The 130,258-nt window shown below is 49.4% G+C and overlaps 4 protein-coding genes across 20 annotated transcripts; 2 read left to right on the top strand and 2 right to left on the bottom strand.

Annotated features, from left to right (window-relative positions):
* Positions 1-4,037: 4,037 nt before the first annotated feature.
* LOC123352615 (zinc finger protein 436-like) lies at positions 4,038-11,060 on the bottom strand. Of its 5 annotated transcripts, none has more exons than XM_044993005.1 (5): positions 11,015-11,060; positions 10,088-10,129; positions 9,337-9,463; positions 6,510-6,623; positions 4,038-5,196 (listed from the first exon to the last, which is right to left on the bottom strand). In XM_044993005.1, exons 2-5 carry the CDS (start codon positions 10,109-10,111, stop codon positions 4,292-4,294), a joined length of 1,170 nt encoding a protein of 389 aa, XP_044848940.1. In that variant the 5' UTR covers positions 10,112-10,129; positions 11,015-11,060; the 3' UTR covers positions 4,038-4,291. The 5 variants fall into 5 exon arrangements, with proteins under 5 accessions (XP_044848940.1, XP_044848938.1, XP_044848939.1 ...); XM_044993003.1 differs by lacking the exon at positions 11,015-11,060 and adding an exon at positions 10,680-10,874; XM_044993004.1 differs by lacking the exon at positions 11,015-11,060 and having other exon boundaries at positions 10,088-10,422.
* A 4,336-nt stretch (positions 11,061-15,396) lies between these two features.
* On the top strand, positions 15,397-20,772 carry LOC123352616 (zinc finger protein 436-like). Of its 6 annotated transcripts, none has more exons than XM_044993014.1 (4): positions 15,397-15,572; positions 15,928-16,023; positions 17,978-18,081; positions 18,448-20,772. In XM_044993014.1, exons 3-4 carry the CDS (start codon positions 18,042-18,044, stop codon positions 19,416-19,418), a joined length of 1,011 nt encoding a protein of 336 aa, XP_044848949.1. In that variant the 5' UTR covers positions 15,397-15,572; positions 15,928-16,023; positions 17,978-18,041; the 3' UTR covers positions 19,419-20,772. The 6 variants fall into 6 exon arrangements, with proteins under 6 accessions (XP_044848949.1, XP_044848946.1, XP_044848945.1 ...); XM_044993011.1 differs by adding an exon at positions 17,118-17,279 and having other exon boundaries at positions 15,397-16,023; positions 18,451-20,772; XM_044993010.1 differs by adding an exon at positions 17,118-17,279 and having other exon boundaries at positions 15,397-16,023.
* Positions 20,773-26,767: 5,995 nt separating this feature from the next.
* On the top strand, positions 26,768-37,469 carry LOC123352725 (ficolin-1-like). The gene is made up of 9 exons (XM_044993230.1): positions 26,768-27,125; positions 28,517-28,630; positions 30,018-30,071; positions 33,083-33,118; positions 34,007-34,137; positions 35,309-35,438; positions 35,622-35,756; positions 36,271-36,578; positions 37,157-37,469. The coding sequence occupies exons 1-8, from the start codon at positions 27,044-27,046 to the stop codon at positions 36,516-36,518; spliced, it is 930 nt and encodes a 309-aa protein (XP_044849165.1). The 5' UTR covers positions 26,768-27,043; the 3' UTR covers positions 36,519-36,578; positions 37,157-37,469.
* Positions 37,470-59,715: 22,246 nt separating this feature from the next.
* On the bottom strand, positions 59,716-130,024 carry LOC123352682 (dual specificity testis-specific protein kinase 1-like). 8 transcript variants are annotated; one of them, XM_044993130.1, is made up of 10 exons: positions 91,536-91,734; positions 90,740-90,851; positions 86,288-86,487; positions 77,200-77,321; positions 76,982-77,030; positions 75,493-75,642; positions 70,723-70,896; positions 69,462-69,545; positions 67,702-67,788; positions 59,716-65,464 (listed from the first exon to the last, which is right to left on the bottom strand). In XM_044993130.1, exons 2-10 carry the CDS (start codon positions 90,789-90,791, stop codon positions 65,363-65,365), a joined length of 1,020 nt encoding a protein of 339 aa, XP_044849065.1. In that variant the 5' UTR covers positions 90,792-90,851; positions 91,536-91,734; the 3' UTR covers positions 59,716-65,362. The 8 variants fall into 8 exon arrangements, with proteins under 8 accessions (XP_044849065.1, XP_044849066.1, XP_044849067.1 ...); XM_044993131.1 differs by having other exon boundaries at positions 86,288-86,484; XM_044993132.1 differs by lacking the exons at positions 90,740-90,851; positions 91,536-91,734 and adding an exon at positions 129,906-130,024.
* Between the last annotated feature and the right edge of the window lie 234 nt (positions 130,025-130,258).

The raw sequence follows: 130,258 nt of genomic DNA, 5'->3' as shown, positions 1-130,258 counted from the left end.
ATGCCTGTCTACAGTACTAAGGGTTCTTCAGGAGCATACACAATCTACCTGAAAGGTCAGGCCTTTGGGGCAATTTGATTTGTAACCATTTGTAGCAAGTCATTAACGTTGTTTTAATCCAGGTGATTCCTTTAGTAACTTAAAGAACACATTGCTTTCAGCCATAGGCCACAACCATGATAAACAGTCATGCAACTGGGTCTATAAGGGAGCCTGGTGGTTCAATTCTTGTCATTTCACCAGCCTGAACAGGAAGTACTGCCTGAAAGCCGATGAGAGCAATGCAGATGCTGGAAGACAGGCAAAGGGTACATATATTCTTACCAGCTGTCAGAGATGAAATGTACGCCTGCTTAAATGAGTAAGATGATGAATGTTCCCTACAGCACAGTCCATCTCCCATCATGCTACTGGGACCAGTTAATCTTTTTTTTTGTGTGAAAAGTGCTAGGGTCTGAGAGTGGCAAGTATCTATATGATAGGGCCACTGCTTGTCCCTGGATATCTTCCTGCCTATCTCACATCCTCTTGATACTAAGTGTGATCACTTGCTGTGCCCACAGCTCAGTGAGCCTTAGCATGTAGAAGAGAGGTGATAGAGTATCACAATACATAGCTTTGATGGCAAGCCAAACTTTGTATTCTACATGCCAAGCAATGAGCCTATGAACAGGGAGTAAGAACAGAGACCTCTTGGCCTGGATCACCAGATGAGAAGGCTCAGCACAAGACACGTTACAGAGACAGACCTAATAGAATCAGTGATTTTTAGAAAATGCCAGATAGGCCCTGATTCAGCAAATCTGGACTGTGTCATTCCTGCCTAGTTTGGTAAAATACTCCTTTGCTACTACTAAGGATTCTCCAACAGCAGCATTTGCTTAGATCTCTCTTTTGACAGGTTGATTGAATCCCACAAGTCAATCACACCCCTCTGACCATAGCAATAGAGGAGGGTCCTTGTCTTCTTGACTTTCCACAATTGTTATTCAGCTTTAAAATCTCTGCCCCTGGTTTGAGGGCCTCACAAACACTCCAGCAAGCAAATATCAAGCCACAGCCCCCTACACAACAATGTAGGAAAATGCCCACAGCCAGTGAAGGGAGGCCAAGTCAGTAAGCCAACCTTGGCTTGGTGGGAGCTGTTTCAGACCATGCTGAATATTCCCAGCTATAACCAGGCCCTTGCTAACCCTTCCAAAAAACCTCAAGATGGTCCTTATCATTCATACACAGCTAATGTGTTTGCAGCAAGGCAGGGCATCTCCCCAGCTTGCTAAGGCCTCCCTGCCACACCCATGGTCTCTTTAAAACAGATCCACAATCTTAAACAAACAAAACACAGGCCTTCAACTGACCCTTTACATTTCAGGCATTCTCACTGCCTTACCTGCCAGGGGACTGTAGCAGCCCTGCCTCCTGCGGTTTCCTGACACACTCTCTCTCAGGCACCTCTCATTCATTTGTGCTCTCTTTGGCCCTTTATAGCCCCAGGTGCAGCCCTTAATTGGGGCAAGTGGGAACACCTGTTTTGGCCCAGGGGCCCTGCACCTACTTCAGTTACAAGGGCCAGCCACCCTGTGGCAGTTCGTTCCCGCAGGAAGGAAGGAAGGAAAATAACTCATTTGGCAGGGTGGGGAAAGCTCTGGAAAGAGGTGTAGACGGTTAAATTTTTCAAAGCAGCTAGGGTATTTTGTCAAATGGCTATTGTGAGGCTAGATTTCCTATGGGCTGATTCAATTCAATAGAGAAGGCTTCTACAGGGGCTGGATCAGGACTCTGCTCTGTTTTGGAAGCCTAAACCAGCAAGGAAGTTAGGGTATGTCTACACTGCAAAAAAAAAAAAAAGCCTTAGAATAGGTTTCCTCTCTATCCTTGAAGGAAGGGGCAGGATTTGCAGAGGCAAAGATGTAGAATATCAGGGTTGGAAGGGACCTTAGGAGGTCATCTAGTCCAACCCAGAGCAGGGCTAATCCCCAGACAGATTTTTGCCCCAGGTCCCTAAATGGCCCCCCTCAAGGATTGAGCTCACAACCCTCAGTTTAGTAGGCCAAGGCTCAAACTACTGATCTATCCAAACACTCAGATCAGAGGAAGATGTTCAAGTAATACTTACCCTTCCTTTAAGAGATACAGGCAACTCTGAACTCAGCAACTGGAATGATAGGTGACAATGTCTGCAAACTCCTTTAATGTCCATTTGTTCCACCTATACTCACACTGAATGAATGTGAGGAGTGACACTACCTGAGGTTAAAAGATTTTTCAGAGATCTTAGGCACCTCAACTTCCCTTGAAGTCAGTGGTGTCCAGAGGTACTTAAAACCTTTGAAAAAATCAGACCCTAGATTCTCTCTTTCTAGCTGGGGAAAGGTGCTTCTACGGCATTTGCTAATGGGCAGGTGAAATTTTAGGGATGGAAATGGGACTGCTAAAGGAATCCGCAGAGTAGCTGAAAGATTGCCCATACTCAGGTGCTCAAATCCATCAGAAAGAAAAACAAAGATTGTGCAAATAGTTTCTGGGACATGCTGACTTTTTCATTTCCACCAGGAAATAATGAACTGCACCTCCATCACAGATATTTGGAAAACAAATACTTTGTCAATTACCAGTCATTCAGATACATGCTGATTCTTTGAGGCTGTCTTAGTGGTGATACAGGGAGGTTCTCATCATATTCTGCCTCTTTCATAAAAAAAGAAAAAAATCCAAAGCAAAGAAACATGTACAACATCCTGTGGCAGAAGCAAAATCTATTTCTCCTCATCGGCAACAACTACATTTAATTTGTTAGGGAAAATGCGCAGTTAAACTGTGAAATCGGTTTGAATTACAACATCTAGAAACTGAGCCCCATACGCTATATTGCAAAATCCCACCTGAACCCCTGAGGGGTTAAATGCTTGTATCTTTTGCTTTGATAGCTTGTCTCCAAATCTCACTGGATTGTTTTCACTAGGGACATTTCAAAAGCATTTTCAGGATTTCTGAACCTAGTCTGAAATTCCACCTGGTTGCTACTAAATGTTTGGGGCCAGATTCTTAGCTGGTGTATATCAACATAGCTCCATTGATCTCCACCAGTTTACTGATGTATTGTTACTTTATGAGCTCTGGAGAAGGTGAGATAGGATACAAAATTAACACCTGCTCTGGGCTAGAACCTCAGGTTCACCCACTATAACAGACATTGTATTGATACAACATAACAATTCTCAGACGCACTGTCCCAGGAAGTGCAGAGTGTCCAAGGCTTAGTCTATTTATTGACATAAAAACATGGGCTAACTGTGTTACCTTGTCTACTGAGGAGTTACACAAGCACAGTTCCCCAGATTGCATCCCACTGGGGTAGACAAGGGTTATTTTCTAGGGCCATTGATTTGTTTTTAGTTTTGGTTTTTAATTGATTTGTTTTGTTTAATTAATTAATAGGAATTCTGTGACTAATCACAATGATCTCCAAATTTACAAGCATAACAACCGGTATCAACAAGTAAGAGGATGTAATTCTTTGTGCAGTGGTTTAAAAATGTAGCTCCGATCCATCTCTCTTCTGTGAAGGAAGCCCAAACCTCGCTTCCACCTTGCGCCGACTAACTACCCTTATTAAGATGTGATTTATGTGCCCGGCTCCCACTGAAATCCAATAACACTTTCTGGTGCTTTTGAAAACCCACCCTGAATGAACAATCCCACTGTCGAACTGACAATCCTGGAATTTAGGGAATTAAACTCTGATTCAGCAAATGTCAACGGGACAGAAGCATTTGAAGTGCTTTGTTGAAAGAAGTTAAATATGATCCGGAGAGGAGAGACGAAAGTTCGAGTTGGTACCAGGGAGCAAGAGTGGATCTGCTGCTGGAAGAGTCTACATTTCTCTGAGTCACCACGTTGGGGTCTCACATACCTGTCTCCTGGACATTCACAGGCACTACTGATAAATGGGCTGCATACCGAAAAGTGGGAATAATTCGATCTGGAGAAATTAGCCTCTGGCACTCTGAGAACTAACAAAATTTCCAAGACCATGGTATCTTAACGCAAACTTTTATTGAGAATTTTTAACATTTCAAACCCAAATTCCAAGGACCCACAGCAACAAATAAAGACTTTACTGAAACTGGAACCAAACTCACTGGAAACCCCTCCTAAACCTGGATTTCCAGAAACAGCACTCAACCCACTCTATAGTAAAAGGAAAAGAAACCTCCCAAACCCTATAATTCCAGGAAAAGTCCCAGCTGGTGATGGGTGAGCAGTGCCCTCTCCTATAAACAAGATCCCATTATTCCCATTTTCCTTTAGGCAGAGGTGGAAGACTCAGCACAGAGAGTTGAAGTGACTTGCTCATAAGAGCAAGTGCATTACGCTGGCTCGTGTCCTGATGCTCCATCAGTGGGGTTTGTGCCGTGTGTGGTTTCTCTGAGGGACGATGAGGGCTGAAGCTTTCCACGCCCTGGCCACACTCATAGGATCTCTGTCCCATGTGCACTCTCTGGTGTTTAATGAGCACTGAGTTCCAGGTGAAGCTTTTAAAGCAGCAAGGGCATTCGTAGGGTCGCTCTCCCGAGTGGGTTCTCTGGTGTTTGATGAGGTCCGAGCTCTGGCTGAAGTTCTTCCCGCACTCGGTGCATTCGTAGGGCCGCTCGCCCGTGTGGACCCTCTGATGCTGGAGGAGGTGGGAGCTCTGGCTGAAGCTCCGGCCACACTCGGCGCAGACGTAGGGCCGCTCCCCCGTGTGGATGCGCTGGTGCTGCACGAGGTGGGAGCTCACACTGAAGTTCTTCCCGCACTCGGCGCAGACGTAGGGCCGCTCCCCCGTGTGGATCCGCTGGTGCCTAGTGAGGGCGGAGCTCACGCTGAAGCTCTTCCCGCACTCGGCGCAGGCGTAGGGTCTCTCGCCCGTGTGAGTTTTCTGGTGCCTAATGAGAGCGGAGCTCACGCTGAAGCTCTTGCCGCAGTTGGGGCATTCAAAGGGTCTCTCCCCCGTGTGGATCTTCCAGTGCTGGAGGAGGTGCGAGCGCTGGCGGAAGCTCTTCCCACAGGCTGCGCATTCGTAAGGTCTCTCCCCCGTGTGGATCCTCTGATGCTGAACGAGGTTTGAGCTCCCTCTGAAGCTCTTCCCGCACTCACTGCATATGGTCGGCTTATCGCCTGCGGGAGTCCTCTGGGCGATGACGTCGTCCCCTGCTGGAATAAGAAGAGAATCCAGACATGAGTCATTTCCTGCATAGGTGCTGACTCTGTGGGTGCTCCAGCCCGGGAGCACCCATGGAAAAAAATTAGTAGGTGCTTAGCACCCACTGGCAGCCAGTTCCCCTTCCCCCAGTGCCTCCCACCCCCCAACAGCCCCATACGCTGAGCGGCTACTCCCCCTCCCTCCCAGTGGCGCCTGCCTGCCGCAATCAGCTGTTTCGCGGCATGCAGGTGGCGCTGGGGGGAGAGGGGAAGGAGTGGGGCGCACTCAGGGGACGGAACCAGGCTGGAAGAGGCAGGGCAGGGGCAGGAAGAGGTGGGGTCGGGGTGCGGCCTTGGGGGAAGGAGTGGGGTGGGGACTGGACCCGGGGCAGAATGGGGGTTGAGCAGCCCTGGGGAAAGGAGGAAACTGGCGCCTGTGATTTCCTGCAAGGGGAGGGCAGGAAGGAATCCTGTGAAAAGGGAATTGGACTTGCAAAAGCCATGTGTCCCTTTTGTTCCTACTGTTGCTACAAGTTACCCCGTCGTCTGACTGTTTCCTTGTGCTGCCCCCATCTGTCTGTATCCATCTGTTGCCTCTTGTCTGTTGTCAGCTCTTTTTGGTGTGTTTGCAGAGCACTCGGGGGTCTCGGCCCATGCCAGGGGCTCTTCAGTGCTATTGCAATCCCAGTTATCAGTCAGAACAAAAAGAGATGAGAAGGGGAGCGTCTGCCATCTCTTTACCAGTAACAGCAGCAGCAGACATGACACCGAACAGGCCGCCAGCAGCAGGCAGGGGTATGCATGGAGAGGAGCGAGGGGGCCTGGGAATCTTTGGTTGTTTTGCTCACAGGCCCATACAAAAACCCTTCAAGATATAACCGGGGAGCAGGAAACCCTATATTCCAATTTTAGGACATACTGCTAGAAGCCTATATCAGAAAACGGGTTGTTGTTGTTTTTAAATTCGTCTATTAAAAAGCAACTCCAACTGGCAATGTCTAGTGACAAGCAGGGTTTGTTCCAATGAGACTGAAAATCAGGAATCGAATCCCCGAACTGTCCCCAGAAGACAGAGGGAAGGAGAACAATTCTGATGCCACACCCCTCCTGACTCCACAGAAAGGATGGGTGAGGGGACAGACCCCTGCCAGATGTGAGTTGCGCTGGGCAGACGGCCCTGACTGACATCAGCCATGTGGGGATCACCCAGAGCAGCTACCACGGTGAAAGAGAGAAGAGGGAGATGAGAGGATATGAAAGTGCTGCTGGATTCCCAGATCTTCGTTCCACTGACAGCTCCTGAGGTGGTTTAGCCTATTCCTCACCTGTTCGGGCGCCTCTCGGGATCTGCCTTCCCTGGGAGCTCTGGAGGTCTGGGACCCACGGCTCTTCCCCTCGTTCCATCTGGGAAATCACGTCAGGTTTGGGAATGGACGATCCTGCTCAGGGAGCAAGGAAATCAGCGTTTGTCAAATATTCCTCGACTGTTTGTTATGAAGAATGGCCCTGATTTAAACCCAGCTCCTCCTTCTGCTGGGAGGAGACGTTTCACCTGAATGGATGGGGGATGTTCCCCGAGGCCCTGGGGAAAGGCAGACAGTTTCTGGGAGATGTGTTGTGCCCCTTACAGCTGAGTCAGGGACCTGCACATAACTTAGGCAAAGAGAAACGAATAAGCCTGGTACTTGCTGCTCTCTCTACTGCCTCTCAGCGCATGGAACCAGCCCCAGGAGGCGAGGGGACACGGTGCGCCTCTGTAGGAGTGCCCACGTACAGGGGAATCGCACAGTTCTCTCCCCACGGAAAGCCCCGGACAGTGTTCTGTCTGTGAACATCCTTCCCTATGGGAGGAGACGGGGAGGTGGCAGACCCTCCCGCAGCTTGGCGTGTTGGCCAAGGTGGCAGCCATCACGTCTGCTGCTGTTCATGCATTCTGCACAGCCACCGGTGCCGTAACGAGGGCGAGGCGAGTGAGGCACTTGCCTCGGGTGCGCAAAGCGGAGGGGCGCCGGGGGAAAAAAAAACGTGATCAGCGGCACTTTGGCAGCAGCTCTACTGCCACTGCTTCTTCGGCAGCTCTTTGGCGGCAGGTCCCTGAGTGCCTCTCAGAGGGAAGGACCTGCCGCCGAATTGCCACCGCCGCTTCATTCGTTCTTCGGCGGCAATTCGGCAGCAGGTCCTTCCCTCCGGGAGGGACTCAGGGACCTGGCGCCAAATTGCCGCCAAAGATCCTGGAGCCAGCCCTTGCCTCAGGCGCAAAAATTCCTTGTTACGGCTCTGCAGCCACCCCTGTCTTCAAGAAGGGACTCTGTGCTGTGCTGTGTACTCAGCTTCTCTGCAGGGCAGGGAGCGTTGTGACCCGGAGCAAACCTGGCGCTGCCTCAAGAGGCTTTTGCAACTGTGTTACCGGGGGTGGGGGGTCTGGTGAAGGTGAGTTGGACAGAGAAGCCAGTGACTGGGGGGCGTCTCTCTCTGACTGTGTGCGACTGGTGCTGTATATGCTTGTCGGGGGACAGGGCGTGACTGTGGCGTGTGGGGTTAGACTGAGGGTGTGTGGCTGTGACTGGAGAGCTGTGATTTCAGAGCCCTGAGGGAGATGCTGGATCGAGGGGAGGCGGAGGGAAGGTGTGGAGATGACTGAAAAGAAGGGATTGTGGGAAGAGGGAGGAGACACAAGGGGAGAACAGAGGAAGAGAAGGCAAAGAGCACCGCAAAGGGCGGGAAAGGGGGATCCAGAGAGAGAAAGAAATAGGGAGACGAGATGTAGTGAAATACAAAGAAGAGCAGAACATAGGAATTGCCAGACTGGATCAGACTCAAGGTCCATGTAGTCCAGTGCCCAGTCACAGTCACCTGAACCGGCTGTTTCCGAGAAAGGAACAAGAAATTTTGCATTAGGCAAATGTGGGATAATCTGCTCCCCATGTTAGGTCTCACCTTCATCTCTAGAGATTAGCATGAGGGTTGCATAAGGCCAGACAAGACCACTGGGATCATCTAATCTGACCTCCTGGATAACACAGGCCATGCAACTTCCTTTATCATAAGGCACGTTTTACAGTCATTTAGTCATTCTCCTGGCTCTTCTCCAATTTATCCACATCCTTCTTGAATTAGGGATGCCACAACTAGACACAGTATTCCAGTAATGATCACACCAGTGCCAAACAGGGAAGTAATATAATCTCCCTGTGTTTACTTGATATTCCCATGTATACACCCTAGAACTGCATTAGGATTGCACCAAGAACTCTCGTTCTGCTGGTTATCCACCATGATCCCCAAGTCTTTCTCAGAGTCTCTCCTACCCAGTACAGAGTCTCCCCATCCTGTAAGTGGGACCTAAATTCCTTGTCCCTAGATGTATAATTTTACATTTGGCCTCATTAAAACAAATATTGTTCGCTTGCACCCAGCTTACCAAGGGATCCAGGTTGCTCTGCATCAATGACCTGCCCTCTTCGTTATTTACAACTTCCCCAATCTTTGTGTCCCCTGAAAATTTTATCAGCAATAGTTTTATGTTTTTATCTTATTATGCATATAAATGTCCCATCCAAAGCGCCTTAATGATTTACCCGCCTGATTGTGCATCATTTTGAATGTCACACCTTTTTCATGTTGTTAATGTCCCCTTGAGAGCAGGCTGGGGAAAGGGAAAGAAGGAAGAAAACCCCAAAGGGGAGAGAGTGGCCCATGTTTTAGACATGTTATGTAACAGAAAGGCCAGTGAGAATGTAACAATTAAATCCATGTGGATAATATTTGCATATAAGAGGGTGGGGAGGAATACCCACAAGGGTTCAATCCCTCCCCACCCCCACAAAGTGCTACTTGAAAGGTATTGTCTGGGGTCTCCCCCTGCCACTCCAGGCCTGGCTGGATCCCCAGACATCTACGGGTACGTCGACCCTGCACACTAATCCCAAGCTCTGACTCAGGGTTCAGCCCAAGCCCCACTTCCATCCACAAACACTGCTCCTTTTAGCCCCACAGGCCTGAGTCAATTGACCCAGGCTCTCAGACTCAGCACGGCAGGTTCTTCTTTGCAGTGTAGACGTGGTCTAAGGGGCCGGAGGCCTGAGCCGAAGCCTCCCCCAGCACTTCAGCGACCACAGAGCTTCAAATAAACGAGAAGAGCTGAATCCTTACGCAGTGAGACCAGAGTCTGGTAATTCTCCTGCATGACGTCCCTGTAGAGGGCCCTCTGCGTTTCGTCCAAAAGGCCCCATTGCTCCCGAGAGAAATACACAGCCACATCCTCAAATGTCACTGGGACCTGAAATCACAAGCGTTGCCCACTCAGCACCTCTGGTTCATCCCACCGCTCAAGCCATGTGCCCCAGTCTCCCGTGGCATGGCAAGGCAATAGCTCACCTAGAGTATGGTTAGACTCACCTGACACCACCTTCTCACGGGACCCCTCAATTCAGGCCTGCTTTCCCCCAGGTGTAAGCCCACCCCGCACTCACATACCCAGCCTCAGACGTCACTGAACTCCCAAATGCCAGCGCTGGGAAGCCCAGAGGCAGAATGTCTTTGTGGCTGTCTCCTGAGCTCCGGGCACTTTTCCATTAATTTGCCCCCATCTTGGTATTTGTGGCGCCACGTCTGGGTCTTGGCAATACTGGGAGATTCAATCAGAAACATCTTAATGATGCTCTATTATTCACCCATCCTCCCAGAAACAATTCCCAGCAGCCCTTGCCCAGCACAGAGAGGAAAGCGCTGGGATTTGATCCATATGCTGCAGCTCAGGAATTTCTCCCTTCCCCTAATCATCTCCTTGATCCGACAAGTCAGCCCCTCCTGGCAGGCTCCACTCTCTCCCCTCCTCCACCTTCCTGTGTATTTACTCCTCTCGCTGCATAACAAGCCCCCCAGCCCCATGAAAATGCCTTACCTGAGCTGGCTCCAGTGCAGCCATTTCTCTTTTCTGTCCCCCCTGAAACGATCAAAAGGTGGGTGTTATTCCTCAGCTTGTCAGGGCACTGAGGGCAAATGGGGAGAGATGAGGCCGGGCTCCCGACCATTTTAAAGCCCAGTCCTCTCTATAGTCTTTGTCTGCATGCAAATTTGCAGGCTGTGTGGTGCTGGTAAAATGCTTGATAGTGCAGATCTGGCGCCTTTCACCCGGGCTAAGAACCCCAAAATATTTTAAACCCTCCCTTTACCAGCCCGGAAAAGGCAGAATAAAAAGAAGCTGGTTTGGTGATGTTCCCCTGCCTGTCCCATCAGCATGTTTACTAGACAGAAGCAGAAAACTGACTTGGAGGAAGCATTTCTCATTTCTCCTCCTCTGTCCACCTCCTGTGGCTGGGAGCCTGGGTTATTGTTCCATTCCTGGCAGCGCTGGTCTCAGCCCTGCACCAGCTCCAGCGCGTGCTAACAGAACTGAGATGCTGTGTGTGTCAGAGCAGGGGCACACAGGGGGCTGAGAGGGGTCCCCTTGCTGCCCATCGCCAGTCAGTGCTTGAGTTCTCTCTCTCAGTTACCTGCAGCGTCCTGTGTCTCCCTAGGCCTGGTTAGAGCCAGAGACAGGCCCCCACCTTGGCTAGGGTCTCTCCCTGGGCTGAGGCAGCAGAGCAGCTCAGGCAGGCCTCTGGGCACAGCAGAGGCTGTTGCAATTGCAAATTACAGGCAGGCAGCAGCAGCCGCTACATCTCAGGAAGCTCAACCCCTGGTATCCAAAGCACAGGAACTAGCAAGAGGAGAGACAGGCCCAGCTTCTCCTGCCACAATAACCATCACCCTCTAGCGGTCATCAGTACAGAAACCTGGACACAGCCTCCCCCACGGAGCAGTCCAGGATCCTTTCCTCGTTGTTTACCTAATAGAAGATCAGAGGGGAAATAACACCATGTGACAGGCATAGCTCTGTCCTCCAGGGCTGGGCAGCCTCACCCGGACCAGGTTCCTATCACCCCAGTGTCCCTTTTAGTTTAGGATCCCCCTGGAAAAGTGCTGGATCTCCAGGCCAAATCCCCTCCTCACTTCGGTCAGAGGCTGCTATGTCTGAGGAGCAGAGAGAGAGAGAGAGAGTGTGTGTGTATAAAACAATCGGTGGGGATTCCTGTCAATATCTCTCCTAGGGTGACCAGATGTCCCGATTTTATAGGGACAGTCCCGATTTTGGGGTCTTTTTCTTATATAGGCTCCTATTACCTCCATCCCCTGTGCCAATTTTTCACATGTGTTGTCTGGTTACCCTAATCTCTCCTGTTGAGCTCTTCCTGGTGGTTCTGAACTGACCCCCTCTCTGTCTCCCACACAGTCTCTGTTCTCTATAACTAGGCTTAGAAGGATTCGATTTTTATCTGTAAATGTCAATAACTGAGAGACACGGGGGGGGGGGGGTGAGGTAAGATCTTTCATTGGACCAACTTCTTTTGGTGAAAGACACCAGCTTTGGAGCGCCACAGTCCTGAAGAAAAGCTTGTCTGGCTCATATCCTGGGGTCAGCACAGCTACAACACCGCAAGCATCAATAAACGTCGATTTCACTGGACACACGCAAACGGACGCGAAAGTATTTCCGTCAATAATCAAAATGTAGAGACAGGCAAATTAAGAAAACTGCTGCTTGGGGACTTATTTGAGTTTGGTTTAAGGATATTGACTTCGTGTATCTTGACACGTGATGTTGACGGTTTGTGTTTCAGTGGTTACAAAGCTTTAACTTTATGAATGTCCATGTCTGCTGTCATTAAACAATTCTTGTCTGGTCCCCGCCATGTCTAATTTCCCTATAACGTCAAAAGTGTAGCTGGATAAAAATCAAAGACGGTGCTTAAAAATAAAAATCAATATTATCCATTAAAATTGTAAAAAAAAAATTGAATTCTGCCAAGCTTCTCTCAGCCTCCCCGATCCCAGGTATATCCCGCAGCAGTTCCCCTCTCTGAATCACTCAGGCCTTCACTCCCATCTCCTGGGGGTCTGTGTAGAATTGTCTATAGCAGGGATCGGCAACCTTTCAGAAGTGCTGTGCCGAGTCTTCATTTATTCACTCTAATTTAAGGTTTTGCGTGCCAGTAATGTTTTTAGAAGGTCTCTTTCTATGTGTCTGTAATATATAACTAAACTATGGTTGTATGTAAAATAAATAAGATTTTTAAAATGTTTAAGAAGCTTCATTTAAAATTCAATTAAAATGCAGAGCTCCCAGGACCGGTGGCCAGGACCCGGGCAGCGTGAGTGCCACTGAAAATCAGCTCACACACTGAAGGCAGCACACGTGCCATAGGTTGCCTACCCCTGGTCTGTAGCCTAGTTTCCAGGACTTTATCTAATTTTACGTAGATTTTCAATGTCCCTAGTGATGGAAGCACTAGTGATGCCCTTTCTCTTGAGGGGGAGACTATTTCACATGGCCAAAGTCTTCTCGTCATTAGGAATTGTTTTCTCGTAGCCTGCCACAAATTTCCACTGGAGAAGCAAATGATTTCTACTGAGTGGGACTGAATAAGGGGCAAATAAGACAATCTCTCTCCTGGAGCTGGAGAAAGGAGGTGGGGGGGAAGGAAACAGGGTAACAAGCTGCATTTAAAAAGGTTTTAATTAGGTTTTTTAAATTTAAAATAAATTTTAAAGTCCCCAAACATCTCCCCATCCCAAATTTCAAGAGCGACAACACCCTGACCCAGCAGCAAGAGGAAGAGTCCCACCTCCCCGGAAGAGAAACAAACAATGGCTAGTGCCTAACAATGGGAACTGAGCCCCATCTTCTAAACTAGGACATGAGAAGCCAAGAGAAAACACTATATAAAAATTAATGAATGTTCTAGAGAAGGTACGCTAGGAGCTTCTATTCATCCTTTCTCATAATACAAGAACATGGAGACATTCAAGGAAATTGACAGGTGGTCAGTTCAAAACTGACAAAAGGCAATACTTGTAGAGAGAATGAACAATTAGCCTGTGGAACTCATTGCCACAACATGTTATAGGAGTTTTTAAAAAAAACAGAGAAGGAAGGCTGGCCAATGGCTAAGGCACTAGCCTAGGACTTGGAAGAGCTGGATTCAATTCCCAGTTCCCTGCTCTGCCACAAACGTCTTGTGTGACCTGGGGAAGGTCATGGTCTCCCTGTGCCTCAGCTCCCCGCGTGTAAAATGGGAACAGTAGCACTTCCCTACCTCAAAGAGTATAAACGCTTTAAAGGTTGTGAGGTGCTCAGATACTGTGTTAGTGGGGGTGTAAAAATAGAAAGCGCCGCAGAATTTAAAGAAGGATTGTTCTGTGTGTAACAAGAATATCTTGTGATGTAATAACAAAATAATCACCCCTAAAACCAGGAGTCTTGGAAATGATACAAACCCTTCAGGGGATAAGAGGTGGCAAAATCTCAGCTCTTTTACAGTTGAAGTGTGGCTACCGGAGTCCTCCACGCCCCTCTCCCCCATTCTCCGCTTACCAGACTGGAGTGGGGAGGGAGCTCAGGGCTTCTCCTTCAACAGGAGCAGGGCAGGAGCCCTGAGACCCCGTGCCCCTCAGGGCAGAAGTCCCTAGCCCCACCACCCTGCAGCAGGGAGAAGCCCTGAGCCCTGGCAGACACACCTGGCTCTCGAATGTCTGAAGATTATCATATGCAGCTCAGAGGGTCAGTAAGTTTGGTCGCCCCTGGCATAAGCTAACCTCTGACTATTGGGAGTTAGGAGGAATTTCCCCTGGATTCTCCGCTCTGCCCTCTGGACAGAGACGCATGTTTCAGTAGCTATGAGCATGGCATATGCTGGGGGAATCAATAGGCAGACCATGGGCCAAATCCGGACTGCCAGTAGGGCTGTCAGGTGTCCAGTTTTCCACCAGAACACTTGGTCAAAAAGGGACCCTGGCAGCTCTGGTCACTCTGCTGACCGGGCTGTTAAAAGTCTGGTTGATGGTGCAGCAGGGCTAAGGCAGGCTTCCTGCCTGCCCTGGCTCCACACGGTTCCTGGAAGCGGCAGCGTGTCCTGTGGCTCCTAGGCGCAGGGGTGACCAGGGCCTCTGCGTGCTGCCCCTGCCCCAAGTGCTGGCTCCGCAGCTCCCATTGGCCAGGAACCACAGCCAATGGGAGCTGCAGGGATGGCACCTGTGGGCACGGGCATCACACAGAGTCCCCTGGCTCCTCTGCCTAGAAGCCACACATGCCGGCCACTTCTGGGAGCCGCACAGAGCCGGAGCAGGCAGGGAGCCTGCCTTAGCCCTCTGTGCTGCCGACTGGGAGCCGCCTGAAGTGAGCATCACCCTCCAAGGAGTCAGACATGCTGCTGCTTCCCGGGAGCTGCCTGAGGTCAGAGCCGCCTAGGAGCCAGCCTGCATCCCGAACCCCCTCCTACACCCCAACCCCCTGCCCCAGTCCTGAGCCCCCTCCTGCCCCCAAACTCCCTCCTGGAGCCCACACCCCCTTCTGCCCCCCAACCCTCTGCCCCAGCTCTGAGACCCCCTCCTGCACCCCAAACCCCTCATCCCTGGCCCCACCCTAGAGCCCATATCCCCAGCCAGAGCCTGCACCCCCTCCTGCAACCCAAACCACTCATCCTCTGCCCCAGCCCTGAGCCACCTCCCGTACCCTAACTCCCTACTGGAGCCTGCACCCACTCCCGCATCCCAATCCCCTGCCCCAGCCCCCTCCCGCACCCCAAACCCCTCACCCAATCCCAGGGCCTGCACCCCCCACCGGAGCTCTCACCCCCCCTCCCGCACCCCAACCTCTGCCCCAGCCCGGTGAAAGTGAGTGAGGGTGGGGAAGAATGAGCAACGAAGGGGGGGGTGAAGTGAGTGGGGGCGGGGCCTTGGAGAAGGGGCGGGGCATGGGGCAGGGTTAGGGTGTTTAGTTCTGTGTGATTACGAAGTTGGTACCCTACCTGCCAGCCGCTTTCGAAATCTTTGTATTTACTTATTATCATTAGCTATTATTGTTGGGTTATTTTCTCTGGAGTCTGGCTCTTGACTATACCTCGACCAAGAAATCTGGACCTTGCCGACAAATAACTGATTACCCCTGGCATACGCGCAGTGTGAGCGGGCTCCGCTGAACTACTCAGAGTCTCCTCGCCACCTGTGAGCCGTGCAAAATTCACACGTGTTCCCCTAGCTGTTGCCACTAGAGGGTGGTGGCTGTTGAGAAAAGACAGGAGGCTGCTTCTCTTTCTGCCTCCGGATTGCCTGTCCTCGGGATTTTAAGGATGAGCTTCCCGGGTGAGAAGGTCCCTACCCAGCTCCCTTCTGTCCAAGAGCCCAGAGCAAGGAGCTGCTAATCTCCCATCTCCAAGGGGCCCTGGCCTGCTGAGAGACATGATTTAAAGTGCCACCGCAAACCCAAAATGGGCCTCGTCCCAGGCTCTAACTGCTGTCTTTGGGAAGCAAACAGATTCTACAGGCACCGTCTGAGCCAGGAGCTGCAGGTAATTGAGAGCGAAGGCAGGAAAGTAGCTGTAAATGCCTTTTCCTTCCCCTTACCCCACTGCTGATCCCTGTGTGCCTGAGCCCCAGATCCGCTCGCTGCACAGACCCACAGCAGCTGTTACTGGCCTAGCCTGGGCAGAGGGATCACACTGGAAAGGTAACAGCGATCAACCTCCCAGCTGGAGGGCGAGTGGCACTGGGAAAGGAGAGAGGAGACTGACAGGGGCAGAAGGAGAAAGAAGGGCTGAGATATGAGCTCCCAGATCTAGCAACTGCATCATCACTGGGCCAGTTTGCTTTCCTTATAACCAGCGGGGAAACAAAAATCAACGCCAGTTCCCTTCCTCTTCATAGCAAACGCGCTTGTGAGGGAATATGCTGCCCCAGGGAACAATGTCACCAGAGGGGCTCGTTTTATTCTGTCGTTGTACGGCGCTTTGGGCATGGAAGGTCAGTGTTTAATATTTCTACAGCCAGGATGAAATCCTGCCCCCGTGACTTCAAAAATTTCCCCCGATTTTTTTTTTCCCTGAAGCATCTGGCTTGGCCACTGTCCGGGAAGGAGGTCTGACCGGCTGCACCTTTGGTCTGACAAGTCCCAATTTTGCGTTCTTTGTGTCTGCCCCTTAGTAAGCTCTTTAGCTTCACCTCTGTGTTTTGCATCAGGCTGAGGACGTTGCCAGAACTTGATCAATAAAATAGGAGGGCAATTTCCCTGTCCTCAGAGCTTTCCGTGGGGACAGGATTGTAGGGTCTGGGCAGTCACTCAGGTGTATAGAATTCCTGTGTCCTCTCCACACCGGGCCTGGCCAAGGTCTCTCTGCAGGTGTGGAGATGAACACAGCTCTCAGCTGGAACAATTTGTCTAGCGGGAGTTCTGAGAGCCATTGTTCCAAACTGTAAATCCTGTGTATGATGGAAACCACTTCAAGCCAGGGGGTGCGGTAGCACCCCCCAGTTCCAGCACCCATGAATAAGCACCAGACTTTGTACTTGATTTTTGCCTAAGTCATCAGGTGCCCTTCAGTGGGAGGTCTCCAAATTCCCTACAAGGGAGCACAGTGCATCTGCCAGCAGAGAGGTGACGTTCCCAAACGGTCCGGTTGCAGAGCATACCGCCTCACTGTGCAGCACTGTAGTCAGCTTGCCTCAGGTGTCCCCCACTTGGTTTGCCAGTAAAGGGAGGTGTAGCCCAGAGTTCTGAAAGAATAGTGCCACTCTTAGGAACTTACAGTTCTTCTGGCCCTTCCAGCCTGGGTGCAGGGTCTCCACAAACCTCCGTCTAGGGGTGTGCTTGAATCCTCAGCCACCCCTTGCCCTGACTGTACCACAGGATCTCCCTAAAAGAGCTGTACCTTGGAATATGGTTGGCTGGCTCTGAGCTCCCACCACCCTCTTACAGGCTATGGCCCACCCACTAAGCACCCAGGCCTACCCAAATCTGAGCAGGGCTGGAGCACTGCTGGAGCATCGCTCCAGTACCTGAACTGCACCCAGGCACCTCTGGCTTGTCATTTTCTGAGCAACCCTATGCTCCTGCCCAGCTCGGCAGGCGAAGCCCCGCATCTGGCAGGACCAGGAGGGGAGCAGGGAGAGCCCCACCTGCACACACACCATGTGATGCTGCAGCTGGCTGCTCCAGATCTGCAAGCAGCAAGAGCCAACAGCCAGACCCAGCCCCATGGGACAGAAGCTGCCTCTGCAGGGTGAGTGCAGGACAGGCTCAATCTCCAACCCTCCTCCCTTGGGGCCTCCCTTCCACACCGGGCTGGGACAGAGACTGGACAGTGACACACACTGGAGAGCCTGACACCCCAATGGGAATGGCTTCCTCCCACCCACCCAAGGGACTTGCCCTACCCATGCCCCTAGAGAACCCTTCCCCTCAGAGCTGGGAGCCTGGTCGCTTCCCCCCCCCCCACACACACACAGATAGAGAGCCGCCCCCCAGGAAGCAGAGCCCTCCCAGCGCTGACTCCTGCTCCCTGTGCAGGTGTCAGGGCAGTTCCTCAGCCTCAAGGGAGACAAGCTGCACCTCAGCCACGTTCCACTCCCGAAGCGGTGCGTGCATCTGGGGTGGACACTTCCTTCAGCCAGTTTGGTTTCTCTTGCTTCTTCCCTAACTCAGCCCCAAGGGGTCGGGAGGGCTTAGACTTGGGCAACTCGCCCATGTCACAACGTCACCTCGAGCTGAGCTAGCGCGAGTCGGTCATTGCCTGCCCGCTCACCTTTCCACTCCTAGCTACGCCGCCGGCCTCCAAGAACGTTTTCCCCTCTGTTGAGATGAGATATACCCGCCGTCGGAAAGGAAGGATCATTTAAAAACCATGCTCCGGTTTTGTAACAAACGCTCTGCAAATGTGTGACAAACCCTGATCTCACCCACTTCCTTTCCCCTGAGCAGGACTGCCTGTTCCGAGACCTGCTGTGATCCCAGACAGAACAAGGAGAAGAGCTGCAGGTCCGATATGCAAGGCCGTGAGGCGATCGTGAGCAGTGCCCACGCAGGTGAGGAGTAAGCAGCTTGCCCAGTGAACGGAGAAGAATTGTGGAATTCCACCTAAGCAGTTGCAAGACCTCACCATTCTGTCATCCCGCCTCCTTCACTGCAGTACCCATATCCTAGACATTCAGGGCTTCCCACCCATCCAAACTGATATGAAACAGGGGTCCTTCCCCTTGCCCATCCTTTATCTGGGGCTCAGGTGGGATTTTGGGGCAGCATAAGTCCCCCTCCTGGCGAAGGGTTTTTGTGGAGTTAAGTTCTGGTGACTTTTAATATTCATGACAAGCCCCACTGCCCTTCCTACTCCTGAGGTTCTCTTCTCCCCAGTGCAGGGAGCAAATCATGGCTGGATTCCCTTTTCATTCCAGCAGGTGATGGGATGCCGAGAAAGAATGAGGAGCAGAAGCCCCTGCATGAAGCCCCTGAGGTGGTGGAGCCTCCCGTGACTTTACCCACGAGATCCCAGAGCCCCGAGTGGGGAGGAGCCCGTGAGACTCGGTGCGGATCAGAAAAGCGGCGGAGGAACCCGCTGGCGCAGAGCCGGGGTAAATCTGCTCAGGTGAGCGATGGCCTCACCCACCAGGAGAGACCGAATACGTGCACGGACTGCGGGAAGAGCTTCAACAAGAGCTCGTCTCTGATTATCCATCAGAGAACCCACACAGGGGAGCGGCCCTATGCCTGCCCCGAGTGCGGGAAACGCTTCACCCAGAGCTCCACCTTCCTGCGGCACCAGCGGATCCACACTGGCGAGCGGCCCTACGACTGTGCCGAGTGCGGAAAGAGCTTCCGGGTGAGCTCCCACCTGGTCCGGCACCAGCGGATCCACACGGGGGAGCGGCCTTACGTGTGCACTGAATGCGGGCGGAGCTTCAGCGTCAGCTCCCACCTGGTGCAGCACCAGCGGACGCACACGGGCGAGCGGCCCTACCGCTGCGCCTGCGGGAAGAGCTTCAGCCTGAGCTCCCACCTCATGCAGCACTGGACCATCCACACGGGCGAGCGGCCCTACCAGTGCGCCCAATGTGGGCGGAGCTTCTCCATGAGCTCCGCCCTCATCAGGCACCAGAGACTCCATGCGGCGGACGCGCCCCGCCAGTGCGCCCAGTGCGGGAAAAGCTTCAGCCGCGGCTCGGAGCTGAGCGACCACCAGAAGATCCACACCGGGGAGCGGCAGCACGAGTGCGCCCAGTGCGGGAGGAGCTTCGGCGCAAGGTCCAATCTCCTCCAGCATCAGCGGACCCACGCGGGCGAGAGGCCCTACACCTGTGCCCACTGTGGGCGGAGCTTCAGCCGGAGCTCAAACCTTATTACACACCAGAGAATCCACACAGGCTGAGAGCCTGGCCCATGTGACAACCATGGGCCGACAGTTACAGGCCACATCCCAACCAAGACACGGTCATCTCCTCCTTTGGGGGCATGTGGAGCTCTTTCCCACTCATGTGCTGCTCTTGGGATGCGGTGGGGTGAGAAGACAATGAGGAGATGTTGTGGGAAGGGATTGTTTGGGATGCAAGGTGATGGGAACCAGGAAAGGAGGCAGAAGTGGGTGTTGTTGGTGAGTCATGATGGGTCACTTGCTGGAGGATTCTCTGCAGCTCGAGGTCTTCAAACCACGATTTGAGGACTTCAGTAACTCAGACATAAGTTAGGGGTTTGTTCCAGGAGTGGGTGGGTGAGATTCTGTGGCCTGCTTTGTGCAGGAGGTCAGACTAGATGATCATAATAGTCCCTTCTGACCTTAAAGTCTATGAGTCTATGAGTTTGAGTTGGGTGAGTGAATGGAGCAGGGTTCCCAGGTAACTCTAGGCCTGTTTGAGTATCAGTGAATTTGCATACTTACATTCTCTTTTTTTCTTTTTTATTAGCTGGCAAATCTTTTTTTCATTTGGGTTGCCTGGGGAATCCTGAGCCGTGCACGTCTTGGCCTTGGGCAGGGAGTGAGCTGGTCAAAGAAGGGTGTTCTGAGATGCCCTCCAATTAAGGAAAGTTTGGAGTGTTAAAAGGAGTGGACAAGTAAACACATCAGAGGCTAAATGCATGTGAAACCGGGTAATCTAAATGGCAGAGCTGGTTAAAAACCAACAAACTGATTTTCCGGGGCGGGGGGAGTCAAATCTAACACCAGGACCGCTGTATTGATGGTGGTGTTCATTTTCATACCAAAATCATTAAAAGCCGCCATTCTTCATTTAAATGAAACTGCCACCAAATGTCTACTCTGCTGCAACAGAGCACTGCAGAATCCAGAGCCTTTGCTGCAAGATTTAGGTTCAGCTGCTGCAGGGACTTGGATAGATGACATATCCATACAGGAGTTTGGCTGTACAGCAATGTCAAATTAAAATGGCCAAATTAAAGAAAAACCCTCCCATTTCTCTCTTGGGGTCACTGCTGCACGCAGTTAATCCCATGCAGACTGCATCCTAACATATACAGTCCCACTGACGTCAGCGTGACTGCAGACACTAGTAGGTACTAGGCTTGATAAGCATCGGCATGACTGGGCCTTTATTTGGTATGTTTCCCTTGTGCTTGTACAGAATGCGTGTTCTCCATCCGGTTTTATGTGACAGTGTTTCCAAAAGTTGTTAATATATTTGACCATCGAAAACTCAACATAAATAAATTGTACTGCATAGTAGTGGTGATACATATCAAAGTGGGCATGAAAGGTTGGGTGCTTCATATCCTGTGATTATAGCTGCTGCTCTGAAAATTGATGAAATTGGGACATTCCCATAAGACAAATAAGGACATCTGTGAATGGTGCACCTTTTACCGAGCAGGAGCTGAACCGACTGTATGCAGCACGCTAAAGAAAAAGAAGCCCACGGCTCTGTGATGCTGCTGGTGTCTGGGCCTTCACTTTGCTCGCTAAAGAAAACAGCACGCTCTCTCCCCCAGGTTCTGCCGCACTCTGCCAAAGGAGTTAGCAGGGGTTTCCTGAGCCTGCTCCAGGGCTGGTATACCAAAGCTGAGTTAATCTCCACCCTGACCCTGTTTGGAACTAATTAGCGAGAAGGTAAAATAAGCAAAGAAACAGAATGGGATGAAAAGACACATTAGAAAGGGGAAGCAGGCTTTAAAATATGTAGATTGTAGGGATCGGGACCCTCTTTTTGGTCTGTGTCTGTCCAGTGCCCAGCACAACGGGCCCTGTCCGTGACTGGAGGTCCTTGGTGCAACTACCATACAAATAATAAAAGCTTGAAAAACACCTAAAGGCCAGATTTGTAAAAATATTTAGGTGCCTGAAGCTGCAGATACTTTTGAAAATTCCCACCAGGTGCCTAGGTGCCTAACCTCATTAGGTTCTTTAGAAAATCCCACTAGATGCCGATCTACATCCTTAGGCACCTGAATACCTTTGAAAATCTGGCCCTAGGTGTGGGGCTTAGGCCATTACCCACAGGTTCCAAACTATGGATAAGCCTGCAGCCTGGATCCGAAATGGCCTGGTGGTATCTGTCATTCTCCAGCACAGCCTGCATACTCAAGATGTCCAGAGAATGGAGACCCCCCCACACCCTATCCCCAGTCCACCCAGAGCCCAAGCAGCAGGCCCAAGAGTGTATTCTCCCCAAAGGCTGGGCAAACGAGGGAATATTTAGCAATTAGTGTCTCATCAGAGTGTGCAGGCACATGCTTTTCTCATGCCAGGCTGCAGCTCTCACTCAAACAGAACCACCCCGTTTCCAGGTCAGTATCCTTTCCTTCGCAGCGTGTCACTAAAACGTTTGCTGATGAGCTAGCGGCAGTTTGAGTTTGGAATGAGATGATCCCGTCTCCTCCTTCTCTTGCCTTTCCAGCTCTATTGTCAGCCAGGGCTGAGGCTTCTGTGTGTTGTCAGACTGTTCATGGATCCATCTAATTCTGATCATTGATGGAGAGGTCAGAAAAAAAAACCACCTTTTCCCCTAATCTAGCCAAGATTTAGGGGGAAATTCATCCTGTGCAGAGAGCCAACACACCCTCCTCCCCACTTGCACCCATACAATGTGCACTGAAGCCCGGTGAGCATGCAAGTAAGCTCTCCAGTTGGAAATAAGACCAAACATTCCCAGCTGTTTTGCAATCAACTAGGTAACAGATGACAAAGCAGGCCCAGGAAACAAACAGCCTCCACCTCGTTAATAAATAAAATGTTTCCACACAATCTTCCAAGGGGAAATGACTGGAAAGTGGGAATTACGGATGATGGGAGTTGAGGGTTCGACGGTGGCAGCTATTCCTATTGCCTATGAAAGGCAAAGTAAGAGAGGGTTGAAATGCTAAAGCAGAGATGGATTGAGTTGACCCTGCGGAGCCCAGCACCAGCCATGGGGAGAGCAGCGGAGCAAAGCCTCATAGCTTTACTCTGCTTGGCAGCAGGGGTCTGTGAGGACACCTGCCCAGGTGAGTGACAGATGAGTCACTTTACCTTTTAACGGTATGGACCTTCTGGCTAGAGCCTACCGAGCAAACACAGAATTGAGAGTTTATCAGGTCAAGACTAGTTGGATGATGAAGAGCCGATGGGGGTGGTTCTTTAAAGTTTGTTTCTGTATTAAACAACAAGAGGTCTCAGATTCTCTTTACAACTGTCTCCTCTTATCTGCTGCTGTTAGCCATACCCAGGGTCCGGACACTATGTGGGACACTGGACCTAAAATGTGCACTCATATGAGTTAGTGATGGAAAAGATGCAGCGAGACCAGGTTTCAAAGGCAAGGATGATTATGCCATTAGCATATACAAATATCTACACACTGCTGTTTGCTATTGACACTAAAGCTGGTGGGAACATGGCGTTTCTTCCAAAGAAAATTTTGAATATTCACAAAAAAAATGCAGAAACTGAAATATTTCTGCCAAAAAAATGATATAGTTCAATTCTGAAATGCCACCGTGGTGCCTCCTGGGAGTAGTGGTTCAGGTGTTTCATACTCCCACTGTCCTCTATTGGCTGGACTCACTGATCAGACTACATTTCTCATGAGGCACCACAATCTCCTGTCTTAGTGAGGGGAGGCAACGCATCATAACAGGGGCACTGCTGGGGATGCTCCATTTTTTTTTTAATGAAAATTCAAGATTTTCCACTGAAAGCAGACACTTCTTTGCAAAAAAAAAATTATTTTGTTGAAAACCCAGTTTTCTTCTGAAAAATGGCTTTGACTGAAAATTCTTAACCGCCTCTAAGTGTTGCCCTTGGGATAATCTCAGCTTTGCACTCGGTTAGTTTAACAAACAATGTCGGCCATACTTACAGGATGGAGGACTCTATCCTGGGAAGCAGTGACTCTGAAAAAGATTTGGGGGTTGTGGTGGATAATCAACCGAACATGAGCTCCCAGTGTGACGATGTGACCAAAAAAGCTAATGCAATCCTGGGATGTCTAAACACAGGAATCTTGAGTGGCAGTAGAGAGGTTATTATACTTCTGTATTTGGCACTGGTGTGACTGCTGCTGGAATCCTGTGTCCAGTTCCGGTGCCCTCAATTCAAGAAGGCCGTTAATAAGTTGGAGAGGGTTCAGAGAAGAGCTACGAGAATGATTAAAGGAGTAGAAAACCTGCCTTATAGTGATAGACTCAAGGAGCTCCATCTATTTAGCTTAAAGAGAAGGTTGTGGACAGTCTAAGTACCTACATGGGGAAAAATATTTAGTAAGGGGCTCTTCAATCTACCAGAGAAAGGTGTAACACGATCCAATGACTGGAGGTTGAATCTGAACAAATTCAGACTGGAAGTTAAGCCTACATGTTTGACAGTGAGTATAATTAACCATGGGGGCAATTTCCCAAGGGTTGTGGTGGATCCTCCATCACTGATCATTTTTAAACCAACACTGGATGTTTTTTCTAAAAGCTCTGCTCTAGGAAATAGTTTGGGGCAGTTCTCCAGCCTGTGTTATACAAGAAGTCAGAACAGACAGTAACAATGGTCCCTTCTGGCCTTGGAATCTATGAAACCTCAACTCTGTGTGTTTGGGGGCTTGTCAGTCTTGGGTTTGGAATACTCACAACATTCTTGTGATTTATTTTTTTTACCCTCATGGCACAGGGTCCCCTCACTGCTCAAGGCACCTCCTGCTGGCTGTTCTCTGTGTATTCGTCACACCAGACCTTGTGCTCCCCCTCCGGTGATGTCTTCTCCCGCGCTGTCTTGCCCTGCGGCCCCTCTCACTCCAGGGACTGCAGTCTCCTCTTCGTGGCTTGGTCCTCCGGCCAGGTCACTAATGTCCTCCCCTTCTGGGGAATTCACCATCTTCCAGACCCACTGGCTGCCTGGCACCTCCAACACCCTGTACCGCTTCCCGGCAGCTGGTAGGGGAACCCAGCCTGCCCTCTACACTGGGTTCCAGCCCAGAGACCCTATAACAAGCAGCCACAGTCCAATACAATCCTACCCCTTGCTGCTGTTTCCCTGGGCTTTTTCCTCCATATCTGGCTTTCCCCCAGGCGGGTTTGCCAGCCTCCCAACTCCCTCCACTCAGGGAGCGACTGCAGCCTTTCCCAGCAACAGCCCTGCATCCATAGCCAGCTACCGGACTTTATACAGGCCCCGCCTGCTCCTGCACAGGTGAGCAGGTTCAGAGCTCTTGCCACTGCATCTCGGCTCAGTAGTTCCCTTTTTCACCAGGAGAAAAAGGTGCTACTGGCCTCCCTGGATGTAAGGGTTAGCGCTTTCGGGGGAGGGTGCACCTGCTTTTCTGATGTTACTCACATTGAGAGAGGCCTTGATTCAGCAAAACAGTTAAGCACCTGCTTAACTTTAAGCGTGTTTATGTTCCACTGACATCAGTAAGCACCTGGTTCAAGCTAAGCACGTTCTCCAGTGCTTTGCTGAGCTGAGGCCAGAGAGACAGGGCGCCTGGCAGCACAGAAGAGGCGTGGAAAGGCAATAATTACAGCGCGGTTGTATTACCTGAAGATTGTTCCCAGAGGACTGGTGCCACAAGGGAGGCACAAGCAGAGCAACAAAGGAGGGACCAGGCAGATCAGCAAGGACTGGAGGAGATGTTCCACTTGCTGGCCCCCACATGCAAATGCACGTCCTAGGAGAAGATGACCTGCCCTCGCCATCTGCTCCAGGCTAGAGGGACAGAGAAGACAAGCGGTCACAAACCCCAAGTCGCATCTGTGAGGCTGAGAATGGCTCATTAGAATTGTCAAAAGATGGCACTGAATGTTCTATTAACTGATACCTCACTTGAAACGTGCAGGAGCCTCTGAACTCAGTGTCATGGATTGGTGGCTGCTTTCCAAATACCTCCATACCCGGCTGCTTGTGCTCTGTCTGTTCCCCTGCAATCTCTTCCTGATGATGATGCAGTGCCGGGGGGAGCCGCTGACAGTTTTGCTCTGTGTCCTGTGTGAGTCATCTGCTCCTTTAGTTATTCCCTATTCCCCATCTCTTCTTATCATCTCATTTGGATCCATCCAATGGGTCACATACCATCCCAGGGCTGTATCCTGGAGCTGGATGGCATAGTCTCAGTTTTGCTGCAATGTACCAAGAGATTCTTCGGAGTTTGGGCTGTAATAATAGTACCTGTCATTTCACATGGTCCGAGGAAGGAACTTCTGAAATCTTGCTTTTCTGACCCATATTTCCAACATGCTGCACATAACAGGCATTTTAATACAGCTCTTGGGTTAAAAGGCAAGATTACCTCACAGCCTGTGCCTCCGAGGCAAATTTGCCACCCTGGAAACATTGCTTATATGTTTTCAATAGAGCAGTGAAAGGGAACATCAGCCATTCATGTGCCCTAGCCTGGGATTAGTACCAATGCTGGGTTGCACACTCAGATCAGGATGCAACATCCAGGTAACACAAGATCTGAAACTTCTTTCTTTAGGAGATAAAGGAAATGCTGGGTCACCAGCAACAACAGGTGAGGATTATTTGAGATTCAGTTCAACTTTGTCCCCCCATACAACAATTAAGAGGACAAAACCTTTTCTGGGGGCAGTCCGAGACTGTGTAAATTCCCCCCACCCCACCTGCAACTAAAAATCATCATGAACATCATCCACCTCCACTCCAAATACAAGGTACATTTCTTCTACTTGCCTGTTCTAATATAAATATATAACATGTACATTAATAAACAACCCACAACACCCCACACACTGCCAAAACACTCCACCGCATACAGATAAGAGAACAAACCACACGTGACAGATGTCAGTCATGTCACATAATGCACTACTGGTATAAGAATAGAAAAGACTTCTGATGTCATGCACTATGTATCATTGATGACTTCATGGAATCAAAACCTCCTCTGTTCTAGAGGCAGCATCATGGAACCATTTAACAACAAACAAGTAGTTAGAACTGAGATCATTCCGAAGAGTACAACAATCTCAAACCTGCAAGTAAAAAGCAGGATATGAACATATGTGTTCAACCCTGTGAAATCCTCTCTCAGGATCTAATGATCTAACAGTGCCACTGTCTTGGAGCAGGTGTAAACCATACTCTCCGAGATTTTGCAATGATTAGAGTGTCAAGAAAAATAATTATATATCCTTCTTGGCCAGATTGATCTTCCATCCTGACATCTGTGTAATGAAGCTCTAGCTGGAAAATAATCTCAACTCTTTGGTATAAAGGAGTTAAATGAAGAATTGCTGACACCAACACTTAAAGGAAAGCCAGTAAAATTAATGGGAAGCAGACCCGCTGGCACCAAAATATTTACTGAGTCACACAGGAGGTACAATGTGACAGGAAACTTTCTTATCACATCCTTGAAGTTGGGAAAGTGTCCGCACAACAAGCCAAAGGGAAGCCATTTTACAGCTGGAACGTGGGAACTGGGGTGTAAGGGAGATTAGAGTTCTGAGGTGGAGTTTATTTCTTGTATTTTCATACGCTATGAAAGGCTCCCAGGGTTCAGAAGCTAACACAGCACGAAGACGAGGAGACGAGTGGAGCTGCCGTTGCAGAGACCAGCCCCAGCCATGGGGAGAGCTGCCCAGCAAACCCTCCTCGCTTTACTCTGTCTAGCAGCTGTGGTTTGTGAGGCTCAGGACACCTGCCCAGGTGAGTCACAGACAAACCTGTTACCTTTTCATAACATGGATCTGACCGGTTCCCACTTTAAGATGCAGAATTTAGACTGCACAGAAGTTTAATATTAGCCCTTCTAATTTTCTTCCTTAATTAAATCGCTTTTAATCAAGAAACAAGACGGCTCACATATGCACTGTATAACTAATGCCTTTCCATTGCTGTTGGGCTGTTCCATGGCATAGTATGAGACGGAGCAAAGGGGCTGTGAAACCCCCAGCTACAAGACTGGAGAAGAATGGCATTCAGGAGATGAGATGCTTTTTATTACATCTGCCCTGATTTTACTCTTTGGCAGGCCTCGAACAGCAACATTGTCCAGTTAAAGAATAATCTGATTAAATGAAAATCTTGCCGTGTTCCATTCTCTACTGATTCTGTCCAGCGAGCTCAGCTACTACGAGATGGAGATGATATAAGGAATAGAATATGATGGACAGAATAGAATAGACCTAATAAAAGGAACAGAATATGTTGCACATGATATAAAGTGAGACTAAAACAGATCTGATGTAAGGAATAGAACAGAATAAGTCTGATATAAGAAGTAAACTAGAATAGAATAGAATAGATACCTCTACCCACAGCTACTTTTGGTTTGCTCCCAGGGAGATATTATTCAGATCTTTGGAATTAATGTGAAAGTCAGAAAGTCTCTAAAGTTTATGGAAATTCACACATGTACAATACTCTGGCATTTCTCAAATGTTCCCTTATTTCATGCTTCTTAAGAGCTGCTCAAAGATACTTTCTTTCCAGCCTCCTGAACCTCCCTTTCTTGCAGCAGTACGTGGTTGTAGGAAAAAGTTCCTGGGATCATATTAATAAGACAAGGTGAAAGCAATGACTGCGGCTTGTGTTTAATGCAGTAGGTGGGGCGGCTTGGTTACAACCTGTGTAGCTTTCTTGATTTCCTCTCCCCAGATGTAGGGGTACCATTCTGTTCCCAAGGAAGTCAATGAGAAAACTCCCACTGACTTCACATTTACAAGCCTTGAATCTACCTTTGTTACTTGCAGTCCCCACTGCTCTCATCTATCCCGGTCACATGGCAGTGTGGTTAGCTTTCACCCAGACTCTCGCTAATCCACCAGTTTCAGTGTCACTTGAAAATCTTTGTTGAGGTTCTCCAGTGTCTGCCGTCCGGCCTCTTCTGGTGGTTAATTTAATACATGCAAATTCATGAACGTTTTAAATAGTCTCTTAATTCCTCAAATTGAGGCTGTGGTTTTTGTATTGAAAGAAAAGAAAAAGAAAAGAAAAGAAAGCTTGTGGAGATTCTCATTTGCAGGATTTATTTCTCTCAGGGAGCTGCAGAATGGTTCAATCCTATGGACCTTCTCACACGTCATTTATTTCTCCAGACGTGAAAATAGTGGGTCTCAGTGGCTCAGAGAAGCTCGCTGTTCTCCAAGGCTGCCCTGGGATTCCTGGCGCCATGGGCCCCAAAGGTGACCCTGGACCTGCAGGAATGAGAGGTATGTGCCCAGGGGCGGAAGGAGACTCTGCTTTGGATGGCAGAAAAATGATCCTTACGAGTCCCCAACATGAGGAAAAGGTGCCTCCAACAGGCTGGTCACTATGCAAGTCTCTAACTCCACACTGAGGGGCCCGAGCTAAGAAGCTGGTTCTGAAACATTGTCAGTTTCCTTTTCCTCTGGCCAGAACCATGGTAGCCTGTGGGCTGCTGTGGAAGGGAAGCCCGGTGTATCTTTGATGGCCACCACCTTGGCCAGCACACCAGGGATCGCCAGAGTTAAGAGTGTGGGCTGATAGCGGCACTTGGCTCCTGCTCTATCTGCGGCTGTAACACACTGACCTCGCTCACCAGATCTATCTGCCAGGACTCACAGATGCCAATAAACTATTTGACCCTATAGAGCAGCGGTTCTCAAACTTTAGCCACCTGAGGACCCCCATTTAGATTTTAAATTTTCACAGCGCCCCAAGCAGGGCCACCCAGAGGATTCAGGGGGCCTGGGGTCTGCCGAATTGCCGCCCAAGACCCAGAGCAGAAGAAGCTCCGGGGGCCCGGGCCCTGCGAGAGTTTTCCAGGGCCCCCAGAGCAAGTGAAGGACCCCGCTCCAGGGGCCCCAAAAAACTCTCGTGGGGGCCCCTGCAGGCCCCGGGGCCTGGGGCAAATTGCCCCACTTGCCCCCCCCCTCTGGGCAGCCCTGGCCCCAAGCCCCCCTGCTCCACCCCTTTCCCCAAGGCCCCACCCCATCTCTTCCTGCCCCTACTCCAGCCCGGCCCCTCCTCTTCCGTGCCGCTTTCTGCCCCCTCCCCCAACATCCCATCCCTGCTCCTCCCCCTCCCTCCCAGTGCCTACTGCACTCCACTGAAGAGCTGTTCCCCGGCATGCAGAAGTAGGGTGACCAGACAGCAAGTGTGAAAAATCAGGACGGGGGGGGGGGGTAATAGGAGCCTATATAAGAAAAAAACCCAAAAATCGGGACTGTCCCTATAAAATCAGGACATCTGGTCACCCTATAGAAGGTGCTGGGAGGGAGGGGGAGGAGTTGATCAGCAGGGCCCACAGACCCCCCCCAGAGTACCCTCACGGACCCCAGTCTGAGAAATGCTGATATGGAGAGATTTGTTAAAACTAAGCTAGCTGCTATCTGAGTTGCACCCATGACGTGGCTTAGTGGAAGCAGCTGTCTGATACGTTCTCTGGGATGGATACCCCAAATGGCCACTGATGGGACATGAAAATCCAACAGAAGGATCCTCTCTCTGGACTCTAAGTTGCAGCCTCATGAGTCAAATCAGAAACGGCAGATGTGGGGATTCAGTTCACATCTAGTTGGTATGTTTGAATTATTCAGGGCTTGTGCTGTCAAATATTTACTCTTGTGTTTGTAGGAGAACGGGGAGCTCCAGGGATCCCTGGAAAGATGGGACCAGCAGGTGAGAAAGGTAAAGAAAGAAAAAGCGAGTCATCACAGTAACAGCTTCTGAACATGCTTATCTTCAGGTTACACCTGTGAAAACTTTTACCCTAGTAGAACCCCCACTGAAATGGTTGCACTTCAGATAAATCTTTCCACTGTTTAACCAAGATCAAAAAAGGTGATGCTTGGCCTCCTTGGACTGAAAGGTGATCGATCATCTCAAATAATTCTTCTCACTGCAAAGCTGTGGCCCTTCTGTACTTTAATGACAAACAGGGGATGGCTACACTGCAGCCGGGGGCGTGATTTGCAGTTCCTGTAGCTGTACCCACATTAGCTTTAATCTAGCTAGCTTGCTAACAACAGAAGTGAACCCAGGGTAGCACGGGCTAAGCTGCAGATGTGAGTATGTAGTGTGATAAAGTTCTGTCCTTGACTCCGTGGGTCCTGTGTTTCCTGGCAGATTTTTGCTAGCCTCAGAGGCTCACTGTGACCCTCCACATAGCCCTTCTCTCTCTAGAGGCAAGGGTCACAGCCTACTGAGCCATTTTCATCATAAGCCAGCAAGGGAGAGGAGGAGAAGCAATCCTCCCTCACACAGTCTCTGTTGTCTCCCAGTCTCAGTGATTAATCAGGGAGGGGAAGGGGGGAACCCAGGCCCACCCTCTACTCCAGGCTCCAGCCCAGAGACCCTAAAATTAGCAGCTATGGTAGCTGACTTTTTGGAAATAGGACATGTACAATTCCCTGGGCCACTTCCCCACAGCAGTCCCCACTCACTATCTCCTTCACCGTTACCTCAGGGCCTCCTTCCTTGCACCTGATATGGATTCATACTGCTTCATTCCTCCAACAGCACAACTCCCTCCTATAGCTCCTGACACCCACACCTCACTGACTAACTGGGAGGCTTTTAACTAGTTCCAGCCAGCCCTTGATTGGCTTCAGGTGTCCCAATCAATCTAGCTGTCTCTACTGCCTTCTAGAAGGATCTTAACTGGCCCCAGGTGTCTTGATTAACCTGGAGCAACTGCCATTTGGTTACCATGGTACCAGGGATTTGTTTAGCCTGGGGCTAACATACCTGTTCCTCAGTACTTTACTGTAGCCAGCTGGCCTTGCCCCATCACAGTAGCCAGAGGGATCAGGCAAACTTGTGCAAGCTATCCTGACTCTTGTGCCACTCCATCCTCACGGCTATTGTCAGTGAGCTAAAATCTAGCACGAGTATGTCTACATGAACTGCAAATCACATCAGTATAGACATACCCACAGTGACAGGCATGTACGGTGCAAATCGTTCTGTAGCGCCCGCTGGCTCACAAAGGCCTGTGTGGACTTACAAATATTTCTTAGCACTTACAGGAATTCATGCTCAGCTAATCCAATCCTGTACACGAGCGGGACTGTGACTGAGGCTTGGTACAAATGCCATTTTACCCTCATCTTTCTGTGCAGCCACCCACTGCTTTGGTTCAGGCAGCTGCCCTTATTCCAGTTTGCATCTAGAATTTGGTCTGGGTTTTGAAGGAACATCAGGCACAATTTTCAAAAGTGCCTAAGGAGTAGAACCGGTTGGAATATTTTCACCAAAATGAAGTTTTCAAAACGGGCCAGGGATCTCTAGAGTGCAAGACTCTCCTAGGCTGATGATCAGCACACTGGCCTGTGATGCGGGACAGAGCTCATAGTCTCATAGATTATTTGAGATGCACCCCCCCCCCATTCACCCTCTCCCAACATGCTATAAAAACTCCAGGGTGGGTGGTTTCAGCTGCTAGGCTGGTGGGGGGCGGGGGGAGCTCAGGGCTTCTACATAAGAATGGCCATACTGGGTCAGACCAAGGGTCCATCTAGCCCAGTATCCTGTCTACTGACAGTGGCCAGTGCCAGGTGCCCCAGAGGGAATGAACAGAACAGGGCATCATCAAGTGATCCATTCCCTGTTGCTCATTTCCAGCTTCTGGCAAACAGAGGCTAGGGACACCATCCCTGCCCCATCCTGGCTAATAACCATTGATGGACCTATCCTCCATGAACTTATCTAGTTCTTTGTTGAACCCTGTTATGGTCTTGTCTTCTGCCCTGAGGGGTGGCAGGGCTCCGGGCTTCAGATGAGATGGGGGGGGGGGTCTCAGGGCTTAGCCCCATAGGGGTGGGGGCACTGGGGCTCGGGGCTTCAGCCCCACAAGGTGCACAGGGGCTCAGAAATATTTACCAGAGCAGAGCTCTGGACAGCTCCAGCTGAACTTAAGCCCTGATGTAGGGGAGTCAGGATCAAGTCTCTCCTCTGGCTGATTAAGAGCAGAGTTTTTCATCCCAGATAATCCTGACTCAAGAAGAAAAGGGACTTGAACTCCCTTCTCCCACATCCCAGTTTCTTAACCACCAGGCTGTAAAGTGTGAGAGAGAATCTCTCTTGTCAGAAGTAACCAGAGAGCCTTGTACCCCAAAACCCTCTCGAATAGAAGAGCTCAGGTTTCAGTCGGAACATGGACATCTCAACACAATTTCATTTTCACAAAAAACCTTCAAAAGGTTTTGTTTTCATGCTAACGTGGAACGAAACTCAAATTCAAAACCTCCAAAGTTGCCGTGAAATGGAATTGTCATGCTCCGGACAGCTCTGCTTTTTAATGGACCTTAGGCTTGTAAGTTACTTGTGTGCTTTTGAAAATGTTACCCATTGCATCCGGCTGCCTGAAGTCTCTGGACAGTCAGCCAGGAGCAATTCTGCACCAAGCTACTTTCATCTTGTTTTCCTCAAATGAATAAGTTTGTACAAATGGAGAATAAACCCCCAAATATTAATTTTTTTTTAATGTCTATGTACTTCACATGCTTCTCAATGTAATGCCCCTCTTCTGCCCTCATATTCTGTATTGTACCATCTATGCCAAATTCATGCAGCTCTGGAGATGTTGGAAGGGCATTCGTGTATTTTCCCGCAACAAGACAGGCTGACACCCCATGAGTTCTGAGGTTAGAGTGTGATCTCCAACTAATGCAAGGGTTTGACCCTGTGTTCCATTTTAGGAGAGAAAGGAGAGCCCGGAGAACCAGAAACAACAGGTAAGAACCTCGGCACTCTCCCATATGGCAAAAGAATGATTTAACTGACAGTAGCAGCTGTGTTAGCCATGGGATAAATTCTGTTATCAGGCACCTCTGAGCTGCAGTCTGTCTCTGATCCATCTCCATCAGGAGGATGGTTAACCTCTCAAATAGCAGCCATTTCAAAACAAAACAAGCTATTACCAAAACATTTCCTTCTCCCTCCTCAGTGTTAGGAACTACAGCTCCCACACCGCCTCCCCTGCCCCCAGTATGACAGGGAGCCAAGGCACAGAATGAGTAATATTCCGCCTTATTTCAGAAAGACCCACTAACTCATAATATTATTTAAGGTGGCCGGAGCAGTCCCTGATGCCCTTGTGAAAGGTGCCTCCTGGACCCTCCTCCAGCCTGTGGGAGTGCCAGCCCGTTCCCACTGATGGGAGGCAGGATAACCCCACTCTTCTCCACGCCCTTTAAGGACACTGTTGGCATTAGCTTTGAGCAGCCCTTTTGCCCTGGGAGCAGGGGGGCAGGGATGGGGATTAGGAGTAGGGCATGACGGTCCAGGTGCCTTCCCCTGCCCTTACTCACCTGCCAGGGCCAGGCACAGCCTCTCCCCAGTGAAAGGAGATGAAATAAAGCAGCTGTCTCAAAAAGCACAAACTCTGCTGAGTTAACCCCCTGGTGAGTGCGTGTCACAGGTCACCCTCTGTGGCCGATCCACGCAGGATGGGACTAGGGGTCTGCTGTCAGGGGCCTCGACCATTTAGCTCAAAGCATAGCAGTGCCTGCTTTTAGCTCTGCAGGCCCCAAGATCACACTGACTCTTCACCCATCCCTTGCACAATCAGATCACGTCCCGCACTTTCGATCAATGCATGTTTAATTTTCCATTTTGTCTAGGCCCCAGAAACTGCAAGGAGCTGTTAGCCAAAGGGAGAACGCTGAGCGGCTGGTACGCCATTTACCCAGGAGTTGCTGGTGATTCCATCCCTGTCTTCTGTGACATGGATACAGATGGCGGAGGCTGGATTGTAAGTGAGAGGGAGTGTGGCGGGGAGGAGGGTGGGATAGAGAACACGTTGGATTTTAATCAGAGGTGCGAGGATTGCCACTTGCTGGCAGCCGTAAATCTGTCCTAAAATTGAGGAAATGTTGAGACACAGCTGAAATAATTCATCCAGTTACGCCCCAAATATGTCATCACAGATTTCATATCCAGGCCAGCCCATCAGTTCAAAGAGGAGAAACTGGGTTTGTGGAAACCTGGAAGTTTCCTTATTTGTTAGGTTTTGGTTTATTCACATTTGCTATTTAGGTCTTGTCTAGCCTGGAAGACTCTACAGGTGACTTTAGGTATAATAACCTGCCGAGTACATGTGACCATGTCTCCCTCTAGTGGCTGGGAGGGCTACACCGGGCTTCCTTTATCTGCTGCCTTGGCTTCCTTAGGAGCTGGTCACTCCTTCCATCAGCCCATGGAGTGTGGGCACTCCCAGGGTATGTCTACCCTGTAGCTGGGAACGAGCCTCCCAGCACACTAAAACGAGCAGCGAGACGTAGCGGCTCAGGTGGCAGCTTGGACCCCCAAGGTCTGAGCTCGGAGGGCTAGCTCAAGTCTTGGCTGGAGCCGTGCAGACATACCCCAGGGGTTAAGCACATTGCCTACACAGCATTCTCAGCACCTGACAGCCTGGCCGAGGCATGACAGACCCTTATGTGATGGCAAAAGACCACAAGGCATAACTCTGTCATATCCCAACTACTGAAGGGTTTTATGTTCTTCAAGCCATGGAGTGAAAGAGAGATGGGGCATGGAGCACAGCAGTTACCAGCTAAGAGGGGGTTTGCAACACTTCCTAGCCTGAAGAGTTAGCTCCATCCATCTAACGTGTAGTTAAAAGAAGTAGATCAAAATGGATTTGCCCAGTTAAATGAGCTGATGGGAGCCAGAGTCACTCTTTAAACTTGGCCAGGTCACATTCCATCTCTGAGCCTCCTCCTCCACAGATGAAGGTAGTGGTACCCATGTTTGTAGAGCGGGACTGATCTATTGCAGGGAGATATATTGGAAAGCATTATGTGAATGCGAAGTGTAGTGGCTGTGTGAGCAGGTATGAAGTAATGCTATGTCAGGCAGCTGCCTTATGATGGATAGAAATCATGGTGCAGTCTTCCACCTCACACCCTCTCATTTCCTTGCAGGTTTTCCAGAGACGCGCAGATGGTTCCGTGGATTTTTTCCGTGACTGGGATTCCTACAAGAAGGGGTTTGGGAACCAGCTGACAGAATTCTGGCTGGGGAATGACAATATCCACCTGTTGACATCCTTTGGTAACAAAATCACTGATGGATTCTTTTCTGGTTTTTGTTCTCTGCCAAACCATCTCCTTGGAGACAGGATACATAAAGTGATTCATCTGCTTGTATTCCTGGGGTTGAACAAACATGTCTCAACCCCTCAGGCAGAACGTTAATGGAAAGTGATTGACATTTTTGTTTCCGTTTTGCCTCTAGAAACTTGTGACCTTCGTGTCGATCTGATTGACGTGGAAAACAAAAAATCCTTTGCCCGCTATGAGACCTTCAGCATTTCAGGACAATCTGACAAATACAGACTGAACCTAGGAAAATTTCTTACAGGCACTGCAGGTAAGTTTGGGGCCCATCCTGCACCTTCTGTACAAGGGAGGTATCAAGAAAGTATGTTTAACCATCAAAAGCTTAGAGACTCTCTGGCAGTTCTACCAACTCAGAGACTACCTGAAAGGGGAGGTGGGAAGAAAGCCAATGTGACATTCTAACGCAGGCCATCGGCATGATGTTCTCACCACACTCGTGCACAGTGGAATCAGACTGTTAACTGGAGTTGAACTCTGAATTCTTGGTCCTCCAGAGCCTAGAAAGAGGATGTTTGACTGGGGGAACTTAATACGGTCTTTTCCCACAGTAGCCTCCTATTTTTAAATATTGTTTGGGAAGGGGGAAGGAGCTATCAGAGGCACATTACGTATTAAACAAAAGGAACCATAGCTGTAGAGCCAAAGTGTGGAATAGAGAATCCCTGCTACTTGGTTAATAGTCACATTCAGGGGAGCAGGACATCTCTCGGACCTGACAGTGCTTTGTACACCCAATCATGTTCTTGCTTCTGGTGTTTTAACAGGTGATTCCTTGTCTGGCCATAGAAATATGACGTTTACAACCAAAGACAACGACAACGATATGCATTCGGGGAACTGTGCTCTGCTGTTCAAGGGAGGCTGGTGGTACAACAAGTGTCACGGTTCCAATCTGAACGGGCTGTACCTGCTGGGGCCCCATGAGAGCTATGCAGATGGTGTCATCTGGGCAACAGGCAAAGGGGCTCACTACTCCTACAAAGTCTCGGAGATGAAGTTCAGGCCGGTTTAGCACAAGGAAAGTGCAGCGGGAGGTCGCTCTCCAGCAACGTATGGGAATGGACCCTCAAAGGTAGTTAGATGCCTACAGCCCATTGATTTCCATGGAAGTTAGGATCTGGGCCTTAGAGCCTGATCTGAAGCCCAGTGAAGTCAATGGGAGTCTTTCCATTGACATCAGATGAGGCCCATAGCTGGAAGCACCCAAGCAAACACACTGACATTTAATACCAACCATTTCCTTTTCCTGGTCACGCTGAGTTGTCAGGAGCTCTCTGTTCAGATGTGAATGCTGGTACCTTACAGCTCAGCCCATTCCATTCTACTTCTGTTAGAACCAAAGCAGAGCCAGCACTGCCGGCACAGAAGAGAGAGATCGTGACCAAGAGGCAGGGCAGCGGCCAAGCTGTGAGCCGCCGTTGATCATGTCACAATTATTGAGCCACAGCCTGACATCCCTTTTTTCATTCCTGCTAAATTAAAGGAAAATCCCTCTGACTTCAGTGGAAGTTTTGCCACAGTAAGAGCTGAGTCAAGGTTTTAAGATTTGGCACATTATTGCATCAGAGGTCATGGCATGATAGTGCATCTGCGGTTAATTGCAGAAGATCAACAAATCTTAACTTTTTTTTTCTTTTCTTTTCTTTTAAGATCATGAGCCTGGAGAAAGCAATATATTTGCACCTTGCTAATTTACACCAAGGATATTTACACCATTTATCATTTACACCAAGGTTATTAAGCTCTCCCCACTTCCCAGCAAAGAGTGAACACCAGGCACCAATGAATTCACTGGAGGTTTTACCATTGATTTCAGTGGAGCCAGGATGGCACCCAGAGCTCTATAGTGAAGTCTTAGATTTCTCTCTGCAGTAGTGCTATGTGATACTATGAAGCATAATCCTCACTGGTTAAAAGAAAACTGCATATGTCACCATAAATTAATAAAGTATGTTTAACCAGCCATGTGAAGTACATTTTGTGTGGCATGATTACATCTTTTGCATTGCACTAGTTTTCTTACTGGCTTTTTCACCACATCCCTCCCAGTCATTTAAGGGAATTTTTATATTAATAATATAAAACAAATGAAAATAAATACTGGGTTCTTTTCATCAGAAGATCTCAAAGGGCTTGACAAAAGCAGGCAAGTATCATTATTCCTGTTTTACAGACAGGGAACTGATATATTGATAGTTTAGATTATTTGTCCAAATTTATACGTATTGAATCAAAAAGAGTCAGGGATAGACGTTGGTTTGTAGCTCTGTGATCCAACCACAACTAGCTGCCTCAGAAAGGTTGCACTCTGTGCTGAAGATCTGGAGAGCGGAAGAAATTCTCGGGAAAGTAGCAGCACTTTATTGACTTTAATATAGGGCTGTTGATCACAGTTGACTCACACAATTAACTCAAAAACATTAATCGTGATTTAAAAAATTAATCACAATTAATCACAGTCTCAATTGCACTGTTAAACAATAGAATACCAATTGAAATGTATTAAATATTTTGGGATTTTTTCTACATTTTTAAATAGATTGATTTCAATTACAACACAGAATACAAAGTGTACAGTGCTCACTTTATATTATCATTTTATTACAAATATTTGCACTGTAAAAAGGATAAACAAGTACTGTTGTGCAATCTCTTTATTGTGAAAGTGCTACTTACAAATGTAGATTTTGTTTGTTACATAACTGCACTCAAAAACAAAACAATGAAAAACTTTAGACCCTACAAGTCCACTCAGTCCTACTTCTTGTTCAGTCAACCGCTAAGACAAACAAGTTTGTTTACATTTACAGGAAATAATGCTGCCCTCTTCTTATTTACAGTGTCACCAGAAACTGAGAACAGGCATTTGCCTGGCACTTTCGTAGCTGGCATTGCAAGGCATTTACATGCCAGATATGCTAAACATTCATATGCCCCTTCATGCTTCGGCCATCATTCCAGAGGACATGTGTCCATGCTGATGACCCTCATTAAAAAAATAATGCTTTAATTAAATTTTGACTGAGCTCCTAGGGGGAAGAATAATATGTCTCCTGCTCTGTTTTACCCGCATTCCGCCATATATTTCATGTTACATCAGTCTTGGCTGATGACCCAGCACATGTTGTTTGTTTTAAGAACATTTTCACTGCAGATTTGACAAAATGCAAAAAAGGTACCAATGTGAGATTTCTAAAGATAGCTGCAACACTCAACCCAAGGTTTAAGAATCTGAAGTGCCTTCCAAAATCTGAGAGGTACGAGGTGTGGAGCATGCTTTCAGAAGTCTTAAAAGAGCAACATTCCGATGCAGAAATTACAGAACTTGAACCATCAAAAAAGGAAAAAAACCTTCTGCTGGTGGCATCTGACTCAGATGATGAAAGTGAACATGTGTCAGTCCGCACTGCTTTAGATCGTTATCAAACAGAACCCCTCATTAGCATGGACATGCATCCGATGAAGTGGATATTCACCCACAAAAGCTTATGCTCCAATAAGTCTGTTAGTCTATAAAGATGCCACAGGACTCATTGTTGCTTCTTACAGATCCAGACTAACATGGCTACCCCTCTGATACATGGATATGCATGTCATCTGGAATGATGCTTGAAGCATGAAGGGACATATGAATCTTTAGCGCATCTGGCATGTAAATATCGTGACGCCGGCTACAACAATGCCATGCAAACGCCTGTTCTTTCTTTCAGGTGACATTGTAAACTAGAAGCGGGCAGCATTATCTCCTCCAAATGTAAACAAACTTGTTTGTCTGAGTGATTGGCTGACCAAGAAGTAGGACTGAGTGGACTTGTAGGCTCTAAAATTTTACATTGCTTTATTTTTGAATGCAGTTATTTTTTGTACATAATTCTACATTTGTAAGTTCAACTTTAATGATTAAGAGATTGCACTACAGTACTTGTATGAGGTGAACTGAAAAATACTACTTTTTTACAGCACAAATATTTGTAAGTGAGCACTGTACGCTTTGTGTTCTGTGTTGTAATTAAAATCAATATATTTGAAAATGTAGAAAACATCCAAAAATATTTAAATAAATGGCATTCTATTATTAACAGTGTGATTATTGCGATTAATTTTTTAATCGCTTAACAGCCCTACTTTAATAAAGGAAAAAAACTACAAATATTATGTTGACAGGCATTGTTTATGGAAGATTATGTAAGGCTGTGAGTAGACGTCAACATACAGGAGGAAGCGATGATATGGAAAAGTAACGGAGAGTGTATCTTTTGTCCACTCTGTATTATGGGCTTTGTTCTTTGTTTTGTTAAACTCTGACACATTTGAGAATCATGGACACATTCCATGCAGTCCCTGGGTAAGCAACGTGAGCTCAGCGCCACCCTCTGTTAAAAAGTGGAAACTCTTCAAAAATAAGAAAATGAGGGGAAAAAATGTTCACAGACATTTATTGCATTTAGAAAGGAATTCATTTCTCTTGCTTTACCTTTCCCTGGATATCATGATGAATTAGTTTACTCTCAGGAACATTCAGAAAGGGATTGTGAGTGAATATTCCTGGAAATCACTTTACAATGTGTACTTATGTAACCTACTGTGAGTGTGTGATACAGGTCCCTCTCCGAGCCCAACCCACAGAGGATAGGAGTCTGTTACAACAGCGGCTGGGGAGCCTTGGCTCATCAGTTCAAGCTATAGCAGCTCGTGCTGTTAGCTCTGGAGATCCCTGTTTCAGTCCCGGGTGTGTTGGCCTGGATTGCAGTGGAAGCCTCATTCTCCAAGTTACGTTCATGAGATATGTATTTCCATTTAGATCACTTCCCACCGCCCACCTCTCTGCACTGATCAGTTACACATCACATCGCTGTGGTTAAAGTTCCTTAACTATCCACCTTTCCAATCCTCCAGCAGCAGAGAATTGTTCTCAGTGTCACTGTGCAGAAGTTCAACAGCCCCCAGATGAGTTCAGTGCAGTAATTTGCTTAGGGACTGGGTGGCAACAATAGAAAAGGGCCAATACAGGGAGCCCCGTTGCTCCTTTGAACATTGCGGCCAGACACAGCCATCCTGGCAGCCCCGCGGGGACAAGATTTTTACTTCCTGCTTGTAGGATAAGCAGGCCAGGGGACAACATTATGAACTCCAACCGTGAGTAACACAAATGGATAATCCGTCCCTCAGTCAGAGTCAACAGCGACCCCTGAGATTCTCAGATTCTAGCCCCTCACAGCCTCAGGCCAGTAAATGAGGAGACAATGATTCAACCAGAAATCCCCTCAGCCTCTTTAAGAGCATCTTCTCTTTGGCCAGCGTGACCTTTGACTGGACTATCCCCATAGTTTAAGCCAGAAGGAGAGCTGTATAAACCTGGAAAAGGGCTCGGTCAAAATCAGGGGAACCACAACTCCAAAAGGATTCTGGGAGGTTTTAAAACTGAATAAAGTCTAATTTTCAACTTTCTTTGCCAAACCTAATTTACACTTTTCACTTTGTCGGTGAGGATGATGCTTCTAGGAAGCTGAGTCAACCTAGGAGCACTGTTAACAAGTCACATCTGAATGAAACCTTAACTCAACAGCATAAGGGAGTTTGGAGCCTCATCCAACTCCCATCAATGTTAAGCGGACTCTTTCCATTTACCTCAGTCAGAGTTTGATCAGGACCTAAATGAAAAGTCCCTGAAGCCAACCCTTAAAGAGAACTCGGGAAGACATGGGCTGCTAATCCATTGACAGTTATGCAAGAATGTTAGAGGTGACACAATCTGATGTTTACACACTTTTAAAGATGGGAAACTTTCCATCCAACAGTGCAAAGGAGAAACAGCTGGGTAGCAGGAGTCAGTGGATGGAGCCTGATGGCAGTCCAGAAGCAAAGTGTATTGTATTTTTGTAATATAGATTGAAAAAAAAACAACCTCGCAGGGCTGAGATGCTAACACAGCAACGAGGAGTGGAAGATGAGCAGAGCTGCCATTGCAGAGACCAGCCCCAGCCCTGGGGAGAGCTGCCCAGAAAACCCTCTGTCTAGCAGCAGCCGTTTGAGAGGCTGAGGACACCTGCCCAGGTGAGCGAGAAACACACTTGCTCGCTTTTAATTGCATGGATTTGACTAATCCCCACGTCGGAAATATCAAATGCACAATTTATGAGATTCTTCGTGTCCAAAAATGAAGTTGAGAGGTTAGTTCCTCATGTTTTAAACACATTTTGCAGCAGGACTCTCAGACCCACTGTGTAACAAACCCTGCTTAGCCCCTAATTCAGCAGAGCACTTAATCAAGTGCTTGTGTTTAAACGTGTGCCTAAGTCCCACTGAAGTCAAGAGGGTCAGGGGCCAGGAGCCACCCATTAGCACAGCCTATGGAATACCATCCTCACTGTTCCAGGCTGGCGGCACTGGCAGACCGGCTCACTGATCTTGGCATGCTGATTTCTCTTAACGAGTGGTGGAGCTACGCCTGCGGCCTGCCCTCCCCAGAGCCATCTATGGTATCTAGAATGACAGGCCTGCCCCAGAGCACACTGAAGTCAATAGCAAGGCTCCCAGTGTCTTCAACAGGCTACGGAGCAGGCTCTGTTCTCCTACCTGCTTTTGAGAATTGTCTCGCTCCTTCAATCTCGTGGCCTCCCTTTCCTCTTTCAAAAGAGACTCGTCACCCTTTTTGGCACAGTTTCCATGTATCTTGGTGCTTTAAAGCTCAGTATTGTCCTGCTGTGAGCATGGATTTCTCTATACATTGGTCTCCTCTCCATTTCTAAAACATAGTTGAACTTGTTAAGTTCTCTCATCCCTGCTGTACTGGGCCCATCTGGTGGCTACAGGGAACATTGACGATCATTTTAAATATCCACCTGATGCTTAAATTGAAGAGAAACATTTAAAATAAGTTCCAAAGAGACAGATGCACAAGTTTACATGTTTCTTGGAAACACTCCAGATCCAAAGCTCTTTACAAAATACTTTCATTATTCATTCCTTCCTCCCGACAGGGGTGAAGACAGTGGGATGTGGATAGAAATCGGTATCTGCTGAACTGCAGGGCTCCCCCAGACAGGAGATGCAGCCACATGGACAGGCTGGGTGTGGTACGGAGGAGCTGGCAGCACAGGGCGCTGACTCCTGGGAGCGGCAGCTCCCCCTTCTGCTCCTTTCACCACTGCGGTTCCCAGGAGAGCCCTGCGGTTCAGCGGATACCGATTTCTATCCACGGATATAAATGTGCATCCGCGCAGGATTCTAGTCATGGAACATTTTTTGCGAGGGGGCGCGGTGGCATGGAGGGTCAGCACCGTACCAGTAAGAGTTGAAATCTACTTGCACCACTGCAAGTGAGGTACATTGGTGGATCCCTCTCAATTTAGACGACCGGGGATTTGTTTTTGTATAAGCGGGGTCGGTATAAACAGGCATCTTAGCTCTCTCTTCTTTCCATTGCCTCCATGGTACTTCTGCACAGCACATACACACAATGTGTAGCTCAGAAGGGCCTCCATTCTCCTAACGAGCCAGCAGGTTACTCCAGTCCAGCTGCACCTTTCCCATTTTCTTTCAATCGGGAAAAAAAGGTGATAATGGGCCCCTGCACCAAAAGGTGAGAGACCTGTGCTAATACTTCTCACTGCAGAATCTGCACCTGCTTTTGTGGTGCCATTCGCTGCAATGGCGAGACAATGAGAGCATTAACAGAGAACAATCATGATACAGCAAGTGCTTTTAAGATTCCCTAACAGCTACAAGAAATTTCTGTAAATTCTGACTTCTTGATGCACATTTCCAATGTACAGAACAGGGATCTTCAGTTATTCTGTAGGTTAGATTGTACAGCTCCTGCATATCTCTATAAGCAATTTGGGGCAGGGATCACCTGTGTTTGTACAGCACCTAGCACATTGAGGTCCTGTCCATGTCTGTCTCCTGGGCACTACTTCGATACACTATTATTATACAAGTCAAAGGGCAAATCCATATTACATACCACAGCTGGTAAAATATTTTAAAAATCCAGATCATCATTCGACTGTTCTACACATTTCATTCATCCAATTAAAGATCAGAAACAATATCATGTGACTTGGCGTGACCAGCTGTCACAGCATAAATAACAAATATTAAAATTGAATGATCAGTCACCTGACAATTGTTTCAAACTACTCACCGAATCCCTTACAAAGAACAAATCCATGTGTAGAAATTAGGATTGCTAGGCAACAGATTTAGACACCAAATAATTTATTAAATCCGTAACAAATACATCAGCCAGATCAATTACATACTCGATCATCTGTGCCAGGTTCATGCTTTGGCGTGACTGACAGTATATTTATAATGGAGTTTTGATGAGGAATTAGAGTATTTTCTTCTAAAGGTGCATAATTAAAACCAATAACCGAACTGGGCAATCTCAGGGTGTGATCATCTGGTGAAACAAGGATACGAACCTGTGCTCTTTCTTTAGGGTATAAAGGAAACATGAGGAACTGAAGCCAAGAACCTATCTACAGCATAGGTCCAGCACAGGCAGCAGCAATGCAAGCTTCCATACATTGCGTAGCCAATATGTCCCAGACCAGTGCTGGAAAGGGCTCTCTGGAGGGATGAGAGGAGTCTGTTACATTTTTCACACATACAAAGAGCAACCATGCACTTTCCATCCAAGTGTTTTTTATTTTAAAGATTATGGGGCAGGGGACAACCAAACAAGAAAGAACAAAAGTTAAGTCTCCCTCAGAGAGCACAGTGTATGCATCTCCTCTGTAACATGCTGCATCACGTCAGGTCCGCCTCACAAAATGGCAGCTGCCCCTGAAGTGCTCAGAATCCAAAGCATCACAGTTACAAAGCTACGTGCATCAGTCCTTTCCCTGGCTGTTAAGATTGGCCTGAAGAGTGCCAGTTATGATGGTTGTTTTGCAATATACTCGTCCACTAGGAACTGCACTGAGACCCAACAGCCCATTTTGCATAAGCTGGAATTTGTTTCCTTTTTGAATCATTACTGCATGGTATACACAATAAACCTGCGCTGACTTTGCTTGCCGGCAATATTGAGCGCTCTATTATTTCTGTAATAATTTCCGTTTTAAGAGACAGAATTAATCTAACTGTGCTGCAAGAATCTGGCTAATGTGCCTGTGTACCTCTGCCCCCTAGAGGCTCAAGGCCTCCAGAAGATAAAAGCTTTCCCACTGCTAATGAGTAAGCCCCTGTTTTCCCTTATCTCAAGCACTTGTGCGGACAGCCATCTTGTATTCTGTGTCTGGTGCCTCCAGCTTGCGCTTCAGCAGATGACTGTGACGTGTACATATGCCACTGTGAATTCAGTCCAGGACTGCTATGGAGTAACAAATGTTGCAACATCTGGAATAACAGCAGACGTAACATTTTGACAACAGACATTTCATTGTTTGGGAATGAATCTGGCCTAACCGTTATAATTAGGGCTGGAACAGGATTAGATTTTTATTAGTAAATGTCAACAAATATCACTTTCACCGTACACACACAAACTGCCCAATATTCCGATCAGTCCTCATCAAAATGTACAGGTGGGCGACGTCTGAAAAGTGCTGCTTGAGAATTTACCAGTTTGCGCTAAGGATATTTACTGTGTATATTTTGACAATTTGTGTTTTGGCCTTTATAAAGCTTTAACCTTTTGAATTTCAACCTCCCTGGTCATTAAATAATTATTGTCTAACCCGCCGCAAAATCTCCCACAACGGACAATTTAAATTGTTTTAAAAAAATGCTTAAAACAAATAAATACATGTCAAACTGATACGAAAATAAAACTTGAATTCTGCCCGGCCTAATTGTAGTGTAAAAAGTAAAGAGAGAACTCTAGTTCTAACCCATTTTAGGTCAATTTAACTCCTCTGCTCCACAGTTCCCATGTGGGGGGTAGGAATCCTAGGGGAAGTTTTTTTCCTGACTTGGTTCTTTTTCTATCTGCAACTGATCTTTAATTGACTCTTTTTTTTTAACATGTTACGGCCGTGCAAGCTGATTTTCAGAGATCCTGAGCGCCTACAACTCCTGCTGCAATGAAAGGGCATCGTGTGCACTGAGCACTTGCAAAATCCTGTCCATTTCTCTTTTGCAGCCCAAATACACTTTAGGGCACCTGGCTTTACACATTCAACTTTTGGGGTAGCCTAAATCTCTCTCTTCTAGCATGTTGTAAAAGGGTATGTGCCAGCCCTGCACACCAGCTCTGCAGGTCAGCCCCACCTTACTTTGCCCCAGTTGGGACATTAAAATATCCCCTGTAAAGGATCTAAGCCAAAACAAACCAATCAGAGTAAGTACGGCTCCTTTAATGAGATTTCAGGGAAGGAGCAATTACTACAAACTGTTCATGAGGATCCTAGTTCAGGTCTCCCAATCAGAGTCTCTGAACCAGGTCAGGTTAGTGTCCCTGACCCAGAAAAAGAGCTCACATCTCTTGTGATACCTTTTCGTCCTCTCTCCTAGGTCTCTCTGGCTTTGCAGGTTCCCCCAGGTCTCCTTGTTACACCTGCTCCTTCTGAGCCCACTAATCCTTAATGACAGCCCAGCTAGATAGGGAGTATCTGCCCCCTCCTCAGCTGCAGCTGGAACGTGCACAGAGCGGATGGGCCCCAGCCCACTGGCAAAGGGCAGTGCCTTGTCTTGTTTAATCTAGTTTCTTTTGTTTGACAAAATGACTTAAGTGGTGTGAATGTATCAAAGAAATGCGAAGTAACAATTCTTCAGGCAAACCCAGCCCAACAGACGTGCCCTTAGAGTTCCTTCAAGACACAAATATAGACCATAGAGCCCCTCGAATTTGTCCAGATTAAATTCACTCCATCACACGCAGTCTCTCCCCGTTGCTCAGGGAAGGTACAGAGACAATCTCCGCTGGCGTTTACACCGGTGTAAAGCTGGAATTACTCTGCAGAAGTCAGTGGAATTAGCCCATGTTTCCAGCAGTGTAACTATGAGCAGCTTTTGATTGTGGTACTGAGTTCTCACACCGCTGGGACTTTTACCGAGACAACAGACGCTACAGAAAATACACCAGTAAATTCTCATTTGGCTTGTGTTCAGTGGGGCAGGAGGGTGGAGTGACTAGTCGAAAAGGGACCCTGGCAGCTCCGGTCAGCCCCAGCCCAGAGCCTGTACCCCTCCTACACCTCAACCCCCTGCCTCAACCCCTCAGCCCCACCTCCCAGTCTGGAGCCCCCTCCTGCACCCCAAACCCCTCATCCCCAGCCCCACCCCAGAGCCCGCAACCCCAGCCGGAGCCCTCACCCCCTCCCGCACCCCAACTCCCTACCCCAGCCCAGAGCCCCCTCCCACACCCTGAACCCCCCCATTTCTGGCCCCACCCTGGAGCCCACACCCCCATTTAGAGCCCTCACCCTCCCCCAAACCCCAGCCCAGTGAAAGTGAGTGAGGGTGGAGGAGAACCAGCCACCAAGGGAGGGGTAATGTAGTGAGTGGGGGGCAGGGCATCAGGGAAGGGGCAGGGGGCAGAGCGAGGCTGTTTGGGTTTGTGCCAATAGAAAGTTGGCAACCCTACAGGAAGGGCCTTCTGGGCCAGGGCTTGGGGTCGCAGGGCTGGTCTGCCCAGTTTAGTAAACACACCCTCACCTCCAGCCCATGGCTCATAGGACTCTTGCCCTTTGCAGCAATAATTTGCATGGGAGCCTTTCCTGGAGCCACAGACTCCAGATCTGGGCCCACATTAATGCTGTTTCTGCTGTCTCGATACGAACCGCGTCAGAGCCAAATGAGCTTCGGGTTTGAATGCTTCCCAGCCAGGCACTGAGATAAAACATTTATAGACAGAACTTCCAGCTCCGGCAAGAAAGTAAAATAGAAGCAACTCCATAGCTTGCAGCTAGTTCTTACGTAGGGTGCGCTCTGAAGAGTGACTCTCACAATCAGCTCTTCTTTTCCAGCACACGGCCTCCCTTTGTGCATTTGCAGTCAGATCTGATGGGTTTATTGAGCAAAATAATCATCATTACCCAGTGCGAGCCCTGTGAGCAGTTCAGAGCCAAGGTGGCTATGGGAGAGGGAAATGCAAACTGCTCTTTTCTCTGCATCATCAGCAAAACTTCTAAGCAAGGTCCAACTTCAGTGCCACATTCTGCCCTCGCCACTCCAAATAGGGTGACCAGACGTCCCGACTTTATCGGGACTGTCCCGACATTTACTTGTTTGTCCTGCGTCCCGACCGAACATCGGTCAGGATGCAAATTGTCCCGATATTTTGCCCTCCAGCGCACACGCAGAGGGGGCTCGCACCCCCGCAACTCCACCCCAGCCCCGCCCCGCCCCGTCACTGCCCTAATGGATCCCTCCCCAAATCCCTGCCCGGGCCCCGCCTCTTCCCCAAGCACGCCACATTCCTCCTCCTCCCCCCTCCCTCCCAGACTTGTGCTAATCAGCTGTATGGTGGCGCAAGCGCTGGAGGGGTGGGAGAAGCAGGACGCGGCAGCCAGCTCAGGGGAGGTGGAGGCACAGCGGAGATGAGCTGGTACGGGCGGGGCGTGGAGCTGCCGGTGGGTGCTCAGCCCCCACCAATTTTTGCTTTTGTTTCTTCCTCCGCCGCCGGCTCTTGGTTCGTTGTTGTTGTTGTTGTTGTTGCTCCGCCGGCAAACCTCCCCCCGCGTCCCGATATTTCACGTCTCTCATCTGGTCACCCTATCTCCAAACGAAGGGAGAATTGAGCCTGCAAAATCTTTATTATTGCTGATGATGGGGGAGCAGCAAAGAACCCCTCACATCCCAGGCTGAGCGTGCTGGGCTGGCAGCTCCTGATTTTACTTGCAGACTGAGCCGGAGCAGAACTGGTTGGGAATTTTTCAACAACCAGGTTTTTGTCAGAAAACGCCAATTTGTCAAAACTGAAAGCGTTTGTGGCTTCAGCTTCATAGAACTGGAGAAGTCATTGAGTCCAGTCTCCTGCCTTCACAGCAGGATCAAGTACTGTCCCTGACAGATTATTTTGCTCCAGATCCCTAAATAGCCCCCTCAAGGATTATTGAACTCACAACCCTGGGTTCAGCAGGCCAATGCTCAAACCACTGAGCTATCCCTCCCCAGCTATTCACATGCAAAAAGCGTTCATGGCTTCAGCTTCATCCTCATGCAAAAAGGGAAAACTATCCAAAACTCTCAAATATTCATGGGCTCAGAAAATCGTTTCCTGCCCCACTGAAATCTGGAATCCCTGAGACAATGGTTGTGGGAACGCCCCAATGCTACTTTTACAGCCAGTTTACAGACAAGACTCTCAGTTTAAATGGAGCTGAGATGGAGTTCACTGCTGCGGATATTATGAATGTGAGTGGGTATCTGTGACATTCAGTATAGACTCAGGGTATCCGGCATTCTGCAGGCCTGCCTGCCTGCCACTAGTGACATGTTGTAGGTTATTTCCCACTCTTGCCTTTCCCAGGAGGTCGAGGCACCGCTGACAGATCTTTCCCTTGCTGGTGGCTCTCCCCCCACCCGCCCCCCGAAAGTGCAGGGATAAAAACCTCAGGGATTTTCTTCTCCCCTCCTCAGAGGTCCCACACTGAAAACTTACCCCGGGAGGAGTACTCAATGCACAAGAACACAACACTCTACTAACAGCACAGCAGGCTGGGAATGTGCTGCTTTGTTCAGCTAAGTAACAAACTCCCACTAACTAAAGGGGCAGGAGTGGAGCATGGCTCCATTCCATAATATTCAGATAACTGCTTTGCTACAAAGCTAAAACAAAAATGTGACCCGTCTCTGCGCTGCAGGTTTCCAATTCCAGAGACAGGCGGATGAGTGGGTGGGTTTTTTGCATGACTGGAATTCCTAGAAAGGTTTTGGCAGCTGGCTCTCTGAGTTCTGGCTACGGAACAACAATATTCATGTGTTAATAGCCAATGGTAAGGAAACCACTGATGCAGTTTTGGTTTCGCAGTCTCCGCAAAGCAGTCTCCCTGCCCTTGGTGACAGATAAATTTGTCTCTCTCCTGGCTCAAATCAAGATGGGTTCAATGTAAATATGGGGTTAACGTGCCTGAAGAGCAAATATCCAACATTTGAATTTCCCCAAAAACCATCCCTGGTATTCCTAAGCTGGGCAATGTCATATCATTCATGGAAATAGCCCCTCCCAAATGCCAATCACTCCCTGAAGTCATTATCCCTCTCCATGGGTTCTAGGTCTGGGAACGACAGAAAAGCTCATCAGACCCTCGCTGGGTAAGAGAGTCAGCTGGCAGCGAAATCCCTAACCCAGCTGTGAGATTTCAAACACATCTGGGCACCCAGCATTACCGGACAGCTCAGCTCTGTCTCTGGTCCATTCCTTTGCCCTGCCCTTCCCTTTGTTCCTGATGGCTCCCTCCTGCCTCCCTTAGACTTCAGATCCAGAACTCCATCCTAATCACTAAAAAGAACAGGAGTACTTATGGCACCTTAGAGACTAACATTTATTTGAGCATAAGCTTTCGTGGGCTAAAATCCACTTCATCAGATGCATGGAGTGGAAAATACAGTAGGAAGATATATATACACAGAGAACATGAAAAATGGGGGGGTGCCATACCAACTCTAATAAGACTAATCAATTAAGGTGGGCTATTATCAGCAGGAGAAAAAAAAATTTGTAGTGATAATCAGGATGACCCATTTCAAACAGTTGACAAGAAGGTGTGAGTAACAGTAGGGGAAAAATTAGCATGGGGAAATAGTTTTTAGTTTGTGTAATGACCCATCCACTCCCATTCTTTATTCAAGCCTAATTTAATGGTGGCCAGTTTGCAAATTAATTCCAGTTCTGCAGTTTCTGGTTGGAGTCTGTTTTTGAAGTTTTTTTGTTGAAGAATTGCAACTTTTGGTCTGTTATTGAGTGACCAGGGAGGGTGAAGTGTTTTCCGACTGGTTTTTGAATGTTATAATTCTTGACCTCTGACTTGCGTCCAGTTATTCTTTTGCGTAGAGACTGTCCGGTTCGGCCAATGTACATGGCAGAGGGGCATTGCTGGCACATGATGGCATATATCACATTGGTAGATGTGCAGGTGAACGAGCCCCTGATGGCATGGCTGATGTGATTAGGTCCTATGATGGTGTCCCTTGAATAGATATGTGGACAGAGTTGGCAACGGGCTTTGTTGCAGGGATAGGTTCCTGGGTTAGTGTTTTTGTTGTGTGGTTGCTGGTGAGTATTTGCTTCAGGTTGTGGGGGCTGTCTGTAAGCGAGGACTGGCCTGTCTCCCAAGATCTGTGAGAGTGAGGGATCATCTTTCAAGATAGGTTGTAGATCTTTGATGATGTGCTGGAGAGGTTTTAGTTGGGGGCTGAAGGTGACGGCTAGTGGCATTTTGTTACTTTCCTTATTGGGCCTGTCCTGTAGTAGGTGACTTCTGGGTACTCTTCTGGTTCTGTCAATCTGTTTCTTCACTTCAGCTGGTGGGTAATGTAGTTTTAAGAATCCTTGATAGAGCTCTTGTAGGTGTTTGTCTCTGTCTGAGGGATTGGAGAAAATGCAGTAGTATCTTAGAGCTTGGCTGTAGACTATGGATCGTGTGATGTGGTCTGGATGGAAGCTGGAGGCATGTAGGTAAGTATAGCGGTCAGTAGGTTTCCGGTATAGGGTGGTGTTTATGTGACCATTGCTTATTAGCACTGTAGTGTCAAGGAAGTGGATCTCTTGTGTGGACTGGTCCAGACAGAGGTTGAGGATGGGATGGAAATTGTTGAAATCCTGGTGGAATTCCTCGAGGGCTTCTTTTCCATGGGTCCAGATGATGAAGATGTCATCAAAGTAGCGCAAGTAGAGCAGGGGCGTTAGAGGACGAGAGCTAAGGAAGTGCTGTTCTAAGTCAGCCATAAAAATGTTGGCATATTGTGGGGCCACGCGGGTCATAGCAGTGCCGCTGACTCGAAGGTATATATTGTCCCCAAATGTGAAATAGTTGTGGGTGAGGACAAAGTTACAAAGTTCAGCCACCAGGTTTGCCGTGACTATCGGGGATACTGTTCCTGATGGCTTGTAGTCCATCTTTGTGTGGAATGTTGGTGTACAGCAGGGGTAGGCAACCTATGGCACGCGTGCCAAAGGCAGCACATGAGCTGATTTTCAGTGGCACTCACACTGCCCGGGTCCTGGCCACCGGTCCGGGGGGCTCTGCATTTTAATTTAATTTTAAATGAAGCTTCTTAAACATTTTAAAAACCTTATTTACTTTATATACAACAATAGTTTAGTTATATATTATAGATTTATAGAAAGAGACCTTCTAAAAATGTTCAAATGTATTACTGGCACGTGAAACCTTAAATCAGAGTGAACATAAGAACGGCCGTACCGGGTCAGACCAAAGGTCCATCTAGCCCAGTATCTGTCTACCGACAGTGGCCAATGCCAGGTGCCCCAGAGGGAGTGAACCTAACAGGCAATGATCAAGTGATCTCTCTCCTGCCATCCATCTCCATCCTCTGACGAACAGAGGCTAGGGACACCATTCTTACCCATCCTGGCTAATAGCCATTTATGGACTTAGCCACCATGAATGTATCCAGTTCCCTTTTAAACATTGTTATAGTCCTAGCCTTCACAACCTCCTCAGGTAAGGAGTTCCACAAGTTGACTGTGCGCTGCGTGAATAAATGAAGACTCGGCACAGCACTTCTGAAAGGTTGCCGACCCCTGGTGTAGAGGGCTTCTACATCCATAGTGGCCAGGATGGTGCTTTCTGGAAGATCACCAATGGATTGTAGTTTCCTCAGGAAGTCAGTGGTGTCTTGAAGATAGCTGGGAGTGCTGGTAGTGTAGGGCCTGAGGAGAGAGTCTACATAGCCAGACAATCCTGCTGTCAGAGTGCCAATGCCTGAGATGATGGGGCATCCAGGATTACCAGGTTTATGGATCTTGGGTAGCAGATAGAATACCCGTGGTTGGGGCTCTAGGGTGTGGCTGTGCAGATTGCTTCCTGTGCTTTTTCAGGGAGTTTCTAATTGATTAGTCTCATTAGAGTTGGTATGGCAACCCCCATTTTTTCCCATGATCTCTGTGTGTGTATATATAGATCTTCCTACTGTATTTTCCACTGCATGCGTCTGATGAAGTGAGCTGTAGCCCACGAAAGCTTATGCCCAAATAAATTTGTTAGTCTCTAAGGTGCCACAAGTACTCCTGTTCTTTTTGCGGATACAGAGTAACACGGCTGCTACTCTGAAACCTAACCACTGTGACAGGAAGTCCCAGGAGAGACTGGCCACGAGCTCCCTTGGCCTCTTGCTGGTTTACCAGAGGGTGGTGCTGGAGGAGGCCAAAGCGGGATGGATGCTACAGATTTGGATCTCTTTAGTGGGGGAACAAAGATTTTTCACTGAAGGGGAATGTGAGATTGGGGGACTGAGAGAGAGAGAGAGAGAGAGTGTAGAGAGCATTGGATCTATTGATGTATTCTGCTATAGAACCTCCAATACCTAGAATCCCTCTGTGCATGTAAAAATAAACACTGGGCCAAATTTTAAAGCCTGTACGTAGCCCCAGTCACCTCCTCCTGTGAGAGGACCCATGGGAGGGGGTAAAGAGGACAAAAACTCCAAAGGGTTTTAATCATGCAGATTTCTCGCCAATCATTGAGCCCCATGGATCCCCTAGGAGCCAGTGGATCCCAGGAGATAAGTGGGAGGTCAGGGCTTCCACACCAGCTCTGTACCCTCGCTGGCAGCTCTTCCACGCTTTCTGGCGGTGCAGCTCATGATTTTGCTGGAAAGCAGCCCTACTGATTTCTTACATGCATAACCTCAGTTTTGCTAATTTTGGGGGCAAAATAGGCATGCAGGGCATTCCCAGCAAGGCAGGACCACCAGGTGCCAAAAGTAAAACACAGACTTGCCAGTTTGGGTTGGTGAATGCCTTAGAATCTTGAGTTCAGAAAGTGTTTGCAACAATCTCCTTCCATGGTCCTTAGGGGGGTTGCTGGGGGTAGAGAGAAGACAGGCCATAATGAATATAAAGGGGATTCTTTATTCCAGCTGCTGGACACACACTGGTTCCAGGATTCTCTCAGTCCATCTAGCTCCCAGACTGATTAATACAGCCTGTGTGGACGCACATGCCTACTGTGTCCACAACCGGCTGGCCACAACAGTGACCTTTCCAGCCTACTGAGCCATGCTGCTGGGCTCCAGTTACAGGTCCATCAAGTCCTCCATGGCCGGAAGGGTGAGGGTTAAACCCAGTGCTTGGGGCGGGGGCAGGGCGCAGAGCCCCACGGGTCCCCCCCGCCTAGGAGCCGGACCTGCTGCTGGCCACTTCTAGGGTGCAGCGCAGTGTCAGAACAGGTAGGGACTAGCCTGCCTTAGCCGGGCAGCACCGCCGATGGGACTTTTTAACTGGGTTAGCACATCTATGCCGCAACACTGTTTCTGATGCAACTGGATTGGTAGGTCCACATTCAACATGAAAGGCATGGTTGCATTCTCAGACTCCTAAACCGGGCCAGCCTGGCCTTTGGGGTGGGCGATCGGGCAGCCACTCTCAGTGCCAACATTCAGAGGTGCCAAATGCCCATTTAGGGGACATGAGGGTTGCTTGCACCTTTTGGCGGTAGTGGTGTCAAATATGTTTTCCACCTTGGGCAACAAAAAGCACCTAGGGCCGTCCCTGCTCCTAAAGCCCCTATCTCGTCACATCCGGCGCTGAGACGAGGGCAGGGTCAGAAGCAGGCTTTCAGATGAGCTAGAAAACTAACTTCTGAAGACTTGAGATTCTGCAGGGCTCCTGGAAATGTGAAACAGTCCCTTGTTGCTGGGATAGAGGAATCTCACACACAAGGTGCTCTCCATTATGAAGTCTCCTAGAAGAACCCTAGTGTTCCAGTTACATGACGCGATGCAGAAATCCCAGCTAAAACACCTTTCGGGAGAGTGGTTTGCAGATTACCATTACTCTGCTTATATTCTTCTCATAGGATGCTATGAACTTCACAAGGACTTTGCCAAGTATGATTCCATCGAAATTTCAAGAGCGTCTGAGAAAACACAAGGTGATTCTGGGAGATTTTCTTCATGGTAATACCAGTGAGCTACCGGATCACAGAGGAGTGTTTACCAAAGAGAATTTCAGAGGTGTTCAGTATTCACATAATCCTCTTTCAGGCGCAAAATGCATTTAAATTCAGGGACCTCCATTAATGCAAAGAGGCAGCAGGAAATGCAAAGATTAAGATGCTTTCGTGTTAATTCGCATGCATGATACGGATTCTGGGCAACATTTTCAAAATTCTTTTATTCTATGTAGATTCTTAAACCGTGCTCACTGTAGTAACCAGCAGATGTGCAGTCAGGTTGCTTAGCACACTGTCATGTGCTGCTTGTTCTTTCAGCCTCTCCCCAGAGGGAGAAACGGGTGTAGTGAAGTGTCTTGTTTTGGGCTGCTCCTGCTGCTTCTCTGCTGGAGGGAGGAGAGACTAGCTGGAAAAGCAGCGACCCAGCCCCAGGACCTCAGGATCCTCTGTTGCTCCCAGTGGCACTGATCTCATGTGCGGCCAGCTGGAGCTCATGAAGTCATTTAGGTGCTGTTGAAAATTGTATCCTGTTCACAGCTGAGGTCCCAAAACTGTGGGGCACACCCCCGTAGGGGGGCACAGAGGAATGTTCGGGGGGCTCGGCAGGCCCAGCCAGTCCCCGGGGGAGGGGGTGCAAAGAGCACCACCCAGCCCCACTCCCGGGGGGGCAGGAAGGGCACGGACAAGGGTAAGGGGAGGCATAACCCTCAAAAGTTTGAGGGCCACTGGTCTACAGCCTGACTAATCATCCAGTATACTAAAGTACCTGGGTCAGGTTTTGCTCTCATTTACCCCTGCAAATCCAGAGTAAAATGCAAAGAGAAAGAACAGTAGCCTGAGAACTGTCACTTTTGCGTTTTCTCCTTTTTTAAATTTTTAATTTGCAACTTTAGTGTGGCAGCCTTGTCGTTTTTGCCGGATCATTTCCATGGTATTTTTAAACCACCGGAATAAAAGTGTTGCTGAGCCGGAGGTGCTGCACAGCGGACTCATTTATTTTGTGCGGCACTTTATGCTGCCGCGTCGTGTTTGATACGCAACCCCCCGCCTTTGGATCAGTGGAGTTACACAATTGTTTTCCCATGACATGGGGTTTAAATTACCCTGCTCCGCTAGCTGCAGGAATAGCTAGTGGTAGCACTCTGGAGTGCTGCAGCAGCAGCTGCGCAGTGCCAAAGAGGCTGCACCCATGTAGTTAAGAGCAAAATTTGGTCCATTACTTACCTTAAAATGTTTCAAGCTTATCAAATAGCTGGTGCTCAGGGAGGACCAGAGGATGTGTCACATAGGAGATGACAAGTTTTAAAGTTGGAGCTTGAGTTCTTTGTGCGTATAAATGTCCTAGTACATTTGGAGCAATGGAGCATCCCCAGGAATTGGGGGTGAAATCTTAGCCCCATTGAAGTCAATGGGAGTTTTGCCATTGCAAAACTTTTCACAAAAGGTCTGTGCAAAATTCTGAAAAGGTAACCGTGCTGGAAAACCCACCTCTGCCCTGAGCTACCCCCCTCCCACTATATGGGACCTCAGAACTGTAATTATCACACTTGGCCATCAGATGTCACTGCGTCTCCTTCAGTGACATTTGGGCTTTCTGCTGTTGGCTTCCAGTCCCAATCTCATTCAATGCATTAGCAAAATTCCCCTTTTCTCCGGCAGGGCAGGATCAGGCCTTGGGGAAATCATACTGAACACAGGGGTGGTGCCTTTCTGAATTCACTGGAAAGTAGCAAAGATATGGGGCCAGATCTGACACTGGTGTAAACTGGGTGACGCTCCATTGACGCTCATATGATTAATATTAGACGTCTCTACTAAGATAACATGACTTGATTCACATACACTGCGACCCTGCAAGGAGAGCAGCGATTTTTCAGGTGTCTGGCTGCTGCTTACTAAGCTAATCATAACTGTCCTATTGCTACCTCGTGCTCACCCACTCTGTCGGCTGCATCCATCTCTTGGCATATACTTTAGATCGCAGGGGCTGCAATGTCATTGTATACGTGTGTAGAACCTACACAATTATTTATTATTATTCCCCAATAAGAATTATGTGGACCAGTTTTGTGGTGTCGGGCTGAGATGGCTGGTCATATCGCTGACCACTGTGGTCTCATTATTTCGTTGTGCTCCCCCTTGTTTGTCTCCACTGATCTCTGGTTTTAAACTCAGATGGTAAATGCTTTAGGGTAGGGACCATCTTTTTGTTCTGTGTTTGTCGTGTCTAGGACTCCTATGCACGACAAGTGATAACCCACCGGTACTTGGGAACCTGATTCTGCCGGGCCTGGGGGCCCCAGGGAAGCCCCCCTGTGCCTTGACCCTTTTCAAGGGCCCACGACCGAGATTAACTACGTCCTTGGGCCCTCTTCAGCCTGAATTCACCAGACCTTTCCCAGAGAGAAGGGAACCTCTCCCCCAGTTCTCCTCTCTATGTAGCCCTCCCTGCCCCTTTCACAGCTGGGGTCACGCATGCTAATTAAGCCACCCAATTAGGATCAGCTGGGGGTTAATTGCTAGGGCACAGGCAAGTCCCCTTCCCGCGTCAGCCTGCCTGCAGCACACCCATAAACACGAAGCAGCGCTTAACCCTGTGGCGTGGAATCCTCCGCTCCAGACAGGGAGCATCGCAACCCAAGGTTGCCCCCGCGGGCTCCTTCACCTGGACCACATCCCCTTTAACAGACGCGTGCCCCATAATTACCCATCAGCTGGTAATTCTAGCTCTCTGGGGACCAGCATGTGGCTTTGTCCCCACCTTGGATCAATTTCACCCCCAAGCATTAAGCAACCATTTCCGTCCTGCCATAGCTCTCCTGGGAAAAGCACAATAAATAAGTAATCCCAGCCATTTCCTCAATTAGCACCACAGGCCCTGCCTCCCGCTCCTCTCCAGCGCCCGCAGTGTGTTGAAACCCCCTCTTCCTTGTTAAGGTGCTGGAGAGAAGCAAAGAGAAAAACCCCTTGAAGCATCTGCAGCCGTGCTCTGAATGCAAATGATGAGCAATTAGGCTGTGGGAGACACCAGGGGGGAAGAACGCCTCTGACGGCTCCCTGAAGCTGGGTCCCAGAGTTGCAGGCTCGCATGGGCATTCCCGCTGTGCTTTGACAATTGCTGCTTCCCCCACCGGGAAGCTGTGAGCTGATCACAATCCTCTCCCGGCCCCCAAAACAGGCCACTGGAAATCGCTGGCTGGTGTGACCCACTGGTAAGTGTGTGTTTGCGTCGCCTCTGTGCCTGGTCAATGAAGGATATGGGTCTGCTACAGCCCTGGTGACAGCGCCTGGCTCTTTAGATCAAGCTGTAGAGACCTATCCCTGTAACTCCAGAGGTCCTTGGTTCTGGCCAAGATAGCAGCCATCACATAAACAGGGGCTGGGCTGGGATTCAGACTCCCATGAGCCTCAGATGCTTGGAATATGCTTCCTACATCCAGAAGTGTGTAGCCCCCTGTTCAGTGTATGTTACATGCCCCACCCACAGAGGGTGAGTCTGTTACAGCTGGATCTAAAGCGACAAGGCTCTCCAGCTGAGGGCTGTCAGACCCACATCCTGGGTGCATCAGGCACGTAGCACACCCAGACCAATGGGTAACATCTCCTCAGCTTTCCAGCTACAGGACGGTGAGTGGGTTACTCTAGTGATGTAGCAAATCCCTGTCCAGTGTTAACTCAAGAGGGTTTCACTCACTCGAACACTGAGCATTCCTGGCCTGCATGACTTCCCACAGCCAGGGCCAGATGCTGGGCCTCTCTGGAAGTCAATGACTTGAACGGGACCAGCATTCAGAGCTAAAGGTTTAGGCCAAGATTTTTACAAAACAAGGGCCTGATGGGAGCTACCAGGTTCTTGGTGGTTTTGAAAAGGGTCACAAAGGGTCCCCACCATCTAGTCTGACCTCCTGTCTATTGCAGGCCACCAACCACACCCAGTACTTGCACATCAAAGCTAACCACTGAAATTAGACCAAAGTATTACGGCCAGGCTGGAGCTGTCTGGAGCAGAGCTCTGGTAAATATTTTCAAACCTGCAGGGCAGAACCAGGGCCTCCCGCGGGGCTGAAGCCCCAGAAATAGTCTATGAGAATTTAAGCCCTGATTACAGCCCACCAGAAATATGACTAGATACGTAGACTAAACAGACCAATACGTGCCACAGGCAGAGATCAGAAAGGGCCAAGATGCACCAACACCCGAGGCCACTGCAATGGCAGGGAAACAATCAAGTGAGATAGACCCAGATGTGTGATCGTCATGTGATCATTTGCATTTAGAAAATGGCTGCAGAAACATCAAAGGGCTTTTCTTCCCTTGGTTCTTGGTTCCTCTTTTCCTGCACTTAGGTGGCTAAATATGGATTTAAGAACCTAATTTTAGGCTTCCACTTTTTAGGGCCTCTCATTTACACTAGGGCTCCTTTACACAGCTCTGGCAGGGTGTAAACTCCTTTCACTACTACTTCACCTTACTCCATGAGTGGTAAATGAGAATCAGGTGCTTTAAAATCGTGGTCTTCTCCACTCAGCACAAATGATAGTTCTCACTGGCGGGGGGAGGGGAAGGGTGGACTGGAGAAGTTGGTCCAGGGGGCTGCTATATTTCCACTCCACTTCAGTTCTGGCTGGAGCCAGAAGCTTGTTAGTCCATAACCTTGTTGCAAAACAAAACACATCCTCCCTCTGCCTTTACAGGGTGTTCTTGTGAGTGGGCTGCATCTGAAAAAGCAATTAATGCTGCTGTTTGCCATGTATGAGTCAGAAAGCATAAAATATAAATGTGATCGGGAAGGAAAATCATTTTACTGTCGCTGGGTCCGTTTGGATCAGCCCGGGTTGCCAGGATGGAAGTGTCGATTTGATTTTCTTGGCATGTCGCATGTGTTGTTTTCTTGATCGTCTGTCTCCTAAACTAAAGCGAAGGGTCTGATTTAGTGCAGATCGGCTGGCCCCATTACAGAAGGATGAACAGCGGAAGATCTGGCCACCTCACAGTTAAAGCTGTTTTGCAAGTGCAATTTAACTACAGATTTATAGCGTCAATTACACAGATAAACAGAGCATGAACCATCTGTTTAGATGCCATAACTGATAGAGTGGAAACACGCAGACTTTCTGTGACACTACTCAATCAACCCAGGAGAACAACACACACACAGGAGCCTTGGATTGTGTGGGAAAGAAGCACTGGACTTTATTCCAAAGTGGCATTTTTTAAAAAGACATCATGTGACAGAAACACACTGTCCTGTTGGATACCGTACATGCATCATGGTCTGTGCCCTCGCCCGCTGCTGTGGAGCGGAGAGTCTGCCAGAGTAGAGAGAAAGGGAGCTGGAGGAGTGGGCTCCTGCTAGGGAATAGATGTGCTGAGCCTGTGACTGGGAGGTGAGTAATGCAACCTGGAGGACAACAGCAGAGCTACCCAGATCCCCCAGCATCGTGACTCCCTGATTTCAGAGGCAGGGCTCCGAGCTGGACGTTCCCAAAGAGCAGGATGGGGCATCAAAGCCAGTTTCCTACAGACAGATCCCAGCAACGCTCTTCACATCTGGGGTGGAAATTCCCCGGGGTGTTCAGACACAGGGGTTTGCTTTGGCTCATCTCTAGCTTTAACTCTTTAAACATCCGGAGAGAAATCCTGGCTCTGTTGAAGGCAATGGCAAAACTCCCACTGACTTCAGTGGAGCCACAATTTCACCCCTGATGTCTAGAAAGGACCTGGTTGGCATCAACTTCTCCCTCATTCGGCTCTCCAGAACTGGCTGAGTGCCATGAACAGCTCCCAGCCAGGGCTAGCCTTGTACTCAGCTACGCCTCCCTCTGGTTAACCCTCCCAATGACGCCTCTGCTTTGTACAGCCTCCGTGTGTACGAAACGTATCCCTTAACTAATGTGCTTCCTTCCCAGGCATCCGTGGAAAGATGCTACTGTTCAGAACAATACAATTAAAAGGAGTCGACAATACTTTATTAGACCTTCAACAAAGTTTCCATTCACTTTGCAATTATGTTCTACTTTGTAACTTTCACTGTGGTCAGGCCTTGTGCTCCTGACTCTGCAGTAACAGATCCGTCCCTTTCACTTCTATTCCCTGCTCTGGTCTTCGCTGCATTGGTGAGGGGTTGCTGGGACGGGTTGGGTTGCAGCGAATAAGTGGAGAGCGAGCTCACCTCCGTTCCAGCCCCCCACCGAGGAGCCAGTCACATGGAAAGTGGGCACTTGGAAGGACTGAAGGAGCAGACCACCTTGGGTGGGACACACCTACTGCTAGAGGATCATTCTTCATGCACCAAGGAGGTTGTTCCGGGAGATGAGGTTACAGGTGTGAGAATCCTGCAGAGACCACTCAGCCCTAGCACTGCCCATGCAGTCAAGCCAAATAATACAAAGCAACCCACATCCCCCTCTGCTCTAGATCTGTCCAATCTATGGAGCAGGCCTCCAAACTCCACCCAGTCCAGAATTTAATGGAACTTGGGCAGCGAATCCCACAAGGGCCTTTGAAAATTGCAACCTGTACCTTCAGAAGCAGGCCTGTGCCCATGCCCTGCAGCACTCCCAATTAGCAGGGACCAACCTCGGTTTAGACCCACATGTGCCTGCCTTCCATGCCAAATTGGATCCCTCTTACTGTTACTGTTGTTCAGTATTTGCAACAGAGCTCGCGCAGCTGGCATTCCAGATGCTGTGGAGAGGAGGCAAAGGGCAAGGTCTCTGCTAATGTTATTAAAGCAATTGAGGGCCTGAACCAAAGCGCACTGAAGCCAATAAATACATGGGGAGGGAAGTGGGGGGAATCCCAGGGAGGGGGAAGAGCTACCGAAGCTCCAGGACAATTTTGGCACAAGAACAAATGGGGGTGAATATCCAGGAGCGTACTTAGGCTGGAGATCAGAAGAAGGCTTCTGCCCATCAGAGGAGCGAGGCGGTGGCGCAGCCTCCCAACAGAAGCAGTGTGGGGCAAACAACTGAACTGGTTTGAGCTGGAGCTGGGTAAGTTCACGAAGGGGATGATACGGTGGGTGTGGCCTGCAAAGCAGGGGACAGGACGCAATGACCCAGGAGGTCCCTTCTAGGCCTATGCTCCATGGGACTCTGATGCAATGACTTCAGTAGACTTTGAATCAGGCCCTACATCATTCAGAGCCCTCTATGTTATGACATACTCTGATGTCCCGCCTACAGGGTCCAGCCCAGCTCCCGCTGAAGCCAATGGGAGTTACACATGGACGTTGGATTGGGCTGTGGGTCTTGCTCCACAATGTCACCATACTTGGCTCTCAAGAGATTAAGAGGCACATCCCCTGCCCCCCAACAGCTGATTGTACAGCCTGGCTGCTTTGAAGAGGGCAGGGGGATTCCTCAGCAGGTCTCCTCCTTTCTCACCATGCATCACCTTTTAATAGTTCAACGCAAACCTAGCGATTTGCCTTCTACTACCCTGCACTTTGCTGTGACGCAGGCGATGCTTGGCTCACACTGAAGATACACAGTGCATATCAATGCTGTTTGTACTGCCAGGCAGTAACACACAAGCTCCTGTAACTTCCACTCAGCTGGTACAGAGACTCCAAATTGGGAAGCGAATCAAAGAGCCACGGTCTCCCTCCCAGGCAGAAGAATTAGGGAATCTCACCCCGCTGCTCCTTAAGACTCTGCTCCTCGGAGCCTGCTGCACAGAAATCCATATTTGCTGAGCATATTGTAACTCTTAAGCAAGAAGTCCCTTGTGTATAAACTCATCAGCAGCGATACAGAGGAAAATAGAGCAACAAATAATCGTCCAGAAACATGTACGAACTAGTAAATCTCTCGCTGTATGGTGCATCTTTGCTGCATTGAGTATATTTCTTGCAGACTTCCAAATCCTTACAGTACTTGCGAGAATGCACAACCATTACAACGCTGCCCCTTGTTCCCGCAGACGTTCACTGGCACAGATGTCAGTGCCCTTTCCCCACACAACTGTTTGTACTTCACAGGACACAGAATCCGCCAGCATTTGAAGTCTCTGCATTCGAGGTGCTGCCTTGTTACAGCCTGCAGGGCACTGCCAGAGCCCAGGAGCAGCTGAAAACACTCATCAGGACATTTACAGTGGGAAACAGACAGTAAGAAACGGCCGGGCGTCAGGTTACAGCGCATCACCGCACTGTGTGAATTTCCCCACTTGTGCTTCTTCATTTGTACGACGGCAGCGCCTGAGGGCTCCATGCGGGGCTGACGCCCCCTTGTGTTCAGCCGTACTGCACAGAAAGGCCCTGCCCCAAAGAGCTCACACTGTAGGGGCAGGCGCTTCGGCCAGAGTAAAGTGGCGTAAAACTCCATGCAATTGGATGGAAGTACACCACTTTACACCCGTGGTGGAGCTGGCCCTGCTGCTGAGAAATCACTGGCATACAAGACCCTCCCATGTGTTAGGAGCAGCCCAGATCCAGTCAGATGCTGGATTTATCACTTGCCTTTTTTTTGTTTGTTTACTCTAGAAAAGGGTTTCTGCTAATTAACCCTTCCCCCTCCTGCCCCTAATTTGGAATCTCTCCCATCTCAGCCCACCCCAACTCCTCCAACTATTTCCCTAACTGCATTTAACCTCCTCCTGCTGGATCCCATCCCAGACGAAAACATAACACTTAGACCTTAGCGTCTGCAAAGCACGTTAGCCCTTTGATTCACGTACACAACACCCTGTGAGGTGGGTCAGTGTCGTCGCACACAAACACCCACACACGAGGAGATGGCTTTGCACAGGGGGTAGATGATTGGCACATTCTTCATTTCTCCTCCTGAGCCCATAAATCAGATGCTCGCGCATCCCCACAATGCCTCAGGACTTGGGCCTGTGCAAATTCCTCCTTTGCTTCGGGTGGGAACAAGCTGTACTGCTGTGGCCCGACTCCTCTGACCAAAGCCTCCCCATCCCCGACTAACAAATCAAGGGGGTCTAACAAAGACGGCTCTTGTCCTGCAGCTCTGCAAAGCCCGCCTCTGTCTCCAGCATCGCGCTGGCACGGCCAGGCCCCCATACAACACATCTGCCTGGCAACGTTAGTTCAGAAACTGCTACGGGAGGATGCTTCGCAGAGGTGAAAGACCCCAAAGGGGTGGGCCTGCATGGACCGGACGACGGGATCTCATTCGCAAGGTTCAGGACACTTGCTTAGGTGCACTGATAAGCTAGGGTTTCCTTTCTGGGAGTGGTTTGTCTTTAATAGGGTAAAGCAGAATCATAAGGTGAGTATTACGGTACCAGGGTCTGAACCTGCCTGTCGGGGAGCGCTGTGTGTCTGCATCTGCCCCCGGAGAGGGCAGCTGGGGATGCAGCAGAAGGGGACCTGAGGCGGATCCCAAATCAGCGAAGGCCAGGGCTGCGAACCCCAATATACCCAGCTGAAACCCTGTCCCGACTGCGTGCATCACGGAGCGCACGCCCCAGTGCCCCGTGTGCGCATCACGACACCATGACAAGGGCATCGAGACGCGAACAGAGCCAGTAACTCACAGGGATCTCCCCTGGGCGGAGGTGGCCGGCATTATCCTGCCTGCTTGCCAATCCGGGGCTGCCACCTGTGACTGGGTCACCTCATGGCCCCCTCACCAGCGACTAGCAGCCCCCCGACAGACCTGCCTCAGAGCTTGCTGGGATGTATTTGTTCAGTGGGCGACCCCGTCACAGGAGTCTTGGGTGTGTGAGAGCCATGGGAATAAACCCTGACAGTCTAGCACCTGCTGTAAGAAAGCTAGGGCACTCCTGTACCAGACAAAGATCCTCTGATGGTACAGACACGCCTGTAACATGGCAAGCCCCCCTGATGGTACGAGCATGTCTGTGACACAGCAAGCCCCTCTGCTGGCACGGACACGCCTGTGACACAGCAAGCCCCTCTGCTGGCACGGACACGCCTGTGACACAGCAAGCCCCTCTGCTGGCACGGACACGCCTGTGACACAGCAAGCCCCTCTGCTGGCACGGACACGCCTGTGACACGGCAAGCATCCCTGATGCAGCTTTCCCAAAGGAATATATTGGTTCATTAGTTTATATTTGTTAAAACAAATACCCCTGTCTCGGTGGAATGTTCCACAAACAGGCAAGTTTAACTTCCTCAGCAGCCAATCGGGATTCCCAAACCATCACCCTCTGTCTACACGAAACCCCCAAATGCTCTGAGCACAACACGGGTGCTTGGACGCGGGTCAGTTTCTAGGAAGGTCACATGACCAGAGACATTACAGAACGCATTCTCCTCCCAAGGCTACTGGAGGACGGTTTTAAGGCTAGGTACTGTAAGGCGACTTTACTGGCTCACAATCTGCCATGTCGCCCCTTCCCCTTTACACAATGCCAAATCCACAGCCTCCAGCGATGGCTCCAATGAAGACTGGAGGGCTGAGACACAGGAAGGACTATGGGGAAGAGGAGGGGGAAAGCCACACTTCTACCCTGGGCTTCAGAGAGCATCCCCAGCTGACAGTCAATTATCCAGCGTCCCCTCCAGAATCTCTCGCCGTCTGTATTTACATCAGAAATTAGTATCTTCCTCTTTTAAAAAAAAAACAAACAAAAAACCAACCAAGCAAAGACTGCTCAGCGTCAGAATTATTTCTGTTAAAAACCTCAGCTAGAAAAAATCCCTTGGAAATTCCCGCTTTGTATTTTTCAAGCCACACTTTCTATGTGAGAATGAGAACACGATTAAATAAATACCAGGGCATTACTTTGCTCTTTCACCCTCGCTCTCTTTCTCCTCTCGCCTTTTCTGATGTACGAGTAATTTACAGTTTGAGGCTGACGCCATCAGGGTTCAGAAGAGCCTGGGCAATCATCCGGACAGCTGATTGTCCTTTAGAGCTTCCAAACTCTCTGCTACGTCTTCCAGTTCATCCAGCAGCTCGGAGAAAGAGGGCCTCTTGAATGCTTCCACCTGAAGGGGGGAGGAGGAACGAGAGGCTGAAGGGAATTTCCTGCTGGGAGGGGACATGGGGAAAATAGGGCTGTGACTCCCCCAAGGGCTGCAAGCTAGGCTAGTGGGACATCAAAGCTGCAGACCTGACTGGGGTCTCGACCCTGCAAGTCCTGCCATGGTGCACGCAGCAGAGCACAGGGGCGCTGTGCTCCAGGGTGAGGGTGTATGGAAGCCACTTGTGGGCACAAGTAAGGATGGGCGCTAGGCCCAGCCCTGGACGCTGAGTGCTGGGAAGTCCCGAGACCCTCTGCTCCCTTATTCGCAAGGCAGCAGGGTCCAAAAGGAGTAAGGTGGGAGGGTGTCTGAGATGTGGACATCACCACAACCCTCCCTCCCAGCTATGCTGTCCCCTCTTTGCCCCTGGTCTAACTTCTTAGCAGCTGTATCACGTTAACACAGGACCAAGCCCACCTGCTCATCCATTTTGCCTTGAATTTGTTTGCACAATGTGTCGCACCTGCTCTATGGAGGATCAAGCCCCTGGTTACAGCTGACCTTGGCACGGCATTTGCACAGGGATCTAACAACGTCAAGGACATTGAGACTTAAGACTCTCCTGGTTCTCCTCTCTCCTGCACCTGGTGTTACTCCAGTGTGAGGGGAGACTGGCTCTCTCAGGGAAACTCAACCCCACACTGCAGCTCTTTGCACCACTAACCCAGTGCACAGGAGCTGCAAAGCTGGCAGAGCCCTGGGACAGGGGATGTTCCCAGCCCGAGGCCAGGAGAGGTCTTACATGCTTGTGACGCTGTGCCCCTGCCATGGCAGCAGAGATGCCAGTGAAGCTGCCCACAGCACTGCGCTCACCAGGGCTGAGTGGCTGAACTGGGGGACATGCAAGCTGCCTCTCCTCTGCACGGAGAAGATTCAGCCCAGGCGTGTATCTAGGACAGAAGCCCAGATCCTCTCAGATATTTAGGCACCTAATTCTCATTGAAATGGATGGGAGTTAGGTGCCTAGTACCTTTGAGGATCAGGATCAGAACCCAGCCCAAAATGTGCCAGGCCAGGGGATTTTAGGGGGAGGTTTTCAAAGCCACAAAGCAGGCAAGCGCCCAGTTTCCACTGCCTTCCAGTGGGAGTCGAGTGTCTAGCCAACCTTTGTGCCTTTGATAAGCTCCCCCTGAATCCCTCCTGCCACATCTTATCCTGAGCAGGCCTGGCCACGGCAGGCATTTTGCATCGTCAAGGACTTTTCCCTTTGAAGCACTGTGCAGCACGAGGCCGGCGGGAAGGTCCTCCCCCTTGTATGACACAGACCAGCTCTCTGCAAGCCGCCTGAATCATCCCCACCATCCACTTCTCCTCGTGTCAGCCTTAGAGACGCAGGAGCTGAAGACACGTGAATTGAAGCCAGCTACCCACCTCTGATTCACCATTTTGATTCTGGAATAAACTAATGACACATCATGAGGATTGTTGCTGCAGCTTCTTTTAATTTGCTGCCTTTGAGTTTCAAAGTAATTAGTTGGAATATAGTCACAGGACCTCTCTGCTGTCTGCCTGGGTGAGAAACTGCCTTTGTTTCTTCCTTTTTGTGAGTAACGTGGTGAGTTTTTGCCTCATTTCCAGCCTGCAGCCAGCATAGTGAGGCATCTTTGCTATTTCTGTGACGTTTTATTTTAAGAAACGGAAGTTAAAGGAAAATGAAAAAGCAAAAGATGCTGTGGTGTGACTGGTGGGTCCCGGAGAACAAACTTTTAAAGGCAGCAACGCAGGCAGAGGGCACGTTCTAGGTCCTGTCTCTCCATCTGCATCCCTGCCATTCGTATACCAGACATCTGCGTACACCAGCGGCCATCTAACCTTTTTTTTGCTGTGGGACTAAGTCACTGCACAGAGAAGGGGAGGGGATTTTTGGAGAGATTCATGGGAAAATCCATGCACTTTCCTCCATTACTGCCAGTGCAACTCCTTGAACCCTTTGTGGTGCAGCGGGTAAGATTGGCAATGACGCCCCGGATACAAAATCGGCCCCTGTGTTGCCAGCTTCCCTCATTACTCTGCCGTTGTCACACACAGGCTCAGTGTCCTGCCCCCGCTACCAGGTCCCTGAGTCACTCAAGGGGCAGAGGGCTGTGAGGAAGGTGTAGGGCTGACCTCACTGGGGTTGAAGTGCAGTTCGAGTTCTCACACACAGCAAGTGAGATGGGAAAAGTGGGAGAGAGAGAAAGGAAACAGAGGGAGAAACCTACCCGACAGCAACTTGCAGCTAGGTCCAAAACCCGCTTGGGACATTCGCTGATCATTCCTTGGAAAGCTGCAACGTCCAGGCCGTAATCCTGGTAGAGAAGACAGACGACGAGATTCTGGGTCAATGGCAGGTGAGGCGGAGGGGATGGTCTGACTGGGTGGGGCGTGGGCTGTGGGAAAGCGCTTTGTGCCGAGGGACGGGATTGTGACACCTCAGAACAATTGCAGGGCTCAGGATATGGCTCTTTCCAGGTGGCTGGCCACGGAGACGGAACCTGACAGATGTTTTACCCTCCCTCTAAAGGCACTTCCCAGTCCCTGAAGCTCGACCCCATCGGTGGACGAGTGGACCTCAGTGAGAAGCAGGAGACATGGTATGGAAGAGTCGGGTTGCAAACCAACCCCTATGCTCTTCCTTCGCACTTCTCATGCGGGGATCTCACAGCACTGATCCATGGATTACAATTCACAACCCCTCGGTCATAGCCATTACACTAACGGTTAAGCACACGGACGTACCAAAGTAACTGGCACTTTAGAAAAACCATCAATCAACTGATAAGCAGCAGAGCCAGGAAAAGACTCAGACTCCCAGTTGCCAGCCATGTGCGCTCCCCCTTAGGCAATGCTGTTCCTCTGGCGTAAATGATTTGAAATGGTTTCAGAACTTACAAGGAAACATGGTCCAGTGGTTAGGACACTAGATGAGAACTCTGGTGACCCAGGTTCAAATCCCTGCTCTGCCCCAAACTTCCTGTATCGCTTGGGCCAGATTTTCACTTCCCTCTCCGGACAGGCTCCTAGTGGGGGTTTTAAATGCTCCTTTAGGTGCCTAATTCCCAAGCAGGCACTTTGAAAATGCCACTAGACGCCTACCTACCTTTAAAAATCTGTCCCTTAAACTCTGGGGGCCTTAGCTCCCTATCCGTAAATGGGGATGACGGCACCGCCCTATGGCACGGGGTGCAGGGGTGAGGACAAATACATTCAGGATTATGCGGTGCAGGTACCATGGTGATGGGGGCCACCGTGTCAGCACCTGAGCTGGAGATGCCTAAGTAGCAGCCAGACAGTGGGCTCCATTCTGGGAGGTGATGAGCATTCGCGGTCAACGTGAGAGCCCAGGCTTTCAGCAGGAGCTCAGCGCTTCGCAGCATCTCAATGTTTCTGTGTCCGTAGCTTCAGCCTTTGAAGCACCACTTTCTGGAGCCTCTGACATAGAATTCCCTTCCTCGTGTGCACACAGATGGAGAGGGCATTTCCACCCCAGGGCAAGTTCCAACATTGCCACGTTGGTTTGGACAAAGCCGTTGAAACAGGAAAGAACTTTGTGGACCGAGTGAGCATTTTTGACTCGGCAACATTGAAACAAACCAACGACGCACCGTTTTTAAATCAAAACAGTATTTCACCCTTTCCACACAAAACGCCACAACGTTCCAGTTCAAAACATCGATATGGAATCGCTATTTGTGCTTTGAATTGACCATTCAACTTAAAAGCTCAAACGTCAATTCAAAACGGAATGTCTGGAAGAGAGGTCTGAGGTGAAAACATGGGGGACCAAAATGGAGCTTCAGAAAAACTGATTACATTAGATCAAAGCTGATGATTTTCCCACCGAAAATGTAGGTGGCAACTAAATAACATGTACAAATAAAAACCACCACAACGTGCGTGCGTGCGTGCATGTGGCACCCAATCCGTTAACTTCAGAGCATGCAGAACCCACCGCTCAGACCTGAGCTGGAGTAATAACTACCTGCGTCCTGGGAAGCACTTCCGGGTCAGCGGGGATTCTGCCCAGTATTTCACACAGGACTATGCCAAATGAGAACACATCCACCTGCAAGAGGGGGCAGAAACACAGAGTGAGGGGGGGCTCTGGTGCGTACAGAAGCAAAGGGTCAGAAAGAGGAGGGCAGACAGAGCGACCCTGCTTTGAGGTCACCCAAAACCGAGGGCGTGTCAGACGTATGGGCAGGGAAACGTGTAACAAGAGAACAATCCCTTGCCTTTCATTCTCTGCCTGCATTCACCAAGCTGCTCTCTTCCTTTCAACATACAGTGCAGGGAACTGCAGGAGGTGCTGTCTTTCAGCTGAGACGTAAAACAGGGGGACTCACTGCAAATGGCCAAATACCCAGTGACCCCTCTTTCATAGAGTCCAAGACCTAAGGGATCCTTGTGATCATCTAGTTTGACATCCTATATAGCCAGGCCATAGAACTGCCCCAAAATAACTCCTAGAGCAGATCTTTAAGAAAAACACCCAAAACACTGCAGAGGGAGGGGTGTTAACGCCAGTGTCCTCAGCTAATTCACATGTGGATAACTGCATATGATATTCTTCTTCCCTTCCTGTCCCTAAAGCTTCGTTCAATGTTGCTGGCACCTTTATAGTGGCTGCCACATTACCCAGAGCTGGCTGCATTTCAATGGAGGGCAGAGTGATCACAATAGTTACATAGACGTGTAGTTACCAAACAACGTGCTCAAGTGTTTTCTTTAACAGAGGCTTCACCATCTCTTTCTCCAAAGCAGGGAGAACACGTCCCGCAAGGAGCCATAACTTGACCGGATCAGTCAAGCTTCAGAACCTCTGGTCTCCAAAGGAACTTTACTGGGCATGTGTGTAGGGCTCCCTAACTCATCGGAGAGTTGAAGAGAGCAGAGTTGGGACGAAAGAAGGGAGAGCAATGCCCATTATGGGAAGTGGGGCTTTCCTTTCCTTTCCCACCTATCCCAGGGAGAAAGATTCTCCAGCACAGCTCTTGTGCCCTCGCGCTGAAGGGTCTGGCCAGGAACCTCATCATGCTGGGTGACACTCAGCCAGGCCTCGGACCCCACTGGGGTGGAGCTGAACCTGCCAGGGACCCGTAAACTCATAACCAAGTCGAGGTCACGGAGCCACCGTCTGGAAGAGACGCTAACACTACTGATCACACGGGAGGCTCTGGAGAGCGAAAGGGGGACCTGACCTGGACCTTGGGGACACACGAGGCAGGGAGGCAGAACTGTACCTTCCTGTCGTACGGCTCCCCCCGCAGCATTTCAGGGGCCATCCAGAAGGCGGAGCCCACCAGGGACAGCTTCCTCTCTGGGTTCTTCACGGGCAGCTCCACCACCTCTCTGGCCAGACCGAAATCCGTCACCAAGGCTTCCCGGCCCCGCTGGGTCACGCGAATGAGGCAGTTCTGAAACGAGTCCCCCCAGGGCTGCTAGTCCGAGATTCCCATGCATAGAGCAGCTGAGCCTTTTTCTCCCCCTCCAGCCGCCCACCCCCACCCACACACCACCCCTCTTGCAACACACCCACCTCACGCACCTGACCAGCTTCCAGCTGAGCTGGGGAGGTACAGAGTGCCTATTCGCATCAACAGGAGCGGAGGGGACAGAATGTTTTCAGGACGCTCATGCGGGATGGAGACTTTCGAATGGCCGGTCCCAGCCACAGCTTGCAGCAGCATGTTCACAGCCCTGGACAGACCTGAAGTGACCCTCACGACCCCCAGGGGGGCAGTGCTCGCCCAATGAAAAACTGCAGCAAGAGCGTTTAAGTGACTTGCCCAAGGCTTCACAGCGAGTCGATGGCAGAGTGAGGAATAGATCGCAGGAGCTCCTGCCTCCCGCTTCCTGTTCAAACCACTAGCCCAGGCTGCCTCTCCTGTCATAATGCTCTTTGTTCAGTGCTTACCCCTCCCAAAGAGGGCTCTGGTCCCTCCCAGCAGGGTATCTTCCTAAAACCAGTTCTGAGTTCCCTCGCAAGGGGTTGCAGAGACAGCAATACCCTGGCCAGTAGGCCAGGCTCAGGTCCCACTCCGCCACCCCTCTTTGCACACGGCTTTCATGTTTCTCTTTAGCTTAACCCGGAAGGAAACGTTTCCTGCTGCAGGAGAACAACACGAGTGGGGGCATGTTCTCAAGGCCCATTTGTCTCACACCCATGAGCCGAGCCCCATCCAGAGATGCTTGGCTGGTCTACTTCAAAGGAGTGTGGGGGTTGGGGGTCGGGGGGAGTGTGTGTGTCAGAGAGAGAGAGACTGACACTGTCTGTCCACCCAGGGGTAAGAGGAAACCGACATGGTTTCCAGAGCTGTAAGAACCTCCCTTGCACTTCCACCCTTCCCCACCTGCCTCACATGGAGCCTTTTCAAAGCACAGAGGATGCTGTGGGATGGAAAAGGCGGGCAGAGGAGGAGGTAGATGAAAGGGGCGGAGGAGAATTTATTCAGTGGGAAGAAGCACTTTCACCAAATCTCTCCTCCCACCCCACCCAGGGAAAGAACCTCCTGCAGGAACCGCCTGTGGAAGCCACAGGACCCTGTCAGCCCATGGGCCATGACCCCAATACTGCAACTGCAAATCCTCCGCAAATGCACAAAACTGCAGTGACATGGGCCACCTTTCCCTGCCCCATCCAGACGCCAGAATCAAGCCCCCTCAGAGGGAAGGCCCCGTTCCTGCTGTGAACTAGGTGCTGATGGCAAAGTCTCTACGCACCATTCTGGCCTCACTGAAGAACCCTCGTGTGCTACTGCTCCCCGTGTGCACCACAGGGACTAGCCAGCACAGGCTCGGTCGGGTTCACTGACGAAGTTCAGTGTGGGTAGCAACGGGCTTCAGACAGACAGGCAGACTGGACAGTGGCGTTTCGAGAGACGCTGGGCAGATACTGCAGTGACAGAGCTGCTAGAGATGGACAGATCCTGTCTGATCCCCCTGCTGATCTCAGCCCTTCAGAATTTTACAAGAACCTTATCTACAATATAAATACAACACTGAACCTGTCTTAAGTGAAAATTGGAGATTGTGCTGTGCAGGGGCAGTGCTGGAAGGCTGGGGTCACCGGGGGGGCTCTGTCCAGCAGGGAGGCCAGAATTCAAGGGGTGCAGCCTTTCGCTCCCCTCTGGGCCCCCACCCTTCAGTGCAGCCTTAGGGCACAGGGGATGTTTCCAAGTTTACAAAACATTCTTTCCTCCATCTGTTTCGGGAGGAGTGGAAAGGGTATTTCCATTTGTCTGTTTCCAACAGGCCAGTGATCGCCTTTATCCCTCTCTAGCGGGTTCTCATGCAATTCCCACAGGCCTTTTCACCTGCCACCTCCCGGATCCCAGCCTCCATGTCCCACCTCTGGTTTTAAAAGAAAATAAACAGAAGGAAACCACCGCGTGAAACTTGGTTCATTTCAGCACTCTTACTTTTCTCCACTTGTTGCCTTTTTTCCTGTCCTCCCATCCCCCCAATGTTAATCCTGATAGTTACCCAGAAAACTTTGAAGTTAATTTTTTCCACCAATATGCCCCCATTTTTTAATGTTTGTAACAAATATTGGCAAATTCCTGGGAAATTTTAAACAAAATAAAACTTGGAAACGAAGGGCCTTAATTACAGCTCACCGGTCCGAGGGGCGCACATCAATCACTCGGGAAACCAGTGCCTAGAATTTGCTGCTTCTACAAGAAGCAGAAGGGCTAATTTTTAGCAGTGACCCGGGAAAGGTGAGAGGTTTGGGCTGAGATTTTCAAGGCCACCTAAGGGAGATGCATGCACAAATCCCTTACATTTTCATGAGAATTAGGCACCGAAAATCGAAGCCTGGTAAATAGAGGGAGATGGTCTAAAATCAGGACAGCTCCCCCCACAACTAACCTTTGTTAGGGGGTTGATATAATAGGACCTGGTTTGGGTTTTTCAGACTGCACAGTGCGCATACACGTACGTACACACACACACACACCTCTCTCGTCTTATGGCAAAGTCCTATAGAATTGGACAGAAAACAAGAACATTTCTATAGGATTTTTGGACCATGCTGCACAATTGAACAGCGAAATAAATCCCTGCTATAGAATGGTTCATGCAACCTCTAAAAAGCAGATCATTTTCTATTAAACCCTATGCCAGTAGGCTTTGGACCGTAATTCCTACAGAATCCTATTCCATTTCTATGGAAACCTATTGGTTTCATCTCTGTCAAATTCCATAGGACTTTGCCCTACGGGTCTGGTCAGAGTAAGGCAGGTTTGGAAAAAAGCAAACAGCTGCTTCAGATGGCTGGATGTCACTAACAAGTGGATTTCATGCCTACCTCCCCTCTCCACCCTCCCATATCTAGGCCATCAGCATTGCAGGGAAACAGAAATTCATATCAGGGCCAAACAACTGCAGAGAGACACAGATGATGTGCAGTGACATTCTGAAATGTGCATTGACTTTCTGAGCAGGACCAGGGTGGCTCTGATTTTGTAGTGAGTTAATGCAACATGCAGATAAATGAATTTTATAGGACATCAGCAAGGAAAGCCACAGGCGGATTGAACCTGTTTGCCACGCTGCTCCCTACTGGAGTTTGTGTTTTGATGGCTGGTGATTAAGCTGGGCAAACAGCTGTGGGGACAATGAAGCCAAGCTAGCATCCTGTATTGATATTCCCCGGGCTTGTAGTGCGTGGCTTTGCTTCATCACAGCCAAACTCCATCAATATTGCAAGGTTCCGCCGAGACGCTCAGGGAACATCAATAGAGGAGTCACGACACAGTAGCAGCAACCAGATCACTACGTGCCTAGCTTCAGTTGCAAAGGATCGTGGGTATTGCTTCAGTAAAAGCTCAGTGGACTCTGGTCAGATCTGGGTTTGAGGTCAGACACTCAGCTGGAGTAAATCTGGGTTGCTCCCTGCTGTAAATCAGAGTAGCTGCGCTGAAGTCAATGGGAGATCTGATCCCGGCCTTGGTGGCACTACTGTGTTTCTATAAAGCTGCCATCCTCCCTCCCCTCCTCTAAGGCGGGGGGTCCTCAACCTTTTTCTTTCTGAGCCCCCGCCACACACACCAGCAGCAAATGCTCCATCTGCTGGAGGAATTAAAAGGCAGGGAATTAGCTCAGTTGGGTGGCAGAGCCAGAGGTGAGGAGACCGGCAGCACACAGCTCCAGCAGAGCAGAGGGAAGCTGATACAGCTGCCTAAAGTGGCCCTCCCAGAGGGAAGGGGGGACCCACCCCAGAGACAACTAGAGAGGGAAATACCCTGTGGGACTTGGACACTGGTAACCCCCTCTTAACCTAGTGCGGTTTGGGTTACCCACCGGGGAAAACCTTGGACTAAGCTAACCCCGGGGGATGTGGGAGGTGGACAGGAGGAAGAGGCCAAGGGAGGACAGCCTTAAGCAGCCCTGGTTGCCAGACGACTGGTAGCCCAAAGGGCCCTGGGTCGGAGTCCGGTGGAGTGGGAGGCACCGGTCTCCCATCCCCACAACCCCCTTAGCAGCCAGGAGTTGCAGCCGTGACCACTAGGCCATGCTCCCCAAGTGGGAACTGTTACAGCTACACATCTAAAGCAGAAAGAGTTCAGGTGGCAGGGCAAAGTAACCTTGTCCCTCCCTGTTATCGATGGCTCGCTGCTCTTCTCCCTTGTGGAGCTCGTGGTTAGAGACAGAACCCTGGGTTTGATTCGCAAGTTGGACAGGGGACATCTCGCAGCCGCGGCGGGAGAAGAAACGTGGAATCCCAGCACGTCCATTTTTACCCGAGTTGCTTTTCTGACCATAACTGTGCTTTGAGGAGACTATTTTTAGCTCTTCCAACATCTCCTACCTTGGTACATAATGACAGGCTACATCAAGGAAGCTTTCACAACTCACCCTTGGTGAAGAGGATCAGCACCTGGCCAAGACACCATATAAGTCTCTGTGGGCTCAAGTGGGACTTATGTGGTGTCTTGGCCGTGTAAGTGGTACACAGGCCAAGCCCTTCACCCGGGGATGGTGAATGTCAACCTCTGAGCACAGCCTACCTTGGAGTTGAGATCTCGGTGGTAGATGTTCTTGGAGTGCAAGTAGATCATTCCCCTTGTGATGTCTGAAGCCAAGTCCACCTTCTCCTTCCAGCTGAGGGTGATCTCCTTGCTGGCCAGGAGCTCTTCCAGGCACCCACCGTTAACGTACTGCAAAAACGAGACAAGATAGGGAGCCAATGGAGGCCACGCTCTGCTGGAAAGGAGATTCTGCAAATACACCTCTGCAAACACTCCAGTTCATCTCTGTTTGGGAATTGCTTGATCTCGTCAGCCCCTCTCTCGCAATAGTGGTGAGTACTGCAGCAGTGCCCAGTGGCCCCAAGCAAGATCACGGCAGCAATGTGCTGGGTGCTGTACAAATACTCCCATTAAAAGAGAATAATTGATTGCGGCAGTATCCGAATTTTCCACCACAAGGACTATTGTAGTTTAAGCAAATCATTACTGTGCAGCAGAAGATTGCAACCGCCCACCGGGAAAGTACTAGCGTGCAGCACCGGATTAACCCCGGGAGCCCCAGCACTCCACCTCCACTCGAGGGCCTGTGCCATGGGGAACAGCAAGGATACACATGAGTGAGTGAATTTCAGCGTGGGGCTCGGCGCTCTGACGAAAGTCAGGCTGGTGCGTGGGCGCGGCTATGCAATACTCCCCCTCCAACCTCTGCTGATGCAGCTGGATCATGAGCTACAGCACCTGTGGGCCTTTGCCAAACAGCCTGTCCACAGTGTCTGAGGTCAGTGCTGTCAAATGCTGCAGTGTTTCTACTGCTTCCAGGTACTTGCTCCACTTGGCCACCTCTCGCTCTTATTCCCCTCCCTGCTCATCGAGCAATGGCCTCCTCTCTGCCCCTCAATATTATCTTGACACGGTTGGTACAAGAGGCTTCTTCTCTGCAGCTCCTCCCTGAATCTCTCTGCTCACTCGCAACCCACTCTTCAGCCCACTCCAAACAGCTCTGGTTTCCCCAGCCTACCCCCTTTCAGCGTCATTTGTGTCAGTCTAGTCTGAGACGCTGTTTTCTCTGGAAGACACTACAGGCCTGCTCCTGCCCTCTTTAGGCGGACAAGTCGTGAATTCTGCCCAAGAACGCCGTGCAGGATTGGGCCCTATAACTGTGTTATGGGAAACGTACTGTCTGCATTTATAGTGCAGTTCCGCTCTGTCTCCTTCCCTGCAGTGAAAGTGCCTTACGCAATCTGTGAGCAACACCACCCACGTGCCAGGGCGGAACCCAGGGTCTCTGGATCCGAAAGCGTGAGTTCCACCTGCCAGAATTAAAGACCAGCTCTATTCGCTCAGTGGCAGCAGGAGACTCGTGAACATCTACATGTGATCCAGCCACTAGGGAGAGGAAGAGCGATAGTGTGGGTTACCTGTGCTTTACACGTCTCCTCTGGAAAGCGAGATTGCAAGAGTTCATCCCCTATGACCCTGACGGCCCTCACAATTTAAAGCAATAAGCGTCACAGCAACAAGCCTTTACCTCCAGAATTGGGTACAGCTTCTCATCCTTCACGCAGATCCCCAGGTACCTACGAGGCAGGACAAAAACTCAGGTTTAGGTTTCTCCCCATAGCACAAAAACTACTGGAAAGATGCATCCAAAGATTCAAACTCTGACTCTTGACTTAAAAAGCCAGGCCTGGCACATCTACCGGCGCCCTCTTCCCTAGCCACTGCCTCTCCTGCGGCGCCACCCACCTGACAATGTTCGGGTGGGAGAGCTTCTGCAGCAAGCTAATCTCGCGCACTATCACCTCCTGGTCCACGTCGTTCTTGTAGATTTTCACCACCATCACTTTGCAGGACGCACTGTGAGTAACCTGGAGCAACGTGAAAAACGACACCGTGAGATGCAGTTTATCCCAGGAACGTACGCCAGCCCCCAACAAGGAAAGGAAATCCTTCCCAAGGTCACACAAGGCCTGGTGCCACGCTGGCCTTACACCTTCTGCAACATGAAGGCTCAAATGCTACCACACAGTTTCATACCCACTTTGCACAGGTGTAAATTACTGCACAAGGCGCAGGGCCATCAGGTATCAGGCCCAAGCTCCAGAGCACCAAGACCCAGCAGACCCAAACGGGACTACTCCTGCCAGGGGCGGCTCTAAGCATTTTGCCGCCCCAAGCACGGCAGGCACGCCTGCGGGAGGTCCACCGAAACCGCGGGACCAGCGGACCCTCCGCAGGCAAGCCGCCGAAGGCAGCCTGCCTGCCGCCCTCACGGTGACCGGCAGAGCGCCCCCGCACGGCTTGCCGCCCCATGCACGCGCTTGGTGTGCTGGGGCCTGGAGCCGCCCCCGACTCCTGCACTTGAAGTTAAGCATGTGCTCACGAGCTCTGCTTGGTCCCAATGCACCACCGAGTCACTGAACGGACCATGGAATCTGGGCTTTCCTCTCCCCGCCACTCTCAGAGATGCATGTCAGCAGGTGGTTCAAGGCAAGGTTACTCCCCCATGTACCTCCTCAGTAAATAGCTAGAGAAATTGGCTTCCCAGGCTTCCCGCCAGCAGCCGTTTCTCAAATTCAGACACAAAAACAGAACATTAACTTCCCCTTAAAAACATAACAGACTAAATAAGGCATTTTTAGCAGGGACCTCTATTGCCCCCGGTGGTAGAAACAGGGCTTGACGGTGATGAACACAGAGTTAACTGAGGCAGCTGGACACTGACAGACTCTGTAGGTCCCAGATTGATAACTGCCTAGTGTCACTACAAGGGGTCTGCCTACATCCTGGGCCGGCCCCACAAGTCATAGAACGAACTGCTGACAAACTGATTAAATGCCGATTTGTCAAAACTGAAACCATTCATTCAACAGGGCCAGATTCTACACATTTCCCAACAGGAAAAAAATTGCAGGAAAAAAGTTTCAAAATCGTCCAAATGTTTTGTTTTGACTTTTTTTTAAAACAAAACACCCTGATTTTCCGGTTCAAAATGACTTTTCATTTCAACATCTAAGCTAATTTTGATTTTTTTTTAAAAGGTTTAAAAAAGAAAAAAAGGTCAAAATTGAAACAAAACATTTCTAAAGTGTTGAAACAAAATGTTTCAGGTGAACCAAAACAAAAAAAACACAAACCAACCAGTGTTTCAGTTTGCAAATACTTTCAAGCTTGGAGCCTTTCATCAGGATTCAAGACAAGAAAAATTTAGAACTCTCAAAAATATTTGCAGGATGAGAAAACTATTTCTTGCCCAACTCCACCTCTGGCCAACTAACGTTTTATTTTTAAACCAAGGTAATTGTTAGGTGGAGGAAATCAGCTGGTACAGCCTTGAGCAGTCTCTTGACATTACTGCTGGGGCTCTCGGTGAACCCAGGCACGCTGTTTAACTTTCTGCCCTTTTTGTCATTTGTTCAAAGGACAAAACCGTTTAAACACATTCAATGCCCCCAAAACGTCATGTGTGATACGGCTACCGGCACGAGCTACCTTACAGATAAGGTTACCACCCCACACAGCAGGTGGACTGAACAAAGAGACTCACGTCAATCCAGTTTGGAAAGAGAGGAATGCTAATTATAATGAGGGCTGCAAGATAAAATAAGCCTTGGGGCAATGTTAACTCAGGTCTGCTCACTTCCAAGAACAATGCAATCAAATTCTCATGACAGGAATAACCCGGCCCCTGTGTTTAAACGGATTGCAAAGACGTTTTGGATCAGGCATTACCCAACCATGGGATTTATTAATCTATAACCAAACTTTACAATGTGCATTATTATGACATGCACCGTCGTTACAGGATATGGATAGAAATGCACTGTAAGAACCTAGGACCATGAGGGTTCTGGGCTGCCAACACTTCCACATCAGCACTGGAAGCTTAGGCTGGTTTCTGCTAGAGGACCCTGTGAAGCTAAGCACTGCAGGAAGTACCGCCCAGCAGGGCCCTCACAGCCCACTGAGTGGCTCATGCTGGTATAGAAACCAGAAGCCATCTTGGGGAGCTGTCTGAGCAATGACGCAGACCATCTGCTTCCTTCCGCTCCTGATCATGCTTTGCCGCAGAGCCTAAACTCTGGCTCCTGACCCCAACTCTGCTACTCGTCTGTAACCTTACCTGGTACCTGACCCTGGCTTCCTGGTATCCTAACCCAGCTCGACCCCGACCCCGCTACTCATCTCCTTACTGCACTTGGTAACTGACCAGTGCACACAGACCGCCCTGAGAGTGAATGACATTTTACTCCATAGGCTGTGGGCTTCCTGAAATCTGTGGCTGCGCAAAAGGCAGAGAGAGCATTTAAGATGTCCACAGCTGCGAGACACCTTCTCGGGGCACCCAGGATTGCGGGTGACCTTATTACGCCCTTGCCACCCGAGTGAGAGAGTCCATCTTGTGGCAGCTGGGCGTCGGCTCCTGGACAACACCCGCCTTTCAGGATTCGAGCCCTCTCCTCAGGACTCTGCCAGCCCTCGTTTGCTTTGCAGGTGCACCCCAGTCACACCCTCCTGCAGTGTCCAGCCCCTGTCACGGGACACCCACAGTAATCACTGGATAAGCTGTCCCCAAAGAGACACTGTACAACAGCAGGAAGGCTGCAAGCCAGGATCAGGTCCTTTACAACAACGCAGGGCAGTGAGGTATTTACCGTGAAAACAAATACAAGTTTATTAACACAGACCAGAGATCCACTGATTCCAGTGAGTGTGGAATAAGAATAACGGGAAAGGCAACGGTTACAAGCAAAACACAAAGCTAACCCGCTTCCCCAAGCCTAGAACGTCACTAGCGAGCTAGTCTTATCTAAAGCCAGTTCTCAACTAAAATCTTTTCTGCAGAACTTGCTGGTTTACAGTCACACCGGGATCTAGATTTTCATGAGTCCCTTACGCCCTTCAAAGTCGGTAAATCGATAACAAAGGGGTTCTTCTTCCTGTCCAGTAAACCTTTGAAATGTATCCTTTGAAGTGTACCCCCAGTACGGTGACCAGACAGCAAATGTAAAAAATCAGGATGGGGGTGGGGGGGTAATAGGAGCCTATATAAGAAAAAGACCCCAAAATCGGGACTGTCCCTATAAAATCAGGACATCTGGTCACCCTACGCCCCAGGCAGGACTCTTCTCTCCGGGTTGCTGGCTCTCTGGTGTGCTGGCACCAGGCTGCCTTCACGTCACCATGTTAGTTTGTTTTTCCTGTTTTGTTTCCAAATGTAACTCCCATTGTATTTGGTTCACAAGGCTTCATTTACATGGAGACGGGCACAGCCGCACAGACATGCTTCTGTCTGGTAGACCTATTTGTCCACTCGGCCTTGTTGACTTAAAAGCATAATATCAGTAGATATCTAACTCCTTATATAGGGTTAACACATGTATTTTATGATGATATTAAGGACCAGGGCGTTACTGGCTTTCACTTGATACCTCACAAGACACTTTCTGGATAAACACTATGAAAGGGGAGTGTTGGGTGTAATTAATTTGTCAGGCCTGACTGGAGTTGCTGACAGCACAGCGAACCCTTTGCCAGCTGTCACTGAGGGGTTCTTAGACTCACAAGCTGCAAGTTCTAAAAAGCTCTAAGAAGAGCTACCATATCGTTCTGGGGAGGTTTATTAGCTCATTAGAGTGCAGAGAAACGGCAGCTGAACAGAAACGTGCGGATCCATTATGCAAATTCCACCCTTATTTTCTGTGCAAAACTGACAACGGTGCCAATTATCTTCCATGCCTGTGCAGCACTTCTGGAGACATGCCACGGGCACCCCTCACCCGGGCTTCTGAGCAGCCCCAGCCTCCTCCTGACCCACCTCTGTCCTAAACAGACGCATTGTGGTGGCCAAGCTGTTGACGTCCCTAGACACACATTACACCACTTCAATCGGATGCAGAATTGCAGAGCAGCCTTTCAAAACTGCAGGCACAGAGTGAGTCACCAGGGATTGGGTTTCTCGCTAACATCCTTTATTATATAGAAAGGTTTTGCTGTCAGGGCTGCAGCGTAGTGCTTAATAAGCTGGTACCATTTCCACTGTCATTCATTTAATTCCTTTCCTCCTCCCCCTCTCTCCTTCTCCCAAGCTGGGTCGGTGCTGGCACCATAACGAAGGTGTGGCCCACCTCACTTCAGTCACAGCTGGCTCTTAACCAGGCTGCTTTATTGCTCAATAACATGACTCCTCTTCTCCTTTCCTTCTGTCTGCTTATCCTGTTACACACGTTATTAGTTTATGCTGAAGGGTAGGAGCTATTGAGGTGGAAATGCAGGAGATAACGACAGGCATGAAACCACCAGACCTGCTTTAGATGGAGACCTAGCCCTGAATTTGAACCCAGATCCCTGAGACTGAGAAGATCGGGACATCAATAATCCTTTGCCTTTCTATGGGCCAGATCCCAAAGGACATGGGGAGTTGCCCTAACCAGCTTCCAGGGATTCCCCTGATATAAGGGGGATGCTCAAGTGGTGTACAGTCAGCATAGGCAGATCTGGGCCATCTGCTCTCCACCACCTGGCGGAGGGGACATTCCTAGGTGGCTTGAGGGTGTGGCTGGAGCACACAGTGCGTCCCAATCCCCTGCCAGCAGAGCAGTCCCTAGCCGCATATCTCAGAGCAGCCCTTTGGCTGTTAATTTATGCTGGGGTCCAGTTCTGCCCTGGGTCAGCCTGAGGATCAGAGGGACAGAAAGGTATCTCCGGGGCTTTCCCACCACTGAACACGAGCTGAAAAGTGATAAAGGGGCTTGTGCTGGGCCTAAATGAGGGGAGAGAGATGAAGTTTAAACTCTGCTCATCAAAAAGGAGGGGCATGACAGGGAGTTGTGAGGCTTGCTTAATTTAAGGTCCGTCAACAAAAGGAGCCGTAGAAGTTCAAAGTCTTATCTCCAATTGTATCTAAAACCTGGACCAGCAAAAATCCATCCATGGCTTTGCCTTTAACTAGCGTCATCATCATGAAATTTTAAAGTACTAGATAACTATTCATGAATCAAGGCTCATGCACACCCTGAGCCTGAATACCATGTCAGAAATGGTGAAACTGAGGCACTCAGAGGGCAAGGGACCTGCTCCAAGGTCACAGAGCGAGTCAAGGGCAGAGCCGGGCACTGAAACCAGATCTCTCGAGTGCTGAAATGCAAATCGAGTCTTCCTCTCTAGCCACCTTGCATGGTAGCCGTGTTAGTCTGTATCAGCAAAAACAACGAGGAGGCCTTGTGGCACCTTAGAGACTAACACATTTATTTGGGCATAAAACGTTCGTGGGCTACAGCCCATTTCATCAGATGCATGGAGTGGGAAAAAAACAGTAGGCAGGTATATATACACAGCATATGAAAAGATGGGAGTTGCCTTACCACGTGGGGGATCAGTTCTAAAGAGACAATTCAATTAAAGTGGAAGTGGGCTATTCTCAACAGTAGGATACCAAGGGAGGAAAAATCACTTTTGTACTGGTAATGAGGCCAATGCAAACCGGGTGGCCCCTTTCAAACAGTTGACAAGAAGGTGTGAGTAACAGTAGGTAGGGGAAAATTAGTTTTTGTAGTGACCCATCCACTCCCAGTCCTTATTCATGTCTAATTTGATGGTGTCCAGTTTGCAAATTAATTCCAGTTCTGTAGTTTCTCATTGGAGTCTGTTTTTCAAGTTATTTTGTTGAAGAACTGCCACTTTTAAGTCTGTTAGTGAGTGTCCAGGGAGATTGAAGTGTTCTCCAACTGGTTTTTTAATGTTATAATTCTTGACCTCTGATTTGTGTCCATTTATTCTTTTGCGTAGAGACTGTCTGGTTTGACCAATGTACATGGCAGACCGGCATTGCTGGCACATGATGGCGTATATCACACTGGTAGATGTGCAGGTGAACGAGCTCCTGATGGTGTGGCTGATGTGGTTAGGTCCTATGATGGTGTCCCCTGAATAGATACGTGGACAGTTGGCAACAGGCTTTGTTGCAGGGATAGGTTCCTGGGTTAGTGTTTGTGTTGTGTGGTGTATAGTTGCTGGTGAGTATTTGCTTCAGGTTGGGGGGCTGTCTGTATGCGAGGACTTACACAGTTACCTGCTTGTGTGAGATGAGAGATAAATGACAGCAGCACAGACACTGCAGGCAACATTTCAGTGCCCAGATCAGAAATGTGGGGGATTTTATGTTGGGAGGTTGCATGAATGAGCGTAAAGCTCTCTGGAGGAGAGCAACTACTGGTAAAGAACTTCAAAGCATCATCTTCAACGGTACAAACATGCCACAGTTACAGGATACAGGGTCCAAAGGAGACCACCAGACCTACAAGGAAGATGGGGAATTGGGAATGCAAATAATCCGCATGCTTAGTAACCGTAACACTCGAGTCTCCAATCAAATGTCAAGTCCCAGTGTAGGACAATAGCCAAGACCCGTCCTTCTCTGCATTCTAAGTCTCTGAACGAAGCATCTCATTCAACCTTTATTTTCTTATATATTTGCTTAACAAAAGTTATTTTATCTTCATTCAAACTGTGTGTCTCCAACCTGCCTACTGCTGGAATCCCATTCAGCAGCGGGACAGACTGGAAATGTCACGCACAATAGAAACAGCAACTGTTACTACGGCAATTTGCTAAAGAAAGGCAGAAGAGAGAGAGAAGAGGCAGTGGAGGTGGGGATAAGTGATTACTCAACCAAGGCTCTTGTGGGAAGTGGGGAGGGGCATTGCACAGGCTTGAAAAGAGCTACTATACCATTCGAGCTGGAGATACCCTTTAAAACAAGCCTCTCTCCTCCCTCCCTCTCTCTCTCAACCAGAAATCCACCAAAACTTTATACAGACACTGGGCCCAGATACCACAGTGATGGATGTAAGATAAGTTAGCACCTTGAAAAGTCAACACACAGTTATACTTCCAATTAACTGCTAAATTTTCTACACTTTGAGGGGCAGATCCCCTGCTGGTGCACACTAGCATGCCACCGTTCACTTCAAAGAAGCAACACGGACGTACACCAGCTGAGGATCTGGCCCAAAGTGTCTGTATAGGTCAACCCACTGATCTGGTGGTAGCATCTTGCGCTTGCATGGAGAAGACCAGAGGTTACTGTCTTGTTCCCAGGGCTAGCCATTCTATAGAGTCCCAAGGAACAGAGTCACACCAAAATGGCTCTGACCAAACTGCTGGACCCATCGGAGATTTGTTTCCATCCAATGTATGTGTCACATCCCCATTAACAAGACTATGGTGAGCTGCAGCATTCTGGAAGGCTACTGTAAAATAAAATAGCAGAGAAGCAAATTTGGCTAGAAGGTGGCACTGCGAAAGAAGCAGAGGAAAGGAAACGGCAGCCACTCCTGGAGTTGAAGATCTGAGCCCCATTCCCCTAAAGAAACTACCCCACCCCCCACCCCATGGGCTGTTCGCACGGGGGCCACAAGGCAGTGGATATGGAGGCCAACTAGGCAATGGGGAGTGGGTCATCCACCCCCAAACTAAGCATTATTTACATATGATCCACTGCCATGTGCATGCCACGCCCCCTGCATGAGACACTCCAAGCACTTTGTCATGGGAGAAGGTGGACAGGTGATATATGGAGAGCAGCACCCAGAGCGGGGTTTCAACAGCCTCCCACTTCAGCTGTGCCTGATGCAGCAAGTGAATCAGAAGCTCCTACATTCAGAACACAGCAGTAACCCGCCGGTATGATGCTACGCGTCATCCGCTGGTACGTTGCTAGGTGTCACCCGCTTGTACCTCACAAGGCATCAAAGACCAGCCTGCAGTGATCTATGGGATTCCTGCCCTGAGGGATTCCCATCCATCCCAATCTGACTGCTCTGCATGACCCACCGGCCCATAACACCACACCAGCTAGCCTAACGCACTGTGACGATGCATCAAGAGACAAGTGCGTGGGCTGGAGCTTCCAGAGGAAGTGGGAGGCTGCTACTTTGGGAAGTGTGTGGGATTTAATTTTAGATTCTTTTTCACTGCACACTTCGGTTTTGTTTTCAACACCAAATCTGTACACAGTGTAAATATCTTCAAGCCTTGTACCGGTCAGGACAGGGTCACAATCCTTATCTCCTCTATGGCTCCCCTTTTATCTGAGGCTCTCAGAGCACCTGGCAACCACTGACAAACTAGGCTCCTCCAAGGGGAGCTTGAGAAAGAGGCAGCAAGTCGCCCATGGTCACTCAGTGACATAGGCGCTGACTCTGTGGGTGCTCTGGAGCTGGAAAAAAAATAGCGGGTCCTCAGCACCCACCAGCCCAGCTATTCAGGCAGCAGCTGCTGCTGATCAGCTGTTTGGACGGCTGGGGGAGGGTGGAGAGCAGCAGGCAGGGCCTCGCGGGAGGGGTTCGAACCGGCTGGGAAGAGGTGGGGCGAAACCTCAGGGAGGGGCAGATTGGGCAGGGCAAGGGAGGGGGCAGAGCACTCCTGGGAAAAAAGAAAACTCAGGGCCTGAGTTGGGGCCAGTTGGAGAGACACAGTCTGTGGCACAGTCAGGCCAGAACTCCTGGCCTCCAGTTCCATGCTTCAAGGACAAGACCGTCTCCCCCCTCATCATAAACCAAAGCGACCCCCTCAGAGCTTCTATGAAGGGGGGAAATGGGGTCAATGTGGGGGGCGGTTCCTCTCCTCCCCAACTTCAAGCAGTCTCACAGGGTGAGGTCGGAGGAAGAAAGTCTGGGGAGTAAGACGGCAGAGCAGCGTCCTGCCAAGAAAGACGTTAGGAGGAGCAGTTCTCTGCATGGACACATTTATCCCACACCCTGCATGCCGAGAGCTGCTCCACGTCCCAGGGCAGCTCCTCTCATGTTACGTCAGGCCACCCCGGTTGCTTTACCTTGTAAACCTTGGAAAAGAAGCCGCTGCCTATCAGCTCAGCATTGAAGTTTTCCCAGAACTCCAGCTTCCTGACGGCCGTCCGGAGTTTCTGCCAGCGGTCAACATGGTAGTAGGTGTCGGAGGACTCTCCGTAGTACTGCATCGGGCTGGAGGGCTCCGGGGAAATCAGTCCCGTCTCGCACATCATGGGGACGGCTGCTAAAACAAATCACATTGCACCATGGAAGTGGGAGCGAGACAAATTCAGACTGCAAATAAAGCGTAAATTTCTAACAGTGAAAGTAACGAACCACCGGAACAATTTACCAAGGGGCCTGGAGGATTCTTTAATCACTGACCATTTTTAAAATCACGATTGGATGATTTTCTAAAAGATCTGCCCTTGGCATGATTTTAGGGATGCTCTGTGCAGGTGGCCAGACTAAGATGGTCACAATGGTCCCTTCTGGCCTTGAGATAGGGGGACAACAGCTGTGGCTAGTACAGGTAAAACAAGAAGCTGCGATGGATTCAAGCATCACATCCTTTTAGGCTCTCTCCTGAAATGGCTTTTCTCCTCTCAAGTCTTTGCACTTGAGGTGGGAGTGGGGGGAGGGGACTTCCTGTTGTTGTTATTAAAGCCTCATCAGTTCCTGGCGCTGGCTTTTCCTGGAGGAAAGCTAATTGCTCCGGCCCGGCTTGGACGGCAGGTGGCAGGAAGATTGCCGCTGGGAGCAGCCTGGGGAGAGCTCAGCAAGTCGGCATCATGCCGACACACAAAGTGCAAAGCCTGAAGTCTCCCCACACTGGGACTCCATTCCCCACCCAGCCTGGGAAATTACAAGGCTCTTCTCTCTCCTGCAAGATACAGATCCAAGCAGCAGGCAGGAGCAGAGCCGGCTCAGGTGAGGGGGAAGGGAGACAGCCTGCCTGATGGAATAGTAACTATCTGCTCTCCTGTAGCATCTTGAAGCTGGGACTCTCCAAGCACTCTCCAAAAGGTGATTAGTGCCTGGGAGCGGGGAGTGCCCTGGACAGAAGGGTCTGTACAACCAAAACCCCCAGGCGATGCAGGAGGGGTAAGCCCAGTGGACTAACTGCCAGTGGATCAGGCTCACGTGTCCTGCCCTGCATGAGCCACACTCTCCAGGCCTGTCCAGCTCTGTGCAAAGCACGTCAGCCTCGTTACTTCCATTATGCACATGGGGAAACAGCCCGGGAGCAATGAACTGACTTACCCAGAATCATACAGTAAGTCAGCGGTAGAGCTGGGTACGTAACCCAGTTCTGACTCCCAAGCTGCTGCTCTAGCCAGCCGGCCACACAAAAATCCTCACACCCAGTGGGCTTTCAATGTCTTCTCGGTGCTACTGTGACCTTTGGGGTCACGTGTTGCTATGCAAGCAATCCAGCAGAGCATTCCCCTTTTCCCCTCCCAGCCTAGTCAGACTTTCTCCTGTTCTTTGGGTGCACCAGGCACAATAGCTTAAGGGACAACTGACCTCCCAGGAGGTGGTTCTTTTACGGGAAAAGGCTTCCCTTTCAGAGCCTCTCCGCTCAGCTTTTTCCCACGTACCATCTCCTCCCGGGCTGACTAAGTTCATCAATCACCTCTTTGTATGCAGGAGGATTCCAGCAGCATCCTCAGGGGGCTGGAAAGGGCCCCTCGCATTATTCTGCAGACTGGGGCCGATTTTTTTCCTTTTTATATAAATGGGGCCGTTTGTCCTCGGATTACTGCCGACATGTAGGGTGGAGGGAAATGGCCTTTTAAAATGCCAAGATTTATTTGAAGGCCTCCTAGGAACCTGGAAGTGCTTGGAGCAGTGTCTGCAGGAAGATCGGGCGATGGAGCAGAGCCCACAGCCGAGGGGGAGAGGGGCAGGGGGAGAACACATCATTGCATCCCGATGAAAGTTTGTAGCATACAAAGTTGTGCTATTGTGTGAGCAGATTAAAGGACTCTGCGCCTTCCACTGTACCCTTGGTGCTCCCAGCACGTACAATTCATTCCATCTGGAATTCATTTCTGTCCCGGGAGCAACAGGGCCAGACACACAATCCGGATTCTCAGTGGGCGTAATTCACCACCATGCATTGAGCTTCAGGGAGCCATGCCGATTTGCACCAGCTGAGGATCTCGCCCCCTTTAGGAACTTAAAATAATTACTTAGAAGACGTCATCATCGTGTCACACTTGCTCCACCAGTTGGGTCCCTTCTGACCTTGACACCATCACTGGCAATTGGAGCTGAGCTGGGCATGACAGAGGCATGAGAAAAAAGGAATGGGACAGACACAGTAGATGGCCACTCCTCTTTACTCGCTCATGCTACAGGAACAAGGTGACATTCAGGGAAACAGAAAGGCAGAGCATTTAAAGCTGATAGAAGGAAATTCTGTTTTTAACACAATGCGTTATTCACACATGGAACTCATTGCCACAAGAGATCACTGGAGCCAAGACCGTAGCAGGATTACAAAATGGATAAGGGACATCCACAGTGACATTAGTTGGGTCACACCATTTGTATTTTTTTTTAAAAAAGGGCTACAAAAACACTCATGCTTCAGGGCATAAAGCAGCCACTAAGTGACAGAGGTTAGGAAGCAACTTCCCCAGGGAAATTCCACCTTTGTCCACCACACTAACCCTTCTCATCAAGGACCATGCCAAGAATTTTTTTAAATGGTGGCACTACCTTGCCATTTGCTGACCCTCACTCTGCTTGTCTGTTCTATCCCTATTCCCTCCCCTTTGCATGACCGGTCTACTGAGATTGTAAACTCTTCGTCTCTCATTATGTGTCAGTGCATCACGCAGCACAATGGGTTCTTGATCATGGCAGGTCTGTAGGCACTACCACAAACAACCATACGTTAGACCAGCAACTGGTATTCAATCTCTTTCTTCCTCATATTCTTTCTGAACATCCCATGACACGGTTAGCCCTCTCTGACATCGTGATGCATTTTCAACCATAATAAGCAGAATGTTCCTAATCCGAGACACTTGACTGAAAGGCTTTTCATGTAACGGGCCAACTTCTGAAACCAGGGCCTGGCACTGCATCTGCTCCTGGGGTGTGGCTGAGATGAACAATATCCTTTGCTCTGAACATTCAACTTCTGTTTTAAAGCAGCAATGCAGGTCATATGTACATGTCTGAGATGCTCAGAGATCACCGCAAATGTCTTCTCAGGAAGTGCCCGGGCCTGTCAGGCACTCAAACTTCCCACAGAAAACCTCTTGCTACCCAAACAGGGGTCACATATATTCCTCTCGCACCCAAATGCAGATGGCACAATAATTCACAGCAATTATCTCAAACATTACAAGTGACTTAACAAAACGAGGCCCACGTTGGCAGAACCCTCCCTGCCAGACAAAGAACAGCAGCCTTGTCTGCAAAGCTGGATATGTTGTATTTGTTACAGCATGTTAAAATATGTTGCCCCCATACATTTCTCAGCAAACCCCCTCACAGCCAAGCACTACCCCCTCCTCCCCCAGACATACCCTAGAATGCAACATTCAGACCCCTTCCTCCTACTTCCAAATTGTTCCGGTTTTCAGTGTTCACTCTCTGTGGGCTTGTCTATGTGGGGAGGCTATTGCAAAACAGGCGAGGGTGTGACTTTAAAGCACAATAACGATTCCACACTAATGCCCCATGTGGATTATTCTGCACTAGAGAGCGTCTTCGGGTGGTTTAGCTTAATCTACTTCCCACAGGAAGGTAGCAATTGAGAGAGCGATTCCTGGCTACTTCCCCCATGTAGACAACCCCCACGAATCTGGAGTTTCTAACAGCTCCCACTACGGGGAGCTTTCCAGAGGAAGTACAAGCTCTGTGGCGGCCCAGCCAAGCGCCAGGCCTGGCCAGCAGCTCCCACACAGTCTTGTGAAAGAAAGTCTCTATCGTGTTTATTAGCAGTTCTGACAGGAAATCTTACCGCCAAAGGTGTCAGTAAAGAAAGGGAAGTAGGGTAGGAAACCAGAGGGAAAAGATCAGCCCAGCACTGACGTCGAGGGAGAGAGACTCCACATGCCTTTCCACACAGCTTCAGCTCTCACAGAAGGCTGAGAGAAGAGTTGCGGAGGCAGTTTCCTGGTCAGAAGAGAGAGACGACAGGAACGGGGAGCTCACCTCTGGGAGTGAGAGCGGAGGCGCTTGGGAAGCCCCTTTGTATAATACAGACCTGGGCAGCCATCTCCCACCCAGCCCCTGAAACAGCCACAATCCAGACTCTCGTCAGCTCTGGGAATCAAAACCAGGCCTGACAAGGCCTTTGACTGTTTCAAAAAACTAGATGGATATGACAAGCCTCATCTTGCTCCCTGCTTTCTCTGCTCTCTCTGTTATTGCCACTTATTCAATTACTTCCGTTTCCCAACAGGCACCAGCTGTGGTTTATTCCCTAAATGTAGTAACCAGGTTTTCACGTCTCCAGAGCAATCACCCCTCACCTGCATCCCTCCATCTCCTCTCCACCGGCTCATCCTGCTCTTCACAGCGCATATGCTCTTGGCCTCAAGGGAGAATCAGGCACCACTGATCTGTGACCCTCCTCGTCTGACACTAGAAGTGAATATCCTTAGCACATTAAAAACTCAAAGCTGTCAAAGCTAACAGCAGAATGGGAATGGGAAAAGCTGCTGCCCACCCCCCATACCACTGCTACCAGGATTTTCACTGCATTAGGACAGGACTTAACTAGTTGTGAGCTTCTTCACAGCCAAGGCTCTTTTGCCACTCATGGGGAGGTGGATTAATATGATATTTGAGTAGTTATGAAAAAGAGGCCATAGGTGGGGGACAATGGATAGCTCAGGGATTTGCTCATGGGCTATCAAGCCTCCAGTTGATGGTTCAAGCCTAGCTCAGGTCAGCAGTGAGCAAAGATCATCACCATCTGAATCCTATTTACAGACAGGAGTTGTTGGTGCCAGGGCATTTCCTAGTGATCGTGTGTCCCCACTACAAAACCCCCCAAGGTGATTAGTACTAGCTGACATGCCGAGGGACCATGGCAGGGCAGCATGTGCTGGTTCTGCAGATAAAGAGAGGACTTCAGGGTGGCACCTTTCCTGCCAGACACAGAACTCTTCCATCACTACTTCTGGGGGCTAAAAGTCATGTTTGTAAACAGGACACTTTCTAGGTCTGTTGTCCTTACACCCCCCTCTTGGGAGATGGACCACATGGTCTTTCCCATCTCTTACTATTTTGATTTAGTTCTGCCCCATCCCTATCATTTCAGACCTGATTCTCCGCTCTCTGACTGCAGGGTTCACCGAGTTCAATGGCACTACTTCTCATTTACATCAGCGCCAGGGAGAGGAGAGACACCGCCCTCAGCCTGTCCTACCCCCCGGCTGGCAGCCCATCTGCTTCTCCCTGTACCACAATCACCACGCCTGTCTGGAGGCAGAGCTTACTGATGACCCGGGCAGCATCTGGGGATCCTAGGAGCAGTGCTCTGGCAGGAGAGAGGAAGGCAAGTACAGTCAGTGCAGCCAAGGGTAGCTGCCTGCTCTCCCCCAGCCAACGCTCCTCCTCATGGCTTCACACAGCCTCCCAGCAGGGGGGGACTCTAGCAGGTCATGCCTCAGCCTAACCCAGTCACCATCTGCATCTCCGGCTTCACTCTGCATCCTCTCTAGGCTTCTCCTAATGAGCCCCAGGAGAGGAAGGTTTTAATTGCATGTGCCAGCCGCTGGTGTAAACACTTCCTTCTCCTCACCTAGCCACCCTCCTAGATGGCTGGAGCGCGGGATTCCACCTTTCACACAGTGCCCCATCTGCAGGGAACAGATTCCATCAGCCCCGGCCCTATTTAATTAAACCCAGCCCAGCTGCGTGGCCACAGCTCTTAGCACATGTGGTTGCTTTCGTAACCCATAATCAGCCGCCCAACCCTGGCAATGGAAGCAGAAATCCGAGGCGAGGCTAGAAGCCACAGACCCATTAGCCTTTGGAAACCAATTGTGTGTTTCTAGGCATTTCGCATTTGCAACAGTGCCAAGTTAAAGCAGTATATTGCAGCAAGGAAAACAAGGGAGTATTCATGTATGAGCAGGGTTTGATCGATGGATTCGCTCCGATATTCATCTGATCTCCATTCCTCATCTCTCCTGCCTCTTCTTTTTCCTCCTCTCATAGAGTCACAGATTTTAAAGCGTAAAGAGACCACTATGATCATCTAGTCCAGGGGTGCTCAACCTTTCTCTTTCTGAGCACCCCGCCCCCAGCATGCTATAAAAACTCCATGGCCCCCCTGTGCTACAATAACTGGTTTTCTGCATATAAAAGCCAGGGCCAGCATTAGGGGGTAGCCAGCCGGCAACTGCCTGAGGCCCCAGGCAACAGGGGCTCCCACCAAGCTACACTGCTCAGACTTCGGCTTCAGTCCCAGGGGGCGGGGACTCTAGTCCTGGGCTTCAGCTTTCTGCCCTGGGCCTGCTTGGTGGCCCCCCTGAAACCTGCTCCTGGCCCCCCAGCAGGCCTTGGACCCCTGGTTGAGAGCCACTGATCTAGTCTGACCTCCTGCATAATACAGGCTACAGATCTCACTCAAAGCCAGTAGCAGGGTTGGGATTAGAAGCAGAACCCTGGATTCCTAAATCCCAGTTCCATGCTCTAATCGCTAACCAAATTGCCTGTCTCCAAGCCCCTGCAATCCTATGCCTCTCCTCTCCCCCATCTCACTCTGCTGCTACCCTATGAACAATATATTCCCGAGTGGCTAATTGTGACATGAGCGGTAAACCTTCCACCACTTTTCTTCTCCTCCACTTCCTCCCTTGAGATCATCAATAATTAATTTGCATACTGCAATCCCATTGGTTAAAATGATTAGTCATTGGGGAGAAGGACACAGAAAAAGAGACTGACAGATGTTGGGACGAAGGTGTTGCTGAGTTCCATCGGTGTAAATGCAGAGGATGCTCAGATACCATGGTGATGAGTGTGGTGCGGATGGATACAGAAGCTTCAGCAGTTACTCTTGATTTACACTCGATTTGTAAATGGGAACAGATTTTGGCCCATGCTGGCTTTTTGATACAAAGATGCCAGTGAGCCTTGTAAAATCATAATAGAAATTTACCAGACCAGGCACAAATTGTACTTGCCCACCCATACTATATTGCTGACTATTAAAAATATATATCTTATTTTGCTCTCCTGTCAAAAAAATTATTATATATCTGCGCCAAACAGGTAAGCAAAAGGCTATAAAAAAGGATACAGGTATAACAGAACTCCAGGTACTGCGCAGTGAAAATAATACTCTCCCTTGAATAAAGTTATACTTCATTAAACCAGGCTTTTAACCAAGTGTGACAAAATCCCAAGACAATCCCTACAGTATACAAATGTACACATGATGATTGGCTGAGTTTCCACAGATCTTGCAATTACACCAGTGGTCAATTCGCTTTTCTTAAATGTCTTGAAATCACACTAAAATTTTTATTCTAAGCCTGTATTTTTTCCAAGTTGACTTTGTTATGCAGGATCTATTTCTTCAGTCACGTAAAAAAAAAAAAAAGTTCCCAACCTCTAACAACCAACATCAGGCCTTATGCACACAGAAAGATAAATTAAAATCAGGTTATGCTATAGCACAGAGAGTTATTTTGCATCTGATTTTAATACAAATATCTTTTTCATTGTTAAAGTGAAGCAAATAGCCTTCAAATGTATAAAAAACAAACAGGAAAAATGTTAAATAAGGCTGAAAGACCTTCAAGTTATATTGACATGATAAACTCACTCTGATCATGTGTTTACCACCATGTCCTAAACAGACATAACTCTGAGCCTGGGGTGAAATCCTGGCTCCCATGAAGTCAACTGCAAAACTGTTGACTTCAATGGAGCCAGGATTTCACCTTGGGTTGTGATCCAGATCCAAACCCAAACTCTTCCAATGTATGCGGAGGTTAAGATCTAAGGGTTCTGACTTAGACCCATCTTTAGTCACAATCAGAAAAGAGCCCGAAGAATGATTTGAGGTCTGGAAAATTTGCCTTACAAGAGACTTAAGATGCTCAATTTATTTACCTTATCAATGGAAGGTTATGAGATAACCTGCTCACAGGAAGTACCTATGCAGGGAAAACAGAGGGAGGGATAGCTCAGTGGTTTGAGCATTGGCCTGCTAAACCCAGGGTTGTGAGTTCAGTCTGTCTGGGGATTGGTCCTGCTTTGAGCAGGGGGTTGGACTTAGATACCTCCTGAGGTCCCTTCCAACCCTGATATTCTATGAATGTTTCTTACAATACAGGTCCTTCAACCTAACAGATAAAGGTATAACAAAGATCCAAAGGCTGGAAATTGAAACTAGATAAATTTAAATAAAATAAGCTGAACATTTTTAACAGTCAGGGTAATTAACTAATTTTAATTAGGGTAATTTTTAAATCAGGGTAATTAACCACTAGATCAATTTACCAGGGAATATGGTGGATTCGCCATCATTTGAAGTCCAGAGGAGATGCCTTTCTGAGAGACATGCTCTAGCTCAACCAGAAGTTATCGGCTTCATACAGGAATCACTGGGTGAAATTCCATGGCCTGTACTCGGCAGAAATTCAGACAAGAACTAAATAATGGTCCCTTCTGGTTTTAAAGGGTAAAATTTCCCAAAGTGTCTCAAATGACTTGGCATTGTAAGTTCCATTTTCAAAAGTGAATAAGACGCTTAGAGGCACATTATAGTGGTGCAGCAGTGCCCCACAGCTATGGTGGCGTCATGACTTCTGTTTAAACGCTGACCTTTCTAAGCCCTCTAAAATCGACATGCTCAGTCAGATTCCTTTGACAGTTGCTGTGCCTCGGGAGGGTGCAGGAAAGGGTTGGTGACATCAATTTGGGGACACTTCTGCTAGGGGTTCTGGAGAGAGAGTGGGGTTTTATTTGTGTGTGTGTGTGTGTGCGCACGCCCACGTGTGCAAAGCTAGAGATCAAACTATTGATGTGATGCAGCTCAAAATAGACTCAGTCTGTCGAGTTTTACCCAAGGTAGTGCATAGCATGTACATTTTTAACGTGCACATGCCAACCCAGAAAACCAGCTGGAAAGTTTCCATTCCTGCCATTGTACATGCTTTAAAGTTAGACTCAGGAGGGCACAGGATAAGGTTAGTGATGCAAATTTGGGGTCATTTGATCAAAGAGTTCCCAAATTACAGCCCCCTCCTCCCGCCCCAGTTTCCTTCTGCTGCTTTGTACTTTTATGCTGAGAGGGGCTAGTGACTGGATGAATCACAGGCCCTATTGAGATTGATGGGTGTAAACTCACTCTTCAATTAACATAACTAAGGATGGGTTAATCACAAGCCCCCACTTAAGACAAAAGAAGTTTTGGAATGTGTGCCTGGATGTAGCTACAATTTATGAGTCATGGGTGGCAACTATATTTTAGGGAAATGAAATAAAAGTATTTTTGGGGGGAAAACAGACATGTGAATGCTTGCTGGGAAGGTGTAGCACTCCGCACCTCAAAGTAGCACCCTGGAACCTCCATATTCACCATGGTGATATGATTATGATATGTTTTGTACAAAGTATACTTTGTGAGATATTAATATTCAACAGATCAAGAATTTTAACATATCATGTTGCACTGTATGTGAAGTTATGAAGTATTACTATATTTGTTACTGAAATATGTTGTGAGGTTGGGAACACCCACAACCATCCTTTCCAGTTACAACAAAGGAGCATCCATCAACCACTATCATAGAGACTTCTCGGAAGAGGCACCTACAAAATGGGGGTGGAGTAACCCACCTCACGGCAAAGATCTTTTCAGCAAGCTGGGAAAAAATATAAAAGAGACAGTAACATCATTTCTTGGCCTCTCTCTCCTTCTTCCATGTGTTGAGCTGGGGGAGATGAACATCTGGAAGGCAAAGACTTTGAAGTGGTAAAGATTAGACCCAGGCTGGAAGGTAGCCCCAGCCTATGTATCAAGGAACTGTAACCTGCCTGTATCATCTGTCAGGGTGAGAAAAGCTGTATGAGTCAACTCGTGCTTAGACTAAAAGTTTAGGATTTAAAATGCATGTTTCTATTTTTATTTCTTAAGGTAACTATTTCTGACCTTGATGCCTACCATGTATAATCACTTAAAATCTATCTTTCTGTAGTCAATAAATCTGATTACTCCTGGGGGAATTCTGCACCACTGCGTTTGCACAGAATATATGTCCCCCGCAGACTTCTTTGCTTCCCTGCAGAAAAATGACTTTCTGATGAGGAAGCAAAGGGAAGCCACAAGAGCAGTCAGCAGTATGTTTCGGGTGCCCAGGGAAACCGGGAGAGGTAAATCACTGTGGGGCAGGAGGAGAAACTGGGGAAGACCCAGCTGGTGGCTTCTACCCTGTGTTGGGCTCAGCCACTAGGTCTGGCTGGGCTGGGGAGGACGGGACTTCCTCTTCCCCTGCATGGCATCTGGGACCAGGTAAGACCCATCCCCAGATTTCTCCCGTGGCTGCAGGAAGCTCTGCAAACTCCCCCTTCCCTCTCTGCACCCATCGCTCCTCAGATGCAGGGGGAAGGATCCCTGTACAGGGAGCTACTCCCCCATCCACCCAACCCCCATGCATCCAGACCCCCTCATACCCAGACCCGCCCGCCAAGTCTCACCATCCCGCACTCAGAACCCCCCAATGAGCCCCACTCCCCCTGTACCTGGACCACCCTGATGAGTCACCCGTGCCCAGATCCCCATCCCACCAAGCCCCAATCAGTTGCACCTGTATCCCCACCCCACTGAGCCCCACTCCCCCAGCATCAGGACCCCATACTGAGTCCACCACACCCAGAATCCCCTGCCAAGCTCTATCCCCCCACATGCAGACACACACACACCCCGGCTGAGCCCCAACCACCTTCACCTGGACCCCCCTGCAGAGTCCCATTACAACTGCACCCAGAACCCCCCAACAAGCCGCTTCCACACTCCTTGTCACATAATTACTCATCTATCTTCACTCTCTCTGGCCTGTACTCTTTGTTCCCCTCATAGGAGCTTTTGGAACTATTTGACTCTCTCTGTACAAGGCTTTTAATTGATGTCATAAGGCAGCTATTTCACTAGTATATACAAAACCTGGTTTGCTCCTATATTAAATATGCTGTACAAATACAGAAGCAAAGCCAAGTGGGTGTTAAAAAGGAGTCAGAGGCTAAAAGGGTGGGAATTATCAAGGATCGGAGATAGCAAGAATATCCTTACCCCACCCCCTCAATCCAGAAATATCAACTATTATGAAAAATGCATTGTCGCCTTCATACTAAAACGTTGGAGCAGCATGTGTTTCCAACCACTGGAGAGAATGCAGCACAGGGTGCGATTACAGTAACTTGCCTCTCATTATGGGCAGGGATTAGGCCCAGAATTTTCAAAAGGCCTCAGCACCCACAATTGGGGCCAGACTGTCAAGTGACCTCAGTGCTTTGGGAGGGCGTTGGGTGCTGAGCTCTTCTGAAATTCCAACCCCGATTCCAGGTGCTGAGCATCTGAAAACGTGGCCCCACATCTCTGGACGTTGTGTAGACAACACTCACTCGATATGTTTCCTAGAAGCCAACAGACGCCATTTTAACACCGTCCGTGTCATAGGCGCTGGGTGCTCAGCCCACCAGCCCCAGCTGTTTGGTGGCTCAGGTAGAGGTTTGGAGGAGGGCGGAGAGCAGCAAGCGGTGGGAGGGCAGGGGCCTCAAGGAGGGGGTGGAACGGGGCCGGGCGGGAGTGGCGCGAGGGTGGGGCCTCGGAGGAGGGCGCAGAGTGGGAGCGGGAAGAGACGGAATGAGGGCAGAGCCTTGGGGGAAGGGGCGGAGTGGGGCAGAGCACCCCCAGGGAAAACTAGAAGTCGGCGCCTATGGTCAGTGTTGTCAGCCCAGCTGGTGAAATAGCCTGGTCCAGTGACTAGAACACTAGACTCAAAATCAAGAGACCCGGGTCCCAACCCCAGCTCTGCTGCAGGATGAGTCACGTCCCCTCTCTGCCCTCTATTTCCCCATCTATCAAATGGGACTAACAATACCCTTTACGAAGGGCTCTGAAATCCACGCATGAAAAGTGCTGAATACTGATGCCATTGTTTCCATTTCTCGTCAGGACTGGCACTGTTGTTTCCTAATTTTAATTCTAGTTGCTGGTTAACTCCAGCACGTGTCATTGATTTCTTCAGGCATTTTACTGGTTGTCCTTGAGAACCGATCTGATTAGAAACAGCCACGTGCGGTTGTGCTGCAGGGTAAGTGGGTGGCTCGACAGTGAGCAGCACGAATCGAGTGCTTTACGTTTTCAATGAGCCATACGACAGTAACACATTTTTCTTACTGGCTGTTTATGGAAGAATGGGACGAGATCCCTTTGAATGCTATAGACACGCGCTGTAACTTTTCTTAAATATTAATTTCCATCTCGAACCGGGTTTATTTCATCCCCAAACCATCTGGAAACCAGTGGGCTTCTGCCAGCTTCTGTTAATGAGTAACTAGAATGTTAAACACCAAGTGATGAGACACGGGATGGAAATAATAAATGTTGTCCCTTTTTAGACCAAGCGGTTAGCCAATTTTCAGGGGTCTAGCACAGTGGTTTTCAAACTTTAGGCTGCGTATCACTTTCCAAATAATTTAGTCTACCACATACCGCCCTCTGAGATAGGGCATAATATACCTATGATTAGATTTAGGGTTGCCACCTTTCTAATTGCTGGTAACCAGACCCCCACCCCCTGCTCTGCCTCTTCCCCCAAGACCCAGACCCATCGTTTGCTCCACTCAGCCCCTCTCTCCACTGCTCACTGGATTGTCTCCAGGAACCTGCCTGCAGGTAGGAGGTGGTCCCGGCTGAGCAGGGGCTGGCATGGGTTAATGGGGCCACACCACACACTGACCTGCCGTAACCAGACTGTTGGTTGAGGTATCATTTAGTGTTGCCAGGTCCCTGAAAACCAGGCACCCGGCAACCATAAATGGCACCCGGACACAGAAGCCAAAAACCAGATGGGTGGCAACCCTAATTAGATTGCCAAGTCTTAATACAGTGCTTTGTCCGCCATGACAGGATTTTTCTCATGTACCCCTGAAGAGAGCTCGCATACCTCCATTTGAAAACCACTGATCTAGCTGATTGATTCCTACTGTGTTCAGGGAAACAGGACTTTGTGCATCCTTTGTAGATTAACAGGATTGCATCAGAGAAATACCTGGCTCCACCATCCGTTTCTCCTCCTAATAGAAACAAACAGCCACAGACAGTTCCTTTGTACACAGATCCAAGCCTCTTTCCGTCAGCGCTTCACCCAAAAACTCACTCGCTCTCTGCTTTTTTTCCCCTCAGGGCACTGACACTAAAAGGGCTTCTCTCTGGCTGCGTCTGGGGCTTTTTTTACTCCTTCTCCGAGTCCTGTGTTTCTGCTGCTTGCTTCTCTCACACAGACACAGGCACACCCCTCCACCAACCAATGCCCCAGCCCCTGTGTGTGCAGTCAGGCCCATGAAAGCCCCTTGGGCCACCTGGTTCGGCTTCTATTCAAGCTTTGCCATGCACCTGTGTTTTGGGTGGTGGTTTCTATTGTTTCAGCTACCTGGCCCAGCGGTGGTACGGGTCTTCAGCTGCAGCTCCCCTGCTTTGCCCCAGGCCTCCTGAATCCTCTGGGCAGCCCTGTGGCTGGGATTAGTCTACCCATGGGATTATTTGTGTTCTCTCTCCGGCCATGGGACACCACTAGAGAGGCAGCATGGCCTTGTGGATAAGGCACTGGCCTGGAAGTCAGGACCCCTGGGTTCGATTCTGACCTGTTGGGTCTCTGTTTCCTTTGCCTGAACTCTTTAGACTGTAAGCTCTTATTATGCATGTGTCTAGTACAATGGGGTCTTGATCTTGATTGGGACCTTTGGGTGCAGTGGCACCTAGAGATCCCAGAGTTGATAATAATAACGTTGTGCTAGAGTGGATATCCATAAGTCTAAAACCTAAAAGGGGCTTTTACTTTGGAGCAAGTTAATGGTTAATTCCTCTGCATTCCTTATCCTCTCAGTACTGAGCTAGATGGACCTTTGGCCTGACCCATTATGGCCGTTCTTATGTTCTCTGAGCAGACTTTGGTGTGCAGCCTGTATCCCACACATTCTATCGGTCTGAGCCCTTCCAAGCTTCACCCCATGCCCGATTAGTGGCAAGCGAAAAACATCCAGAGCCTGAGATAATAAACCATCCACACTGCTTGATGAAACATCTCTTTCCTCGAGATGGCAAAATGTGAGGAAATGAGCCCCTTATGCAGTGGACCGAGAGGCTGGGGTTGGATCGACCCAACACGTCAGCAAGACAGGCCTGCACGCGGCTTGCTGCGAGGGAGGGATTGGAAAGGGCAGCCTTGCAGGATGGTTTTTTGCTGAGAGATGTATTTGCTGACTTTGGCTTACGAAGGGGAAAAAACCACACTCTTCCATTTCTTGGAGCTGATGCGGTGTGCTGAGAGCCTGGGATGTCGCACTCATGTGTGTGTCAGCAGATGCTCCTGCAGAGCGGAGACCCGGTGATTACTGGGTCAGTTGCACTCAGAGGGGAAACAAGCAGCTGGCTTTTCCTTTGCTCTGGCAAAGCAACACTCCATGTCACAGGCCTTTACCCCACCTCCCCTTCTGACCCAACTGCTCCATCCACCCCAGGACACAGCGAGCAGGAGGGAAGGGGGCACATCCCAGCAGATCAGAGATGGCTTCACAGCATGAACCACACCGACTGGCTTCTCTGCAGCGTGACCTGTGTAGGGGAGAGAGAATCAAGCACTTTCTGCTACTTTGGCTTGAATTTGAGCTGCAAGGCTGAGATCTAGGTTCAAATCACCCCAAAGGCTGCAGGGGGGTTGGGTCAGCCCATTACAGACACACAAGCCAGTTGGGTCACAAGGCTCCAGATCCACACACCCCAACAGTTCAGGCAGTGCTGGATCCGGGTTTTGTTTCAAGCCCAACTCGAACGGCAGTGACTCCACGTTTGGGGTGACGGGACGAGAAAAGCCAATGGGGTCTGGGCGAGCCCCACTGTGGTATCTCCACGCACTCCTGGCACACGGGCCACCAGAGTTCACAAGATGACCAGGGAACAGGCACTTTCTACTCTTGCTCAGGCTCCCTGTTGTATCAAGGAACAGCTTAATATGCCACTATTGTTGCCTCTCTTTTTAGTGGGATATAAATTGGAATCAAATGGGCTTTCTCCAACCACTCCCACAGCATTTAATTTGCAAGCATCTAAAATGCCGAGTGCAGGGTTCACTCTCCAAAATGAACACATAAGGGACAATTGCACCAGCTACCTCAAAGCAGAGAGCAATTGTGCTGCATTTAGAATTAACCTACAATCCATTTGGGACCCAGTACATTAGACCACCACGAGGTTTGAAACGATTAATGAGAGCACAAGAGGGCTCTAACGCACCAGAATAATTCACTAGAGCCTGATCGTTCCCACTCACACCAAAAAACACAAAGGGGAAAGGATTTTTTAAAATGCCCTGCTTGATAGGAGTGTTAATTTCGCTGTGCTGTCTCCCTTATCTGCACACCGTAGCCAGCCGCCAGGCATTCTCTGTAGCACAGTACCAGGCCTAACCAGAAAGTGAGAATTTGTCTGAAGTGTCATCTACGCAGCCACCCCCGGGGCAGCAAAGAACAGATGTGATGAGACTATGGGCCTGATACAGGAGAGGGAGATCAATCAATCAATGCGCATGGGTCAGCACATAAATATGGATCCAGGCAGACATAACATTGATTCTAGTCCAGTACTGAAGGGCATGGGTGTTATGGGCTGCTTGCAAGAAAAATCAGCAATCCAGGCAGAAGCTCAAGGTTTGTCCATGCCTAAGTGCAAAATGGCAAGCGTCACATGGGAACGGAAATCAGCGCCAGTACTTTGCTATCTGATAATCTCAAAGTGCTTTACACTGATTAAGGCTCACACCCACTCGGGCAAGTATCATTATCCCCCTTTGACAGAAAGGAAACTGAAGCACGCAGTGGTGAAGTGTCTTGCTAAGGGTCACACAGTCAACCGAATCCTGAAACTCTGACTCTCAGGGTCTGTCTACACTGCAGTCACGAGGGGTGATTGCAGCACACGTACACACATACCCAAGTTAGCTTTGACTGAGTTAGCTCTAAAAATAGCAGCAAAGGCAAGGCAGCATGGATTAACCACCTCACTACCTGCCCAGGGCCTGGGATGGGCTTGTAATGGAAAATTAGCCTGTGCTCCAATGGCTTCACTGTAATTTTGGGGCAAATTAGTTTGGGTCCACCTACACATGCTGCAATCACTCTTCCTGAGTGCAGTGTAGACACACCCTTAGTCTTCTGCATTAACCACTAGCCACTACAGCCATTTTGAAAATAGGGACACAGCAATCATCCGAATGTCCTTCGAGCCAACTGGGGGGATTATTTCAAAGATGATCTGCAAAGGATTGTATCTAACTGGTCCTGTGGCCTTTTTCGCTTCTTTATGATGAAGAGTTGAAAGGAGTAACACAATTTGGTGGATTTTTAATTGAAAAAAAAAAAAAAGATTAGGAATATCAAGTCTGGCCTTTCTTGGTTTTGCTGTTCGGTTGTCTATGGTGAGCTCTCACACTTTAATGGGTGTGGGGTGTGTATGTGTATGACTCTTTAACAAAGAAGCCCTTTTCTCAATTGTTGATTAGACAGTGTAGTTAGAAAGGCGTTAATACAGAGTTACAAACAGTCTAACTAAATATTCGTTCTCCACTCAGTTGCTCAGGCTTCATTCTTCTGTTTCTTATGGTTTCATAGTTTCACAAGTTTCCTGCCATGATACTGTCCTCCAGGCTACAATGGCACAAGCCCAAATTCTTCCCCCCTTCCCACGTCTCCTTTAACAGGGAAACATTTGTATGTAGAAGGGCTACACAGAGAAACTAAAAAAATCTACTCTCCCTTCTGCATAAAGATAAAGAAGTGCGTGGAGCAGCAGCAGGGCAGTGCTCATCCCGCTAGCACGCGGCAGGGTAGCTGACTGAATGAAATTTAAAACCTGCATAACTCAGCAACAGCTGGATGGATTTTATCCAAACTTCCAAACACTTTCTCTGCTGCATTACAGCCTTGTCCACACAAGAAGTTGAGGTACTTTAACTTTTTTAAGGTTTTTAAGCCAATGTAGTTCAAGCGGCGCAAGCCCCTGTGTGGACACTCGTATTTCAGTCTGAGTCGCTTGTTTCAGTTTGCTTAAACCTGTTTCTAAACGGGGGGAGGGATAGCTCAGTGGTTTGAGCATTGGCCTGCTAAACCCAGGGTTGAGAGTTCGATCCTTGAGGAGGCCATTTAGGGATCTGGGGCAAAAATCTGTCTGGGGATTGGTCCTGCTCTGAGCAGGGGGTTGGACTAGATACCTTCTGAGGTCCCTTCCAACCCTGAGATTCTATGATTCTAACTTACAATAACTCAAAACAAGCCGCCCTCAAACCAAACCGAGAGGAAAATGGTCAGGTGGTTCGGACACTAGCATGGGACATGGGAGACTGGGCTCAATTCCCTGTCCTGCCCCAGACTGTCTGTGACAAGCCACCAAGGCCATGTCTACATGGTGCGTTATGCTCAGTAAGCCGGGGTGTGAATCTACAGTGCACCATCTGGCCATGGCCCAGGTGAAAGCCCTGGAGTGCCAGGCAGTAACCTGCTGTGCAGACAAGCCCTTAGTCTCTCTGTGCCTCAGTCCCCCATCTGTACAATGGGGATACTAGCCTGCCCTGCCTCCGAAGGGCGTTGTGAGGATAAAGGCATTAAAGATTGTGAGGTGCTGCTACTACTGAGATGGGGGCCATAAAAATACCGTACAGACATCCACACTGGAGGAACTGGCTCCGTTTAAATAAAACTTTCTCATGCAGACAAGCCCTCGGAGAAAATATGAACTTTCATAGCCAAAAGAGATTTTTTCAGGTAGTTATAAGTCATCAAATAAAGGAAGGGTATGGACAGAACGAGGATTTTTATAGAGTAGTACAAACAAAGTAGGAGTTAGGTGTTTAACCACTGGAACAGATTACCAAGGGAAGTGGTGGATTCTCCATCTCTTGATTCCTTCAAATCAAGCCCAGATGCCTTTCTGGAAGATACACTTTAGCCAAATACCAGTTATTGAGCTCAGTGCAGGGGTAACTGGGTGAGGTTCCTGTGATACACAGGAGGACGAATTAGATCAGGGGTGGGCAAACTACCGCCCATGGGCTGCATCCGGCCCAGGAGCCATTTTAAGCTGGCCCGCAAGCCGCAACAAGTGGCTTGGCCCCGCTCAGGCACTCTGTCCTGGACCACACCACACGGCTTGGTCCCGCTCCAGCACTCCAGCCAGGGCCGCACCACCCAGCTCCTGGAAGCCGCAGCATGCCCTCACTCCGGTTCCTGTGCGCTCCAATGGTAGCTGCAGGGGCGGTGCCTGCAGATGGGGCAGTGTGCAGAGCCGCCTGGCCGCACCTCCGCGTAGGAGCCAGAGAAGGGACATGACACTGTTTCCAGGAGTCACTTGAGGTAAGCGCCGCTTGGAGCCTGCACCCCCTGAGCCTCTCCCCACGCCCCAACCCCCTGCTCCAGCCCTGATCCCCCTCCCACTCTCCAAACCCCTCGATCCCCTCCTGCATCCCAAACCCCTTTTCCTCAGCCCCACCCCAGAGCCTGCACCCCCTCCCACGCCTCAACCCCGACATTCATGGCCCGCCATACAATTTCTATTCCCTGATATGGCCCTCAGGCCATAAAGTTTCCCCACCCCTGAACTAGATGCTTCCTTCTGGCTGTGAGAGCTGAATAGCAGGAAAGATTTCCCAGTGGTGAGATCTATGAGGCGGTGGAACAGTCCAAGGGAAAGGATGGAAATCCCATGGTAAAAAAAAAAACCCTAATCTGTACCAGGCATCAAAGATTAGGCTCTAGGGACAACCCTGCCTTGGCCCCTGTAACCAGACCAGATGCCTCTCGTGGCCTGGGGTTACACTACGGGCTGCCTGCTTCAGTTTCCCCTCTCAGACTGTTCAAATAAAACTTCCCTTCAGGCTTTTTCTTGGTCAAAAGTACCCCCCCCACACCCTGCCAGAGACTGGGTTCATTCACAGAAACTAAACTGCAAACAAAACTCAAAATCCTCAAACAAAGGCCATTCCTAAATCCACACAAAACAAGGCCTTCCTGCCTGGGGCCTTCGCAGTCTGTCTCCTGCTTGGACAGGGTCTCTCCCCTGGTCTCAGGGTCTTCCCTGCAGGAGCCTTTCCTCACTCCCCACAGAGGCTTCCCGAGCTTCCCCCTTCATAAGGAAGTACCTGATTCAGCCCAGGTGCGCCTCGTTCTGCGACCAGGGCTGGCTGGCCCCAGGCCTCGAGCAGCAAGCCACCCCGTTACAGTCCCCCACCCACAGGGGTGGAACTAGACAGGTCCTGCAGGTCTTTCCATCTCTAACTTCAACCCCGTCTACAGCCTCGCCACCCTAATGCTGCCATAACAATACCCAGAGGTGAGAGCAGCGATGTGGGGAGTCTGGGGGAGGACAAGCCAGCATCCAAAGTACCACCGTGCTAGGCCACTCCCACAGGTGCCCCACACTTTGCCACTACTAACACTGGCTGTGCTCCAGCCATTGCCACTGGCATCAGCAGCAGGCAGTGCCCCATCCTCTGCCACCACCAGCGTCAGCAATGGCCCGACCCCAGCACTCATCAGCAGTGCCCTCTAGCACCGCACACACCAGCTCCTCAGGCCTCTTCAAGCATGGGTAGTGTCCCACCTGCTGACGCCAACCAGACCTCCCCCCCACCCCAGAAGGTGGGCAGAGAGGAGCCTGATCTCTCTATCACTGTCTCCAGGATCAGAGCCGTCCCAAGGGAAGAGTGCTACAGGTGTCTGCTCTGTGCCCTCAGCCCCAGAGCTGAGCCACACCCCGTCTAAATCTACCAAGTCAGAGTCAGACCAGGCTGACTCTAGAAGCTGCGGCTCAGCTGGTTCCTGGACAAGCGAATGCGTCCCCCTAAACTAGACCCCTTGCGGCATGCTGGCAGAGGAGCCACAGCCCTGCAGCCAACAGCAAGGAGAGACGCAGGTCAGGGCCACGAGAGACATGCCCGAGAGAAGGAAAAACCTCAGCAGAATGAAGTGGATTTTGCGGTGGTGAATGGCGCTGGGTCAACAGCCCCAGAGAAACCAGTTCTGTGCATTCACAGAACTGGCACAGCCTGGGCAGCTGGCTTCCCTCCCACCGCCCTGCTGGTGTACCTCACTCCGGCCTGCACAGACGGCTCTGAGGGCACAAAGGGAGCTCGGTCAATGGCCCATTCAGTGCTTGGCCTCTCTGCTGAGGCTGCCAACAAGAGGCCTGGTTAGTGCTATCTGTGGGGGTGGTTTCGCAGTTTGACTCGGACGCTTTCTCTGCTGCTTCTTGCAGATTCCATCCAGCTCTCCGGGCTGTGTACGGTTATCCCTGGACTCCGACACGAAGTGCTGGGCCGACCGGAGTGAGAGTGGAGAGGGGCAGTGTTTCTGGCCTAACAGAGTTATGGACCATTCACACCACGCTACGTAACCTGCAGCTGCAGAGAGGCCTCGCCACTCCCGGAACGGCTGAAATGGTACCGGGATCTTCACCGCTCATCATTCTGAACCAGCTCATGAGGCTTTGTGTTGACAGAGCCCTGTGATGATGATGGCTTGAAACCACCTGGGGAATCAGGGCCTCTCCTTTCCACATTTCTGGGGACACGCCGCCAGCTCCGTCCTCTGTTTAGCAGGAAACCTTCACCCCGAGCCCCTAACCCTCTCTACAAACAGATGCTCTCTTCTGCGTCCCACCCCACTACTACTTAATTTGTAATGAAAGAGAAGCTGGAGCTCAAGCAATTAGGTGCTGGAGCTCAAGCAATTTTTTTTATGTTCATAACTGACGCATCAAGCCCAGAGGTGTGGGGCTCAGCGCTAGCAAGCCTTGGCACAAATTAAACACTGCACCCCATGCAACCAACGGCAGTTTAGTGCAGGGGTAAGGTTCCACCCTGAACCTTGGGCCTTGTAATGAAGAGGCCCAATCAAATGGCTTCCCAGGAGCCCCCATTTGGATTGAGATGTTGCAATGTTTAGCACACCTTTGGGACAGGGTATTCTTCCATCACTGAGAAAAGAGGAAAAATAGTTCCCCAGAAAAAAAATCCTGCTACAAATGGATTTCTGCTCAGGAGCATCAATGCCACAAACCAGCATTCTGCTAAGGGCACGGGGGGACTTTAAGGGCTTAAGCCATTCTCATTGTAACCCTGTTGGGTTCAGATGGCTTACACCAGGAAGGAAGTTTATCTGCTGAAACACTACGATCTGCCAGGCTATTTATCGAGGCACATGCGGTTCCTTTTGCAACCCCAGTGGAATGATGATAAACTCTAAGCAAAGAAAGTTAATTGCCATCTAGAACACCTCAAAATATTTATAAAGAAAACTGGGAAATGAATCACAATAGTTCCATCGATTCTCACTTCCCAAGTTGAAACTATGGCTCCTGGGCAGTTAAATGATTTCAGTTTAGATGCTGCTCAAAGGCACGAATTCAATACGGACAAAAGATTTGGTTTTGTAGGCAAATTGCTACTATGTAGGGGTGAGAGAATGAACGCACTCCGCAAGTTAGCATTTCCCCTGCAAAAAGCTACAGTGCAAAATTGTTCTAATAGATCTCCCAGGGGCGGTTGTGTTTTGGATGTTTTTCCATTCTAGAAGACACATTTTCAAAGCCCCTTTTATGAATTATGCAACTCATCCTCACAAGCAAAATGCCCGCTCTTGCAATATGATGACGGGGTTGGAACTTAATGAATTCTGTTGAATTCGACATGATTAAGGATTGTTCAGTACAGCTAGCACCTCTCTTTAGGAATCCATCATACAATCACTCCTAGTTATTCTCTGACACGACAGCCAAGTGCACATCCATCCTGTGCTTGTTTCTCTGACAACAGCGCTGGATCAGCAACGCAACTTCAAAAATATGGATTCTAATAAAGGAGAGAGTCCAAGATTCCAGGTGTAGGCCTTGCATGAACAATGAAAGAAAACAGAACTAAAGAAACAGGTTAATTAATGGAGAGAGCATGAATTCACAAGTGGCCTTGAAAAAAACATGTAGTTACTGAATAAAGAAATAATAAGAAGAGTAAGTTGGATACGTTTGAAGCTGCAGCTTTGCTTACTAGTATATTTTGTAATTTGTAGACGGTTTAGGATCTATACAGGGATTGGTTATAAAAATTAGTAAACCAATTATAAAGTGTGATGCAATGTAAAAACACAAGGAGAGGGCATTAGTCTTTGCATATAATCTGATTGATTATTATGTATTTGCAGCTGTGGTGCACCCTAGCCCAACCCCCTACACCAGAACCTCAGGTGTCGCTTTATGAAGTGACAATAAAGAAACCTCAGTGATGAGTCTGGATTCCAGAGACCTGGAAAAAGTGTTCTCCCAGAACCGGACAAGGGGATCCAGATCAGCCAAGTGGAAAAGGTCTCCGAGGGAATCCCAACACCAGATCTCAGGCTTAGTCCAGTTTCTGGATTCCAAGAATGTGTTTTGGCTTTTTTATGCAATGGATTTACTTCCCTTCAAAAAACAAAATGTGATTTTGTGCCACTCTAAGAAGCAGCTAAGTGGTGGTGGGGCCACTCAATGGGAGAGAAATGAAGTTATTAGCACCGCACTTTAACACGGTGATGGCTTTAAGCCCACACTGGGTGAGAGAAGCTTTGCCCTTTTGCAGCTACTCACGAAAGCAATGTACATAGGCACATGAACTGCTGGGAGAGGGTGCAGTGGTTAGGGTGTGCTAGCCTAGAACTTGGGAGAGGTGGAGTCAACTCTCTGCTCTGCCACAGGCACCCTGGGTGACCTTGGGCAAGTCACTTTTAGTCTCTCTGTGCCTCAGTTCTCCATCTGTACACTGGGGATAACTGCACAGCCCTGCCTCACAGGGGTGTTGTGAGGATAAATACAGAAAAGACTGAGGTGCTCAGACACTAGGGGAGCAATACTCAGACTGAGGCTCGCAAGTCACAAGTGGCTCATTAATGTGTCTCTTGTGGCTCTTTTCAGCACATGATATTAAAACACCATGTGGTTTAATGATTAACCAATGGGGATGCTTTTACTGTGTTATTAACTAATTAAGTTATTAACTTATTTGCTGTGTGAATATATTTAGAGAGAGAGAGAGAGAGAATGACAGTAAATACAACACTGAATTCACACTCCTGTGGCTCTTCTGGGTAATGTTGATCGCTAATTTGACTCCTGAACCACTGAGGTGTGCTGAGTATCACTGCCCTAGGCTAACTGGGGCTATACCATAGCTATCTAGAGGGTGCAGGATGCAGTCCCTTGTTACTAGTATTATGTGTATTACTGGGGCACTTAGGGTACGTCTACACCACACTCTCAGCCCAGGCTGTGACTCAGGTTTGAGCCAAAGCCCCACTCCTGTCCACACACAAATCAGACTGACTCTATTCAGGATCTGGGTCCTAGGACTCTGCTGGGGGGTGCCAGACCTTGAATCCCACTGTGACTCAGGTCCAAGCCCTGTCATTTTCCAGTGCTGCAGGGGAAGCCACAGACCCGAGTCAGAAGGTCTGCACAGTGCAGTGTGGATGCATTAGCACGGCGGTGAGACCCATGTCAAGCGACTGTAAGCCCAGGTTAACAATGCAGCGGGGACACTCAAGTCCACAAGCCCGGGTCCCACACACTCAAGTGTACAATGCAGTGTAAATGTACCTTTCGAGGCCCCTGCTGAGATCAGGGCCCCATCGTTCTAGGTGTTGTGCAGACGCACAGTAGGAGACAGCCCCTGCCCCGAAGAGTTTCCAGTATAAATACACAAGGTTGGAGAAAAGAAAACCTTGTTTGCCCTGGTCCACAGCTGTGGAACTGGGGCATGGAGAGATTAAGGAACTGGAGCACAAATCCCATAGGCTTACTATGGTTCTTGTGCTTCTATAATCCTCCTGTCAAGGGACTTGCCCACACTCACACCAAGAGCGCATGGTGGAGGTGGGAACTGAACCTACATCTCCCAAGGGCTAGTCCAGTGCCTCACCCACCAGCCTACTCTTGCATTCCCTCTCTCTGCCATCTCTGCTGACTTAGTTCTGTTGGCTGATGCAGGCACGTCTCGGGCTATCCCTGCCCCTCCTCGCCATCGCTGAGGTACTGAGTGACTGTATCCCTTGATCCTTTGGCTGGGGGTGAACAGGTGCGAGGGGACACATGCAAGGAGCAATCTGCAGAGTAAGAAGGTGCCAGTTTCACATAATTATTTTTCAGAGCAGGGCCATCCTTGATGTTTCTAATTAGCCATATAGCAGGGTGCCTGGGGAACATGGTATAGGGGAACCTGGGGAACCCCTGTACAGAGCCGTTCAGACACTGAGATCGATATCTCGAGCTCTTCCTTATTGAGTCAACAGTAAAATCCTCAAATAAAAGCAGCAGCAGTCAGGAGAGTCAGTTCCTTGCTTTTTTCAGCAGATATCCACAAAGCAGGCTACTCAACCAGATGTTTGGGGTCAAATCCAGGTCCCATGTAAGTATGTCCAACTCCTCTGAATCACACCTGCTTCTACCAGGCCTGAATCCAGACATTCTCTCTTTGGCGCTGAGACGTCAGGGGCCGCTGATGCCTGATGTCGGTGGAGTCACACCAGGGATGAGCCGAGCCCAAGAAATGAGAACCGACAAGGGAGTCACTTGATACAGCACACTTATTAAGGATCAGCTCATATCTTACTGATCGCTCTTTCTCTACTGCTGAGAGTTTCCTCCTCGCTGCGTCCTGCCTTTTCGCACCTGCCTGCTGAGTTCTTAGGCCTGGTCTACACGTACAACGTAGGTCAACATAGCTACATCGATGGAAAAACCCCATCCGTTGGCGCAGGGTGCATCTACGCTACAGGGTTATGGTCTATATGACATTGCTATGCCAGTATGGGCTCCGTAGCATAGACACAGCTGTGAGGCATTAAAACTTTCCTATGGCTTGTCAGTGTCCTATCCATCTCTGCGATACACCTTCCCTGAAAGACAGGCTGTCCTTGCTGGATCAAATGCCATTTCCACATGCAGCACAGTACAGACAGACAGTATTTGCACAGGAACTTGTGTTAGACAAAGTTTCTCAAGGCAACCAGGCTGTTTCCAGGAACCTTACATGCAACGTCACAGTAACCACTGCATGCTAATGTTGGACGCCTCAAACACAATGCCTTCAATGAGTGTCCATCTCAACTAGCACGCAACCGGCAGGAGGCACAGGGCAGATCGTAACAGCCCTAGGCAATGTGAGAGAAATGGGCTGACACCTCGTGGTAATACAGAATAAGGATACTTAGCGCTTAACATAATTAAAGCGCTGTACAGACAATAAGTCATCAATAAGCACATTTCCCCCTGTGAAGCAGGCAGGTATTTTTATCCTCATTTTACAGCTTGGAAAACTAAAGCTGAACAAAAGAGAGGCTAGGCGACTAACCCAAGGACATAGAGTGAGTCAGTGTAAGAGACAATTAGCACTCGGGAGTGGCGGTGGTGAACAGAGCTGCTCCCTCCATACAGCACAGGTGTCCCCAGAACCTCAGCCATGTGGAGCAACCTTTCAGATGCTCTAACTTACATTAGTTTTCCATATTATTGATGGGTGGCTGACCAAGGAAAATACCCAGACGCTGCACCTGGAGGAACGGCTACACCATGCCCTCTTTCCATCTGGCCCTGCCCCTTTTCTCAACTGTGCTGCCTGCTGCACTACCGGTGATCTATGTAGGCACAGAATCAGACCAGCATACGTTATACCGGGGGCTCAGTCAAGATACAAATCATATTTACACCAGCAGAATGACCTTAGTGCACCCAAGAATCGGGCCCGACATTTTACTATGCCCTATTCCAGTTAGTCCCTGAGAGCCAATGCAGCTCTGGGTGAGTGAGCCGGATCAATTCTGGCTCATGCACCATCAACACTGAGTTCTGAGTGCAGACTCTTCAGTGCTCTTGGCACATGAGCCAGAAAGTACCAAGCTTGGCTCTCAGATCACAGGGGGTGATTGCAGGGCAAGTGGCCTTCCAAATTATAAACCAAGCAAACTTGATCTGGAGTTACTGAGAGGAAATGAACTCAGAGCCCCACAACGCTGTGTTTATAAAGTCACTTTTCAGAGTGGAATAGTGAAGGATTATTGAGAAGGATATTTTCACTACTTGTCTACGGCTAAGTCACTTAGGAATAAGGCTATACAATTCTTATCCCAGTAGCCACAGCCTCAGGGTAATTATGATAGAGCTCATTAATTATCTATATATCACAAAACATATAGGACCCTATTCATCCCTGGCATAACTGGTTTTGATGAAGTTACACAGGGATGAATGTGACCCATAGAGTTTTGTTTTAAACGCAGCACCTGTCATCTGTCCTATTGCAACCAGACCTGTTAGAAATATTGGTGTCACTGATACCGACACTGATCAAATGGAAAAGGACGAATTCCAAACATTCATCGTATGGCAGGATTCACGGGAGAGAGAGTGAAACCTCTAGCCCCAAAAGCTCATGTTCAAGACTTGAGAAACAGGAGTCAAAGCATTTGCCATCGGTACTCAGTGCCTCAAGTGCCAAGGCATGGACCCTAGCCACACAAACCAGACTGTATTAATGTGAACCAAGCCAAGTTACTTTACATTTCCCTTGCAAATATTAATATTGACGGAAGAGGAAAAAGAGATTGTGCTGACTTTGATGTCTTAGTTAGCATCAGGTATGAGACCCCCAGGGCCGGCGCTTCCATTAGGCAACACTAGGCGGTCGCCTAGGGCGCCAGGATTCGGGGGGCGGCATTTTGTGCGCAGGAGCGGGGCCAGGGTTTCTGGCGCCCTAGGCAGAATTCAGGGGGCGGCATTTTGTGTGCTCCCCACGGGGCGCGCGGGAGCTTCTGGTTCCGCTCCCGCCGCACCGCCAAAGAAGGACCCTCCGCCAAAATGCCGCAGGCGACAGCGGCAGTCATTGAGCTGCTCAATAGCCTGCCGCTGTTTTCCGCAGCACGTCGGCGGAAGGTCCTTCTTTGGCGGCACGACGGGAGTGGAACCGGAAGCTCCCGCGCGCCCCGTGGGGAGCGCACAAAATGCCACCCCCCGAATTCTGCCTAGGGCGCCAGAAAGCCTGACGCCGCTCCTGAAGAGACCCTGAAACGACCTCTTTAAAGATCCAACAGCTCTGCTCCTTCAAATAATAGCTGACAAACCTCCCGGAGTCCTCTAAGACGACCTTCAGCAAGAAACAAAGAAGACCTCACCTGACATTCTTAAGGAAAAACCAAGCAGCCTTCTATCTATATTATAAAGGCAGGGAAAAGAGCCCAAACACATTCATTTCCTTTGCAGGCAAAACATCCCCTTTTCCTTATCCTGTTGTTCAGTGTGCTCTCCACACGACTGTTCCCCTACACCCCCGACATGGGTGCATTTAAGTAGTGCTATGTAAACACAGAACCAAATCTTGAAGGCCTTGCTGATTGGCTTTCAGGGGAGTTTTGCCTGCTCTAGGACGTTAGGTTTCAGTCCATACATTTTTAAGATGCTTTTGGACCCTTCATAAAAACAGGAATTAAAGAAAGATCAACCCTTATTATTACAGAGTTTATTGCTGCTGGTTTTTATTTTTATTTTTTAGTGCTGAAATGTGGGATTTATCCAGACAGGCAGGGTGTTGTGTGACAATAGCATGGGTGATATTGCACATGCAGCTGCATCTGGCCATCAATGCACAATGCCCTGACTGATGACAGCACTGATGTTATGTGCAAGAGCCAGCTTTCAAGTGAGCGGGTCAGTGGAAGGTTTGATGGAAAGATGAAGGTGGTGGTGCCGACAGGTCCCTGATCTCAGCCCCCCTGACCTCCATGGGGGAGAGAATGAGGCCCCAATGCAGCCAGGTTCTTAAACATGTGCCTAATGTTCTGCAGGTCAGCAAGCCCACGGAAGTCAGCAAAACTAGGTGCTTCACATCAGTCATGTGTTTAAGAACCTTGTTGGATTCAGGCCTGACGACTTCCAAATCTGTCTAACACTGAGATTTTTTGAACTACAACCATCTAATATTTCACCTTTCAAACCACGTGATCCTTTTTAATCTCAGCTCTGAATCTCCTGACTTTAAAGGATTTGGGGGAAATGTTCTGATAAAATTGGCTTAAACCAGTGGTCCTCAACCTTTCCTGGGTGGCGGGCACCGGACAACGAGCCACCGAGGACCGTGGCAACGTCGAGAGGCATTGCAGCCGAGAAGCCGCCGAAGTAGCGTCATCAAGAGGCGCCGCTGCCGAAATGCCACCGAAAATAAGCGGCATTTCAGTGGCGCCGCCTCTTGGTGATGCTGCTTTTTGGTGGCATTTTGGCGGATGCTTGTCCGCCAGCCAGTACCCACCCGCACATAGATGCCCCGGCGGGTGCCATTGTGCCCGCGGGCACCGCGTTGGGGACCACTGGCTTAAACCAACGGATCTCTATTTCCACTCTTTAACTCAGTCTTCAAAAAGGGTCTGATGCTGCTGAGTGTCAAGCCCCCTCAGCTTCCACTTGCTTCAGTTCAGCCCCTTTTAAGGCCACCCTGCTATTGGCTGGTCCGGTATTCCTACTCTCTCTTATCATTCAAGATTTGCTTTTTTCAGCCTATTTACTCTGTCCCATTGTCAGCCCTTTGCATTCCCCACTTCTCTTGTACAGTCACTTTCTCCTGTTGTCTGTAGGAGTCTTTCATATAGTAGCTGGGGAGAAAACACACATTTACAAATCTGAAAGCGTAGTTGTCAAACCACAAAAACAGGCTGGGGCAGCAGACTTAGGGGCAGATGTAGGAACCAAAACAACTTTCAACTCATTGATTTAAACTGGATGCCTATGAAGTTGCCACTGTCCCTTGAACAGAACTTTCCAGCCCTACATTTCCAGAGTACCCTCGATTATCCGGGGGTAATGGAGGGACAGGGAGATGGAAGCAGGAGACAGAGCAGCAGCTCAATAAACAGAGGAGGAGGAGGCAACACCTCCAGGTGGGGAGAGGTCAGTAAGGGGGTTCCCGGGAAGGAGATGAGGTAACAAGCCTGTTAGAAAATAACTAAATGCTTGGGAGTGGGGATGAATGTGGCTGCCAGGTAACGTGGGAGAGCGGGGGAAATAACGGACCCAAGTGGGTGTGAGAGGGGTGACACTTCTGGAGGGATGAGGGGGAGACACAACCAGGCTTGAATCACACCGAAGAGGTGGGGAAAAAGAGAGCAACACACCAGGTGGAGATGGGGTAACAGTGGGGGAGGGGGGAGAGGTGCAAGTTACATACCCGAGGGGAGAACACAATCAAGCTGTGCAACAGTCACCTTATGCAATCACTTGGTCTTAGCACCATCAGACTCCCCTTCCCCCATTCACTCCTACTGTTTGTTATGCTGGCTTGTTGCATCTTGTCTGAAATTAGATTGCAAGCTCTTTGGGGAGGGGCCATGACATTCCATGGGTTTGTTCAGTACCCAGCACACTGGGACCCTCTCCTGATTGAGGCCTTTGCACATTACCATAATACAGATATTAAACCAGAGCAATAAAGAGGCAAAGTCCTCTCTTCCTTTCCATCCCTTACGCATAGTGTCTGCTTTCCCCAACTTCTGCACATCGGAAATGCTGAATTTGAGAAAGTAAATTTCAGCCTTGGGTGAACCCTCACAAACCTATTTTGGAATTTCCTGCCCTACTAATTTGGGGTAGTTGTTGTGCAGTCACTTGCACCACAATCAACTGGGCACTTGTCCCTGATTTCCTCTGTGGTAGAACGATGTCTGTGAGTCATGTCTGTGGTGAGCAGCCCATCACAAACAAGCTGGGAAGGGGAAACTTTCTGCAAATAAATAAACTGGGCTGGAACCTCCTTTTTTCTTCAGTGCTAAAATGTGCATTGACATGATACATGTGATCTGTGGTCAACATTAACAGCAAATTACTTTAGTTAGAGTTATAGGAATTGTTTTTAAAAAAAAAAAAAGGCATCCCGTTAAGAGAGAGAGCGTGAACGTAAAACCTCACACTGAGTCACACACACACTTTTTTCTCCCAGTATCTGTTCCTTCTTTGCGGCCTTTAAAACACCTAGGGCCCTTCCCCTGAAGCAGCTGGTACTGGCCATTGTTGAAGATGAGATACTGGACTAGATGGACCACTAGTCTGATCCAGGACAGCATCCCTGATGTTCCTCCCCTGTAGTCCTAATGCAAGCTCAATTCTCACTGAATTCAATGGGAATTTTGCCTATGGTGGAATTGCAGGATCAGGCCCCTTAATTTCTAAACATGCTTCTTTTCCACTCCCCAAAAAGGACAGCTTTGGGGCACAGCTAGAGCCCTGATCCTGGCCCTGGCAGGGCTTCTCTTCCATTAAGGCTTTGTGGGAAAGCGCAAAGTAGGCCCATGGGACCAAAAGCCTTTTTGCGGAAGAACTAACTCACCTGCAGCATTTAACTAATACAAATAGTTATAGAATGGTAAAATAATCTCTTCCAGTCAAAAATCTTAAAGTGCCTTTTAAACACAAATTAATTTAGCCATACAGCACGCGGCGAGGTGCTTCATCCAGCTCTGCAATACAGATCCCTCCGCAGGACAACTGCTTACCAGCACATGGGCAACTGATTAGCATTTACAGCTACTATCATCATTAGTATGTTGAACTCTGGTTCCCGGAGGGTCCAACCAAGCCAGGCCCAGCCATACCTGCATTTTTCTGGCAGCCCCATCAGTTTCCACAGAATTTAAGCTTTTATTTGAGAGAAGAAAATTTCCTACCCTCAAGGTTCTAAAGCACCTTCCCAATGTGACCTGATACAGTTGCTGTCTGCAGTCAGTGTCAGTCAGCAACAATGGACCAAATTCAGTGTTGGCCCAAGGGGGTGCAGCACCCTCTGAAGTCAATGGAAATTGCACCCTTGTTGCATCAGGACTGAATTTGACCCATTAGCACTGAGAGGTGTGAACCACCCATAGTCATATCCTGGGTGTTGACTCTGAAACCTACCAATGGCCACTAAGAAAACTGGATTAGGTGTTTCCGCTAAAATGATCAGAAGGGAAAATAATGCTTTGTGGAGCCTTCAGAGCAGGCACTTACATTTGCACAACTGGTCTGTGGGGCACCTACCACTCTGCACCCAGGAGGGGTGCACGCTCCTCGGGGCCGGGAGTGAGTGTGACGTGCAGAGCACCCAGCGCAGCTGGGGCCCGATTCTACCTGCCAGCTGAGGCTGCTGCAACAGAGAGAAACAACAACAGCGTTGCGGGGCTGTGGGCAGGGCTAGGGACGGCAGGCGGCGCTTGCACAGAGGGGCCCCCACCTGTGGCCCGGCACGGAGGACCCCCAGGCACTTGCTGAGCCGCGGGGCTGGGAGGTGCAGGCAGGCGGAGCTGCCTCCCCGCGGGAAGCACAGCGCCCACCGCCGCCGAGCTCCAGCCCCTTCCCCCGGCCGGCTCAGCCCCGCTCCCGCCCGGCGGACGCTGGCTCCGCGGCGCGCACTCACCTGCTGCCGGCTGGGCCAGCGGCTCCCGGCTCCTTCCCTCGTGCGCTGCGGCGGCGAGAGGAGGCAGAGCCCGCATGGGGCGCGAGGGCGCCTCGCTCCGCTCCCCGGGGAGCTCCGCGCCCGGCAGCAGCAGGCGAGAGGCAGCCGAGCCCGCCGGCGCTGGGAGCGGGGCTGAGCGCAGCGCCTGCCTGTCTCCTCCCTCCTCCCGGGCAAGCTGCGAGGGGCTGAGCGCAGCGCGTCCCCCGCCAGCGCCGCGCCGAGCGGCTGCTCCGCATCGCACAGCCCGGGCCGGTGCAAGGCGGCCCCCCACCGGGCACCCCCTGGCGGTGCAAGGCCCCCACCCGGCTCCAGTCGTGCATTCCCCTGGCGGTGCAAGGCCCCCACCCCGCCAGCAACGCAGCCCTCCCCAGAGCAATAGCCCCACCCTCTAGTGCACCTCCACCAGCCGCCCCCGGGGAGCCATGTACACACCCAGCCCAGTGGGCTCGCTAATTCTTTTACATCCATGTGGGGAATGAATTCTGTTATGTGCACCACTATGGAGGTGATGTGTGTTGGGGGTGGGGCCAAGGGCTTTGGCTGTGGGAGGATGAGGGTTCTGGGCCGGGGGTGAAGGGCTTGGGGTGCAGGAGGGAGCTGGGGGGTGGGGGTTGCAGGCTCTGAGGTGGGGCTGGGGATGAGGGGTTTGGGATGCAGGTCGCCCCAAGGCTGTGTCAGGGAGAGAGGACTCCCCCCAGCCCTCTTGCCGCAGCAGCTTGGGGCTAGGTGACAGGCGCCTCTCCCCAGCCGCAGCAGCTCCGGTGGGGCTGGGCTTGGCGGGTGGAGGGGCTTCTCTCCCTGGCAGCTCCGGAGGGGCTGGGCTGGGCCGGCCCGGGGGAGGGGTGCCTCTCCGCACCTGCAGGGCCCTAAGCCTGCTGCGTGGCTGCACAGTTTACAGGGAATTTAATCTCCACCATCCACCAGTGCACTGTACCCCCATGCAATCCTCCATTGCCCCCACCCTTCACTACAATGCACCCCTCCCACCAGAGACATGCAATGGCACCCAGTAGTCCAGAGCAATGCACCTTGGTGTATTCAGGTCACACTCCCTCTCTCAAGAGACAGAGCCGCTGTTACCTTTCATCCTCTCTCCTGCTACCTTTCCTGGGCACAGAAAGCCAAGGAAATTAAAACCCTCCCCCCGAATCCCTCACCACTAACTAAGCTCTGGCTCTCTATAGGATGACCAGATGTCCTGATTTTATAGGGACACTCCAGATTTTGGGGTCTTTTTCTTATATAGGCTCCTATTACCTCCCACCCCATCCCAATTTTTCACACTTGCTGTCTGGTCACCCTAGCTCTCTATGAAATAACCCCATGACTGTTCCTGGGCTCTGACATGTTCAGGAACTTTCTCCTCTCTCTGTATTTCCCCTGGGGATTTCATTCCAGTTTGCTGAATATGAAGGAATGAGCCTTTTTTACCTTGGGCTGCAGCATGGAGAGTTTTGTGTAGCATTCCCCTCCCTCCGAGAATATCACTCATAAATCAGTGTCAGCAGGTGTGAATACCTGACTGCTGTTACTAGAGAGTGCAGTGGAGCGTGCTGGGGACAGAGCTGAAATCAGAGACATGCCTTCAGATCTTGTGTCTATCTAGTGCACCCAGCACCAGAGAGCTAGATAGCCGAACTCCAGCAGATTTACCCAGGGTAACCGATGACTGAAATCTTGTATTTGCACCTCCCTTTCCTTGTATTGAGGCAGAAGAGCTTGTGTGGGCAAGGGATAGAGACCTAGCCAACCTGCGTTCTATACTTGGGTCTGCCAGCTCTGGCCTCCGTTCCGGCCAGTCATTTCACCTGTCCGTGCCTCTGTTTCCCCTCTCACATTTTGTTGGCCTCCTTGGCTATTCAGTTTGCAATCTGAGGCAAGCACTGTCTGCTATGAGGTGCTAATTGTCCAGTGTCTAGCACAGAGGTGGGCAAACTACGGCCCGCAGGCCACATCCAGCCCACGGGACCGTCCTGCCTGGCCCCTGAGCTCCTGGCCGGGGAGGCTAGCCCCCAGCCCCACCCCTGTCGTCTCTCCTCCCCCACAGCCTCACCTTGCCGCGCCGCCAGCGCTCTGGCCTGCCGCTCCTGCTGGGCAGCAAGGGTGGCGGGACTGCGACCTCCTGCTGCTCTGAGCAGTGTGGTAAGGGGGCAGGGACAGGGGGAGTTGGATAAGGGGCAGGGAGTCCCAGGGGGCAGTCAGGGGACAGGAAGTAGGGGCGGTTGGATAGGTGTGGGCGTCCGGGGGGGTCCTGTCAGGGGGTGGGGGTGTGGATAGGGGTTGGGTCAGTCAGGGGACGGGAATGTGGGGGTTGGATGGGAGGCGTCCCAGGGGGCAGTTAGGGGCGATCAGGGGACAAGGAGCAGGATGGGTTGGAGGTTCTGAGGGAGGCAGTCAAGGGGCAGGAAGTGGGAGGGGGAGGATAGGGGGCAGGGGCCAGGCTGTTTGGGGAGGCACAACCTTCCCTACCTGGCCCTCCACATAGTTTCCCAACCCCAATGTGGCCCTTGAGCCAAAAGGTTTGCCCACCCCCGGTCTAGCACCATGGGGTCCCAGTCTCAGCTGAGGCCTCTAAGTGCTACTTTAATGCAAATAATAATGTGTGGAGCTATTATTTTAATTTCATTTATTTACATTTATTTAATATTGGTTGCTACATTCAAGGAAGGGTGCCAGGCCATTCAATAGGGCTATTAGCGGACTAGATTAGCCTTCTTGCGGAAGGAACATCCCTGCTGAGCAGGGGAAGTGGTATGAGATTTCCAGTGGCTACCTGCATCCATAACACCAAACACATCCACGCCAATGATCTGTGTGATGGTCGTGGATTTCCGTATGTTCACTAGTCCTTTGGGTCTAGTGTTCCTGCCCTCATTCACACCCAGGCAACACCATTGACTTCAGTGAGGTATAAGTGAGATCAAAATCCGGCCCTCTGCCATTCTCTGTACTTTAGAGCCCAGTTGGTTTCCTGGATGCGTGTGGAAAATGTGTCCAAGTTATAAAACATCAGAACCATTTATGTCCAGGAAGTGAATCTCCAGGATACAACGGGACAACAGTCGTTAAATCATCAATGCGGACAAATTCACTCAGGGCCAGGGAGGAAGTCGGTTCATGTGAGGACGCTGCAGCACCCCAATTAGGAGAGACAAAAAAAGACTCGGTTGTCTATGAGTGTAAGTTCTGAAGGGGGCAGAGCTACCAGACAAAAAAGGCTGAGAATGCAGAAAGTGGATTTCAAAGCAGCCTCACCAGACAGCTCAGTGCAGCATTTAGAAGTGAGTAGCAGATGAAGTGCTTAATGGCTACCAAGTACCTGACCTTAAAGCTGTTTACTGCCTGTTCGCTACTCTGGTCTAAACACCGGTGCTGTGATGCAGCTGGCTAATGATGAGAAACCATTTGTGTAAGTCTCCTTTCCAGGAAGGGGTAGAGCTGGAAAGCACAATGGGCTCCACAGTTACCATCTTTCAAGATCTTTGTGAGGTGGTTCAGGGATGTCTGCGGAGCATAGATGCAGTTATGATCAGAGGACCAGATCCTCAAAGATATATAGGCACCTGACTCCCATTGAAATCATTCAAATACCTTTGCAAATCTGGGCCTGAGACCCCAGCCTACACAGCCCCCAGTTGAGGAGTGCCTAAGTCATGGGACTAGTCTTGCTGATTTCAGGCAGGGCCGGTGCAACCATTTAGGCAACCTAGGTGGTCGCCAAGGGCGCTGGCATTTGGGGGGCACAATTTTCTTCAGCAGCGACCGCGGCGGCCGGATCTTTGGCCGCCCCGGTCGCCGCCGGCGTTTAGGCAGAGGAAGCTGGGCAGGGGAGTGCGGGGAGGGCTGCCTGCAGCAAGTAAGGGGGGGGTGGCACGCAGGGGAATATATACTTAAATATATACTTCTGGTTTTTGTTTCAATAAGACCTAAGTATTAAGTCCTGAAAGAGACTGTTGTAAACAAAACTAATAACATCACTTTCAAGGCAATAGTATATGGAGAATAATCATATTGTACTGATGAGAAAAAATTAGGGATAAAATGTCCTTATTAAAAAACACTAAGGAAAATAAAAACTATTCAGCAGTAAGTGCCCACACACAGCAGCATTGCTATTATAAATTATAGAGCCAAAGTCAGAGCTGGTGTGTAAGGTGTGGTAGATTAGACTCCCTTACACTAATTTAGACTCCCTAACACTTACCCCACTTCCCAACCCGTAAGTGTAAACTGATGCACCATGTACTGTAATAATGACAGCAGGTAGAAGTGAGTTACACCTAATAAACTCCTTTCCCACTCACCTAGAATCACCTCTGAACTTGCCCTGGGTGGTTTGAACCTTAAAGAGGGGGCGAACAAGAGGCAGCATGATCAAGGTATACAAAATAGTGAATGGCATAGAAGAAAGTAGATTGGGAACATCTATTTACCTTCTGCCGCAATACGAGAACACGGGCACTCAATAAAAGTGAAAGTCAGCAAATACAAAACTGCAAGAAAGAAACTCTTTTTCTTCCATAATGCATAATTAGCCTGGGGAATTCACTGCCACATGAGCTGTCACTGAGGCCAAGAGCTGAGCAGGATTCAGTAAAGGATTTTCTATTGATATGGATAACAAGAATATCCATTGCTCTGAAGAGCTAGTACTGGCTACTGGCAAATACAGGATATTGGGATAGATGGACCTGTGCTCTGACTCATCCTGGCAATTCCAATGATAACCCTTACTTTAGAAACGAGAGAACTGTATCGTAAGATAAGTTATGGAACTCAATTTGAATCTGCCCTAACGAACCAGCCGATACCAAGCACTGGGTTATTTTGCGTAAAGCAAGACGTGGTCTCCCCAGCATGAAGGATCAAAGGATCTTTTTACTATAATTCATGAGCCTGAGTTTATTTTGCTCAGTCAGGGTCAGGAGAACCATGAGTGACCTAATCAGTGAGCCGCATCGCCAAAGCTACCAGGAGACACAATCTTCTACCTGTGACAATAATTCTTTGTCGTTTCACTGTGAGGCCCATGATTTACAGGGTTTTCCTTTAGAATGTTTAGGGAGTTTATTGCGTGTAAGTTGACTGACAGCCAAAATCCTCCATCTATGTGTAGAATCGGGTAAAGCGTGGGGAGCAACAACGCAAGCTCCTCCAGGCTGGCCTCTGGAGTTCCGTCTCCATGACCCACTCAACCCTGGGCCTCCACTGCCAAGAAGGGGGCAAATTATAGGGGTAGTTTTGTGATGTGAACTAGGAACTGAACACACACACACACACCCCGCTGACTCTGGTTGTCAGATGGGAATAAATTTTGGTCATTAGCGACCAGGGCAAGAGCTGAAAAGGTGAATAGTCTATTACACGTGTAATAGAATCACGTCACAGTGAAACATGTCATACAGCTAAACTTCTGTAAAATATGCTGTGTCCGGGGTCTGAGCAAGAAGTTATACAGAACATGGCATAGGCCAGTGAATTAACTAACCACTACTTTATTACAATACAGCCTCTGCTACTGCAATCTCTCCAGCTAAGCTTCATACAAGGCTCAATTTTCAAATGCAGGAGCCTAAACATACATATAGGCAGCTAAATACCCATTTTAGGTGCCTAATATGAAAATTTAGGTGTCCAAATATTGCTTAAGCTACCCAGCTTTGAAAACTAGGCTCTGTAATGTAATGGCTTCTGCATTTGTAGCAGGGCCATCTCCTGGGATATGGCAGACCTGTCCACATTTGTTTTCTCCTGCCACCTCTGATGGTGGAGAGAGGGATAGCTCGGTGGTTTGAGCATTGCTCTACTAAATCCAGGGTGGTGAGTTTAATCCTTGAGGGGGCAATGTAGGGCAAAAATCTGTCTAGGGAGTAGTCCTGCTTTAAGCAGGGAGTTGGACTAGATGACCTTCTGAGATCCCTTCCAAGCCTGATATTCTAGGATAGGGTCAGAAGGGCTTGTGCTTTAGGAACCTAAACTTGTGACTTCTATTGTCTTTGTCACAGATATGCAGTTAACTGGCAACTGGCCTATACATTTAATAAATGGCCATAATCCTTACAATGCAGTAATGCAAAATGTTCCAGGATGTAATTCCCAGTATTAAACTGATCTTGAATCCAGCTCACCTTGTTGTATAATGTACTTTATACTCCCACTCTCATCCATACATATAAACCTTCCTGTCTCCCTCCCTCTGGAACTTACTATAGTATCAGAACATAGTTCCTGGTGTTACATGCTGGAATGAGGCTCTATCAATAGTTTGCAAATCAGACCCCCTTGTCTGCTGCTTATAGTCAGATCTCCTGAATTAATGGAAGACGCCACAGCTCAAATTCTTGTTGGCACTAAGATGTCCCAAGCACCAGCACATCTCCCCTTATTTGGTGCCAGTGCAATTTCATACCCTTGTCAACGTCCTTTTCTTCACTCACAAGACTCTTAATAACAACTTTATCATCCTAGTGTTTCTCTCCGGTCCTCTTGCCCCCGTTGCTCACTCATTTCTGAATTGGATGATTATTAGGCACATGCCAAATGCTGACCTGAAATGCCCTGAGCAGAGCCTTTGAGCAGCCACGCATCAGCAGCTCTGGAATCCACTCCAAGCTCAACATCAGACAGCCGTATCTGGTCTGGTTTTTAAATTGAGGTTTTAGACGTGCTTTCTTACCACTGCTTTCAGTCAGTTTAAGGTTATAAAGTGATTTGGGATTGTTGTGAAGGATGCCATAATCCCAGTGTTTTGTTGTCATTAAAATAATTAGACACATGCTGAACTTCTAAAAGTCTCCCTGGGAGAAGCCTATCTACTCCCCCAGCAACTCTTTTGAAACAAAGACGTAATGAATCCTGGACCTTTAGCTAAGGGGCCCTCTAGTGGTTCCTTCTATATTTTCAAGAAGGCAGGAGCAGCAGCATCCTACAACCCAAGCAGTACACATGATTTAGTGTACAGTGAGGGTTGCAATCTGTCGTGAATTTTGTAGTTTTCATGGGTGGACATTTAAAGGCCCCTGGTTGGGCTTTGTATCTGGCTGTGACAACTGTTGTGTCAACACATCATGTGCAATACCATTAAGCCACTCAGATGTAGACTATGTTGCTGTTGTAAGAATTTGGTCCCCATGTGAATGGGTTCCCTAGCACTGGAATGGGTTACCTAGGGAGGTGGTGGAATCTCCTTCCTTAGAGGTGTTTAAGGTCAGGCTTGACAAAGCCCTGGCTGGGATGATTTAGTTGGGGATTGGTCCTGCTTTGAGCAGGGGGTTGGACTAGATACCTCCTGAGGTCCCTTCCAACCCTGATATTCTATGATTCTATGAAACCTGAAAATTCACAACTGTCATAGCCAGTGTCATCAAATGCTTCATAGAAAGGGTTCATCATAAACCAAATCCATCGAGAACATGCTAAAACTGTCGGGGTTCACCAGATAGATCTGACAGAACAGAGAAAAACTGTGGTTCCGTCCCTGCTGAAATGGCAGAGACTTGCATGCCTTTTCCTCCAGCACATCGATCCCAAGGAGAGACACTTTGCCTTCAACCTTCCGACAAGTGATATCCAGGTGTCCCTGCAGGACCTAGCGGAGCAACCCAAAGGTGAACTGATATGCAAGGGGAGATTGCCCAACTAGGATCTGAGTCTGGCGGGCTGACGCACGCTTGTCCCTGAACTATGGAAAGGCTGACCAGGGTGTTCATGTCCCTGGAAAGGACTGAAGCCATTCCATAGGTCATTTGATACAATACCCCAGGCACTAGGCCTGAAGAACAATGACTCTCAACTGGACTTCCCCAGGGAGCCAGATATTTATGGCAATCGCTCACTTGAACTGTAAGTGTTTAAGCTTCTGTACTGTGGAGATTTATCACCTTTCGCTTTTCTGTCAGCCCTAGTAAAATACCCTTTCCCACATCTCTGAGTGGCTATTGGGACCCACCACGGCTAGTCCTTGCAGGGCCTTGCTGCTGAAGAATCTCCAGTGCTTGCCACTGACAGCCATGGCACACCTAGCACGCTACTGGCACCTTAGGGGTTTGGTGTACTCCATCACTGAGCAGCCCTCTTTACACCCCTCTTTGGTCGCAAGCTCTGAGATTTGTCCCCAAATCCTTGCAACTGTAAGGGGCCCTACTACATAAGGGTTGTCTGCCTTGTCCTCCCATGTTTTAAGTTAGTCCATGACCCTTTCAGGCCTTAATCCATTTTCAGCAGACCATTAAAAAAAACCACTGGCTGCATTTCAACTTCCACTGCCACACATGGTCTTTGCTGGTGACACTCAGGGCACATGCACAAAGCAGATCCGCAGCTGGATTTTGAGGTGCCAGGTGCAGTTTGCAGGGCTGAGCAGGTAGAAAACTTAGCCCTATCTAAAATGCCTACAGTCAGGTTTCTTGCTCGAAACACACTGATTCTTATGGGGATTGACAAATTATGGAACTTGTTCCGAACTCCGACATGGAAAGACCTGCTTTGCTATTAGACATTGCTGGCTGCAGCATCTCAGGCAGCTCGGTAAGGAGTGCAGGGCATATTTAGCTATATTCGGCACATTTCACCAGTGAATTGACTGTCCCTTTAAGGCTTGGGCCCCACTGGAGAAACCCACAGTGTGTCAGTGAAAGCAGATACCAGTAGAGAGCTGCCTAAGCCACAAAGGTCAGATCCAGCTGGGAACGTTCCCGAAGTTCAGGGGAGTTTGGAGCAGTGGTTGATTAAGTCCATCTCTGTCATTGTGGTGATGTATCACAGTGCTATAGGTGTGCGCGGTACTGAGCAGGCATAACAAAGGAGAAGTCGAGAGTCACTTACACCCTGGAAACCAGACCTTTAGACGCTGCACGTACAAGACACAGTAAGTTGCTTTCCCAGGGCTGATGTTACAGCTTGAAAAAATGCCAAATGAAAACACATCCGCTCCTGCTAGTAGGCAGATGTTATCAATCGTCAAGGATGTTCAAGGTTAGGTTGCTGGAGGCCAAGAATCAGCTGCTGAAAACATGGGCATTTAAAGCTGATCCTGCTCCCACTGGGGGATTTGCCAAGGGAGCAGGTGTGGGTGCTTAGCAAGAGATTAGCAAGGGGAGAGAAAGAGCCTTTCACCTGCAGCTGACAGTTCTAAGTCAGGCGAGGTCAGTAGCTAAAGTCCCCACCAAAGGACAGCTGTTTGGCCTAAATGAGAGCAGCTGTCAGGCTCAGTCCAAGTTCTGGTGGACAGGTGTCTCCATAACCACCACTGTCTGGGCCCAGTGGATTGAAACCACGGGTTGAAAGGGCTACAGAGATGGGAATGCCCAATGGTCTAGGCCAGGGGTTCTCCACCTGGGGGTTGGGAACAAGTATCAGGCAGGCATGTGCACCCTACCCTTCCCATGCTGGTAAATGGGAGGATGGGCAGCTGGCTGGGAAGAGGATCCTGGGCTGGGCAGGTGAGCCTGGCATGGAAAAAGGGGGCAGAGTATGGGAAAGGATGAGCACCACAGGCCTGAGTGGTCTGGAGAGGCACACTGGCAGGAAGCAGTGTAAAGGAAGCTTTCACTTCTGATTAGGCCTTCAGTCTGCAGGGCTGTCAAGCTAGTGTCTTCTAGCTCCTCCAGAACCTCCTGCTGGGATTCTGGCTGGACTTTTCCCCAGGCCTGCTCCTCTCTGCACACCCTATCTGTGGCACACAAACTTAGGATCATAGAATCATAGAACTGGAAGGGACCTCGAGAGATCATCTAATCCAGTCCCCTACACTCATGGCAGGACAAAGTATTAGTTGTGAGATCTTCCCCTTAACCTCCTCCTGGTACTGGCCAAGATGGCCATCTCCAATCCAGGAGGAGGCAGCTCGATGGGGAGGTTCTCTGTGGCTGTGGAGCCTACTTCAACACCCTGTTACATGCATCTGGGGAGAGATCCTCTGGGGAGCATCCACGGACTCCCTGGATTACTTTCTGAAGCAGTGGTCACTGTCCGGGGTTTTCTGCTTGGTGTCCCCACTGGGTACCCTTGGTTTGAATCTTTGCCCCCACTCCTGTTCCCGTTTGATCATGTGTCATCCCAAGGAATCATTTGGCTGAGGGGGCAGGCCTGTGGTACTACTTGCCCTCCCAGAATTCAGCTGGACTAGCCTCTTCCAGGAGGAAGGGTAGCAATCACTTGAGAAGGCAATTTGCTCCCCTCAGTAATGCTATTTCATGTCAGCATTGATCCTGTTTCCCACTGTCACCAATATACACAACACGTACAGGGAAAGGAATTAAGTCTGGAATTAGTGTGACCCTCCAGAAATCTTTCACTGCACTGCCCAGCAGCAGCAGAGGCTTCTGCCACAGTCACTGTCATTAAGGCGCTGAGTCAGCACAAAGAGAAAGTCTGTTTTCTCCCCAAACTTGTGTTAATTAGTAATGCTGAGAAATCAGGATTTCAGGGGCCACGGGGGAATTTACACCCTTTTTTAAAAACCAATTTTACCCCCAACCCAGAAAGTCATTGAGGCAAATAAACTAAGAAGGTTCACCAAAAAGGATCTGATATTTATAGGAGCAGGAATAGCCCTCGTGATTACTTTGATGAGGTTAACCATTTAGAGGTGCTGGACATTCATTTGGTGGCCAGTCTGGAATTTGTCAGGATTCTACATTTCAAATGTTATCAACCTTCATGCTTCAAGGCATAAGCTGTACATCTGTGGGGCTCAGGAGGAAATGTTCCCACCGATGATACATTGCGGAGTTAACCAAGCACTTTTGTCACTTTCCTGTGTGGCTTTAAATTCAATCCCACATCCTCCTTCCAACTGCTAATGAAGTTCCTGAGCATCTAATATAAAAGATACCACTTGGATCTTAAAGGAACTGTGGCTGTTTCAGAAACGAGGATACATGGATCCTACTTCCCTGGTTTAAGGGAGACAGGCACAAGCTATGTATATGATTTGTAGGGCTCCTTTACAACTGATTACACACTTGATCCTTCTTGTCATCTTAAACGGGCTTCCAACATTCTGTTTTCATATTTCTAATCTAGGGCCAAGGGAAGTGAATTACCACAGCCAATAAAAAAGCTCTTTACACTGAGCAGTATTGTTGCTGATCTGAACAATAGAAGCAGGTCCCAGGAAGGTCAGCCCACTGCTGCAAGCAGTTTCTCTTAGAAATATGATGATACATTCTGTTCTATTCAAATAGCTTCCTTATCACTGCCTAGGTGTTTGTGAGCAAGACAGCTGTGATGCACCAACTTTGAAAGGAGGATAATGGAGCAACCCCATGTAAGGAATCCACTAGCCCCTGTGCAAGTGTCTCAGAATGGGAGCTTGGGAATGAGTTAATCTAGGGGGAGAGATTTATGCAACCTCAAAATAAATATCTGTATAAATGCAGGTCTTTAGAAATACAGGAATATCAATCATTTTGTTTGAGCAGAAAGGTTCTCTGGGTCCCTCTGCTTTTTCTCTTTTATTTCCCTCCTATTATTTAAGACAGATTGCTCCGTACACTACACCTTTCCACAGTGGATCAGTCAAAGATGATATTTAAATAGGTACACTTGGATTACAGTTTTACAAGGTAAATTCTGGTTGAAGTTTACTCTTACAATTGCCTCTTTGAAATGGTATCTTGTCCTGATTTATGCAGAATTGTTTAAATTTGTATTTATCCAAAATGATTGGTCAATTTAATACAAATAAATTACCAACATATAATTTTACCGTTTCTAAGCTAAATCACCTTAAATTGCATTGCCTAAAAGATGCATTACAAGAGGCAGCAGGAAATAACTTGCCTTGTGAAACATCTACATACCCACAATCATTTTAAATGGTAAATTAAAATGATGTCTTAGGTTATAATTACACACTAACGTACTTAACCTGGTTATTTTTTAAAAGACTGAAAGCGAAAACACTCACCCAGCAGGTTAAGGGCGGGAAGTAGAGTCCTGATGGAGCAGGGAAGGGTGAGCAAGGAGCAGGTGCAGGGGGGAGAGTCCTGATGGAGCAGGGAGGGGAGGCCGCTAAGGAAACCAAACATTCTGTGAAACATTTTGAAAAACTAGCTGTTATTTGTAAAGCACCCTGTGTTCTAAAAATGGAGGCAGGAATGGAATAGCCACACCCGTATCCATAGGTGACGCGTGTGTGGGGGCTGCACATAGGGTCACATGCCCCCCAGCTTTCTACCAGGGTCGGAATCAGGCTGAGTGTGGCTGAAGAGGTGCCTGGGCAAGGCACCAGCAGCGAGTGCTCCTGCTGAGTCCCACTAG

This window comes from Mauremys mutica, chromosome 18, assembly GCF_020497125.1.
Source record: "Mauremys mutica isolate MM-2020 ecotype Southern chromosome 18, ASM2049712v1, whole genome shotgun sequence".
NCBI classification, from domain to species: Eukaryota; Metazoa; Chordata; order Testudines; family Geoemydidae; genus Mauremys; species Mauremys mutica.
Note: the sequence above shows the minus strand (reverse complement) of the source record. Positions and strands in the feature narration are given on the sequence as shown.

What these genes read in the sequence shown, in the direction of transcription:
- LOC123352615 (XM_044993005.1), bottom strand. Translation starts at nt 10,111, where the DNA reads ATGGCTGCACTGGAGCCAGCTCAG. An exon ending in CTGCACTGGAGCCAGCTCAG is followed by an intron (nt 9,464 to 10,087) that starts GTAAGGCATTTT and finishes TTGTGATTTCAG; the next exon opens with GTCCCAGTGACATTTGAGGA. An exon ending in CCCGAGAGGCGCCCGAACAG is followed by an intron (nt 5,197 to 6,509) that starts GTGAGGAATAGG and finishes TTCTTATTCCAG; the next exon opens with CAGGGGACGACGTCATCGCC.
- LOC123352616 (XM_044993010.1), top strand. Translation starts at nt 17,194, where the DNA reads ATGCTGCAGCTGGCTGCTCCAGATCTGCAAGCAGCAAGAGCCAACAGC. An exon ending in ACAGAAGCTGCCTCTGCAGG is followed by an intron (nt 17,280 to 17,977) that starts GTGAGTGCAGGA and finishes TCCCCTGAGCAG; the next exon opens with GACTGCCTGTTCCGAGACCT. An exon ending in CGTGAGCAGTGCCCACGCAG is followed by an intron (nt 18,082 to 18,447) that starts GTGAGGAGTAAG and finishes TTTTCATTCCAG; the next exon opens with CAGGTGATGGGATGCCGAGA.
- LOC123352725 (XM_044993230.1), top strand. Translation starts at nt 27,044, where the DNA reads ATGGGGAGAGCTGCCCAGCAAACCCTCCTCGCTTTACTCTGTCTAGCA. An exon ending in GGCTCAGGACACCTGCCCAG is followed by an intron (nt 27,126 to 28,516) that starts GTGAGTCACAGA and finishes TTATTTCTCCAG; the next exon opens with ACGTGAAAATAGTGGGTCTC. An exon ending in ATTTCTTACAGGCACTGCAG is followed by an intron (nt 35,757 to 36,270) that starts GTAAGTTTGGGG and finishes GTGTTTTAACAG; the next exon opens with GTGATTCCTTGTCTGGCCAT.
- LOC123352682 (XM_044993128.1), bottom strand. Translation starts at nt 118,031, where the DNA reads ATGCGGGCTCTGCCTCCTCTCGCCGCCGCAGCGCACGAGGGAAGGAGC. An exon ending in TCCCACCCGAACATTGTCAG is followed by an intron (nt 77,031 to 77,199) that starts GTGGGTGGCGCC and finishes CCTGCCTCGTAG; the next exon opens with GTACCTGGGGATCTGCGTGA. An exon ending in GGGAGCCGTACGACAGGAAG is followed by an intron (nt 69,546 to 70,722) that starts GTACAGTTCTGC and finishes CCCCTCTTGCAG; the next exon opens with GTGGATGTGTTCTCATTTGG.